Below are 120,981 nucleotides of genomic sequence, written 5' to 3'. Positions count from 1 at the left end.
GAGCAAGGGAAAGACAGAGAGAGAAAGAGGGGGGAGGGAGAAGGGAAGGAAGGATAAATAAAGACATGAAGGGATAGAGACAGAGGAAGAGACAGATAGATGATAGATAAGTAAATAGATTGATAGAAAGATGGAGAGAAAGATAAATACAAGAAGAGACAAAAAGACAAATGGATTGATAGATGATAGAAAAATAGATATGTCCTCTCATACCTGAGATATGTTCTCAGCTTTTCTGGCTTCTTGGCTAAAATCCCACCTTCTGCAAAAAAGCCTTTCCTGATTCCCCAATGCCAGTGCCTTCCCTCTGTTGATCAACTCCAACCTATTGTAAGGTGTAAAAAGGGGGTTTGATTGGGTTAATATTAAAAGGTTGGTCACCAGGGAATTGAATAATTATCAATCCCCAATTAAAGAATAACCTCAAGTCAAAAATGACTTTTATGGAAGTTTGTTTACAAATGAGTAGAGGAAGAAGAAATAAGGACATGAGAGAGAGGATAAGATAGGAGAAATAATCTAACATACTAGGTAATTTGCTCTGATCCCGTAGTTCAATCCAGGTAGATCTAATTAACTGTCAGCCAAGGGAAATCTGGCTTTGATCCCAGGGCTGGAAAGTCAGAGGCCCGAAGGGCCTTGAAGGTGAACGAAGCAAAAGCTTCAGCCACAGAGTCTCTATTAAAAACGAAGTTCTGTAAGAGAAGTTTAGGAAGATTCAGTCTTTATACTCACCATGTGGAATTCCAAAGGAAAGATTTAAGAACAATCTCACCAAGGTCTAGAGCTTCTTCAAGTCCTGGTTGAGAACCAGAAGAACTCCTTCAGGTCCTGTTCATGAACCAGAAGAAGGGAGCTGAGCTCACTCAGCTCTCTTTTAAAGGAGCTTCTTTTGTGTCACTTCCTGTGCCTTCCTCTTAGTTTATGTGTCCAATCACAACAGAGGTTTTTCTTAGGACTGCCCAGGAGGCAGTCAGTAAATTTTGATTTGTCACTCACTCTAGCACATATGGGTCATAACCCAACTTGTGAGTTAAGTGGAGATGTTTTCACCTTTGATGATTAAATCTAAAGATGGGCAGGGTAGATTTAATCTAATTATCACACTATCCTCTTTAGATCTTGCTAGTACATAGTTGTTTACATGTTGTCTCCCCCATTAGATTGTGAGCTTCTTGAGGGCAGGTCTATTTCTGCCTTTTTATGTATTTCCATCACTTAGCACAATGCCTGACACATAGTAAACACATCATAAATCTTGTTGATTTGATTTGACTCTCTACATATGTAATGGGGGTTTGGCTCTTGCCCAGATAACCTAAGATAGAGTTGACCACATGGAGACATATGTTTTTAAGTGTTATTTAAAAGGGGGGATAGACAGGAAGGATAGACACGAAGGTGCTTCTATAAGCTGACTCAAGATCCTCAGGTGGTAGATGAATCTAGGCTGAGTGGAATAGTAACACCTGGGTAGTCACCAAGGTGTGCTGGTGACCACCAGGGCTTATGGATGATCAACTCAGTTAAGCACCTTGACCCCACTACCAGTGCCAAGCCAAGGTTATAGAGGGAGAAGCTGTATATGTTGTTCAACAGCTCCTCTGGTTCCTTGGCTTGGGGTTAGGTTAAATGATAAAGATTGGTAATGGGCTAGTTATTGTTATTGTTATGGATAACGCTAACTGACTGGGATGCTGGTAATCCCTTTCCCCTTTTGCTGTGGCTATTCACTTGCCCCTTGAAATGAATGCCAGCCTTTACTTGTATCAAGCTTGAAACAGGGTTTAATGCTTTGGTTCAAAGGGATTAGGAATCAGGATAAGGAAAGAGGTGTTGGGAATGGCTATGCTATATCTATAGAGAGTTAAAGGTAATCTAAATCAATGATCATCAGGTTGTTATTTGACTGGAGATTCTTCTCCGGCCATGGTCTAGACCTATGGAAAGGAAGGGGTAGTGATGTTCTTCTTGGCAGCTGTGCTATTGTTATCTGTCATCTCTATTAATAGATGATTGAACTTCTAATGGCAATAGGTATGGATGCTGGATCTGCAGGTCTATTGGCCTACTCACCCATCACCTCCCACTCCCTCCAGAAATTCTCTTCTCAAGACTGAGACCAAGAATGGTTGAGCCCCTGGGCTTTTATAGAGGTGGTCCCAACTGTCTTTTACCCTTGGCTCATGCCATCTGGGTAAATTCCAAGTTCTATAACCAACAATCTGTCACTCAAGCTGTTCTCCATCTTTGCCCAGAAGTTATCTATAACATAAGAGACAAGAGAACTGATGCAAGGATGGCCATTTGGACTACAATGAGATTGGGATCAACTTTTTCCCTTGGATACAGAGCTGGAACTATCTGAATTGTTAAAGCTACTTAAGTCTGCCCTTTTCCTACATTCATGTCTAATGGTGGAGCATTTCTTCACTCAGCAGATGGCATCATGTGGGAAGGGGCATAGGCTGAGGGTCACCTCCCTACCCTTACTCCCACTTGGACCAGGTGACCCCCAAAAATGGACTTTGGGTTCTAGTTTGAATTTTTTGTCCTTTTTTTTCAGTTCTAGGTGCAAAGAGTAGAGTCCCCAGCCCAGGAGACCAGAAATCCAGCCCAGTCCTGAAGGCCTGAGAAGCAAGAGTCCAGGATGCTAGTCTACTTGGGACTATGAACTTGAACTTGGTGGGACTAATGCTATAAATAAACTGAGCTAAATTGTGGGTCAAATCCTCTTCCCCTCTTCAGACACCCCAGTAGGGAGGGAATTATGCCTTTCCTCAGGCATCAAAAGAAATGTTTCTGTGTTTGTTCTTGCTGTATCTTAGAAGTAAGTATTCTTTTGTAAAAGCTAATCCAATTTTTAGTAGTTAAGTAGAACTGGGGTGCCAGCACTAGCAAAAAAGGCAGGAGCACAATTGATACAGACTCAAGCAGGAGAAGAGAGACCCCCCCAACACCCTTTGGGTATGAGAGAAGGGCAGGGGAGGGTGATAAAATAGGATAGACCTGACCCTCCTAGAGGAGGTGGAGAAAATTCAGATTATACATATACATATGGATAACATGTATACAGATTATATGTCATATATACATCTATAAATATCACATACATATGTTATAATTTTTTCATTAAGAAATTTAGAAGGGCTAGTCAGGTGGCTCAATAGATAGAGAGCCAGGCCCAAAGACAAGAGGTCCTGGACTCAAATCTGACCTCAGATACTTCCTAGCTATGTGACCCTGGGAAAGCCACTTAATGACTCCCCCCCACACACACACCCCATTGTCTAACTCTTACCTCTCTTCTGCTTTAGAACCAATATATAGTATTGATTCTAAGATGGAAAGTAAGGATTTAAAATTTTTTTTCAGAAGGGACAGCTAGGTTGCTCAGTGGATAAAATGCCAGGCCCGGAAATGGGAGGTCCTGAATTTAAATCTGACTTCCAGATACTTCCTGGGTATGTGACTTTGGACAAGATATTTAACCTCAGTTGCCTAGGCCTTACTGCTCTTCTGCCTTGGAACTATTAGAAGGAAGGAAGGAAGGAAGGAAGGAAGGAAGGAAGGAAGGAAGGAAGGAAGGAAGGAAAAGGAAGGAAAGGAGGAAGGAAGGAAGGAAGGAAGGAAGGAAGAGAGGGAGAGAGAGAGAAAGAAAGAGAGAAAGAGAAAGAAAGAAAGAGAGAGAAAGAAAGAAAGGATGAAAGAAAGGAAGGAGAGAAGGAAGGAAGGGAGGAAACAAAGAAAGAAAGAAGGAAAGGAAGGAAGGAAAGAAAGAAAAAGGAAGGAAGGAAGAAATGAGGAAAGAAAGGAAGGAAGGAAGGAAGGAAGAAACAAAGAAGGAAACAAAGAAAGAAAAAAAGAAGAAAGAAATAAAGGAATTTACTCTTTTACATTTCAATAGTATAAAGACATAGACAGCTGCTAGGTTCCCCAAAGGCTTTGCCAATAGAGTTCTAGTTCTAGCTGATTGTCCCAAGTTAGCAAGGCTTTGAGCAGGGTTAGAAAAGTGAATGATGGCCCTTTCCAAGGTTCCACAGGCTGGCCATTAAGGGAGGAATTCTTGCCCGCGATGATCCTGAGAGACATAAAAAGTCCAGTGACCTCGTGAGTTTGTGCAAAAAATACTGTTATTCTCATTCTACAAAGGAGGTTACTGAGGCTGAGAGAGGAGGTGGGGCCATCTAAGGTCATGAAGCTAAAAAATAGCAGAGCCAATACTTGAACTCAGGTCTCCCAACTGAGGGGCCCATGTTCTTTTCATGTGTATTTGTCCTGAGTTGGCCAAGCCAGATCAGAGGTTTCATGTTTGCAAGGCTTATTTTCACTGGATTAGATCCATTTCTCCTTAAAAGAGTTGTTTAATATTCATCACGCTTCCCAGCTATTTGAATTTCATAACCGAATTACCTAGGCATCCGGTTCCTCTTTTGAACCACATTCATACAAATTACTTTATTATCACTTATTTTTAATAAGCATTTACGCAGGCCTCCACATTTGCACATTTCTCTGCTGTTGTTGCGTTTTCCACGTCTAGATTAGTTAAGACCCTGTTGGAAAAAGACGTGGCCTCTTTCCCAGACTTGAAACCTCAGAGTCGACTTTGCTCTCCGTCACTCTTCAGGCGGGAACGGCTTCCAAATGCCGGCGGATGGACCTTCTTGATGGCTCTCGCCTTTTGCCCACTCACCCTCTCCTGGGCCTCCAGCACACACCTTGCAGAATGAAATGTGCTGGCAGAGGCTGAGTCTGAGTTGATCCACCCATAATGACCAGGTGTGTGGCGAGGCCTTGAACCACTACTAGTGGTCTGCTGCGAGGCCTTGTGGCAGAGAGTGTCCAGCTAGTGGAGTCTCCCGAGGTGGGACAGAGGGGAAGTCCAGGTGGGACGCCAGAAACTGGTGGGCCCTTGAATTGGACAGCGCCGGCCGTTCCACCCACAGAACAACAGGGAAGTGGACAGAGTGAGTTATTTTTGGGCTGAATACTGGCAGCGTCTCCCAGACTCGATGAGGCTTCATCTCCAGAACTGGACCAAATCAAAATGGACCCTTGCCAGTTATTTCAACTATAACCAAGGAAGCACCAGATTTCTGGGGTAACCCAGTTTCTCTGGGCTAGAACTAACTATAGAGTTTATAGAGGCCCTCAAATCCATGACGGCTTGGACCTATATATCCATAGGAAGTTCCAATGATCAGAAGTAGGGGGCAGTCAGATAGTTCAGTGGATAGAGAACCAAGACCTAGAGACGAGAGGTCCTGGGTTCAAGCCTGGCTTCAGACACTTCCCAGCTATGTGACTCTGGGCAAGTCACTTAATCCCCATTGCCTAGCCTTTACTGCAGTCTGCCTTGGAACCAATACACAGTATAGATTCTAAGATGGAAGGTCAGGGCTTCAAAAATATACTTGCACACAAGATCTAACATCTCATCTAACATGTATTTTAATATTTTAATCATAAAAATAATAATTTAATAATAATAATTCTAGAGACAATTTCTTAACCTGAAGAACTGATCTGATATTTTCCACATATCTGTAGTTGGAGGTCCCACCATACACACACACACACACACACACACACACACACACACACACACACACACATACACACACACATCCTTTATGTCAGCCTGCGTTCCTTTAACCCTAGCCAAGTTGTTTACTTTTCCTGCTCTGTTATTTTGCTGTTTTCCTTCATTCCTTCCTCTCTCTCTTTTTTTAAACCCTCACCTTCCATCTTAGAATCAATACTATATATTGGTTCCGAGGCAGAAGAGCAGTCAGGGCTAGACAATGGGGGTTAAGTGACTTGCCCAGGGTCACACTGCTAGGAAATGTCTGAGGCCAGATTTGAACCCAGGACCTCCCATCTCTAGGCCTGGCTCTCTAGGCCACCCAGCTGCCCCCCATTAATTCCATTTTTTTACAGATGGAGAAACATAGTCTAGTTAAAGTGAGGGGGTCACATTATCTCAGACATCTCATCAAGCTCCATAATTCTAAGGCCTTAATGGCTAAAAAACAGGATATCCAGGCAGCAACTAGGACATTGGAGGATGGGGCTCCAGGAACTGTCACCACGTTGGGTGGAAGGAGGATATGACAGGCTCATAGATTGTCAGAAAGAGCCTGGAAGAAACCTCAAAGAGAGTCCAATTTCCCTTCTACAGATGAGAAAACTAAGACCAATTTGTATGCTGAATCAAATCCCATCGAACTAATATAGATTCCTCTCTCTGCTGCTGGGAGTGACTGGGCAGCTCCTGCTTCTCAGAGCAGATCCTTGGCAACCGTCGGCTTTGCCAGACCCTTGGCACCATTCTGACCGTAAGCCTATTTTGATTATGCTCGGTTTGGCTCCAGAATTGAGGAATTTCTGGCCCATCAGGGAGCCGTAAGGGGGGGGTAGGGGAAAAGGGTGATGTCAGGAGCCTGTATCAATCGGATAAGTTCTCCATCAATTTGATGAATTAGCAGGGCACCATGGGCCTTTGTCAGGAGGCAACCAAGAATTCCCTCCCCTTGGAAAGGCTGGCCATACTCGCTGGCAGCCAGTGGAAAGGACACAACCCTCCTGATGGATGGAGTTCTAGAAATGTCTCCAACGTGACTGCTTGGCTGGGACTCAGGAGGTGGAACTCTTATCAGAGAAGCTTACTCTTGGGGATCTATAAAATATCAAAGTTTGAGTTCTTTAAGACTTTTTTTTACTATGTTCTGTTTAGAAGAAGGGCTGGTACACAGCAGGCTAGACCTGGTCCTGAGGGGAGGAGAACCTGTGTCAGTGGGTAAGGGCAGCATGTGCCACAGAAAGTCTGAGAAGAAAGAGTCCCCCACCAAGATGGCAATAATCCAAGCCCTGAAGAATTCCATGCAGAAGCTCACAGCAGAGGGGGCAGCTGGGTGGCTCAGTGGATGGAGAGTCAGGTCCAGAGCTGGGAGGTCCTGGGTTCAAATCTGGCATCAGACACCTCCTAGCTGTGTGACTCTGGGCAAGTCACTTAACCCCCATTGTCTAGCCCTTACCACTCTTCTGTCTTGAAACCAATACACAGTATTGATTCTAAGACAGGTAAGAGTTTAACAATAAAAAAAGCAGCACTTCATGGCAGAGGCAGACATGTTTGTAACCACTTTCTTTGAGATGAGAAATAATAGACAATGTTGGTGAACTTCAAAGTCATGAAGGAAAGAGATCCTTTTTTCATTCCCACAGTTTAATTCCAGAGCCAAGCCTTATATTAATAATAATAACTAACTTTCAAAGTGTTTTAATGTTTATAAAGTAATATATAAATGTGCGTGTCTGTATGTATGTATGTCTATATGCTTTTATATACACATGAGAGAGAGACAGAGAGACAAACAGAGAGAGACAGAGAGACAGAGAGATTTGATTCTTATACCATCCCTGGAAGACTGATGCTATTAATATCCCTGTTTTACATTTAAGGGAACAGAACCTGGAAAGATTAGGTGACTTTCCCAGCATGATAGAACTAGTCAGTTTTTGAGGCAAGATTCTAAGGCCACAGCTCTTCCCTATGTGTGGCTTGGCCTATTTGAATATAAGTTCCTTGAAGTCAAGGCCTTTTTCATTACTCTGTCTGTATTCCCAGTGTTTATCACTGTGCCTAGCTTATAAAAGGTGCTTAATTGATGCTTTTTTTCCCCTCATATATTCCCCGAAAATCACAACAACCAGATACTGTCAGAACAGTGCGGCTGGATCCTGAAAGTCCCCATTGCCCTGGGCTCTTCCCATGAAACCATCAAGCTTGAAGCACTGTCGAGGGCAATTCTCCAGGTGACTGGTCATCTCAGTGACTGCCTTCTGTAGGTGGACTCCAGCTGTGTTTATAGGATGACAAATGTTCCCATGACAACTGCCTTGTGACCTTGAATGAGACTTTTCCCATCTCTGGGCCTCAATTCCCTCCTTTACAAAACTGGATTCTATGATCTCTCAGCCTCCTTCTAGCACTCTGAGGCTTATTTAACCCAAGGGCCAAGGTTCAGTTATTTGGAAACTTTCAGCCATTTGGTCACATTTGTTGGATTTTATTATGATACTTGGTGCCAGGTCAATGCAGCTGGCCTGAATTCTTACCAATGGGTTTATATGTTATTTGGTCTGAGCCCAGCCCTAGGATTTCTGGGTTACAACTCTGGCTTTACCATTCATTTATAAGCCAGAATGAAAGTTGGAAAGAACAAACAGAATAGGTCAGCTTATTCACAGAGGAGGAGACATAATTTTGTGGACATGAAGGGATCTAATCCAAGGTACAAGAAAGAGAGGTGCATATCAAAGTTCTGTACCTTCACTCTGAGATTCCCTCCAATTTGCCCTATCTGCATCTATATTCATACACTCTATTGATCTATCTACTGAAAGATCAACTCAGATAGAGAGATGGATTTACATGTTAGCTCTCCCATTTGAATTATAATGGTTAAATTGGGATTTTGACTAAATAAGAGTTATAAAAAGTGGTCACCATTTATTATCCCTTAAGTAAGGAAAATTATTAGCATCTTTTAACAATTTTGTTTAATTGGAATATTAGTAAAAAGAGGGAAAAGTGGAAGGGAAAGAGGTAAGGAGACTGCCTAACCTACCCTAAATGCTGATCCAGTGAAATGAAGCTCACTCCCTGACAGAGTTCCAATCTCAATGTGGGAACCTAGTCACTCACCAGCAAGCCAGGCAGGATCCAGGCAAGGTCCCAGTGCAGAAAAACCCTCTGGAGCTAAGCTCACCAAGACAGCAATGAACCCAACAAGAAAGTCCCCAATTCCAAGAAACTCCAAAGCCAAAAATCAAAGCGCTGAAGCCAAAAACTCCAGTCAAAAGGCCCAAAGCTCCAAGTCAAAGTTGAAGTCCAAAATCCCCAAGGAACCATCCTCCAAAGAAGAAGTCCAAAGGAGAAGATCTAAGGAGCAGAGACTCCAAAGAAGAACTCTAAAGGAGAAGTCTCAAGAGAAGTCCCTTAGACAGGAAGTTCAGGACTTTTTATAGTCCTTTTTCCACGTCACTTCCTGTCCCTTCCCCACTTTATGGGAACCAATAGCAGTCTTTCAATTTGCCTAGCACTGTGGGGAGGGGTGGAGGCAGTGACCTCTGGAGTTGTCACCCACTCTAGCAAGTGACTTGTGAACTCTCATACTTAGTGACTGGTGAGGTACTAAGTAGGGGTACTTAAGTTTTTGACTGATTAACTTAAAAGTCACTGATAGATAGACAAAGAGAGTTTGAGTCACTCTTTACAATCCCCCCTGTGATTCTTTGGCAGACTAGTCTCCTCAAAGAATCATTTAACATAATCAGCTTATATCTCTAAAGATCTTCTAGCTAAAGGTACATACAATATTGCACTTTCTAGGAGGAAATTACAATAGTTGGAGATAAGAGGGAAATAAAAGAGAGAGAGCAAAACCAATGTTTGCCAGGCACATTGAGAAAAAGCCAATTAGCGGACAGTGCCCTTTGACATAAGAGTTTACATTCATGTGTTCAACCCCCTTCAATTCAATCAATTACATCCCAAAGTTCCTTCTGGATCTTCTGATGCAGTGTAGGTTTCTTTAAGCACTTTCTCCAAACAGTTCATTTTCTTGATTCAAGGAGTTAGCAAGCTTCTTTTCCTGAATTTCTCTCAAAAATTTTTATGTCTTGGATTTTATGAAAATTATACAGAATATATGGTCCTTGAGGTAGGTACAGCTTTTAACCTTTCTTAGTGTCTCGTGTATACATCGTATACATAACTGGTGCTTATAAATGCTTGTTGACTTGTCCAAAGAGAAAAATATGATCAAGAGAATAGTGGTAAATGACTGACCCATGTACCTACTTTTTCATTTCTATAAGATTTGATGAGAATAATCTCCATATATATTTAAGGCATCCTTGTGGAAAAACAAGCAGCAACCCATGTCTTGATAATCACACAATTACCTAAAAGACAGAGGATCCAAGATTTTTCTGAATTTATTGTTTGCTGGTTATAAAAAAAAGGAAAAAATGTCTTTGTTTAGACAGAGCAAAACAATGTCTAAGGTTCTTACATGATAAAGTTACTTGGTCAAATTCATGCCTCTTTGTGCATGGGGTGGGGGGCCCTGACCACTTTTTTTAAAATTTCCTTTTGTGTGTTGTTTATAGAGGGGAAAGGACAAGCATTTACCGAGCAGAACACAGTTAGGAAAGAATAGAAAGTAGTCTGGATTTGTTGACTATTTTGGTGAAAAAGAGGGGCATCAGATCAAAGCTAGAGATACTGTGTGAGGTGGATGGGAGTGTGACAGCCTCTAACTAAGAGGAGGGAGCATTGTCCAAAGCTTTTTTGTCTTTTCTCTTCAAAGAAAAACAATCTTTGGATTGGAAAGGGGAGAAATATTATGACTACTGAGGAAACAGTAGAGTACCTAGCTATTCTTGATGGACTCAAGTTCCCTGACCTCAATGAACTGTGTCTTCTGGTGCTGAAAGAACTGGCAGATGGCATTTCTGAGCTTCTATCAATGAGAGTTAAAAGATTGTGAACTATCAGTGACAGCGTTATGCTAGAGCTAGCTCCAACTGTCTCCCAAGAGCCAACAATTAAATGTTCAATGTGAGCATTTACACCTCAGCAGTCAGGGTTGGATTTATTGTTTGGTTGATTTCTAGACTTAAGAAAGTGATACAGAAAATGTTAATAAAAACCAATTAAACATTGTCAGATCTGGCTGACTAGTCCAACCCAAGGCAAATGAGACAGAGAGATTGAGTAATATAGCAAAGCTTTATTTTGGGAAAGGAGGGAGAAGGAAGGAGGAAGTAAGAACAAAAGGGTGAGCCTTCAAACTTGCAGATGGCTTAGGTCTCCACCTGGGTGGAGAAGGGGGCAATATAGGGTGGTGGTCTGGGATGAGGCAACTGGGATTGCCTCTATTGGGCAAAGTTGGGTACTTGTGTCCAGGTGATTGGATAGTCCTAAGAGGGTTGGCTTTGGAGATGGGGGCTTTTGGTTCCCAGGCTTGTATAATCCTTAGTATGGTACAGACGGTATAAGTCCAGAACACCAATCCATCATGAATTTGTCAGGTCACAGCATGGGAAGTAATAGTGGTCTAAGAAGTGAAACTACTTGCTTTGATCTGAAATTACAGCAGGTGCAGGAGAAGAGAGGGCTTCAGTCTCAGACAGGGATTGAGGAGAAAGGGGCTTTGGTCCCAGAGTCTATCAAACTTAAAAATATTCTTGGCTACTTTGGGTAGGGGAAGGCAGTTGAAGTAGGTGCTGTGGAATGCCTAGAGCTTGGTGAGACATCAATGCCAAAGTCATCCACCACAACCTAGGCTATTACTTGTCATCCTGGCTTTTGTCCTGTCACTCAAGGGGATGCCTCTGGTCATACGTTTTTATTCTTTCTTCCTTTACTTTTTTTTTTTTTTAACTCTTAACTTTTATCTTAGAACTGATTTTAAGTATCATTCCAAGGCAGAAGAGTGATAACATCTGAGCAATGGAGATTAAGTGATTTGCCCAAGGGCACACAGCTAGGAAATAGCTGAGGTCAGATTTGAACCCAGGACCTCTGCCCTCTAGGCCTGGTTCTCTATCCAGTGAGCTTCCTAGCTGTCCCTGTACCTTCCTTTTAATCCTAACTTTATATTGCTCCTTTCAACATTTAAATTTATTTTACTCATGATTATTCCTTTACCTATTATTTCTTTCCCCTTAAACCTCTCTTCTATCTCCTCTTTGTCCTTACCTATCTTCCTTTTGAGTTTAATGTATTTCTATACAAAGTTCTTTATATTTAGGGGAAAGGGAGTTTGTGTTCATTTTTCCTTTATCTAGTTTAAATGAAAGATTTATGGGATGCTAGTCCCCCCCCACCTCCCCACTGCCTTTCCTTCATGCTCAAATACTCTTCATCTTTTGCTTCTCTTCTGTAATAGTAATCTGCCTTCTCTTCTAAATAAATATCCCATCATCCACAAAAAGTGGTAATTTTGTTCCTTTTTTGCCAATGGCTATCTCCTCAATTTATCTTTCTTGTCTTATAGCTAGCATTTCTAGAACTGTGTTCAATAGTAGTGATGAAAATGAGTATCATTGCTTTACCCGTGATCTTACTGTAAAATCCTCTAACTTTTCTCTATTATATATGTTTTCTTTTGGTTTTAGATAGATGCTATTTACCAAGGAAAAGTTCGCTTCTTTCTACCCTTTTTGAAAATTTTTTTTTAACAGAAATAGATGTTGGATTTTGTATAAACAAAGAATATATGTAAAATGCAACCTTTTGGTGAAATGCTGATGTTATCATGTTGTTTTAATGATTTATATTAATATGATTTACTTTCATTATGATCTCCCTTATCAACATTAAGGAACAACCCTGAACTCTTAGTATAAATCCAGTTTGGTCACAGTGTACAATCTTTATATTACTGTAGCGTATTTGTTAGTATTTATTAAATTCTGACAAGTTAACAAGTATTGTTCTTTTGGTTTAGACATCAAGACAAAATTTGTATCTTAGAAGATCAAAAAGGTACCTTGTTTTCTTATTATTGCAAATAGTTTATGTAATTGCAATGAATTGTTCTTTGAATTTTTTATAAAGGTTTATTTGTAAACTTACCATGTTCTAGAGATTTTTTCTTTTGTAGTTCATTTATGTCTTATTCAGTTACTTTTTCAGATATTAGATTATCTAAACAGTTACTTCCTCTTTTGTTAATATGGATAATTTATATTTTTGTAAGTATTCATTCATTTCTGCTATGCTATAAGTGTTATTAGGATGTAATTGAACAAAATAGTTTTTCATAATTTATTTTTCCACTTGCAAATGCTCCTTTTCTATTTTATTACAAAAAATTTGGATTTCCTTTCTTAAAAAAAAAAAAGACTTGCTAATTTTATTCTATTTTAAAAGCCAGTTCCTAGTTCTGTTGATGAATTATTAACCTTTTTTTAAAATTTCAGAATTTCTACTTTGTTGCTTAGTTGAAGGGGAAAGAGGGCAGGGTTGCTTAATTGTTCAAGATTTTTCAATTGAGAGGCAGCTGGATTGCTCAGTGGTTTGAAAGCCAGGCCTAGAGGCGAGAAGTCCTAGGTTCAAATCTGGCCTCAGATACTTCCTAGCTGTGTGACTCTGGGCAAATCATTTAACCCCCATTGCCTAGCCCTTATCACTCTTCTTTCTGCCTTAGAACTAATATATAGTATTAATTCTAATATGGAAGGTAAAGGTTTAAAAAAAGAGACTTTTCAATTGCATGCTCACTGATTTGTTTTTTTCTGTGTTGTTTTTTGTTGTTGTTGTTGGTGGTGGTGGTGATGAAAGTATTTATTTAGCCATAACTTTCCCCCTAAAACTACTTTAGCTGTATCTTATTATTTTGAGATTGTCTTATTCTTATTTTCCTTGACATTTTCTATTTTTAAAAAGCATTTTATTTTTTGATTCTGTAGGTATTCTGGACTGCTATTTCTTATCTTTTAAATCTATTCCCAAGGATCTTTTGTTGAATATAATTTCCATTACTGTTATAAGTAAATGATGTATATTGTTTTCATTTTCTATATTTTTGGTAAGGTCTTTTTGCTGCAATATAAGGTTAATTTTTGCAAAGATGCTATATACAACTGAAAGGTATTTCTGTTTCCATGTAGTAAACATCAGAGATCTGCAATCTCTGGTTTTTTCTACTTTTTAGGTTCTTAAACTCATTTTTATCTTGGTAAGAGTTTTCTAAGTCTAAAAATGGACATATTGTGGTCCCCTACATTTTTATTATGTATTTTTCTTTCCAGTTCAATGAACTTTTCCTTTAAGTATTTAGATGCTCTACTATTTTCTTGTATGTGTGCATATGCATATGTATATAAAGTATTGCTTTGATTTGTTATCTTTAGAGTCTTTAAATATAATGCAAATTTCTGACATCTCTTTTCATTATGTTTCTATATACTGTCATCAGAAATCATGATTGAACCTTTCATATAACTCTATGTGAATTATCATGTTTCAAGTGTGTTTTCTTGAAAACAATACATTGTTGGATACTGTTCTCTAATACTTTGTTATTCTCTTCCATTTTATGGGTGAATTAATTCCATTTACATTCACAGTTATGATTGTCAATTGTTGTTTCTCTTCAGCATGTCCTCTTCTGCTTTTCTTCTGTTTGATCCTCCACTGTTTATAAATAAAGTGATAAAAAAGAGGGAGATTGCCTGACATTTGTGATTTACAAATAAAATGACCTGATTCTGCTCTCTTATAGTTCTTCATTTCTCTTACTCTTGCTCTGCCTCTGGTCACACATGTTTGGTCCTTTTTTCCTTTCCTTTTAATTCTAACTTCACATTGCTTCCTTCAACATTTTAATTTATTTTTCCCATGAATATTCTTTTACCTATTATTTCATTCCTCTTAAACCTCTGTTCCTCCTCTTCTCTCTGTTCTTGCCTATCCTCCTTTTGAGTTTAATGCATTGCTATATTATGTTCCTTATATTTACAGGGAAGGGGTTTAGTTGTATTCAATTTTCCTTTATCCATTTCAGATGAAAGGTTCATGGGATGTTTGTCTCCCTGCCTCACCCCCCACCTTTGCCACCTTTCCTCCATGGATTAAATTCTCTTCATCTTATGTACCTCTCTTTATAATAGTGATTTGCCTCATCTCCCTCCTCCTTTCTTCCATCTCCTTACTTTTATCTTCTCCAAAGATCATTAAAAGAAAACAAAATCATCCAAAACGTCTACATCATGTTTCCTATTCTCTATGGCCATTAAAGACCAGGAGGTATACATTTCATCCTCTACAATACATTTATTTACAGCTTCCTTGGTTTATTCTTTTTAGCTAAGTTGGGGGACCCATGTTTGGGTCAAACAACTCTTGTCCTTTTGAATGATATAGGCAGGCTCTGCTCTGTCCTGAGTATGGTGGCCAAAATTAGGTCTCTCCAAGAGACTTTAGAGCTACTGCAGAGTTGAGCTCTGCCTTGGGCCTCCCTCTTGCCACAGGGCTCAGGCACTGCTCCTGTTAGACTCTCCTTGGTACTCCTTCTTCCCCTATTGCTGGGCTCGGCAGCTGCTCTTACACTAAGTTCTACTTTGCCACAGGGCTTCGGGGCCAGCCTCTGTGTTAGGCTCTGCTTGGGGTCATCTCCCTCCTGTTGTTGGACTCTAGGACTTTCCTCACACTCATCAACCTGGACTGGTCTTTACCAGAGGAAAGGGTTCTTCTCTTGCCAGCGGGCTACAGTCAAAATGAACCTCTCCAGTTGCCCTGAGCCTGCTGTGTGGCATTTCCTTCAGCTCATCTATTTCACAGTTCCTATAAGATTCTTGTGGTTCTTCTGTGCTTCCCTGGGCTGGGTGGAAGAATTGGTAATTTTCCTTATTTCCTTTTTAACTGATTTAGCTTTAAAGTAAAAGCTTTCAAGCTGTTAAAAAGTAAAGCTTTCAAGTTTTACTGGGTTGTTTGTGGGGATATGGACTCCTCTGAGTCCTAGCATGCCACTATTTCCCCATAATCCTCCACTTTGTAGGATAGCTATCCCCTAGTCTTTCCTAATGGACAACTTATGCTGGCTCAGTGCTGGAAGAGTTTCTCAGCAATGTGTCAGCCGCCATGCTGGCAGCAGAGGTGGAAAGTGGAAGGGCACTGAGTTGTGTCAGAGAAGCTTGGCCATGAACCAGGAAGTTATCTACCCAACAGAACCCAGAAAAAAGTAATTTTTTTTCCTCTGATGTTCTCTCACTTCCTGTCCCTAGAATGTGAATGACATATAGCCAGATCTCTCTCTGGAACTTCTCCTGATTGGTAGAGGGTCACCTTTTCCATCTCAGCAGAAAGGGCTGCTGTTCATACCTAGAGATATAGGCCCTTCTCTATGCAAACTTGAGCCTGATCCTCAGTACCTCTTCTACTTGATGTTTCTTTCCCTGAACATAGGTGATCTGATAAACAGTGATCCTGGGATCTCTGTTTCTAACCTTGGAGGAAACCTTATGAATTCAAGAGGTTAGAAAAACCTGGGTCTATTAGTCAGTTCTGATTGCTCTATGAGATGTGCTCCCTATAGTTAGTACAATTCTTCTTGAAGGAGGTGACCACTGACAGGATGAGGAAGAGCCCAACCCCTGCCTGGATTGGCTTGTCAAAATACTTGAACCTTGAAGGTGATAATACAGATTTCAAGTGAAAGGAAGATGTCTATTCAGCAGTCCCACAAAATGCTTCATTTTTTGATGCTTTAAGTATCATCCTCCCAGGAGAGTATCATATTAGTTAGAAATTAATGCATCCTTATTTGAATGTTTATCATTGTATATTTGTAAGTCTTTTGTATTCTTAGCATTTTTATGTGTAGGAAATAGTCATCCTATGCTGAATTTATATTGTATATCAAGTACCTTTTTTTTTTGGCGGGGGGAAGACCCTAGAGACCTATGTTGAGTACCTCTCTACTCCCTTTAGAGGAGAACCTAGACCTGTGCCAAAACAAAGCTTTAAGTGGTTCTCTCTTAAAGGACTCTGGCCTGGAGTTGTAAAATGCCAGAGGCATAAGAGATTGACCCTTTTCTCTGGAGGTCACACTTCTAATGACTGAACACAGTCAATGTTCCTGAGACCAGAATTGGGATCTCCTAGAGAAAGACAGGGAGAAAGTGAGCATCCTTAGGTTCAGCAGGATTTTCATAAGGGTATTAAGTTCTGTTTTAGAAGTGTCTAGTTTGAGATGTCCATAGTACTTCCAGGTGGGTTTGGCCTGTCGGAGTTCAGAAGAGAGACAAGGGCTGGATATGTAGGTTGAATTCAGTGGAGCTGATGAGATCACCAAGTGAGAGTATAAAGGCAGAACAGGAGAAGGCCCAGAACTAAGTTCTGAGGGATCTCCAAGCATAGGAGAGGCAGGATATGGATGCTGATGATCTTGCAAAGGAGACTAGGAAAGATAAATCCTACAGGTAGGGAGAGAACCAGGACTCTATAGTGTCACAAAAACCCAGAGAGGAAAGAGTGTCCAGAAGGAGTGGGTTGAGAAGTGAATGGGGGGTAAGAACAAAGTCAAGGAATACAGTTTTTTCCCCCTAGGAGTTTGTCAAGGAAGGAGAGGAGAGATATGAAATGATAGTTTGAGGGGGATGGCTGTATCCAGAGAAAATATTTGAAGGGTGGGGAAGATCTGGGCCTGTTTGTAGGGTAAGCATAAGAGGGAGTGGCAAGGAAGGTGCTTAAGTCATCAAAGAAATAAATGCCAATGACAATGTCAACAGGATCAAAGAAGTTTGAGGGGACACTGTGCTGAACCTTGTTTCAGGTCTAAATGGGTTCAGATGTCATCAAACCTCATCATTTAGGTGTGTGACTCTGGGCAAGGCCCTTCATTTCCCTAAACCTTTGTTTCCTCATCTGTGGTATAATTATACCAGTATTATCTCCTTCAAAGGACTGTTGTGAGACTTACTCAAGATAATGGCAATAAAGTTGGAAATAAATATTAGAATTATCTAGTCTAACCCCTTCATTTCATAGAAGGGGAAAGTGAAGACCATCAGAGAACAAGGGAGCTGTCCAAGGAAACTTGGCTAGTAAGTGGAAAATTTAGAACTGAAATCTTAGTCCCTAACTCAAAATTCAGAGCTCTCTCAACTATAGCACATGTACACCTGAATGAACAGCAAAAGAAGAGAAGTAGGGGGGCAGCTGGGTAACTCAGTGGATTGAGAACCAGGCCTAGAGACGAGAGGTCCTGGGTTCAAATCTGGCCTCAGACACTTCCTAGCTGTGTGACCCTGGACAAGTCACTTAACTCCCATTGCCAAGCCCTTACCATTCTTCTGCCTTGGAAGATACACAGTATTTATTCTAAAGCAGAAGGTAAGGTTTAAAAAATAAATAAAAATTAAAAAAGAAGAGAAGTTGTAGAGTGCTAGTGGCAGAAAAATGGGCTAGAAGCAGAGTAAGGTCTGAGAAGAGAAGGGCTGGAAGTATGAGCATCTAGGACAACGGTTGGCAACCTTTTTGGCCATGAGAGCCATAAACGCTTGTGGAAGGAGGAGGATGGAGGCGGAAGGCACTGGAATACGGGGTGGGGGGGGCGCTGAAGGGCCCCCTGGGGCACATCCTGGGGCTCTACCCAGACTGGCAGGTGGGGAGGTGGAGCCAGATATGGCTGGAGAGCTGACCCCTGATCTAGGAGGAGAGAAAAGGGATTAGCAGAGTTAGATTGTAATCTGAGGGCAGAGGTTCTGCCCTGCTGCTTGTCTCTCCCCTGAGCTCCATTCTAGAGAACCCACCAGAATGTTACACAGGTACCTCAGTCTAAATACAGAATTTATGGCCTTTCCCTCAAATCTTTCACCCATCTGTGAAACAGAAAGAATAGTGATTTTAAACAAGACCAGCATCCGGATCCTGGGTCTTCCTGTTACTACATGGATGATCTTGGGTTAGTCCTTTCCTTCCTTTAGCCTCAGTTGCCACAATTCACATGAGGAAAAATTTCACATGAGGAAAACTGGACTAGCTCTGGCTTTCTTTCTACCACCTACAGTCAACAACTTGATGATTCATCCCTAAACCTTTAATTTCTGCAGTTTCATAGAAAGGCCCCAAGGTGGCTTTGCCCCTCCCCTTTTCCCTGCCTCCACCTCTAGATAAAAAGACAGAAAGAAAAAAAAAAAAAAAGGACTTCCATTAGGGAACCCAGCCTTGTAAGGCATTCTCTTTATCCCAGGCAATCCAGTGAGTTGCTTCAGAGGTAGTGATCATTTCTTCTTATCTAATCCTGGCCATTTTTTCAAGTACAAATGATTTTTACTGGCATCCAGGTTCCCAATTAAAAAACAAAAACAAAAACAAAAAAGCTTCAGTGGGTTACTAGATTCTATTTTATCTTGCAGATGAGGAGACTGAGGCTCAGAGAAGGATCCAGGATTTGGCATTAGAGGACCTGGGGTCAGGCCCAGCTTTGCTAACTTTCTTTTTCCTTCAAGGAGCTTCTCCCATTTCCTCCAGTTGATGGGTTATCTGCTCTCCTCATGTATACATAGGGCTCTTTGGTTTAGGGGCATAGTTTTTTGAGGGGAGAAGAAATAGGGGGGTCCAATCTGTGATTCTAATGGAGCAGGCACAATTTCTAGGGAGGCTATGCATTTGCCTGAAGCTGATGGACACCTGCTCTGAGTTACAGTCCTAGAGAAGTGACCAGGGCAAGTGAAATCATTTGTCCAGAATTTCACACAGGTAGTGTTGTATTCAATAACCTGGGAAGAGATGGATGCAACCTTGACTGACAGGGATGGCAGTTGAGAGACTCAGAATGTTCCCAAGTGCCATGAGCCAGGGGCAAATGTCGGTTGGCCCCACCCTATGTATACCCCTCACAGCCACTTTGGGGGAAGTCTCTGGACTCTGAAGTCTTGGGTATTAGAAGCTGAGAACTGAAGATCACAGATCTCTGCCAACCTCTGTGGTTCAATCTGGGCAGTGGGTGGCTGTAAGGGTGGTTGAAGGGTGGAAAGGGTGGTTTAAGAAGAATAAGGTAGGAATAAGCCTGAATCTATTTCCTGATAGACTGTGAGAGCTGGTGAGTCATCAACACTAGTAGTGAGAGAGCTGAGAAAATAAAGGCCATCAATACATCTGCATCAATTGCCTTCCCTATTCTCTGGCTTGGCTGTGGCCAGATCCGCCAGAGATAAAGGGAGAGAGTGAAATCTCAAGCCTCTACCTGATCAATAGCCTCCAGGCCTGATTGTTATTTAGTCAAATAGATAACAGATCAGTAGGGTTTCCAATCCCTAATCCTTGACCTAGTGATCCTTTCCCTACTTATAGATAAGAGTGTTCAACAAGAAGTACCTTCCTGAGTGGTCTTTCTCTCACTGACCTTAGGGAGTCAAATGCAGTCAGATCCTGAGTGTTATCCAAGGCAGATCAATAGCCCAATACCAATTTATCCAACCTCAGGTTGGGCCTGGAAAGGTTACCCATCTACCTAACCTCTCAAGGGTCCTTACTTGAGTAGTTGTCACAAAAATGGCCACTATTGCTGGTAAATAGGAAAGGAAATCTGCCATTGTGAATGCTAAATATTTATAATCATCATGTATGGTTAAGATTTTTATAAAGTACTCAGGAATAATCTGGAACCAGAGCCTTATTATGCCTTGTGTGAAAGAATAGACAAATAAAGATATGGTGGTAAAAATGAAGGTTGCTCTTGCTAACCCCATCTTGTTTCCTTTTCCCTTGGTTTAAATTAGATTCTTTGCCCTCTGGCTTCGCCAAAAAATGTTATGGAAATAAAGGGTACAAGGGAGATATAGATGTATAGTGATGGTGATGATGTGTATCTGACTATAATCTCCTCAGCTACCCAAGCTCAGCATCTGGGAACATTCCAAGTCTCTCAACTGCCATCCCTATCAGTCAAGGTGGCATCCATCTCTTCTCAGGTTATTGAATAGAAAAGTAGCAGGTACCAGAAGTAGGACCTGAGCCCAGGTCTTCTGGGGGGTGCATTCTTGTCTCCTTCAGGCTAGGGGCTTGGCAAAGGGTGTGTTGGAGTAGGAGGGTTCACACAAATGGAAGGAAGAGGAGGAAAGGGGAGGAAGCTTGGAAATTAAGGGAGGATGGAGAGGAGATGGAAAAGAAGTGACAGGGGGAGAAGAGGAGAAGGAAACAGAAGGAAGGAATAGAGGTGGAAGGTCAGGGAGGGAGGTATGGTGAAATATGGAAGGTCAGGGGAAGGGAAGGGAGGGTGGAGAAAAAATAAGGGTAAGGAAAGGGGGAGAGGTAAGGAATAAGGTAGGGCAGTGAGGAGGAAAGGGAGAGAGGGAGGGAGAAGGGGATGAGAGAGAGAAGGAAGGGGAGGAAAAAAGAAGGGGCAGGAATAGGGAGGTGGGGGAAGAGAAGGAGGAAAGGAAGAGATGAAGGAAAAGAAGGAGATAGATGGAGGCCATAGAGAAGTAGGAGGAAGAAGACAGGAGGGAAGGATGAGAGAGAAAAGAGGGAAAAAAGAGAGGAGGTAAGAAAGGAGGGGAGGGAGGGTAAGGGAAAGAGAGATGGGAGGGTGATGGAAAGAAGAGTAGAGGGGAGGAAGAAGTAGGAGTGGGAAGGGAGAGAGGGTGAAAGGGAGAGAGGAAGAGAGGGAGATGGAGAGGAGAGAAGGAGAGAAGGAGAGAAAGACAGAGACAGGGAAGGGGAGCCTGAGAAAATAGGGGCGTCCCCGGGCCCGTCGGAGGAGGGCGGGGCCTGAGCACGTATAGCGCGATGACGCCACGACGCTGGGCGGCCCCGCTCCACGCCGCGTCGCGCCGGGCCTCGTTGTGGCGGCCGGCGCTGAGGGGGCGGCGGTCGCTTGGTTGTGGTGGCGCCTTGCCTCGCCCGGTCTCGCGTGGGTCGGCTAGGATGCGGGCCTGGCTGGCGGCGCCGGTACCCGCCGTGTCCGTGTCGGCGGCCCCGGGCCCCCTCCGGCCTCGGCCGGCCCGGCCCTGAGCCGCCGCCCTCGCGGGGGGCGGGGCCCCGGGGCAGCCGCGGCCGCTCCGGCCCCTCCCCCGCCCCCAGCGCCGCCCGGAGCCGGAGCCGGAGCCGGAGCCCGGCCTCCCTGCCAGGCCGCTGCCGCGGGGCCCAGCCCGAGCCCGGAGCCCGGAGCCGCCGCTGCCCGGGACCACCGCGGGGGATGAGCCGCCGCCGCCGGCCCGCCTGAGTCCGGCCCGAGCAGCGAGAGCGGCCTCCAGGAGGGAGGTGGCGGAGCCCCGGGACCCCCCCACGCCAGCCGCAGACCCTCCCCCTCGAGTGACCTCCCCTCCCCCGCCCCGGCCCCCGCACGCACTCCCGGAAGATGGGGAACTGCCTCAAGTCCCCCACCTCGGATGACATCTCCCTGCTCCACGAGTCTCAGTCGGACCGGGCCAGCTTTGGGGAGGGCACCGAGCCGGATCAGGAGCCGCCGCCGCCATATCAGGTAGGGGAGGCGGCGGCTGGAGGCCGTGAGCGGGGAGGTGGGAAGTGCCGGGGGCGGCGCCGAGGGCCCGGCTGTCACCGGCCTCCTTCCCGAGCCCAGCTTGGGGCCGGGGCACCGGGGAGGAGCGAGGATCTGGACCCAAGAGGCAGATCCTTTCCTCACCACCACCCCCCCACCCCCGGCCCCCTGCACTTGGGGACTTAAAGGAACTGGAGCCCCTCGAACCCCCTACCACGCCCCCCTCTGGAGGGGAGCTGGGCGGTGTGGAAACGCTTAGAAAAGCCTGACCCGGGGTCGGCCTTCCTTCGTCGAGACCTCCCAGCTCCCTAGCCTGGGGAGGGGGTGCTTCAGCGTCCTCCTGGGTGAGGGAGTTCCTGTTACAGGTGCAGAATTAAACCCTCTGGAGGAGACCGAGAGCGAAGCCATTCCTCTAGTGTCCTAGCCCAGAACGCCCAGGCCTCCCCGAGATTACCTAATCTTGACTTTTAAAAATGTAAACATTGCCCAGACACAGTACTTTGTGTATGTGGGGGTTGGGGGCAATTGGAGTTGGGGAGCCCTTCATTTGAACGTCCGGGGAATTAATTCTTTTGGCCGGTCGGGGTGCCTCCTTTGTTGATTCATGTGGTGACATCACTGTCTGGGTTTGTGCTTTTCTCATGACTGGGTTTAAATCTGTGGCCCTCTCACACCCGAAAAAACCTAAGGTTCGCTGTTGTTTGCCACTGAGGTAGGAGGTGGTAGCTCTAAGTGTTTAAAGGCATCCTTTGTCAAGAAAGGTGGCACTTTTAGAAAGTCTCTCAACATTAGGCCCAAATGTATTTCTCTTTCCAAATTATGAGGGAAGCCAAGCAAAGCTGTTGTTGGTTCTGTGTTTGTTTTTAAGGTATGCTTCTCTTTTAAACTCTCTCCCAACAGCCCCCTATCTCTCAAAAAAAAGGGAGCTGGGGAGAGCTTGGGTTTTCTGATATCTTAATAGCTGAGGGTTTAGAAATGTTTCTTTATTAAGGAAACTGAAGACCCTGAGTGAAATTTCTCATGATTCTAGTCAGTATGAATCCCAAAGCCAGTTAAGATTTCATTGGAAACCCTCCCTTGAAATTTTGCTTGATATTAGTAATAGTATCTTCTTTTGCTTTTGTTCTTTGTCATAAGAAGAGATCATTAAAATACAGATATTTATTAAGAGCCTACTATATACTAGATAGAAAGACAAAAGCAGGTCATAGATTTTGAACTAGCAGAGACATTAAAGGCTTTCTCAAATCCAAGCTCTCATTCTAGAATTAAGAAAGCCAAGGCATGGAGAGGTTTCAGGATCACGTACATTCAGTGTCTGAGGTGTAATTTGAACCCACTTCTTCCTGATCAAGACTAGAGACCTATCCTCTCCACACCATTCTCTAAAGGAACTTAAATCCTAATGAATTAATTAAGAACTACTTGCCTTCAGTGACTGGAGAGCCACCTATTGATAATTCATTGTCAATTGAAAGACTGATACCATAGTTTCAAAAAGACTTTCCTTTAGAGAATAAAAGCTATACAAATTATACATGTATTATATGCGCCTCTCATATTTTTCTTTCAACACCCCTGTGACATAAAAAGTACTGGTGTTATCCCCATTTTACATTTGAGAAAATTAAGGCTCAGAGAGTTAGTGTTGAAACCTAGGACTTAACCACTGTCAGCCATGTTTGTTTTTTCCTAAAGAGAAAAGAGATTTGCTCAGATTCATCATTTCAGGTGTTCAGACACTTTCCCTTTGTTAATAAGATGGGGGGATTTAACTTCCTATGCTTTTTTTTTTAAGAAATAGTAAGCAACACAAAACTACGGGAAATCTTTTTTAGGCTTGTCATGTCTTAAGGAAGGAATGATAGATGAAGCAGGAATATTTTTTTTCAGGGAGTAGCTAATTATACAGAGACAAACATGGTATTACACCATTGGGATTTAGTTAGGATGCAGCCTTTAAGCTTTGTTTCTATTACACCATGTCCATGTCCACCAGTCCTCTGTAGAATAAACTTACTAAACCCTGTTATTTCCATTGAACTTAGACAAACAATTCTAATAGTTGTCATTTAATGTGTATACAACTTTAAAATAACCCTATGCTATTTTGTTTAAGTTTGCAGGATGGACAGTTTTTTTTTTTAACCCCTTACCTTCCGTCTTAGAATCAATATTGTCCAAAGCAGAAGACTGTTAAGGAGTTAATCGACTTGCCCAGAGCCAGTGGATAGGAAGAATCTGAGGTCATATTTGAATCCAGAGCCTCCTCTCTTTTAGGCCTGGCTTTCAATCCACTGAGTCACATGGCTGCCCTGATTGGACAATCTTTAAAATCAATACATATTATAGAATCATACATTTAGAGTTGGAAAGTGATAGGAGGAATTATCTAGTTCAACCCCCTTATTTGTTAGAGTAAGCAGCTGGGGGGGTGCAGCTGGGTGGCTCAGTGGAGTGAGAGCCAGACCTAGAGACGGGAGGTCCTAGGTTCAAATCTGGCCTCAGATACTTCCTGGCTGAATTTTACTGTATATCTTATAGGAACCATGTATATTTACAGTTCTATTTGTCCTCTACATTAATTAATCTTATATGGAAACCAATTTGAAGATCAAATTTCAGTGGTATTTTCTTGCATTTTCCTAAGATTTGAATGTTTGGGGTCATATAATTGCATTTACTGTCTTTTTAGCTCTTTTATCCTATCTGTATAGGCAATTCTACTCTGAATATTTAAACCTACAACTGGCCCTTCCTCTCTCCCCACCCTTAAGACATCATGGATTCGTTTGACCAACATTTATTTAAATGCAGTGAATAAGAAGCACCTCTCTCCTAGGAGTGTGAACATTTAAACAGAGATTCTCTTTCATCTCATATTTTAGTTAAATATGTTTATATATGTATATGTACATAAAAATGTGCAGTTGAGATCAGTTGAAGGAAGAAAGCACTTCCAAGAAGGATTGTTGCACCTTGTCTCCCAGATGAAAGCTTGCTAATGAATATTTATCAAGGAATGAATAGTGCTTGGAGCACTTGCTGTGTGTACACTCACAATCTGCCCATTTGTGTTTTGCAACATTACAGTAATTAACATTTGCTAAAAATCATTCTTTGACTAGTTTGTGTTCATGTAAGATTGTGGTGGAGACAGAAGTGGAAATTCTCTTAAGTTTTTGCTATAACACCCAATCAAATCATGCCCTTTAATGAGGGTAAAGGTTTTGGGGAGTAGAACTTTGAATTTATGTTCAATCATAACATTCTTTTTAAAATTGAGTCATTTTTTCTTAAGGAGTAAAAATTCATGTTAAATGTTTTGTGATTTGTGAAAGATCTGCAATCCTCTCAACCTTGGAGACCATATGTTTTATAATCTGTGGGAAATTGGTCTGTGACATTTAGAGATTATGTGACTTTGTTCATGGTTACAAGGTTACTAAGTGTTATACATTTTCTTGACTCCAACCCAAACATTGCCTCTTAATATTACTTAGGTAAATTTTTTTAAGCTTTTTTGGGGGATGGGAGAAGGGAAGGTTTAAAAAAAATGTTTTTAATACTGTATTGCTACTCATAATAGTGGGAGGAAGAAGAGAAAAATCTAGTTTTAAAACACCATTCAGATAATGAATGGTCCACTTTACCAGATTTAGATATTGGGTTTCAATGTAGAAGTAGAATTTAAGACTCTTTTTAAAATAATATTTAAAAACATTTTCCTAACCCCATCCTCCCAGGAAAATTTTTCTAAGCTGTTAATAAAGGTCATTTATCTAGAAGAAGAAAGGTACTTCAGAAGTCTGAAGACTAAAGCCCATTGGAGGTGGAGTGACTTGTCTGATCACACGATCACATAAGCTGGTATCAGGCAGGATTCAAACCTAGAGCCCTTGGATTCCAGAATACAAAATGCTTTTTTCATTCTATCAAATGAAAGTTCATCTGATCCTTCCATGTTTTTAGGAATTTTTAAAAAGTAAATAGAAAATTACATTTTGGATGTTTTAAACAATGGTTTCCTGCAGCCTTCTTCAAGGGCATTTTTTTAAACATCTAGGTCTCTGCACTGCAGAAATCTTCGAAGGTAATCTTTTTTCCTTTAAGGTCTCTAGTGTATCCAGTAAGCATGGATATTTTTATTAAGGCTATAATTATTCAAAGCTTAAATAGTAATACAGGGATACTTCCTTTAGCCAGCATATTTAGGGAATGGTGAATTCCTCATAAATGAAAAATCCAGCTAACTAAAATTTACTCCCTTTAGTCAACAGTTTCCTTTTAGCTGTTTTTGTCAGATCTTTCACAAGTTTATTAAACCTTTCTGTGCTAATTAAAAAGGAGACTGAACCTTCTTCATTCAGCTTTTAATAATGTTTCTCGGGCATAGAACACTGGCTACCCTCCTTTCCTACCTGTCATAAGCTTACATCTTTTTCAAGATACCCACTCTCCTCTATGAAACCTTCCCCTCATCTTTGTTCTAACAGCACTTACTGGTTTCTATTCTTTTGGCACCCATGTACTGCCTTGTTTGGTTTATCTCCTATTTGCTCCATTGGGTCTTCTGCTTTTCCGAACCTCCTCCCCCAACAAACACACTCTGCATACTTACCACTGTAACTTACACATGATAGGAGCTTAGCCATGTTGTTTGACCCAATGAATATTTGTTCTCATACTCTGAGCAATTCTATCATGCCCTTAGGCACTTTTTTGCCCCATGCTAAAGGAAGCCAAAGGGAGAGTTCAGAAAGCTGAGCTTGAAAAGCCCCCCTGTCTGATGGTTAATATAAGTGTACCTCTTTCTTTCAGTGCTATTGTCAGTATATGATCCTGCTTCTAATATGATACCACATTTTTCATACATTTTTGGGCAAAAAGCATAGAGCAAAGTCTTGTGGGGTTTTGTGAGAGCTGGTTGCTTCAGAGACCTTTCTCACATTACTACTGGATATAGCTGTGTTCTGGATGTCTAGGATAATCAAAAGTCTGATTTCTGTAGAAGTGGGATGTTACTGTCTAAACCAGTCACATTGAAACAACATTGTTTTCACTGCCTTTGATTTTTGAGCTGTCATGATTCTTTCTTCCTCTGGAATATGCCTGGGTACAGTTCTAGATCTAACTGTAGGGTTACCTGAAGGCAAGAACAGTGAGTTAGTTGTTTGCTGCTTAAGGGCCTGAATTCATTTCAAACCAACCAGCTTTTATTAAGTGAGGTATTGTTTGAAAGACCTGGCATACAAAGACAAATCCAGAACAATATCTCCATCAAAGAATGTACATTCTACTTGGTAAATAGATAATGTGCACCTAAATAAGTATGGAATGTGTACAAAATAGTTATGATGAAGAGAGGACACTAACAAATGGGAGGAGCAGAAATGAGCTATTGTAGGAGGAATTGATCTGGCCCTTACAGGGAGCTAAAGATTTCAGGAAGCAAGGGTGAGAAGGGAGAGAGCACTTCAGCCTTAGGGGACTATGAAATGAAAAGGCCTGGAGATGAGAAGGGATGCCACATACAGGAAATAAATAGCAAATTCCAGCTGGAATGAAGAATTGGATAATTAGTCTGGAAAGATAGTTCAGAGAGAGAATATGAATGGCTTTAAATGCCAAACAGATGAATTATTATTTCATCCTAGAGGCAGTAGAGAACCAGGAGCCAGACATAGCAGTCCTGTGCCTAGGAATATCACTGGCAGCTATGTGGAGGGGATGCTGGGAAACCAATGCTGTCAAAATAGTCCAAGCCAAGGATAATGAGGGCCTGGACTAGGTGGTAGCTAAATGAGTAGAGAGAAGATCCAGCAAGATTCAGGAAATGATTGAATATGGGAGATGAGAGAGGAGGAAGAATGAATAACTCCAGAATTGCAGAACTGGAGGGCTAGAAGAATGATGGCATTATCAATAATAATAAGCATTTGTGTAATATTTGAAGGTTTATAAAGCACCTTACATGTATTACGTCATTTGATTCTCATAAAAACCTTGGGTGGTATTGATATTATTGCCCCCATTTTATAGATGAGGGACCTGAAATTGGGAGAGGTTGTGTCTGAGGAAAGGTAAGAATTCAGGTCTTCCTAACTCCAAAACCAGCATCCTATTGCACAGTACTGCCAACTGCCTGAATATTGGAAATCAGGAAGAGAGGTGTTTTTAGGGAATAAAGATAATGAGTTTTGTTTTGAACATCTTGAGTTTGTGATGCTTTTGGAACATTTAGGTAGAGATGTCCAGCTGGATGTTGAATGTGAACATTCCAAACAATCTTGCTCCAAAGCAAACTTTCTACCATATATTCCTTTTTACCTTAGGGGACAAAAGCATCTCTTTCATAGCCTTAAATTCTTCTTCTGCCTAAATTCAAATCAATAATAATATTATGGAAATAAAATTGTCCTCAAAACTTATTCCTTTAATTCCAAACCTGCTTTAAAATACTGTTTTGCCTTAGTCTTTCAATAAAATTCAAGACATTCATCTGGCTTCCCTTTGATGAATTCATCACAAATATCTCTTCCTTTGGCAGCCTGCTTCTAAATTTTTTTTTTTTTTTTTTTTTTTAAGGCAAACAGGGTTATGTGACTTGCCTCAGGTCACCCAGCTAGTAAGTGTTGAAGTCAGATTTGAATTCAGGAAGATAAGTCTTTATGTGACTTTATGTGGGCATGCTATCCCCTCTCCCAGTGTTTCTCTAGCTCTAGTTCTCATATCAATCTCCCTCAGATAATCAAAAAGACAACTACCAATATCATCTCTTTTCTTAGGACATACTTTAAAGATTCCAACCTCCCAATATCCAGCCAAGTCACTAAATACCACAGAATCAACTAACAATCAGGGAAGATTCATAGAAAGACATAAAGCAAAATTTGAACTAGGCCTTGGAAATGAATAAAATGTAGAAAAGTAAGAGAAAGAGGGAGGAAAATATATAGACAAAGTTAGAGACCACAGCTGTATCACTTCAATGGCAGAAGCAGAACTGATCTCAGGGAATTTGGGGGACAATCAGGAGACTGACTTTGACTGGAGCAGACAGAATAGGAAATTTGGAAATAATGATTTCATTTATACCGTATAAGGATACATTAAATTCCTGCAGTACAATTTAAATAATTTAACAAAAAAATTGGATTTATAAACACCTTTTAAGAAAGTACATTAGACAGAACCAGGAGGTCCTTGGTTCTTAGGCCTAGCTCTGCTATTAGCTCCAGCTCTTTATGACCTTGGGCAAGTTCATAACCACACATGGATGGTCCTGTCCTTTATCTCATTATCAATAAGTCCCCTCCCCTCCAATCTATAACTCTGAAATTTTTCCTACTATTCTTTTTCTTACATCTCTCCCTGTGCTTCCTCACTTGTAAATCATCTTTGCCACTCTGAAAACTCCAATCATTGACTCACATAGGTCATATCAATAAGCATTGATGTATTAATCACCTACATAAACCAAACATTACTTTAAGTACATGCTAAGCACTGGGCATACAGAGAAAGGCAGAAAGCGGTCCTGCTCTCAAGGAGCCAGCAGTCAAATGGAGGAGACTACAAGCAAACAAATATATACAAACAAGCTAGAGAAAGGGTAATTGTAGGTAATCAATAGAGGGAAGCCAGTAGCATTTGAGGGGATCTTACAGGTGAGCTTTCAGCCGAGACCTAAAGGAAACCAAGAAGTAGAGTTAAGGAAGGAGCACATTCCAGGTATGAGGAAGTCAATGAACATGCATGAAATGAGAGGTATCAGAAGAACAGCAGTGAGTTCCATGTCACTGGATCATAGCATACATGGAGAGCCCTAAGGTAAAGAATACAGGGATGGGAGTGGGGTGGAGGGGGTGGGCCCTATGTTCTAAAGAGATTTAAAAACTAGAAAAATAATTTTATCCTTGTTCTTGGAGGTAATGGGGTACCACTGGGGTTTGTTGACTTGGCCATAAGATACCATGCTAAAAACTGATAATCCTCCAATAGTTAGCATTTATATAACACTTAAAAGTTTTTATAAAGATTCTTATTTTTTTCCTCACAACTACTCTGGAAGGTAGGTGCTATTATCTATTTTATGGAAGTGGAAACTAAAGCACAGAGGTTAAGTGACTTGCCTAGGATCACACAGCCTATACTCAAAAGCAAAATTTGAACTAAGACCTTCCTGGTTCCAAATTCAGGGCTTTCTCCATTGCACAACCTAGCTGCCCCTCTATTTAGTGATAATAGCTAATGTTTAAATAGTATGTTAAGTGCTATAATGCCACATGCTTCATATACATTATCTTGTTTGGTTCACAAATAGCCCTATAAGGAAGCTTCTTTTACTGTACCCATTTTATAGCAAAGAAACAGGGACCCAGAGAGGGTGACTGTGTGTCCTTTCCACCCCAAAACAAGCCATAGGAATCCAAATTCAGGGTTCTTTCCATAGTTCCACTTCCACAGTACTTCCCCATCAAAGCACTCCAGTTCACAGATCATAACAATCATCGTGTGCATCCCAAGTGCCTTTTAGGTCTAGGGTTATTTTTTGCTTTTGCATTTGTATCCTCAGGTTAGTTAATCCTATAGTTTAATTTGGCTTCTACTTCCTTTTCTTCACCCAATAGCTTGTTATTGTTTTTTTTTTCTCACACCATTTATCCCTTTTCAAACGCCAGCTCTAGATGACTCCATTCTACTTTCTTTACTCCCAACTGCAAGCTGCCAGGCTCCAGTTGCTCAGAAAGTAATACATGCAAACTGGCTGGGTCCATAGTTGATCTGTTTTCTTATTATCTCAAGTGGGCTACACCAACCATCCTTCCATTTTTTTACTAATTGCCAATTTTACTCCTCAGATCTTCTGTTCTCAATGACAGAAAGACTTCTTTGTTTACAGAGAAACTCAAGGCTTTTACACCTTCAGTCCCCTTAATATCACATTCCCAAAGTCTCTCCTCCCTTGCTACAGACTGATAACAAGAGGTAACCCTTCTCTTGGCCATCTTTAAGAAAGAGTCTAACAGATCTTGCTATTCCTTACATATAACATTCCATCTCCAATCTCTGGGCCTGTGCACTCACTGTTATCCCATGCATGGAATGAACTCCCTTGACACCTCTGCCTCTTAAAAAATCTCTAGTCTACTTGAAAACTCAGTTTAAGCACCACTTTCTAGATTAATGATCTTAATCTTTTTTGTGTAAGGATGCCTTATGAACAGAGGCAGGGGATAGAAGGCAGTAGAAAGGGGAGCCATCAAGTAAATCAGTTTGTTTGGCTGAAATCCAGAATATGTAAGAGAGAGTAATGGGAGTAAATTTGGAAAGATAGGTTCAGTCTCTTCCATTGATTCCTTCACTGTGTGGTTGGATATACTCCAAGGTTCTGTTCAGGGCCCGATTTTCTTCTTTCGAGGATCTCATCAACTCATATTCAGGCCTCATTTCACTCCTGAGCAACATCTGGCTTGGGCTTCTCCAGAAGCATCACAAACTCAAAATGCTCAAAACAAAACTTATTATCTTTATTCCCTAAAACCACTTCACATGCAAGGAAGGAAATGAATAGAAAAGTCAGATCATAAAAATATTTTAGAGATTATTTAAGTTTCTTCAGTTCTTTCTAGGACCCTATCTTTCATATTAAGTTCATTCAAAGACAATCAGACTAATCTTCCTCTTGCATTGTTAAGTTGTTTTCATTTGTGTCCAACTCTTCCAATTCCTTTTGGAATTTTCTTGGAGATCTAGGAGTGGGAGTAGCTTGCCATTTCCATCTCTAGCTCATTTTACAGATGAGGAAACCAAGGCAATCAAGTTTTAAGTGCCTTGCCCAGGATCACATAGCTAGGGTTTGAGTCCGTATTTGAAGCCAACTCTTTCTTATTCCAGGCTAAGTACTGTATCTACTGTCCAGCCTAGCTGCTCCTCCTCATGCATAGATTTAATCATATTTCCTCTTCTCTCAAAATCCTTTAGTAAATGCCCAAAGGGCTTTAAAAGACTGCCATACAATTGCTGGGTTAATGCCCCAAAGAGATTATAAGGAAAAAGACTTGCGCAAAAATATTTATAGCTGTGCTCTTTGTGGTGGCAAAACATTGGAAAATGAGGGGATGCCCTTCAATTGGGGAATGACTGAACAAATTGTGGTATCTGTTGGTGATGGAATACTATTGTGCTAAAAGGAATAATAAACTGGAGGAATTCCATGTGAACTGGAACAACCTCCAGGAATTGATGCAGAGTGAAAGGAGCAGAACCAAGAGATGGATACACTGTGGCACAATCAAATGTAATGGACTTCTCTACTAGCAGCAATGCAATGATCCAGGACAATTCTGAGGGACTTATGAGAAAGAACACTATCCATATCCAGAGAAAGACCTGTGGGAGTAGAAACACAGAAGACAACAGCTTGATCACATGGTTTGATGGGGATATGATTGAGGATGTAGACTCTTTAACAATCACCCTAGTGGGTGATGGAAATAGGTCTTGATCAATGACACATGTAAAAACCCAGTGGAATTGATCATTGGTTACGGGAGGGGGATGAGAGGAGGGAAGGGAAAGAGCATGAATCATGTAACCATGGAAAAATCCCCTAAATTAATTAAATAAATGAACTTTTTTTAAAATCTCACTTAAAAAATCCTCCAGTAAATTCCTTCCCCCTTGTAGAATCACAGAATTTCACAGATCATCTGGTCCAACCCCGTACTGAGCTCTGCAACTTCACTGACAGGTAGTCCAACTTCTCCAACAAGAACTCTAATGAGGGAACTTTACCTCTCAAGGTATCTTATTTCACTTTAGGAAAATTATTAGGTATTAGGAGGATTTTCCTAAATCTTTGTTAGAGTTAGTTTCTTGGCTTTCCTAGTTTCTTCTAAGTCTTAGTTAAAGTCCTGCCTTCTACAGGAAGCCTCTCTCATCTTCCTGAGGCCTTAAGTGCTCTCCAGTCTATCCAGGATACATTTTGTTGACATATTGTCTACTCCTTTAGACTTTCTTTGAGATTGGGAGCTACATTCTAGAAACCTTTCATTGTAACTACTACTTAGCACAGTTCCTGTGTTCAAAGCAAGTGCTTAATAAATGTTAACTGACATAACCCAAGTTATACATATCTAGGAGCAATAAAAGATTATATAAGATGGCCTGAGAGCAGGACAAGAACCCTTTCTAGTTGATTGGCCTGAGATGAGGTGGCCTTTGATCTTGGACTAGGCAGAGAGGTAGGAAATCAATAGGCAGAGTTAGTCTTTTGCTAAACATTCATTTAGTACTAGGCTCTCTGCTAAGTTCTAAAGATACAAAGCAAGGTAAAGGGCAGTCTTTGCTCTCAAGGAGCTCCCAATCTTATGAGATCAAGACAACTATCAAATAATGGGATTTTATCTGGGACTTAAAAGGAGCTAGAAAAACTAGGAAACCAAGATGGGGAGGGAGACAATTCAAGGCATGAGAGACAGTCAAAATGCACAGAGATGAAAAATAGTTATCTATCTAAAGCCACAGGCAAACTTTATCTATAATGGGGATAAGTTAGAAGCCTTTCCTATAAAATCAGGAGTAAAGCAAGGATGTTTATTATCACCATTATTATTCAGTATTATACTAAAAATGCTATGTGGCAATAAGACAGGAAAAGAAATTGAAAGAATAAGCATAGGAATGAGAAAACAATTTTTGTCAACATGATATACTTAGAGAATGCTAAAGAATCAACTAAAAACTAAACCACTAATAATTAAAGAAATCCAAATTAAAACAACTCTGAGGTGCTATCTCACACCAATCAGAATGTCTTCGCAGAAAAGGAAAATGACAAATGTGGAAAAATCAGTACATTAAAGCACTCTTTTTTTAAAAAACATTTATTAATATTCATTTTTCACATGGTTACATGATTCATGCTCCTACTTTCCCCTTCACCCCCCACAATCCCCCCACTCATGGCCAATGCACATTTCCACTGGTTTTAACATGTGTCATTGATCAAGACCTATTTCCATATTATTGATAGTTGCATTGGTGTGGTAGATAGTTGCATTGGTGTGGTAGTTTCGAGTCTACATCCCCAATCATGTCCGCCTCAACCCATGCGTTCAAGCAATTGTTTTTCTTATATGTTTCCTCTCCAGCAGTCCTTCCTCTGAATGTGGGTAGCGTTCTTTACCATAAATCCCTCAGAGCTGTCCTGTGTCATTGCATTGCTGCTGGTACAGAAGTCCATTACATTCAATTTTACCATAGTATATCAGTCTCTGTGTACAATGTTCTTCTGGCTCTGCTCCTTTCGCTCTGCATCAGTTCCTGGAGTTCTTTCCAGTTCACCTGAAATTTCTCTAGTTTATTATTCCTTTGAGCACAATAGTATTCCATCACCAGCATATACCATAATTTGTTCAGCCATTCTCCAGTTGAAGGACACATTAAAGCACTCTTGATGGAGCTATAACAATTCCAAGCATCCTGGAGAACAATTTGGAACTATGAACTGAAGGCTATAAAACTGTGCATACCCTCTGATTCAATAGTACTACTACTAGGTCTATTCCCTAAGTATATGAAAGATGGAGAGGGGGGTGGAAACATACACAAAAAAAATAGCGCCTCTTTCTGTGGTGGCAAAGAATTAGAAAATGAGGAGATGCCCATTAATTAGGGAATGACTGGACAATTCATGGTATATGAATTGATGGAATACTATTGTGCTGCAAGAAATAACAAAGAATAATTTTAGGAAAACCTGGGAAGACATTGCAGCAATGATAACAAAGTGAAGTAAGCCAACCTAGGAAAACAGTGCTCGCAAGAACAGCACTATAAGGAAAATCAGCTCTGAAAATTTAGTAACTGATTAATAGAGTGGTTCTCCTCAACTCTAAAGGCCTCATGATGTAAAATGCCACCCACCGCCAGATAGAGAACTGATGGACCCAAAGCACAGATTGAAGCCTATTTTTTCCTTCCTTCCTTTTTTTAGAAAACATTTCCACTGTGGAAATATGTTTTGCATGACTTAATATGTAATGGGTATTGTGGGTGGAGTCAGATAGGATTGGATAGGAGAGGGGAAGAATTTGGAACTGAAAATAAAATTTTTTTTTAATTTAAAAAGGAAGAAAAAGGAAATTGCACAGAATTGACAGATGAAGTATTTTGTGCAAGAAGTATCAAAGAAGCCAGAGTTTTTCACATAGTAAAATGTAAGAAGACTGAAAAGATAGAAGGGGCCAAGTTGTGAAGAACTTTAAATTCCAAACAGAAGTTTTTATTTTTGATCCTGGAGGAAGCTGTTAGAGTTTATTGAGTAGTTTGGCAGTGTTGGGGGGGAGGGAAGAGAAGTGCAGAGGAGGGGTAGTCAGATTTATGCTTTAGGGAGATGAGTTTGACAACCAAGTGGGAGGATGAGTTGCAGTGAAGAGAAATTTGAGGCAGAGAGACTAACCAATAGGCCATTGGGATAATCCAGGGATTAGATGATAAGGGTAGAACCAATAGGCCATTGGGATAATCCAGGGATTAGATGATAAGGGTAGTAGTGTCAGAAGAAAGCAGCAGGCATATACAAGGCATAATATGAAAATAAAATTGCCAACACTTGGCAACAGATTGTATAAGAGAGGTGAAAGAGAGTGTATTGAGAATGACACCTAGTATCTCAGCTTGGATTATGAGAAAGGTGGTAGTAACTCGGACAGTAATAGGAAAGTTCATTTGTGGGGACGAGATAGTGGGGAAGATAGTGAATTCAGTTTTTATGATGTCTTTAGGATGTTCAGCTCAAGATGTCTAAAAGATAGTTGGAGATAAGAGTCTGGAGATTAGGAAAGAAGTTAGGATGATAGATCTGAGAATTATCTACAATAAAGATGACAATTGAAACTATGGGTGTTATTAATAAGATCACCAAGTGAAATAGTTTAGAGGGAGAATCGGAGAGAGAATAATACAGACTTGGGACAAAGCCTTGGAAAACACCTGCCATGAGCAACTGTAACTTGGATAAAGATCTAACAAAGGAGACTGAGAATGAGTGATCAGAGAGATAGGAAGAGAACTAGGCTAGAGTAGTATGAAATCCTAGAGAGAAGAGGGTATCCAAGAAAAGGTGATGAACAATGTCTTAGGCTGTAGGGTGGTCAAGAGGGATGAGGATTGATAAGAGGCCATTTCATTGGCCAATTAAGAGATCACTGGTAATTTTGGAGAGCAGTTTTAGTTGAATGATGAGGTCAGAAACCAGACTACAAAAGAGTTAAGAAGAGAATGAGAAGAAAGGAAGAGGAGACATCTATTGTAAATAGCCTTTTCAAGGAGTTTAGCCTCAAAAAGAATATATGGGGTGAAGACTAGTGGGGTTGGAAGGATCAGGTAAGAGTTTTTTTTTTGTTTTTTTTTTTAAACCCTTGTACTTCGTGTATTGTCTCATAGGTGGAAGATTGGTAAGGGTGGGCAATGGGGGTCAAGTGACTTGCCCAGGGTCACACAGCTGGGAAGTGGCTGAGGCCGGGTTTGAACCTAGGACCTCCTGTCTCTAGGCCTGACTCTCACTCCACTGAGCTACCCAGCTGCCACAGGTAAGAGTTTTTTGAGGTTTCAGGAGACATGAACATGTTTGCAGGTAGTTTTGTTTTTTTCCTGATTTTTTTTTTAAACCCTTACCTTCCGTATTGGAATCACTACTGTGTATTGGTTCCAAGGCAGAAGAGTGGTAAGGGTGAGGCAACGGGGGTTAAGTGACTTGCCCAGAGTCACACAGCTGGGAAGTGTCTGAGGCCAGATTTGAACCTAGGACCTCCCATCTCTAGACCTGGCTCTCAATCCACTGAGCTACCCAGCTGCCCCTGCAGGTAGTTTTGGGAAATAGCCAGGAGTTCAGGAGAGATTAAAAGATAAGTAACAGGATAGGGTATGGTAAAGGGAGTAATCTCGATAAGGTCAGATGGAAATGGAATGGGAGTCATCATTGGGATCAAAGGTATAGAGGTAGGAAAACATAAAATTTGAAATGAAATTAAGGGGGGAAAGTTTTGGATGTCTCTAAAAATAGGAATCAGATGGGCAGAGAGAATAGCATGCTCACATAAAAAAACAATGGGAAATGAAATCAGCTCTGAGCTCCATAGTGTATGGTGTATAGGCCCGTTTGACTGGAGTAGAGAGAATACCTGGGAAGGATTAATAGAACATGATGATACTATCATTTAGCATTTATGTAGTACTTTAGGGTTTCCAAAATACCTCACAAATATTATTTTATCCTTAAAATAATCTTAGGAAGTAGATGCTAAGTATTATCCATAATTTTATAGATGAAAAACCTCAGGCAAATAGGTTAAGGGAGTTGCCCACAGTCAGACCATTAGTACAAGTTAGTCCTCTGACCTCTTGCCACCTGGCTGCCTCTAAGATAAGTAAGAGGAAGTTGACTGCAAATATTGTAAGCCTAATTAAACTTAACTTCATGGGTTCTTGGAGAAGCAGCACATGCAGTGAGATGAGCCCTGGATTTGGAGTTGGGAGAGAGACTAGGTTCAAATTTTGGGTCAGATAACTCTTTATTATGAACAAGTAGCTTAACCTCTGAGGTTCAATTTACATTAGAAATTATAGATGAGAAACAGCATTGTGTAAGGGATTGAGGTAAAAGGGTCAGCTTTGGGGCCAGGAAGACCTGGAACCTTCCAGGCATGTTGTTACACATACTAGTTATAGGACCATAAGCAATTCATTGAACCTCTCTGTGAACCAGACAAGCCTTTAAAAATGTAGAAGATAGTGTAGTTTTGCAGTTTAATGTGTAGCCTGCATTTTCTGGCCACTTTTGTATATGGAAATGTTTGTGTTGGTTGATGATTTGGACCAACTAGTCTAGTGTATAAGTATTGGACTTGGATCCTGTCGCAGACACTTATACCTGTATGACCCTTGGCAAGCCATTTGATCACTCTCTGCCAAAGTTTTCTCACCAATAAAATAGAAGTAATAATAGCAGCTACCTCCCATTGTTGTTGTGATTATAAAATGAGATTGTGTTAAGCACTTTATAAACCTTAAAGTGTTAGAGATAGCTTAGCTATTATTGTTAATAATAAAAAAAAAAAACTTGAAGCACTTTAAAAAAGACTTTTAAAAGTTGCCTATATGCATCTGCAGAAGTTGCCATTGTGAAATTTGCCTACGCTAGTGGTTCCAATTTAGTGGTTAGGTTGCATTTTCCCCGCCTCTGGACAAGTATGTATGTGTTTGAAGCATTATAGGTTTGCTTCTGCATTGAGTCAAAGCTATAGTGATTATGTGCACAATGATTAACTACTTCTGACTAAATGCAACCTATTCTTATGGTTTCTCAAATTGTTTCCAAACTGACACAAGACTTTGACATTCAAACACAGATGGATTTCTAGTGGATAGTTGTATGAATGCACATACCTTCATTTGTGTTTTGTGCACTCACCAGAGTAGTTATCTTACTCCACCCTATTACTCTGTAATGTACCTCATATTACCTTGCTATGCATGTTTCTGTTCTTGTAGTGAAATGCCAGATGTTTAAAAATCATGATGGTTGGGCATATGCTTTACAACCCATCTTGAAAGCATCCAGGACAGTTGTAGAAACAAAACTTATATAGCCCCTCATTGCAATGTTAAGGCTGTTTATCAATTTAGATTTATCTTCTGCTTGTGTTACTGTGCTCTTTGGCAGATTTTCAGATGGACTACTTCACAACACTGGTCAGTAGAGTTTCTGTAAGAGTGAAGCCAGTGTGCCAGTGGTAGAAAAGAAGAAATTGATGCTGAAGAAATTCTTTCCTTTCCAAGATTAGTTTATATTCAAACATTGATAGAAATAAGCAGTATATGCAATTATATTTATCACTTGATACGACACTTCTAAGAAGTAGAAAAGTAAAGTATTTTATGTCATTACTAGCTATTCATTTTCATCAGTTGAGTAGGTGGTTAAAAATTTAAAAATGAATTTATATCTTAACAAGAAAACTTGAGAAATTTTTCTATTTCCCACCACATATTTCTTTGAGTATTTTCACTTGATTCTTGTTTTAAATTAAAATACAGAGGGGGCAGCTGGGTAGCTCAGTGGAGTGAGAGTCAGGCCTAGAGACAGGAGGTCCTAGGTTCAAACCCAGCCTCAGCCACTTCCCAGCTGTGTGACCCTGGGCAAGTCACTTGACCCCCATTGCCCACCCTTACCAATCTTCCACCTATGAGACAATACACCAAAGTACAAGGGTTTAAAAAAAAATAAATTAAAATACAGAAATAAATATTATGCAGAACCAGTTTTAAGACTGCATTTGTCTACTGTGAGCCAAATATTGAAAAGTTCAAATAAAGTCTAATAGTGAAAGTAAGTTTACATCTGATTATTAAACATCTGATTTGCAGTTTTATTAAAAATGTTACTTTTATTCAACAAAAAATGTAAAATAAGAAATTTTACATGAAATAAGCAATCTTACTAAATTACTTTTAATTCATACAAAATGTCCCATAATTACAATTAGTTTTATAATTCCATATTCAGTCTTCATAATTATAGGTAGAATAAAATTTTATACTTAATATGAAGTTTAATTTAGAGTAGATTTTATTTCACTTTTTAAAAAGCTATTATAGTTCTTATATGCACTTAATAACTCTAAAATATCATAATTAGAATATTAAGTTTCTCTGAGGTTCACAAAACCTTTTTTTGTTCTTATTGAAAGAGTTTGAAGAAAATAAGCATTGGGAATCATTGACCTATACTAATAAACTCACAAGTCCATGATGGACTTGCAGAGAACTTCCCTCCCCCACCAAGAAGATATTAATATTTGCACCACTTACCTTGCCAAAGTGAGGATAGTATTTTGTAGACCTTAAATTCCTATGTAAATGTATTATTATTGGACCTTGGGGAAACAGCTTTAATAAATGTTTCATGGAATGCCATATGGAAAGCAGCCTTATCTTAAGTAACCTGAGAATATGCTTCAAGGTGAAACTTTTAATTAAGGAGCCAAGTCTTTAGGCCAGGGAGATAATTATGTTGGTGCTTAACATGGCTAGGCCCCTCGGGATGGCCTACTATAATATAAGGAAGGTATTAGAACAGCATGAGGTATACATAGGCCCCCAGGTATATCTACATTTTTGTTGTAAAAAGCTACTGTGGTATCACACGACAGCTCTTTTCAACAGGTTGCAGCAGCCTTTTAGATAAGACCAAAATGATTAGCACTTTTGATAGTATAGACTCATTAATTCTGGAAAGGAAGAAGCAGATTTTCATTTTTTCAAAGTGCAGAGCAACAATGATAACTTGAATCTCAAGTTCCTAGAGAGTTCCTGTCAGTCAGTAAGTATTTGTTAAGTGTAAGATAGATGCAGAGAAGGAAAGAAGACATGATTTTACCCATAAACTTTGAGGGAGACAAGGCTTAAATATGTATGTAGAACAATTATAGAACCTTGGGTTTCAACCACAGCCTATGTGAATAGGGATTTTCTGATACAATGTCAATACTGGCAGTAAGTTTCCTTTATGAAGTAATATGCATCACAGACTTTTTTTCTGGATGAACAAGTCTTAATTTCCTTTATTTTACTATAGAGGCAGCAGCTAAATGGTACAATGGATAGAATGGTGGGCCCGGATTCAAGAAGAACTGAGTTCAGATGTGGCCCCAGACACAATGTGACCCATGGCAAATCACTTAACCTTTGTTTGCCTCAGTTTCCTCTACTCTAAAATGTAGATAAAAACAGCACCTACCTCTTAGAGTTGTTGTGAGGATCAAATTAAATGTTTGGAAAGAGCTTACAAGAGTGCCTAGCATATATTAGGCACTATAAAAAATACTAACTTTTTCCCCTTTCCCTCTTCCCCTTGCCCTTTAAAATTTCTCTCATTCCAGACTGGCTTTTTATGGATTCTATTTATATCTTTCTCTCCTCTCCTTTCTGATTCGAGTGACCAAATACATTTAGAAAGTACTCCATTAGACTATACATAGTAAAATATATAATCAGTTGCTAAATTAATATGATGAAGAATGTGTTCTTAACAATTGAGAGACGAGAGAGATCAGTGCATCCCTGAGGGAAGAATGCTAATAATGAGAACAGAAAGGGACAGTTAGAAATATGATTGTCCTGTGTATTAGAAACCAAAGTGCAAGAGTTTTGAGAAGTAGTTAGACCTTAAAGATTTAGGCAAAGAATGAGAACTTGAGGAAAAAGTCTTTGCATTTGTTTAGAGCAGTGATTCCCAAAGTGGGCGCTACTGTCCCCTGGTGGGTGCTGCAACAATCCAGGGGGGCGATGATGGCCACAGATGCATTTATCTTTCCTATTAATTGCTATTAAAATAAAAAATAATTTCCAGGGGGCTAAGTAATATTTTTTCTGGAAAGGGGGCGGTAGGCCAAAAACATTTGGGAACCACTGGGAGGCTCGGGGAACCTGAGAAACCAGAATGTTTCCAACTGGAAGAGAGTAGAGGGAAATGGGAAGTATTTGAGGGGTTAGGCAGGAAAAGGAGCAGAGCAATACCTTGCTTGATTTAAGGTATCCTTTGGAAAGAATCATGTGTGGCTTTATGTAGTCCCTTAAAACTTGCAGAACTTTACATTGTCTTATTTGGTCCTTTGAGGTAGATTCTATAGATAGCATTATCTATCTGTTTGTGAGATTTAAAAAATTGATGCTTCTAGAGGTTAAATAACTTGCCCCAGTCATAGGCAAGTAGGGGGTTATGTGGATAGCTGTCTTCTAGTATTTGACTGGTCCTTATATGATAGATACTTCTTCAACTTAGCTCCAGAGGACAGAACTAGGGACAATGGATGGAATTTGCAAAAGGGTACATTTAGGCTTGATATAGGAAAAACTTCCTCACAGTTAGGAATTACCATCTCATGCAGACAATTCTCAAATCTACCTATCCTGCCCCTAACTTCTCTATTGACCTCCAGGCTTGCATCTACAACTGCCTTTCAGACACCTCAAATTGGATGTCCAGTAAGCATCTTAAACTCAGTATGCCCAAAATGAAACTCGTTATCTTGCCTCTTAAACCTTCCTCACCCCCTAATTTCCCTATTACCATAGAGAGTAATACCATTCTCCCAGTCTCTCAGGCTCACAACCTGAGTCACCCATAACTCTTCATTATCTCTCATTCCCCTTATCGAATCTATTGCCAACGCCTGTCATTTTCATCCTTGTAACATCTCTTAAATATAACCCCCTTCTCTCCTCTGATGCTTGCCACTACTCTAATAAAGGTCCTTTTACACCTGGACTATTGGAATAGCCTGTTAGTGAATCTACCTACACACTCTGATCCATCCATCTTCATTCAGCCACCAAAGTGATTTTCCTAAAGCATAGGTCTGACTGGGTCACCCTCTCCTCTCAGCCCCAACTTAGGATATTTCAGTGACTCCCTGTCATCCCTAGGATCAAATACAAAATACTCTATTTGGCATTTAAACTTTTCATAATCTAGTTCTGCCTACCTTTCCAGTCTTACACATTACTTCGTACTACATACTCTTTTATCCAAAGACTTTGGCCTCCTGGCTGTTCCAGGAACTAAACACTCCATTTATAAGTTCTGTCCCCCATGTATGGAATATTCTCCCTCTTTATTTCTGCCTCCTTGCTTCCTTTAAGTCCCAACTAAAGTCCTATCTTCTATAGGAAATCTTTCCCAATTTCTCATAAATTCTAGTGCCTTCCCTCTTTTAATTTTTGCCTGTTTATTCTCTATGTAGGTTGTGAACTTTTTGAGGACGAGGACTGTCTTTTGACTCTTTTTGTATCCTTAGTGCTTAGCAAAATGCCTGACACATAATAGCTTTGGGAAGTAGTGATTTCTTTCCCCACCGCTTCCCTCTCCCAAATCTTTTAACAGATGGTGGAGTACCCTTTGTTGAGTATGTTGTGAAAGGTTTAATTCTGATTTACAATTATCTTTATTAATTTCATCTTCTGCGATTTGTTCTAGTGTTCTAACCATTAACATTTTTCTAGCTCTTGACCATCCAGTGTTATCTCTCTTAGCTTTGTATCATCTAAGAATTTGGTAGGCATGGCATCTGTCCAAGTCTATTCAAGTCATTGATAAAAATATTAAATGGCACTGAGCTAAGTTTAGATTTAGTGGGCATGCCATGTTTAATATCACACCCTTAATGAGTAATGGGTTCAATCATCAACCAGTTTCAGATTCACCTAATTCTGCCACTCTGGCATACTTCACTAACATGTCTTCCCGATAGCCAAAAAACCAGATTGTCTTGCTCATCAGGGTAGGGTATAGACCTCTATTGTCAGTTTAGCAGCCCTCTTGAAAATAAATTAAGTGAGTGAGTCTATCATGATTTGTTCCTGAGAAGCCATATGAGCCCTTCCTGATTATGATTAATGCTTTCTTTCTAAATGTTCACTCATCCCTTCAATAATGCACTAAAAAAATCAAAAGCAAGTTCATTGGCCAATATAGTTTGCAGGCTCCCTTCTTTTCCCATTTTTTAAAAGACCATTTAGTCCTCCTACTCTCCAAGAAATCAGAGGCCTAGAAGAATGAAGTGTAACTCACCTACAGTCATACAGCCCTTGCTGACAAGGCCATGGGGGTCAGGAAACTGGGTCACATATCCTTGCTCCTTCCTCTGAGTGCCACATTGTCTCTAAGGAAGAAACTCACTTAGGAAGCAAGACTTAGACTAAGCCATCATCTATGAGAATAAAGTGGAGAGCTTTTATATAAGCCAGAGCTTATGGGTGACCAGGTCTCAAGGGATCAGGCAGGATGCAAAGCCTGGAGTCAGCTCAGTGTTGGGGAGCAGATATGACTTCCTCAAGGCTTAGGCAGCAGCAGCATGGTGTTAATTTTGCCTCCCATCTTCTGGGAGGAGCAGTGACTATCCTTTGAATAATCACTCCAAAGTTATATCTGTTGAGTTATTTACTTTGTATAAGACTGTGCTCGTCATCCACTTGGACAATAAACAGTTACCTCCTATGTGAAGAGCATTATGCTGGCTTGTTGGGGAAGACCTACGTGATGGATAAGAAATAGATTCTGCTCTCCTTGATTCTAGTCTAATTAAAGGATAAGACACAGAAACCATGTTTTCGGAACTGTATAATTTGTTATGCATACAACTGTTGCCTGCATATCTTCATCTATAATATGGAAAGATTAGACCAGGTGATCTCTAAAGCCTCTTTCCAGATCTGACACAGGCAAGTAGCTTAACTGTTCTGAACTTGTTTCCTCAGGTGTAAGATAGGGAAAATATTGTAGTTTCTACCTAACATGGTAGTTTTGAGAGAATTGTTATGTAAATCAGAATAATTGTGTATTTTGAGTATTTTTTAAAAAGGACAGATAGAGGGGGCAGCTGGTAGCTCAGTGGATTGAGAGCCAGGCCTAGAGACGGGAGGTCCTAGGTTCAAATCTGGCCCCAGACACTTCCCAGCTGTGTGACCCTGGGCAAGTCACTTGACCCCCATTGCCTACCCTTACCACTCTTCCACCTATAAGTCAATACACAGAAGTTAAGGGTTTAAAATTTAAAAAAAAAAAAAAAAAGGACAGATAAAAATGAAAATGAAAAAACCACGAGAGTCTACTTCCTACCCATCAGATTGACAAAGACAAGAAAAGGACCTGAACCATTGTATAATAGCAGCTCTTATAGTAAAGAACTGGAAACAAGTGGATATTCAGTAGTTAGTATATAGCTTACTCAACAAAGTATGGTATATAATAAATCCAGTGGAATATTATACACTATAAGAAATTATAAAAGGGACATATTCAGAGAGATCTGGGAAGACTTGACTGAAGCAGAATCGGAAGCACAATTTATACAATGGCTATGATAATGTAAAGGAAAACAACTTTGAAACAGTTAAGAACTCTGATCAATGTTATAGCCATACGTGATCTTCAGAAAACTAATGTTCATATGAAACATGTTTGCCAGAGGTACAGATAAGACATATTTTTTCATGCATATGTCCAGTGTGTCTATTTGTTTAGCTTGAATATACTTGTTATGATGAAGGCTTTTAGTGGAGGGACAATTTGGGTTTTGATAGTGATCCAAAAAATACACAGAAAAGTGCCAAAGGAAATTTAGAAAGAAATAAAACAGGGTAGTTACTACTGTGTTAAATTAATTTTTTAAAATTGTGTGCATATTTTAAAATAAGCTATACAATATCTCATTTTTATATACAATCCTTTTTTGTTGTTCGTCTAATAATATGTTTGTCTGTTGATACTAAATAAAATCTTTAAAAAGAGACGGGGGGCAGCTGGGTAGCTCAGTGGATTGAGAGCCAGGCCTAGAGATGGGAGGTCCTAGGTTCAAATTTGACCTCAGACACTTCCCAGTTGTGTGACCCTGGGCAAGTCACTTGACCCCCATTGCCTAGCCCTTACCACTCTTCTGCCTTGGAACCAATACACAGTATTGACTCTTAAGACGGAAGGTAAGGGTTTTTAAAAAGAAAGAGACAAAGACATGAACAGAGAGGTAGGGAGCTAGAATGAAGTAGGCATATTGGATGTAAAACAACTACTGTCTGGGCGTCATGTTGTATTTAGGGTAGCTGCCATCAGTACCCGAACATTAGTTACCTTTTCAGGATAATAAGTAGGCTCACTTCTAAAGTGAATCATTGAGAATGTCAGCCATTGGGCATTTATTAAGCATTTACTATGTGCCAGGCACTTTGCTAAACCCTAGGAATACAAATAATTATTAGAGTTGTTAGAAGAAGCTAGGGGAAGTCAGGAATGAGATGTGACTAGCCTGGGCACCCTCCTTAAATGGAGGTTCTGGGAAGAATAATCCATTTGGAGGGAGGAATCTGAAGGGCTAAGGATACTTCCTGTGCATAAGTTCCAGGATGTGGAAAGAAAGATTCAATATGAAGAGGAATTTCTTACAGAAAAGGGAGATAACATACAAATAAGATAAATAAATTAGGATAAATCAGAGATAGTTAGCAGAGGGAAAGCACTAAGATTAGAGGATTGGGTCAGAGTTCTTGGGGAAGATGGGGTGGGGGAGAGCTTTATGTGATACTTGAATCCAAGAAGCAGATGAGGAGGGAGAAAGTTCCAAACAACCAGGCAGTAGATGGGTGACAACCAGTGAAAAACGTACAGGGTTGAAAGATGGAGTGTCTTGTGTGAAGAATAGCAAGGAACTAGTGTCACTGGATCCCAGAGCATGTGGAGGGGAATATACACAAGACTGGAAAGATAAGAGAGGGGCAGGTTATGCAAGACTTTGAATACTTGGCATAAGATTTTATATTTGGTCTTGAAGGTGATAGGGAGGTACTGGAGTTTATTAAATAGGGGCTGACATGATCAGACTGATGCTTAAGAAAGATCAGTTTGGCAGCCAAGTAGAGAGAGAATTGACTGGAATGGGAAGAGATTTGAGCTGGGGAGACCAACTACCAGGCTACAGAGTTCAAGAGTTTCTGGAACAAGGTGGTGGCAGTGTCAGACAAGAGAAAGATAAAGCCTAGCTTATGAGCATGGGTCACTGGTGGTGTCCTTGGTAATAATAGGAAAGTAGAGAGCATTTGAGAGCAAAGATAACACTTATAAACTTTTTTCTCCTTTTAAAAAGTGGAAATATCCTATTTTATTTACAGAGTAGCATACAGTCATTGACTTCTGCTTACTTTCCAGTATCTGATTCCTCAGTTTAACCGAGGGCTAGAAAATAAAATCAAATAGGAAATCCTCGGCACACCACCCACTTACATTGTAATGGAGCACTTGAGACAGACTCTCTCCCTCTCTCTCTCCCTCAAAAAACTAAGCAAAACCAACCAACACAGCAGCAGTTCCTGACATGGACACCTCCTTCCACATTTGTGGTCCAAGGATGGGAAGTATACGTTGTCTCTTCTGTAGCCTCTCAAATTCCAGGTACCTCCTTAGTATATCCCTGTTACTCTTGGAGAATACACTACATTGATCTGTGGTCTCTGCCTGATAGAAAGAGTCCACTTAATTCCTTCCAGTCTATATAGACTCCAAGCTACTGCTTTTGTTTTTACCCTGTTTGCTTCTTGGCACAGCCCCTCTTTTACCAAGTGGAGGGACAATTTTGTAGCTGGCTCCTTCTTACTGGTGTTTGTCCTACATCTACATTTTATAGCTAGGCCCTCTGTTTGTGTGTGTGTGTGTGTGTGTGTGTGTGTGTTTTCATTTTTTTTCAAACCCTTAACTTCTGTGTATTGGCTCATAGGTGGAAGAGCGGTAAGGGTGGGCAATAGGGAGGTCAAGTGACTTGCCCAGGGTCACATAGCTGGGAAGTGTCTGAGGTCAGATTTGAACCCAGGACCTCCCATCTCTAGGCCTGGCTCTCAATCCACTGAGCTACCCAGCTGCTCCCCAAGGCTCCCTGTTTTTTAATGGAGGCAAGTTTTTTTCTTAGATGGCTTAAAAACAAACTAAACAGTAAAAAAAAAAAAAGAGAAGGGCTTTAAAAAAATATGATTAGGTGTCAATATCTAAGTAGCACTGTGGTTTTTAATTGGACAGTCCTTAGAAAGGAACATGGGATTTTAGCTAATGGAGTCATTATAGGTGGGACAGAATTAAACATTTATATAGTGCCTACTGTTTGCCAGGTATTATGCAAAACCCTTTTTACAATTATAACCTCATTTAATGCTAGAAGGCGCATCTGGTACAAACTTCTCATTTTATCAGTTAGGAGATACTAAGACCCAAAGAGGTGAATGGGCCGAGATCACACAGGGTGAAGGTATCAGGGACACCAAGTCCCTTGCTCCAACTCTGGCCAGTGAGCTACACTCTGCTTTGTGTGTGAGATGACTCAGTTTACATACAAAAAAAAAAAAATCTCCTATGTGGCCTGTAAAAGATAGTGTCTACCAAAAGATTGGATTTGAATTCCAATTTAACCGTGCTTTTACCTGCAATTTTTCTACAGCAAGTACTGGACCTTCTAGAAAGAACAAAGGTACTATATGTAGTAGAGATGGGGGTTGGTGGGGAGAGAGGAAAAAGAGTTGTTATATAGTGGGGGAAAGCCTAATATGTGTGAAGGGAATTTGTATTTTGATTTGATCAATCAGAGATTTAGACTTCCCCTTCTATTTGTTTTGAATTTGTGTCAGTCAGCTACCAGGGAATTGATCCCACAGGCACTGCCTCCATGGGTGGTACCAGGCTAATTGAGGAATTGTGATTGGTTCCTGGGGGATGATGTAGGAGAGCTACTTCCCTATCACATAGTAGAAACTTAATAAATGCTTGCTTGCTTAACCTTCTGGGGTAGAGTAGACAATGGTCTTATCTAGACAAGCAATCTGTTAAATTTTTGTTTGCTACTCTTATCAATTCACACAAATGAAAGGCCTGTCACACCTTCAGACAGGGAAGAAAGGAAAAGGCCCTTATTAGGACAGAATTATTTCAGGTTATCAATTTTATAAATAAGAATACTTCAAAAATGTTTTTACATATATATATGTACACATATACTTATTTTTGCCTATCAGAACATAAACAACCATTCTTTGTTCTTTGTACTATGTTCCTGGTATTCAGTAGATATTTTTTTCTTTAAGTTAAAAAGATTTTAATAACAAATTTCCACATAATATTTCTGAAGACATAGTAGATATCATCTTCCTCCCTTCTTCCCTCCTCCATTCTAGAACTGACAAGCAATTCAATTTGGGTTATACGTGTATTATGCAAAATATAATACCATATTGTTCATTTTTGTAAGCAAATAATCTTATAAAACCCAAACCCCAAAACATATATCCAGATAAACAAGTGATAAATCATATGTTTTCATCTGCATTTCTACTCCAACAGTTCTTTCTCTGGAGGTAGATAGCATTCTTTTTCATAAGTCCTCAAAATTGTCGTAGATCATTGTATTGCTGTTCTATCATGTCACATTTGATTGGTCCACAATATTGCAATTAATGTATATAATGATCTCCCAGTTCTGCTTATTTCACTCTTCATCAGTTCACGTAGGTCTTTCCTGCTTTTTCTGAAATCATCCTGTTCATCGTTCCTTATAGCACAATAGTATTACATCGACATCATCTACCACATTTTATTCAGCCATTCCCCAGTTGAGGGACATTGCTTTAGTTTCCAATTCCAATTCTTTGCCACCAAAAAAGAGGAGCTATGAATATTTTTGTATAAACAGGCCCTTTCCCTTTTTTAAAAAATCTCTTTGGGATACAGACCCAGTAGTAGTATTATTCCAAATTGCCCTACAGAATGGTTGGAACAATTCACAACTCCACCAGCAATGCATTAGTGTCCCAATTTTGCCACATCCCCTCCAATATTTATCATTTTCCTTTACTGTCATAATGGCCAATCTATTAGATATGAGGTGGTACCTCAGAGTTGTTTTAATTTGCATTTCTTGAATCAAGAGGGATTTAGAACATTTTTTCATATGATTATTGATAACTTTGATTTCCTACCCATGAACAATTGATGTTTTACCAGTTGTTTAGATCTAACTTTATTTGTGTGAAAAGTGTTTTGTAATTGCGTTCATATAATTCCTGCATTTATCTTGGCAAATAGATTCCCAAGTATTTTATATTGTCTAGAATGACTTACAGTGTCTCTTTCTAACTCTTGCTGCTGAGTTTAGTTGGAAATATATATATAGAAATGCTGATATTTTATGTGGGTTTATTTTGTAACCTAAAACTTTGCTAAAGTAATTATTTCAACTAGTTTTTTAGTTGATTTTCTAGGATTCTTTAAGTATACCATCATCAGTCACAAAGAGTGATAGCTTAGTTTTCTTATTGCCTCCCTTAATTCCTTCAGTTTTTTCTTCTTTAATTGTTAAAGCTAGCATTTCTAGTACAATATTAAATAATAGTGGTGATAATGGACATCCTTGCTTCATTCCTGATCTTATTGAGAAAGTTTCTAACTGATTCCCATTGCAGATGATAATGGTTTCAAATAACTGCTACTTTTTCTTTTAAGTTATTCCTGTGCTTTCTAGTGTTTTCAATTGGAACGGATGTTGTATTTTGTCAAAGATTTTTTTTTTTTGCATCAGTTGAGATAATAATGATTTTTGTTAGTTTAATTATTGATATGGTCAGTTATGCTGATGGTTTTCCTAATGTTAATCCAGCCTTGCATTCCTAGTATAAATCCCAACTGGTCATAGTGAATAATTCTTGTGTTATATTGCTGTAGTCTCTTAGTATTTTATTTTAAGATTTTTTGCATCAATATTCATTAATGAAATTGGTCTATAATTTTCTTTTCTCTGTTTTTGGTCTTCCTGGCTTGGGTATCAGCACCATATTTTGGCCTAAAAAGAATTTAGGAGACCTTCTTTGCTTATTTTGCCAAATAGTTTGTGTAATATCAGAATTAATTGTTTAAATGTTTAATAGAATTCAGTTGTGAATTCATCTGACCCTGGGAATCTTTTTCTTTGGGAGTTCATAGATGGCTTGCTCACTTTCTTTTTCTGAGAAGGGATTATTTAAGTATTCTATTTTCTCTTTAGTTTAGGCAATTCATATTTTTGTTAAGTATTCATTCATTTCACCTAGATTATCAGATTTTATTGTTATATAATTATGCAAAATAGCTCCTAATAATTTCTTTAATTTCCTCTTCATTAGAGGTAAAATCACCCTTTTCACTTTTGATGCTGGTAATTTGATTCTCTTCTTTGTTTTTTAAATCAAATTAACCACTATGACTATTTTATTTGCTTTTTCATAGAACTAGCTCCTGTTATTTCAATAATTCTTTTACTTTCCATTTTATTCATTTCTCCTTTGATTTTTTAGGATTTCCAATTTAGTCTTTAACTGGGGATTTTTAATTTGTTCTTTTTCTAGTTTTTTTTTAGTTGCACACCCAATTCATTGATTTCCTTTTTCTCTATTTTATTGATATAGCATTTAGGGATATAAATTTCCCCCTAAGCACTGCTTTGAACTGTATCCCATAAATTTTGATATGTTGTTTCCTCATTGTCATTCTCTTCAATGAAGTCAGTAATTGTTTCTATGATTTGTTCTTTGACCCCACCTGTTTTGAAGAATTATTTCATTTCCAATTAATTTTAATTTACCTTACATTATGATTTGGAAAAGTTGCATTTATCATTTCTGCTTTTCTGCATTTGGTTGTAAAGTTTTTATGCCCTAATACAGTGATGGTGAACCTTTTAGAGATTCTTTCAATTTCTATTTTACCGTTATTCAAGAATATAATGGCAAGTTTTCTTGGAGAATTTCTTATAATATGATGTCTAGGCTCATTTTTTGGTCATAACTTTCAGGTAGTCCAATAATTCTTAAATTGTCTCTCCTGGATCTATTTTCCACGTCAGTTGATATTTCAGTGAGATATTTCATATTTTCTTCTATTTTTTCATTCTTTTGATTTTGTGTCATTGTTTCTTCATGTCTTGTAAATCGTTAGCTTCTATTTGCCCAATTTTACTTTTTAAAGACTGAATTTCTTCCTTGACCTTTTTATCCTCCATTTCCATTTGGAGCATTCTACTTTTCATGGAACTCTTTTCTTTGGATTTTTGTGCCTCTTTTTCCATTTGACCAGTTTTGCTTTTAAGCTGTTATTTTCTTTTCGCATTACTTTCATGTCTTTTCACAATTTTTTTTCAAGCTTATTTGATTTTTTAAATTCCTTTTGAGTTCTTCCAGCAGTTGAGACCAATTTCCAGTTGTCTTTGAAGTTTTGCATGGATCTCACTTTGTCCTGTTGATTCTGTGCTTTGCTCTTTGTTGCCATAGGAATTTTCAACAGGTAAGAGTTTCTTTTGCTATTTGCTCATTTTCCCAGCCTTTTTTTGCCTGTGGACTAGGAATTCTGAAAGCTGCTAATAGAGCTTGACACTGTGAATTGTTTTTACCTGGGGCTTGGGCTTCACAGTACACAGGCAAAGTATTACAGCAGTACAGGCTTGAAAGGATCAAGTACTGTAGACTTTCTGGCCTCGCTGCCTGATGGTGCCAGGGGTTGGGACTTCAAGGGGTGGTTCTTTTTTGTTTGTGTAGCCGGGGTCCTGGGATCTTGAAGTTGGCCTCTGCCCAGGATCAGAATCTGTTGTAGTGGTGGTGGGGTATAGCAACACCTCTGTGTACAGTTTTGCTTATGCTTCCCCCTGATCCTGTGAAAATCAACTCTCTCTCTGCCTACCTTTAAAGTTGTGCTCATCAGGAGATCCCCCTCACTGTCTTTTTGGCATACTTAAAAAAAATTTTTTTTGGAAGGATTGTCACAGTGGTTTCAGCTTTTGCTACTACTATTAAGCTACCATCTTGGCTCTGCCCCCTACTTCCCACCGGGTAGACATTTAATAAATATTTTATTGAGTGAATAGTTGTCTTGAATGCTAGGTCAAGAAATTTGACCTTTATCTCATAGAGAAATGAGATAATTGAAGATTTAGGGCTGCAAAGGATGGATCATGGGTATTAATTGATTCCACCTTCCTTCTAACACAGGAAAAAGATATCTGTTGAAATCAAATTAACAGTGTAGAGATTGTAGAAAAGTACCTTCCTTTCTCTCTTACAGTTTGTTTTTCTGTAAAATAAGAGGAGTTCTATTAGATGTTTTCTAGCTCTCTATATCTGATTCTGTGATCCTATGCATGCCAGGGAAAAAGCAAAAAGGTAGTAATACCATTCCTAATGGTATTAACTATACAATGAATAAATGAGAAGATCCTCATTTCCTGGGACTGGACCAGGTAGGATAAGTAGGCAGGATCTAATCAGTCAGTGTTGGTTGTCACTATTACTATGCTCCAAGTCTGGTTTATGACCCTGTCAGCTGTAATGGCAAATCATTCTTGCAAGTAAAATAAAAATTAAGTTTATGTACATGGTATACTTTACACAAATCTTATGAATAGCATTCCAAGAATAACAAGTTTTACGAACAGAATAAACCCTTAAATTGGCCATTTTAATATGTGTAGTGCTGTTAACTGGTGTTTTCCAGTGTTTGACTGTTTGCTAGAGGCTACAATCCTTTGTAAATACTACTAAACCTAATTTTTTTATTAAATAAAAATGTTTAAATATCTATACTGAGTAAAGAGTAAATATTGATAATATTTTAGAAAAAATCTAGAAAATCAGCCAGCTTTTAAATGGATGAATAAAGCATTCATTACATGCTTATTATTGTTATCAAAACTCTGTACTAAGTTTGGGACATACAAATAGAAAAATAAGGTTATTTCTTCTCAAGGAGCTTACATTTAATTGGGAGTACAGCAGCAAAGCAGATGTTAACGTCTCTTTAATATTATTTCCACTGATAAAATTATATCTATTTCTGATATTGAATAACAGTGCCAAAGACTTTGGCAAAAAGAACAATAAATCATTGCCACAGTATATTGATATATAATAATAACGAATAATGCATTTATCATAGTTTTTTTAAAACAGAAAGCTTATACAACTTTTAGAATAACCTTATCATAGAAGAATAATTCACTGTTTATTATTATGATCACTCTTTTAAGAACATAAGTAAAATATTATAAAAGTATAGAATAATTCATAATTTCTAGAATTCCCCCAGATTCTGATTTCTTTCATTTCTACGTCTCAGAAATTAATGTCTGTTGGGAAATAATATCTAACCATTCTAGAAAACAGTTTGGAATTCTGCAAAGAATAACTGAAATGTCTATACTCTTTGTTCCTAGAAATGTCACTGCTGGGCATAACAAAGTAGATGTTCATCTATCACATAATAACTAAATTATGGTGAATGAATGTAATGGAATAATAATGGGCTGCAAGAAATAATGAATATGAAGAATATATAGAGAAGCATGGACTTGTGGGAACTGATCCAAAATGACCTAAGCAAAACCAGCTACAACAGTTAAACAGAAAGAACAGCAGCAGCAAAACAAATAAAATGGAATACTACAAAATTACAGTGATCAAATATGGCCCTAAAGAAGAGCTATGAGGGGGCAGCGAGGTGGCTCAGTGGGTAGAGAACCAGGCCCAGAGACGGGAGGTCCGAGGTTCAAACCTGGCCTCAGACACTTCCAAGCTGTGTGAGGCTGGACAAGTCACTTAGCCCCTATTGTCTAGCCCTTAACCATTCTTCTGCCTTGGATCCAATACACAGTATTGATACTAAGATAGAAGGTAAGAGTTTATAAAAGAAAAAAAGATGTCAGACAATATCCTCTAATTTCTTTGCAGAGGTGGGAATAACCTTGGTTGCAGAACATTTCATATAAAAGCAGAAATATCAATAGATTGGTTAGTTTTGCAGGACTTTTAATTTTTATTCCTCTTTATCTGTTCGTTATTGTAAGAGGTTAGTCTTTGGGGAATTGTTAGAAGGGATATAGTAGGAAATAAAAGTGATGGAAAAACAAATGATGTCCTTTTAAAATTACCTCTAGATCTTGTGTATGCAGACTATTGTACTATGTTGTGAATTTTAAAATACATTCTAAGAGGTTTAAGTCTATTTCTTTAAAAATTGTTAGATTGCAACATAGTAACTGTTAGAAAACATTTTCTTAGATTTCTTTCTACTAACTACACAAAGTTAAAATTTTAAGAGCAGACTAATATTAGTCTTAAATTCCAAGTTTGGGTAGTTAAACTGACAAGCATCTTAATACCTTTTCCAGCTACGTACATATACACACTTCTCCTTGAAATGTTTAGTATCATAGAGATGACAGTTTTGGTTTCTTAAGAGATTATTAGAGGTTCCAGATCCTAAATATTTAAAGTGATATGAAATTTGATTTTTTAAATTTCATACCTTGAATTTCTTTTGTGAAAATAAAGTTACCTTTTTATTTCTTTTTCTATGACCTTCTACCTACAATTCATTCAGTTCCAATGCTTTGAGGTAATTTTTCTTATTGTTGGATTGGGGAAGAGCTCCTTTTTAACTAGCTCCATTTAACCTAATGTAATTTTAATTGAGGCCTGACAGTTTTCTAGAATAGTGGTGTAGTGGCATAAATTCAGTAGAGTTCCTCTCCATACCTATCACTACTCTGTGGTTCAGGCATCAAAGGTTTTGTGGTTTCTGGCAGTGCTGATGGGAGCTCCTGACCTGGAGACTACAAGTTCCTCTTTAATTAGACAGTACTCAGGAGCTTTTGTGGGATTTTGCAGAAGTCTTAATTTAGGTCATAACAGTTTATTAAAAATTGTTTTATATTTACCATTTTGAGAAATAAAATCTACAGAAAACAAATTGAAAGAGAAAAGGTTTTGAAATCCATTGTCCACATATTGTCTGTCTTATAGTGCTTAGCACATAGTGTGCACTAGGTCAGGATATATCTTACTTCCTAAGGTCTCTCTATCTGGCAGTCTGAATTATTGTGAATTCATGCCAACATTTATTAACCACTAGGGAGAAACATAAAGAAGACAAAAAGTCCCTACCTTCAAGTTGTTCACAGTCTAATGGAGGGGGAGATAAGACTCGTATACAGATACAGGTATTCACAATTAGTAGAATATGGGAAGAACATAAGAAAGGTACAGAATTCTCTCAGTTTTCTAAGGAGGGAGAAAATACTTCTGGATGAGTACATCGGGAAAGCGACACAGGCATGAAGGTGCTGGTTCTGGAAGGACAGGTAGGATTTCAACAGGCCAAGATTGGGAGGAGGGTAGTGTAAGGGGAGAAAATTATGAACCTGGCCATAAATTTAATGATTTTATTATGATTTTATTGATAGGCAGGAGAAGGAAAGGAAGATGTGAGAGAAGTGTGAGAGTGTTTAGATTACTTAGAGAAGTTATTACCCCAATCTAGCTTCCTTGCTGTTCTGCAGCAGCCATATGGGCTCCCCAGTCCACTCCAATATGGAAGTCCTCACACCAAAATCCACTCTTGCCTCAGTTTATCAAACTTTTTCTCTGCCCACTGGCTCTTACATGTCACGCCTCAGCAGCCAACTGTGGCCTTTCTATTTTGTCTAGGCCACCCAGGGAGGCAGTCCAGGGAATGTCCATCTTGTGTCCTGCCTCCTGCCTCATGATTCTTTATTATCTCTTGCTACCTTTTCTGGCTGACGAGAAGGGGCACCAAAGCTTCCATTCTATCCTCATGCCCAAAATTCCCCACCCCCCTCCCTCCAGTAATTTCCTTCATACAGTAGGCATCCTAGGCCTAAACAGTGATGGAACTAAAGACAAAAGTGGGAACAGGTGGGACTTGTCCACTTTCCTTGGAAGACCAAATCCATGAGAACCAGAACAATAAGAATTCCTTTTTTGAGACAAAGACTCCCTCCCTTGCTGAAGGTGCTCACAGCTACAGGAACTTGTACCTGTTCCCTTTCTGACCTGGGCTAGTTTGCTCCTCCTTAGGCAGCCTGTGACTCCTTGCTCCTGGGGCCTCATCCTATTGGTGTGGGATTTAGTGTAACACTTTAGCTCAGCTCACCACAGCTGTGAGCTCCCTGGCTTAAGCACTCCACTGTGCAGGGATTATAGGCATGTACTGCCATGCCTGGCTGAGAAGTCTATAAAGGTCAGTCGGGGCATTGAATTCTTTTTAGAGTGAATAGGCTGAATGAGGGCCTTAAGCTCTCTCTGTTAGTAAAGCACTTAAGCTTGGACTTTGGGGCTTCACTTTTGGTTGCTCAGAGGCCTTTCTGCTTTCTTCCAGGTTCGTGATAAACAGTCCTACATATGTCAAGAGGTCCTGAGGGCATCACTGTATTAGTCATCAAGAAAATATGATGTTTGGTATATAAGAAGGCAGGGAAATCTCCAGACTGATTTGGAGAATTGTGTTCAGTTCTGGGAAGAGCGGTTTAAGAAGGACATTGACAAGCTGGAGAGTGTCCTGAGGAGGGCAACCAAAATGATGAAGGGACTTGATTGAGTCCATGACATAAGGATCGGTGAAAGGAACTGGGTATGTTTACCCAGGAGAAGAGAAGACTCAGGAGGGGACATGATAGCTGTCTTCAAGTGTTTAAAGGGCTCTCATGTGGATGAGGAATTAGCCTTGTTCTGTTTGGCCCCAGTGGGCAGAACCAGGAGCCATGGGGGGAAGTGGCAGAGAGGTAAATCTGGGTTTGATGTCAGGAAACACTTCCTAACAGTGAGAGCTGCCCCAAAGTAGGATGGGCTGCCTCAAGAGGTGAAGGCTGGACAACCACTTGTCAGGTATGTTATAATGAGCATTCCTTCATGTATGGATTAAAGTAGTTGGCCACTGAGGTCTCTTCCAGTTTTCAGATTCTGTGATTCTATCATACATTTTAGAAGGTTTTTCATTAAGGATTAAAATTTTAAATAAATTCTTTTGTTTAGAGGGACAAACTGTGGCTCTCTGGAAAATTCCCTGATTGAAAAAAATTTAAAAAAATTCATATAATGTCAAATAAATGAAGTGATGCTTGTATTAAAACTGCCACTAGCTGCCCAGAAAATAGGTCAGACAGACTCCTACCAAGCTGCTGAATTAGGTCAGAGAGGTCTCTGTGCTAACTGACTTAAGGCAGTTTCTTAACAGTATCACTTATGAAAACCACTTGAGAATGATATCCAAAATCCATCTTCCCCACAGAGAATTGACTCACAAAGGATTTAGATTCATCAGGCTCAAAATAAACATCAAGCCCATCAGCTTAACTTCTCATTCATAATTTGTACTGTTTTAAACTTAATATAAACTCCTCCTTCCTTGTTTTTGGGGAAAAGCAGTTTTCCTGAGATAGATTTATATAAAATTTAAGCATTACATAATTAGTAACTCCCTAAACAAGCTATCAAGAAATATCAAAATAAGTACTTTTGTCACAAAATGTCCCTTGAAGTAACTAGTGTAAATGCTATCCCCATTTTAAAGATAAAAAGAATGAGGCTTAATGTTTAAGCAGTGTCTCTAATCCTACCACTTGTAGGTACGATAGCTAATAATGGAATTTAAGTCTTAGGTCTCCAAATTCAATTCCTTCTAGTATACCACTCTTTCTATTGTGAGTGTTTCATTTCCAAACATTTCCTTCTTCCCCCAAGCTTTCCTTTTTAACATAGAATAGTAAAGAAAGGGGGAAAAAGCAGTTGAGCAAAACCTTCAGTCTCTAGTTCATATCAGGTATATTCAGTGGCCAAACTTTCTATATATATGCATGCTAGTGTATAAATTGTGGCCTTTTATCATATCTTTTGCTTTTGGTGATTGCTTCAGATCACTGCTTCCATTGGGCCCTTCTTGATTCACATTAAATTGGCCCCTTCTACACTGGAGGAGACCTTTTCTTAATTACTGTGGCCAAAACTTGTATAACTTAGCCAACTTGCTGGCATTGTACTTTCTTCACATTTTGCTAAGCTGGCCCTCAAGTGGCAGTCATACATCCCCTGAAGTCACTTTGTAATTCACAGTCACCTTCCTAAAGGAGACTTTTCTTAGATGGCCTCACTGGTGTCAAACTCAGATAGAAACAAGGGTCACTAAACATATATAAAGTTCCTCGCAGGTGGCATGTTGACTTACAAAAACCACATGTTGACATTTTAGTCTATTGTATTTTTTTATTTTGTTAAATGTTTCCCAGTTATATTTTAGTCTCGTTCCAATGGGAGAGTTGCAGCCTGTTTTTGACACCTCTGGCTTGGACTTTGAAGTAAATGAAACATCACTTATGTTCTCAGGTGCTTTTCAAGTTGCTAACCTCAGATATAATCGCTGTTGTGACTGACTGTAGGCAAGTGGTCTAATTTCTCCCAACCTCACTTTCCTCGTCTATGAAATGGGAGAAATAAATGCAACACCTCATAGGATTGTTTTGAGAATGAGTTTTAAAGACTCTGAAAATCTTAAAGCTCTATCTAGATGCTAGCTATACTGACCTTTTAATTAAAGGCTGGTAACACTTCATTTCTTACAATGACCAAAAAAACTGTTTGATATAAATAGGCTTGCAGAAATTGGTGACCTATGGTTTGTTATCAAATTTTATTAAGACGTTATTAAAATCCGTCAAATTATGAAGTTGGGAATTTAAAAAAAAAGACTTCTTTCAAAAGAATTCCTGGGGTATGATGATTTTTTTTCTCTATGGACAGGATAAAAATAGCCTACTATGAATGCATAAAAATAATGCTTGCTTGATGAATTAGAACTTCTACTTGGAATCCTATCTTTTATACCTTAATCAATTTTGAAGTCACATTCAGGAATTGAATCTGTTTATGAGATAAACTTATGCTAGGAAAACAAATTGAATTTTACTTGACTCAAGTTTATATTCCAACTTTGCCTAATAATTGCTAGCATTTGTATCATTCTTTTTTATTTTTTAATTCTTAAAATCCTTACCTTCTGTCTTAGTATAAGACAATAGAGCAGCAAGGGCTAGGCATTTGGGGTTAATCAACTTGCCCAGGGACACACAGCTAGGAATTATCTGAGGCCATATTTGAACCAGATTTTCCTAACTTGAACCCCCATTTATATCACTTAAAATGCTTTGCAAAGCACTAAATATATGACCTCATTTGGTCTTTCGCTACTAAGTATTTGTGTGACTTGGGTGAGTTCCTTGCTGTAACCAAACCTCTGTTGTTTTTTTCTTTTGTTTGTTTTTGTTTTTTTCTGAAAAATTGGGGAAAAGGAGTCCCTTATTTTCCTAGAATCCTGTCAATCACTGAATATGTAAAAGAAACTGCCCCTATTTTCAAGGAGCTTGCATTCTATTGGGGAAATAATATGCCCATATGTAAATGGATAAAAATATATATTCAGCAAATAGAAGATCATTTTAGGAGTGGGAGAAGATAGCAGCATTTGGGAGCTTTAGGGATCCTAGAGAAAGAAGGCAGCACAGAGATTCTAAGGAGGGGGGAGTACTTTCCAGGCCTAGGAGACAGCCTTTCCAGAGCCTGGGTTGGGAGAATCCATGTGTTGTGTGAATAGCCAGTAGGCCGATTTCACTGGAAAATAAGAGATTGAAGTGGGGTAATTTATAGTAATAATGGAAAGAAGATGGGAGCCAGCTTGTGGAGGTCTTTAAGTGCCAAACAGAGGTTTTGCTTATATTGTCAAATGTAATAGGAGCTTCTAGATGCTATTGAGCTAGAAAGTGGCTTGGTAAGACCTGTGATAAAGATTAAGAATTGTCTCAATCTGGTACCTCTGTGGATTATGGAAAATCCTCTATAAATCCAAACTGGTTTCGGGCTGGTAGCTAAGTGAATGATGAGAAGGGGAGACATATCGGAAATATGGAGAAATAACTTGATGAGTGAAAGATAACTCTTCTGCTAAAAAGGGAAACCATATCTCCATTTTACCACTTAATCTTACTATGCTACCACATTTGTATTATAAGGTAATCTTTCACTGTTGAACTCAGTACTGGCACATAGGAAACATTTAACAAATACTCGTTGACTATTCAGTCTCACTGGTAGGAATAAAAACAATCAACAGTTCATCCCAATCTACTTTGCTTCTCCAGCCTTCATGAACTTTTAGAAGAATTAGATGCCTGGCACTTTGTGAAAAAAAAATCATCTTTTTGTGACTCCTGCCCGTCAATTATTGTTCTACCTCAGGATTGCAAAGAGGGTGTCAACCTCCTAGGTTTTTGTAGGAATTGCAAATTCAATTGAAATATTAAGTGCCAAAGTATCCTTAGCAAAGGGAAGACAAATCTGAAAAGCTTCTCCCTTCAAAGAGCTTATAATAGAAGGATAAGGCATAAACAGAAGTATGTAAAGTAAAATAAGAGAATTTTAGATTCACTTTTGGGGGTAGGGAAATGGGAATTAGTGGAGATAGTGAGTGGCACCTGAGTTAGTGCATGAAGGGAGAGAGGCAGTGTCCTTTCCATAATTAACTCTAAATGAGTAATATCTTTATCTTTCAAGAAGGCAGGTAGCATGGAATCCTGGAAAGAACTTTAACTTAAACTTTAAACCCTTAAAATCTAGTTGACCAGAGCAAGATACTCCAAGCCTCAATTTTCTAATTTGTAAATAAGGATAATATTTCTACTACCTCCTTCACAGGATTTGGGTGAGAAGAATGCTTTGTGAACTTTATAAAGCGTAGAGAAATATGAATTGTTGTTTCCAAAATCCTTCAGCTGTATAATTTTATCAGCATGTACTTTTCTCCTCTAAGAACAGAGTCCTTTTATACTCTTAGCTATATTGAGAAACTCTTCTATATGGACAGAACACTGGGCCTGGAACAAATCTTGCCTGACATTTTGATACTTGATACTATGTCACTTAACTTTTGACATAATCCAAATGAGATACTTCATTATATACTCTCCAACCTTGTACTAGTATACCCAGGTTTCCCGTTCAGTAGTATTTGAGCAACATTCTAGCCCCAAGTTCATGTATTAAACACTTACAATTGCCTGTCACATCTTTTCTTAGACAACATGTCTTTTTTAGTGCTGGGGGCCAAATTTTTGGAAGGACATTGAAAATCTAGAAAGGGCACAGAGAAAGGCAGCCTGGATAGTGTAGGGAGAACACTAGCAAGGGAACCAGAGGATTAGGGTTCAAATTTGTCTTTTTTCTTCTTAAGCGACTGTGGGCAAGACAATTCATGTGTCTGTATCTCATTCTTCTCATCAGCAAAATGAAGTCAGTAAGTATCCAACAGGCCCTGTTCCTAAATGCAGAGGAAACAAAGGCAGTCAGAAGGCAATCTCTGCTTTCAAGATGCTCATTGACTCATGAGGAACAACTATGTACAAATTGATAATTCCTAATGTCCCTCCCAGCTGTAACTCTCTGGTTCTCTATTTAGCTTAGAAACAAAATAGTGTGAAATAATAGCTGTCTTCAAATGTGTGAAGGGCTATCACAAACATTTATTAAGTGCCTACTATGTGACAGTTACTGTGATAAATGCTTTACAAATATCTCCTTTAGCCAAATGAAATGAATGATCATGAACAGTAGAGTTTTAGAGATGATCATTCTTGGAGGCCAGTAGAACTAGAGCTGCCTAAGTCACCCCCATTCCAGGTTCTATGAATGCCAGAAATCTCCAGGTGTTAGCTTTGGAGCAGTTTATTAGGAGCCCCTCCAGAAGTCTGTTACAACATTTAACATATTGTTGACCTTTAAGGCCAGTTTAACTTCTCTTGTAAAGATGTTCAGTTTCCCTGAGGAGCAGCTGAGTTCACAAAGACTCAGAGTATATGTTTTACAACCTGGCAGAACACCACCTGTTTAGATTTTGTGTTTCCTTTCACTGAGAAGTCTCAAGATCTCAGGGAGGGAAAGTGGCAGGGCTGTATAAATACTCTTCTTATAAAGCAGTTGGAGCTGGAGCCTAGGAAGCACCTTGGCCTAATCTGGAAGATATCTTGCCTTCCACAATGCCTTTTCAACTTTTTATTGTTCCACTTATATGAAATCCGTTTACCGAATAGATTTTCAGCACTGACCCTGTATACATCCAGACAATCCAACAGAATCACAAAATCGCAGAGTTAAAAAGACCTTAGAGATACCTGGGCCAAGCTATATTACTGCAAGAGCCCTGAGATATGAGGGATGAAGAGTGGAACCATTCACCCAGTCTTGGGAGAGCTAGAACATGAATTCCTTGGATTGTCATGGGGTAGCTCTGTATCCAGCAGTGATATGCTGGAGTTGTCTGGGGCTTCTCCAAGATTCCTTGAGTATGTGAAATGAAATGGCATCAGGCTCCTTCCCAAATTCAATACCCCAAACATTAAATTCAATTCAACAATGTCTCTTCTCTGTTGTTTTTTTTTCTTGCTGAGGTCACTACACTATCGTACAACATGAGAAACAGTGTTGTTGTTGTTATAACTAGAAAATCAGCAGAACCAATTCCCATTCTGAGTCTCCTTTGATTGTTTTTTGTTTTGCAATGACATGTAGAATTATTTTATTCCCTAACTGGGTATAGATGGGATGCCTTTGATCAAGTTCATAAGGCAGACACCTTATGTTGTCTTATATGAACATGTCAGCATTTACACTGGTTAGATTAATTACAGAGTGAGTAATTGTTTTGGCAAGACTGAACTCTTGTGCCTTTGAATTTTTATCGCTTCATCTTCTAAATGCTAATTTAAGATCATTATGAAAATTACCCAATGATGATAGATTTTCCATCTTTAAAGGTCTTGATATGGTTCAGATAGTGTGACCTGGTACACTGATTTCCAAAATTTGGGAATTTCACACTTTTGCTCTTACTGAATGTGATTCTGGGGCTCTGACATGTAACTAGCCTCAGTGCAAGAGCCCTTCTGTGTGATCAAGATTAGTTAAGCTTCATTACTTTTTTTAAGATGAAAATATTAGAAGTCAAAATTCAGATTTTCTTACTGAATTCCATTGGGTCTGTTTGCATACCCACCAGGAATGGAGTGGGTTGAATCACATGCCTGAATTTGGTCACTTTTAATTCTTTACTTTGGAACTATTTTCTCTGTACTTTCCTTTTCTGTAAAATTGGGCTAGAAATCTCTCCACAAACTTCTCTTAAGAGAGACTACTGTATTGGAAATAAGATACTGATTTTCCTTTCTTTAAATAATTCATTTACCTACCTGGTTAGGATCAGAAAGGTAAAAGACTTCTTTACAGTCACTCAGTTAATTAGTGTTAGTGCTGTGACTCAAAACTAGAGCTTTCTGGCATGTATAGATAGTTATTTTTCTCCTAAGCAAAGGTGTTATAAAATTTCTCAAAATAGAGGAACTATATAGTTTCATTTATAACTTTACCAACTTAAGAGAAGCTAGCTAGATAATGGAAATTTCAATTTTTGTGCAGGAAGTCTTGGGTTCATGTCCTGATTCTGACATCTACTGCTTCTGTTTCCTCAGGCAAGCCACTTGATCTTTCAGTGTCCCCAGGCAACCATTTAAGAGAGTACCTAGCTGAGAAAATGCCTACCTGCATTGGTAAAGGGAGTGATGAAATCACAGATCTAGTCCCTATCTCAATCCTTAATTTGAAGAAAAATCCACTTTTCAGATACAAACCAACAAAGCTCCCTTTGTTCTGTTTTCCATATGAATACTCTACGGTTGCATTCTGAAGCTCCTTCTCAAAGATTTTAGTCAGCACAGTGCCCAGAAGGTCCTGAAGAGAAGTATAGGAAAGGGAGGCAACTAGTTAGCTCAGAGGATAGAGAACCAGACCTAGACCTGGGAGGTCTTGGGTTCAAATTCTGGGCAGGTCATTTAACTTCCATTCCTATCCCTTATTGTTCTTCCACCTTGGAACTGATACTTAGTATTGATTCTAAGGCAGAAAGTAAGGGGTGGTTTTTTTATTTTATGGGGTTTTTTTTGTTTTGTTTTTTTAAGAAGTAGTGGTAGTATAGGGAAGACAAGGCAGTTCCTGGTTTTTGGCAGACCTGCTTTCTACCTTCAGAACACTGCACAGATGATTCAGCCTTGCAGGGTCTGTTTTTTTCTCAGTAAAATAAAGAGTGGACTAGGGCCTCTTCTATCTCCCAACCCATAACCATAATTCGAGTTTTCCTTCTCAGTTATTATGTAAAAGAAGATGTGAAAATGAAGAGAAAAGCATTTTGCTGCTTGGAGGCAAGATAATCTTATCTTGGCAGATTACAACCTTTATATTCTTTTTGTCTCCTTCAAACTATATTTACCAAAATTCCAACAGAATTATAATTCTTTGCTTAATGTTCATTTCACATTAATGTTTTACTTACTCATTTGCTAGTGATTTATTCTGTTTATTAATACGCTTCTGTTTTGGGTATTGTTCTAATTTTCAGTTTCCTTCTGCTTATAGTTCTTGTAATGAAAAAAAAAACCTTAAGTCCTTTCTTCCTTTACTGTGTTAGGTTGTCTTGCTGAGCAGCTGATAAATATGTCCATTGATTGAATGTCCAGAAGAAAAAAGCAATATTATTAATAAAAATCATTAACACATTGGGTGACTTAATGGAGATGAGGTAGTTTATATTAAATTTTCCCAGTTTTCTTTCATTGTGGGACTGAACATTTCCCATCTCATAGGCATCTCAAACTCAACATTTCTTTAAAAAAAAAACTAATTACCTTTCCTCATTACCAGTCCCTCTTCCCTTTTTCTGTTCAAGGGCATCACCATCCTTCTATTCACTTGCTTTAATATCCAGTATCCAATCAGTTGCCCCTATCTTATTGATCACATCTCCCCATAAGTCCCCTTTCTTTCCCTCCCAGGACTACCATTCTAATTCCATTTTTCCTCCTCACTTCTTTCTTTGCCTATTGCAGTAGCCTTTTAATTCCTCACCGATCACCTTGCCCTGCAATCTTAAGACTCTTATCTACATAGCTGTCAAAATTCCAGAAATATAGGTATGACCATATCATATGCCAGGCCCTGTGCTAAATGAGAAGACAGCAATGAAAGGTGAAAGACAGTCCCCACTCTCAAGGAGCTCTCAATCTAATGGGGGAAACATCATGCAAACAAGTAGGCCCAGAAGATATAGACAGGATAAATTGGAGATGATCACAGAAAGAAGGCATGAGAATTAAGAGGTTAGGGAAGCCTTCTTGCTGAAAGTAGAATTTTAGTCAGGATTTTAAGGAAATCAAAAAACCTAGGAGGGAGAGAATTATAGTTGTGAGGGTCAAGCCAATAAAAATGTATGGAGTCAGAAGGGAGTCAGAGTGACTTGTGTGAGGAAAACAGAGCAAGGAAGCCAGTGTCACTGGATCACCAACTGTAGGGGTGATTCCCTAAACATTTAAGCAATTACTATGGGCTGAGCACAGTTAAGTGCTGGCTATACAAATGCTGGCCAAGAGATTGGGTAGCAAGGAAAATTGAGAAGAGACCAGGTTATGAAGAGCTTCAAAAGCCAAACAGGACTTTATATTTGATAACACTATGTGTTGAGAGCTACTAGGGTTTATTGAATAGGGGGATGGGGCAGTGACATGTTCAGACCAATGCTTAGGAAAATCACTGGCAGCTAAATGGAGGATGAAGATCCTCCTCCACCTTCTCGCACGGCTATTGCCATACTTTTCAGGTATAAGGTGAGAATGGCCTTCCCCACTGTGAGAAGAGAAAAGAAGGCATATACTATTCTTGGAATGTTCTCCCTCCTCATCTCCACCTCTAGAATCAATAGCTTCCTTCAAAGCTTAGTTCAGGTGTCATCTCCTCCATAAGACCCATATTTCCCCTAGCAGGCTTTCTTGTATTTTACTTATGAGTTACCTGTTATTTCTCTTAAAAAAAGGAAACTTCTTAAGGGTGAGTCCTCTCATTTTTGTCTTTATTTTTCCCAGCACCTATCACACAGCAGAAGCTTAATAAATATTTGTTGATTGAGTCAATGGAATTGTAGTTGGTTTTTTTTAAACTAGAATTTCCAAAGAAATCTAAGAACTTAACATGTTTATAATTACTGTAGTTATTGTTTTATGGTATTAGGTCTAACCCATTTCACCTCCCAAGGACTTGTTAATTTTACAAGAACTATGTACAGGACATTGTGCTAAGCCCTGGGAATACAAATGTAGCAGAAAGATATATCAAGAAACTTATATTCTAATTGGAATAGAGAACTGAAGCTCAAAAGTGAATTCCAGACCAAAGTTATCTTGCCAAATGAAGTTTTGAGGGTATGGTGGAGAAGTCAGAGTGCATCCTGGTAAAAAACAAAGGGATAGAGATGAAGGGAAGCACCAACCATGGGATCATCTGGTCATTTTTAGTCTGTAGTGTTGATCCATTGTTCTGTTCAACATGAGTGTTCATGTGATGTGAATCAGGTTTCATGAGAACTTGCTAGTTCTTAAGATATTTGTCCTCCTACTTCTCTACTAACAGCAATGCAATCATCCAAGACATTTCTGAGGGACCTATGAGAAAATGCTATCCACATCCAGAGGAAGAACTGTGAGAGCAGAAACACAGAAGAAAAACAACTGCTTGATCACATGGGTTGATGGGGATATGATTGGGGATGTAGACTCTAAACAATCACCCTAATGCAAATATCAATAATATGGAAATTGGTCTTGATCAATGACACATGTAAAACCCAGTGGAATTGTGCATTGGCTATGGGAGGGGGCTGGGAGGAGGAGAGGGAAAGAACATGAATCATGTAATCATGGAAAAATTTTCTTAATAAAATTAAATTTAAAAAGATATTTGTCCTCTTAAGTAAGTATTAAATATGAAATTTGCACATAGTATTTTATTGGATACATAACTTCAGTATCATTATTGTGCCCTCCCTACATTCAGTGCCCTGATAAGCATTTATTAAATCTTCTTATGTGCCAAGCACTGGGCTAAGCTCAAGAGAGAAAGGCAGAAACAGTCAAGCCTGCCCTCAAAGAACTTAAATTCTCATTGTGGCATCAACAGGCCCCAAATTGTACATACAGTTGATATTGAAGGTAGAATTTGAAACCACTTTACCCATTCCATTCTTTCAGTTATTCCACATTGCTACATTTTTTAGCATAGAAATATTCTCAGTTTCCACTATTTTATTCTAAAATTCCCTCTATCCTTGACCATAGGTTAAGAGAGGCTACAGAAGAGGAAAGCCAGGTTAATTATTAAGGAGGCTCTTGAGCTAGTATAATCTCATTACTCAAAGGAGTTGAGAATGTTTAGCCTCGAGGAAGACATGATTGCTGCCTTCAAGATTTAAAGGGCTGACATGTGGAACAGGGTTTAGAACTGTTCTGCTTTTTGGCAGGGGAACAACCTGCCAAATGAGAAGTTTGCAGAGGGTCAGATTTCTGCTTGAAGGCAGAAAAGGCTTTTGTAGAGCAGTTCAGAGAGGGAATGGGCTACTTGAAGAAGTAGTGAATTTTTTCTCACAGAAGGACTGGAAAGCAAAAACTGGATTGAGGATATTCCTTTTTTGATAGTATTTCAACCTAAATGGCCTCTGAAGCTCATTATACCTACAAAATCCTGTATTTTGTGAAATGTTTTTAAAGGAAAGGTGATAAAATGAAAAGAATATTGACTTGGAGTCAGGGGACCTGGGTGTTTGCTTTGAGCCTGTCCCTCTAACTGGATGATCTTAGGTAGGTTATTTAACCTTTCTGGGCTTCAATGTCATCACTGATAAATTGTGGTCCTAAAAATAGATAGTATCTAAGGCAGGGGTCAGCAACCTTTTTGGCCATGAGAGCCATAAACACCACATTTTTTAAAAATGTAATTTCGTGAGAGCCGTACAGTGCTCACAGTGCAGCTCCTGTAACAGCGCCTGAAAAAAAATGGACTTTATGGCTCCTGCAGAAAGAGCCATACGTTGCCGACCCCTGATCTAAGGTCTTATCTAGCCTGTATTTAGTGCATTTAAAATGGTTTGGGTTTACAAGTATTTTGTATTCTAACTTTTCATATACCCTATAAAGTATACTTTGTATATTTGCCTTTATATGTACCAGTCTTTTACCTTAGTAATGGTACATAATTTGGCTCATGTGTGAGATTTGTAGTAAAATCATATTTGAGATAATCATTTATTCCTTACTTCACTGAAAGATGTCAGAATGGAAAAGATATTCAGTAGAGAGGTGACAATCCAGAGAATGTTACAAGAAATGACAATGTGGCACAGTCTCCTCTTAACAAATTCCATCAGCCCTAGGTTTGACATAGACCATCTCTTTACCTTAGTTTCATGTAATTCAATTTCCATGAACTTTGTCCTATTATATTTTTATTCCTTGAAATGCTAGCGAAAATCATGGCCTGAAATATGAGTTAACATTTTTAAAGCATATATTTTTTAAACTTCATTTGAAGCCTTGAACATCTTACTGTATTCTTGACCAAAATCAGCATGCAGTAGTGGAAAAGAGCATTGGATTGAAGGAACAGGCCCTGAATTCAAATCCTGCCCCTGACAGTTATAAGCTCTGTGATTCAGGGCAAGTCTCTCTCAACACTTGTTTGAACCTCAATGTGTGTCTATATCTGTAAAAGAGGGATGATGATGATAATAACATGCAGGGTTATACTTGGGTTGTTTTAGGGGTCAGATAGGATGAAGTAAAAGTGCTTGCAAGTCTTTGTGAACTCTAAAAGTTCTATTCCAGTGTGCTGTTGCAAAAACAGTACTGGAAAGTGCCTTGAACTTAAAGAGTCTGGGTGAGGCTTAGCTTTGAATCCTGGCTCTGATAAATATGATCTAGGCCAAGTCCTTTCCCCTCTCTGGTCCTCAGTTTTCTCATCTGTAAAGTGAGGGCAGGTTGGACTAGTTCTCTGAGATTTCTTCCAGCTTTTAGTCTGGTTTTATGTTGGCTGAATCTGAATTGAAAGAGTATAGATACTTTGTTTTTCTCCAGACAGAGATCTGAAGCCCTGGCACTTCTTTCAACTTGGCCTTTTACCAGGTTTAGTCATCTAAAAGAGCCAACATGCTTTTGTGGAAAGAGGCCTGGGTTGGGAATCATCTAATTTTGATTCCTTTACTTCTGTATGGCTGTTTCCTTTTCAGTAAAATGAGGCGATACTCTTATTATCTGCCAGACTTCGAGATTGTTGATGAGGAAAGTACATTGTAAACTGTAAAGTGCTATGGAAGTAAGCCATTTGAAAAACAGCATACCAAATCCTGCCCTTTGAAGAGTAACCCAGACCCTAGACTGGAACCCTTGTGAGTGTTCCCAGAGAAGTTTCTGAAGAACACAGGGCTGGCAGCTGAGGGGTTACTTTGGCACTGGAGATAAATTCCCATCTATTGACAAGAATCTTTTCTTTTTTCCAAGCCCAGAGATTGTCATAAGAAATTTGTTGCACCTAATGTTTAGCTTAATTTGAGGCAAGTTTTTTTTCTCCCACTCAAAAATAACCCCTTATATTAAACAACTGAATCAACAAACATTTATTGAGCACCTACTGTGTGCAGGGAAAATTTACAAAAATGAGGTAGCGCCCACCCTAAAAAGAGCTTAAATTTTACTAGGGAAAACCAATCCATTTATCCAAAAAAATACAGATATGCCCACATTTGTATCACAGAGTAAGTATAAAGTAATTTCAAGAAGACAGAATATTAACAGCAGGAAGAAATAAGAAAGAGCATACCTGGGCTGAGCTTTGTAGTCAGCCAGGATTGATTCTACAAGGTGTGTGGTAAGGAGAGTTAAACTATTTGTTTTCAAAACTGAGCCATATTTCAAAAGAGTACTAGTTCATTTTTCAAAAAAGAAAATCTTAATATGCCTTAAAGATCCATGATTGAAAGATTTTGAACTAAAAAAATTGTAATTTTTGGCCTTAGATTAGGAAATGAATTGTATTCATTTAGACTTTGAGTAATCTCTGAAGATTTCAGAGCTTATTAGCAGGTGAAGGAATGTTTTTCCTGGAAGCTGCTTGTCTGATTTTTCCATGTTATATAACAAATCATCTGCTGTTGATCTCACCAACTCCTTGGAAAAGAGGATAAATTGGCCCCTGTTGAAAGGGAATTTCTGCTGAGGTGGCTAACAGTGTAGGGTCACGTATCAAGACCTAACCTACAGAACTGAGTTCAGTAATGGGCTCTTTGAGAATATAATTAGTTCTAAGCCTGGATAAACTGGAACACCAATCTCCCTGCCCTCAGTCAGGACCAGAGTGGGTCCTAATCTGGTTCTAAAATTATAGGGTGTATGTAACCATGGCATACCATAAGGTTGTAAAATTCCGATCTGGGAAAACCTGAGAGATCCCTTCTCTAGCCCTATATTTTGCAGGGGAAGTGAAGCACAAGTCGTTTCATCATCTGCTTGAGTCTCAGTTCTTTTATCGTAAAATAAGCTTAATAATTGTTGTGCCACTTGTTTTGTAGAGTTGTGGGTTGTTGTGGAAACAACACTCACTTTATAAATGTGAGCAGTTTGTCTTCCCAGTGAAGATAATCCCTGAAATGGGAGATAGTTTTCTGATGTTTTGCTTTTAATTAAACATTTGGTGCTCTTAAAGCCTACACCTGTTTCAGAACATTAGCTTTAGTGAAATTTATAGATGTCAGTTATGGATTATTGTGATAGAGATTTTTTGGTCTTTAAGGACTTTTTTTCATAAGATTTTATATTTAGAGTATTGCTTAATAATAATCAAGACTTTAGCAGAGTTGATTATTTTAGATTAAAAGACCAGCTGTAGCAAGTTGATAAGAGGCTTTTTTTTGGCAGGCAACTTTAGCTGATGACTGATCCCTCATGAAATTCTAGGCCAAGCTTATGTTAGGTTCATGTACTTGAGCCATAATGTATATGCAATCCAATATTCTTCATCAGCCTGCCAATTAGGTTCTAACAGTGTTGACACTTGTTTTCTTAGCCTGATGCCTTCTCTTTTTAATTAAAGGGCTCTTGTCTTTAGATGTTCCTAAATCATCAGGAGTTTATTGTATTTTAAGTTTTACTGATGCATTTGCTTTTAATTTAGTAATTTATTATGCCCCACAGCCTCCTAACCTGAGCCTTTCTTTGTAACATTTAAGCAAAATGAATGACAAAGTAGTAATCTGACAACATTCTGTACCTGTAGGTACCCACCCTTCTAAGGGGGAAAAAAAAAAGAAAGATCTATTTCCCCTCCCTTCTCTGGTTCCATGAAGGACCATTAAAATTACACAGGGTTAGGCTTTGTTTAAATGGGCCTTTCATTAGTTATTGTAGCCATTACATCTATTACCCAGGTTCTGTTTAGCTCTACATCAGTTTGTATAAACCTTGCCATATTTTTCTTAATTCTTCATGTTTGTCATTTCTTTGGGCACAATAATTATATTCAGATACCACAATTTTTTAACCATGCCCCAATTAATGAGTAACAGTTGTGTTTCTATTTGTTTGCTACCACAAAAAGTGTTGCTATGAATATTATGACATGTAAATAAGCCCAGTTATGGAATGAACCTCTAAATCAAAAGGTGTGAATAATTTAGTCATTTTTTCCACACAATTCCAGAAATTTCTTATTGATTAGACCAGTTCACAATTCTGCCAACAGCATATTAATGGGTCTGCCTTTCCACCTCTTCAACATTAGCAGTTTTGGATCTTTTACAATTTTTTTGAATTTACACTTCCTGTGGCAAAATCTCAGTGTTATTTTTAATTGGCATTTTTCCTACTAGTTATTTAGGGAGAGGTTTTCATATAGTGTTGTAGATCATTTGCAAATCTTTTGAAAACTTTGTTCCTGTTCTTTGCTTATTGGAAATGAATGGCCCTTGGGGGGCTCAGATAGTTATACAGCTACCTATAGATCTTGAATATCAGAGTTTTATTAATATTTGAAGAACAAAATTTTCCCCTTTAGGCAGTTTCTCTTATTATAAACTCTCTTCATTGATTTTGTTTTAAAAAACATTTTTAATCTAATATAGTAGAAATTCTTTCTCGTGCTCACCTCTATTCATCCCTTAATTTAAAAATTCTGTTCTACATATAGTTGTAAAAATTATGCCTCTTATTTTTCTCTAGTTTTTTTGATAATTTTATGATTTGACCATTTATGTTTAGGTTGCATTTCCAGTTGGATAAGATCTGTTTAAAAAAAAGAAAAAAGTATTGGAAATAAGGCAAACAAAGTAATTTATCACTTATTGTCAAACTCCACAAACTCTTATTTTTCTAAGTTAAAAACAAAATTCAGTTTTCGCTTATAAAAGTTATCATTCAGTTATTGTTCACAATCCTGCATCCAATATGGCTTCTACCCTGCCCCACCCCAATTCCTGAAACTGTCACCTCCAAAATTACTAGGAATCTCATACTTGACAAATCCAACGGCTTTTTTCTCCTTTTGTCTTTTCTGCAGCATTAACAGTATTAAAGACTCCTCACTCTGGAAACTTTCCTCTTTAGCTTCTTTGGCCATGTTCTCTCCTGGACCTTTCTTTCTTGTCCAGGATTATACAGGTAGTTAAGTGTCAGAGCTAGTGTTTAAACCTGGCTTCTCTTGTTTCCAAGTCCAGTAGGCTTTCCACTCTTCCATGTGCTTCCCCACTAAGATCACCTTTTTTTTTTTTTTTTTTTTTTTTTACATTTTTTAGAAAGTATCCGAGGCCACATTTGATCCCAGGATCTCTAGACCTGATTCTCAATCAGTTGAACCTCTTTGCTGCCTCTCCTTCCTCTTTTTAGTCTCTAATCTAGTTTTCCCCTGAAATTTCTACAAAGGGCTGACTAGTCTTGCCTTCCTCATCTTGTACTTGTCAGGTTGATTTTTATGAATCCAAATGTAAGACTTTTTATCCCTCTTAAATTTTAGCCAATTAGATTTTGCTCAGTGTCTTAGCCTATTAAGATTTTTTCAGAGCCTTGACTTTGTCCTATTTTTTAATTATCCCTCCCAGCTTATATCATTTGAAAATTGAAGCATACCATCTGTGCCTTTATACCACATCTGATAAAAATGTTAACAATGTAAGGCCAAGTAGATCCCTGGGGCATTTCATTGGGGACCTCTCCCAGACTGATAGTGAATATTAATGTTCTCTTCAATCCCTGCCATTCAACCAATTCCAAATCCTCCCCCCACACACACACACACACACACGTGGACTGTGCTCTAGCCCATATCTCTCCATCTTTTCCACAAAAAGAATAGAAGATATTTTATTAAAAGCTTTGCTAAAATCAGTTAACTATAGCTATGGCATTCCTCTAATTCTCTAGTCAAACCTGGCATGACCTTTATTTTGGTGTTTGTTTTTTTTTTCAACCCTTACCTTCTGTCTTAGAATCAAAGAATCGATACTAAATATTGGTTCAAAGCTAAAGAATAGTAAGAGCTGGACAATTGGAGTTAAGTGACTTGCCCAGAGGCACACATCTGAGATCAGAGTTGATTCCAGGACTTCCCATCTCCAGACCTGGCTTTCTATCCACTGAGCCATCTAGCTGCACATAATCTGTTCATGATGAAGACATCCTAGCTTTTCTGAGCACTGTTTCCTTTTCTAAATGTTTCTTGACCCTCACTTTAATATTATATTCTAGAATTTTGCCAGATATTGAAGTCAAGCCACCTAGCCTGTAGTTTGTATTCTCTCCCTCCTTTCTCTTTCTCTTCTCCATTCCCTCCTTCCTATTCTTCTTTTGTCTCTTCTTCCTCCCTTCCCTCTCCTCCTCCTATAATACTTCCTTTTCTATTTAGTCTTGAAAAGACTATTGTTTGTCCCTCAACAATTATATCTGCTAGGTTTTTTTAGAATCAGAAAGAGGGTGGATCTCATTGTGAGACACCCTAATACACGGCAGGTAGTTCTAATTTTGTTGAGAACATATAGAACAATTTTGTTAAGGACATACCAGAACAAAGTGCTCATCATTAGATAAGTTACTATTATACATATAATTTGACATAATTGGAATGGACTAATTCTCTGCTTGATGAATCCTTTGCATTTATATCCTAGCTTAAGGGCAGCAGCCTGTCCTTATATATTATTCCCTTCTAACTCATTTTTCTTTTTCTGCGCTTAGTAATTGCACCTACATCCTTTAATCTTTAAAGTCATTATGACCTTTTCTATACATTTGTGTTTATCTCATTTTCTTTCTCCATTAACTCCTATTAGACTGTCATTTACTTGAGGACAAAGATGTCTTATTTAAATTTTATAACCTAAATGTAGTGCTTTGTGCAAAATAAACACTTGAAATTTGTTTAACTGGATTAGTAGATTCACTTAAAATAAAAGTAAGAGGTAGAAAGTAGAATGCCACAGATTTTTAACTAGGTAGCTTCTTCAGGTTTTATTTTCCAAACTAGTGTCTGGACTGATACAGGTCACTTTATCTCATAAACTAATTCCTAAAAGAAAAAATGCTTCACAGAAATATGAGACTAAATTATTTGTAATGGCTAGGTAAAGATGGCAAATCTTGGCAGATGCATACCATTCTTGGCATCCTACAGCATGCAGCGTGCTATCGGGCATGCTTCCTTGCTCAACCAAAATTTTTATGATCAATAAATCTAGGTGTATATTTAATTTTGGCATTTCACATAAAGTGAATACAAAATTGCTTGTTGTGGACCATAATTAAGTGCATTCAGTGAATTTATCCAAATTGCTAGAATGGCAGTGAGTATATATGGATGTTATATAGTGCCATGAAATATTTTCCAAAATATTATCATGGTTTATAAAGTAATTACTTTTGAAATACACCAGTAGAAGAGATTTCAAGCCAGTTGACTTGGTATAACTTAATAAGGGGAGATTTTTTTCTTTATATATGGCTATTTTGTTATTCAAAACTAAACTCTGAAAATATTCTTTTATGAGGAAGGACAATTTAAAAATTCCCTATACTGTGAGCTCTTGTTATCAATTCCAGTCAATTTTAAATAGAACATTTTGACTTCCTAATTTAATAGTACTTGTTAGGAAATGATAATGTTTATATTTCTATAAATAAAGGGGAAAGAATAAGAAGTCAGGTTACCTTAGTTCTAATACTGATTCTGCTGTTAAAATAGTCAACCATTTAACGTTTTGGGGAGTCTCAGGTTCTTACTTCATTATATGAGTAGAATATCTAGATGATCCTTTAGGTATTTAATATGTAGATTTGAATTTCTTTGCTGCCTCATCACCCATATACCTCTTAACTGTGGGTATTCCCCAAAGCTCTATCCTAGGCTTTCTTCTCTTTTCTCATTTTAGGACTTCAACAGCTTCATGGGTGTAATTAGCTCTCTGCAGATAACGTAATGATGTCTCTACCAAGAAACTTTATTACTGTATCACCAAACTTTGTATGGTCAATCACCAATCATTTAGTAATCCTTTACTATGCCCCAGGGATGGTGTGTACTAGATAGAAGTAAATACATTCTTGCCCATGAGGACTTTATATTCATGCAGGATTTGTATGGATTTTTCCATTATGCCCCAGATACTTCTTCATCCTCGAAGAATATTTCAGTCTTAGAACCTCATATATACAAAAGTACCCTCTGCCCATGAACCCCTTCCTCTCATTGGATGGTAGATGACTTCTCCCAGAACTTCTCTTTAAGGAGTACATTCAGGCCAGCCTTTTCTTGATTTCCTATCAGGCTTCATTCTTGGACGTCTTCATCATGCACCAAGTACCTTCTTTCCTCCTCACCACCTTTTTAGCTCCCTTTTATGTGTTGTCTCCCCCATTAGAATATAAGTTCCTTGAGGACAGGGACTGCTTTTATTTTTTATTGTATTTGTATTTCCAGCACATCATGAGGCACAGTTAACTCTTAATAAATGCATATTGACTATCCGTGTGTGTATGTATGTATACATATATGTGTCTATATGTATATATATGTATGTATGTATGTTTACTGAAAGGGGAGGTGAAGGAAAAAACTTGTCACATGGGAGAAACTAAGACTGAGAGAGATTAGATGACTCATTTAGAGTTCCAGAGCTAGTTGGTATCCGAACAAACTCAGATCTTTCTCCAAATCTCAAATACTCTATCAAATCTACTAATTAATTGCCTTACAAATCTAAACTGGAAGGAACTTCAGAGGTCATATAGTACAACCCATTTCTAACTGGTCTGTTTACTTCAAATCTTTCCCCATTCCACTCTATTTTGTACATAGCTGCCAAAGTAATTGTCCTAATGTCTAGATCTAACTATATCTATATAACTATAACTTGCTCAAACTCCAGTGGCTCAGATATAACTTCTCTTGCCCTCCTCCTAACAGATAGGTTTTATTTGACTATGTATGTTCAGCTAAAGACTTTTGCTTTATTTTTTTTCAGTTGGGGAGCAAGGAAAGAGGGGAGAATATCATTCCTTTGCTGTTTAAAGTCTTTCACCACCTGCTTTCACCCTTCCTTTCCAACCGGAATAATTTTTTCCCATTGTTCACTCCCTGGTCCAGTTGAACTACTCAGCTCAAGTGCCATATATGAAATATTTCCCAATCTCTCTCCTCTCCCCCCCAACTACCACCAAAATTATATGAAATTCACTTTGCATATAATTATATGGACTTCTTTCTCCTAATTAAAATGTAAGCTTCTTGAAGGCAAGGATAGTTTCTTTTTTTTTCCCTTACTTTATCCTCAGAGTCCAGCACATTGTAGACATTTAATAAGACCTTGTAGCTTGTTTGTAGAAAACATAGTATGATAGTGGAGCTCTAATTCCTAACTCATTCTACCTTGGGATAGTTAGGAGGGAGTTTTTTATTATATTGAGACAGAATCTTCTTTCTGCAACTTCTTCAATTGTTCCTTGTTCTGTTCTTGGAATCAAACAGAGCCAAGTGGTGGTACTCATTAATATGACAACTATTCATGTACTTGAATTAAGCAACCTGCCAGGTATACTATGCTAAGTACTGAAAAAGTTATCATGGCCCCTAAGGCTTCATCTCAGTTTCTCCATTTAATCATTATATGGCAAGATCTCCTCTTTTTCTCATTGTTCTCCCTCAGCTAAACCACAATATTCTAGACGTGGTCTAAGTAGAGAATAAAATGAGACACTCTCAGTTCCTTCACTTTAGACCAGAGGTTCTTAATCTAGGGCCTATAAACTTTTAAAGGATAACTATTTGGGGACAGCTAGGTGGCTCAGTAGATAGAGATCCAGGACTGGAGAAGGCAGGTCCTGGATTCAGATGAGGCCTCAAACACTTCCTAGCTGTGTAACCTTGGGCAAATCACTTAATCCCTGTTGCTTAGCTCTTACCACTCTTCTGCCTTTGAACTGATAACCAATATTGATTCTATGACAAAAGGTAAGATTTTTAAAAGTAAAAATAACATTCATTATAATTGGTGACTCTTTTGAAGTCCTTTGTATTTTATGCATTTAAAAACATTCTGAATAGCTAATATGGAAATGTTTTGCATGATTGTAAATTTATAATCTGTGTCAAAATGCCTACCATCTCAGAGAGAAAGGGAAGACAAATGAAGGAGAGACATTTTGGAACTCAATTTTTTAGGAAATGAGTGCTAAAAATTGTTTTTACATGTAATTTGGGAGAAATAAATGTTATTAATTTTTAAATCATTCTGAGAAGAGAGCCATAGATCTTATCAGAATGTCAAAAGGACCCATGACATAAAAAAATGGTTAAGAATCCCTATTCTAGCAATCAGATCTGGAAAGAAGAAATATGGAAAGACACTCCTACTCTTTTTGCAGAAATGTTAACAAATGTTGCACATTGCATGTATTGTCAGACTTTTTGATATATTGATCATTTATGTTGATTTTTATCCCCTTTTTTGTCTTAAAAAAAGCACTTTTGTAGATTTGGATAAACTCACTAAAAGAAGGAAACTATGATGGTGTAAAAATATACAGTACATCATTAGAGACTAATTTTTAAAAAGAACTCTCCTTTTCTAGACTTCCAATTTTAGCTTTTGAAGTTTGATTTGCCATCATTTGTAATAAGGCCATTTGATTTGGAGTAGTTTTTGAGCTATTTGCTATCAAATTTGTTTTCTTTTGGGAAGAAGAGGAGGAACTAGATAGATAAATTTGAGGGATTAGAAATTACTTCTTTCCTAAATCCCATTACCAGTGTAACACTTTGGGGTATAGACCAACTTGTAAGTAGAATGAACTACTTAGTCAACATGAGACTAAAAGAAGGGGTAATTAATAGTCAGTACTGAAAGATTATAAGCTAATTAAGAGTTGAGTCTAAAGTAGAAGAAATCAAGTCAAGAGACCAGAGTGTTTGTTTTTGGTAGTGAATGGTCAACTGAGCCTCACAAGTCACAATATATAGATTTTTTTTAATGGGTTTGAGACAAAGAAAGTCTTAAGATAGGAATTCGGTCTTGAAACAAGATAGTGAAAATAGGGCTTCAGAATTGGAAGGGACTATCTTGTCCAGCCTTGCTATTGAAGTTTTATAGTATAATGGAACTGAGTACTGTCCCTAAAGTCAGAAGCCCTGCAGTCTGATTCCACCTCCAGAGCTTGCTGTCTGTAAACTGAAGGAATCATAATAGATCTAGCCTCAGAGGCCCCTTCCAAGTCTGATCTTGTGACCCCTAACTGAGCCAGTATTTGCTCTATGACATCCCAACAAATGGTCATCTGGAACTTATTTTAAAACCTTGAATAAGGGGAACCCATTCTGGGGCAGTGCATTCAGCTTTGGGACATCTCTCAGAGGTCCAGAATTGAGGTCAAGTGGTTAGAAACAGTGCCACCAGAGAGCAGAAATAACAAAATAAAGACTCACTCTCTGTCCTACTGGGACGGAGCCTATTTCCTTCTGGCCTCTTAGACTTTCTCTTGGGTGTGGGTAACTTTGGGCCCACAAATGTTTGGAGGTAGAAGGGTCTGAACACTGGGAAAGAAGGCATCTGAGAGGCTGGTTTTAAACCTGATAGAGCAGAGGAATAGGATCTGGGATTTAAAAAAAATTTTTTTTTATTTTTTAATAATTTTTAATGTAAGTATTTATTTTTTCTCCCTCTCACCTTCCCCCATGAAGTAAGGAGGCCTTGTAATAAATATGCATAGTCAGATAAAACAAATTCCTACATTGGCTGAACAAATTATGGTATATGAATGTTTGTTGTTGAGTTTTTCGGTCATATCTAACTCTTCATGACCCATTTGGGGTTTTCTTGGAAAAGATACAAGAGGGCTTGCATTTCTGTCTCCAGCTCGTTTTACAGATGAGGAGCTAAGGCAACTAGGGTTAAATGACTCACCCAGGATCATACAGCCAGAAAGTGTTCAATGCCAGTTTTGAACTCCAGGAAAAATAACAAAAGAAATGGTTTCAGAGAAACTTGGGCAGACTTGCTTGAACAGAGTGAAATAAGCAGAACCAGGAGAACAATTTATACAGTAACAACCATCATCTCTTTCTAAAAAGTCTCATAAACAATGAATTGTGTGACTTTCGAGTCACATTAAAATTGGAAGGAACAGGCATGTCAATTGTACGGTTTTTTAAAAAATTTCTTTGAGGGGCAGCTAGGTGGCTCAGTGGATCGAGAGCCAGAACCAGAGACAAGAGGTTGTGGGTTCAAATATGGCCTTAGGCACTTCCTAGTTGTGTGACCCCCATGGCAAATCATTTAACCTCCATCACCTAGCTCTTATCACTCTTCTGCCTTGGAACCAGTACTCAGTATTGATTCCAAGAGGAAGGTAATCCAAGATTTAAAAAAAATTTTTTTTCCTTTGAAATAAAAAATGTTCAGGCTGCTGTTTCCATTTCTTTCCCCTTATAGATTTAAAAAAAAAAAAGGCACAATATCTATCAATGCTGCTTCATCTTTGAGAGTATTCTTAAGTCATTCTAATGTAAGACATTTGTTAATTTAGTGATTATTTTTAGATGATGAAATTCAGTAGAATATAAACTCTGTTAAGTACAGGATCTATATTATTTCTTTGGCATGTAGTGTGTGCTTCTTAAATGCCTGTTTGAATTAATCATTTCATTTATTTGGATATACTACTCAGTGATACACATTGCAACTAGTGTGGCTCTTCCTCCCCTCAACCCCTAGAGGACATGCTGTGAATTCTGCTGTGGACTTTACTCATGGATTACTAGGGAAGCAGGCAGGCCGTCCCCCAATTCTTCCTCACACTTGTTACATGGCCCACCCACCTTCTTTCCAGTTCTACCTCTTCTCCATAGGATTTCCTTTACATGCTTCTTTTGGATAAACCTTACATGGCATACATGCTTCCCATCTACCTTTTCAATGCCCTTTGAATGACCCTCAGCCTTAATTTTTTGGAGTCTTTGCTGTGCCATGACTCACACCAAAGAGCATCATTGTAAAATGGTGATTGGTTTTGTTGTTGTTGCTGTTGTTTTTATAAACATATCCTGTTTCAGGAACAAATTTGGAATCATTTAAAGCTTGATTCAGCCAGCAATAATGTTCACCCCAACAGTAATCGCTAGCATTTACTTATATAACACTTAAAGGTTTGGACATGTTCTCATTTGACTCTCATAACAAACATGAGGTAGCTGTTAGTATTATCTTCATTTTACAGATGAGGAAACAGAGATTGGTAGAGGCCAAGTGACTTGACCAGGATCCACAACCAAGACAGGCCTGACACAGGATTCAAACTCAGTTTTCCTTACTGCAGTCTGTCACTCTACATCAGGGGTTGGCAACCTTTTTGGCTGTAAGAGCCACAAACGCCACATTTTTAAAATGTAGTTTCATGAGAGCCGTACAGTGCTTACAGTGCGGCTCCTGTAACAGTGCCTGAAAAAAAATGGACTTTATGGCTCCTGCAGAAAGAGCCATATCTGGCCCTCAAAAGAGCCAGATATGGCTCGAGAGCCATACGTTGCCGACCCCTTCTCTATACACTGTGCCATCTAGATACCTATAGCTAGCTTCTGTAGCACTTTGCCATCTGGAAAGTCCCTCTTTAATTTATAACTCTGCAGGCTTCTCACAACCATCTGAAACCTCAACCTCTAGTCATGGGGACCAAAATGTTTTTATAAGAAAAGAGGAATGAATAGAAATTTATTGATTAGGCTAGCTGCACTCTTTGTAGTGGCAAAAAATTGGAAAATGAGGAGCTGTCCCTCAATTGGGGAATGGCTAAACAAATTGTGGTATCTGTTGGTGATGGAATACTACTGTGCTCAAAGGAATAATGAACTGGAGGAATTCCATGCGAACTGGAACGACCTCCAGGAATTGATACAGAGTGAAAGGAGCAGAACCAGGAGAACCTTATACACAGAGACAGATACATTGTGGTACAATTGAATATAATGGACTTCTTTACTAGCAATGCAATAATTTAGGACAATTCTGAGGGATGTATGAGAAAGAACGCTATTCACATCCAGAGAAAGAACTGTGGGAGCAGAAACACAGAAGAAAAACAACTGCTTGATCACATGGGTCGATGGGGGTATGACTGGGGATACAAACTCTAAGTGATCACCCTAGTGTAAATATTAATAATATGGAAATAGATCTTTATCAATGACACATGTAAAACCCAGTGGAATTTCTCATTGGCTATGGGAGGGGTTTGGAGGAAGGGAGGGAAAGTACATGAATCATGTAACCATGAAAAGATATTCTAAATTAATTAAATACAATTTTTGAATTAAAAAATTGTTTGGAAGATAATTTGGAGGAGAGTTCAGGCTCCATATTGAACCAGTTGAATTCTAAACACCATGCACCTCTGATATTTTTTATGCTGCTTCATATGTGCAAATCACCATTCTGTAGTACATGATCTGCAAGTTTGATTCCTTATAGGTTATGGCATTCATAGCCACATAGCCATTATTTATAGCATTAATGGGAGAAAATAATATTAAAAGACATGGTGTTATTTCAGGGAAAGTTAAAGGTCATGAAAAACACTTTAACTAGTTTGATAGGTATGGCACTGAATAAGTAGATTAATTTGGATAGGATTGTCTTTTTTATTATATTAGCATTTCCTACCCAGAAGCAATTAATATTTTTCCAATATGTTTAGATCTAGTTTTAATTGTGTGAAAAGTGTTTTGTAGTTATGTTCATATAATTCCTATGCTTGTCTTGGCAGATAGATTCCTAAATATTTTATATTGTCTAGGGTGATTTTAAATGGTATTTCTCTTTCTAACTCCTGTTGAGTTTTGTTGGAAATATATAGAAATGCTGATGATTTATATTGGTTCATTTTGTACTCTGCAACTTTACTAAAGTTGTTGATTTTTCCACTAGCCTTTTAGTTAATTTTCTGGGGTTCTTTAAGTGTATACCAGCATATCATCTGCAAAGAGTGATAGTTTAGTCTCATTGTCTACTTTAATCCCTTCAATTTCTTTTTCTTCTCTAATTGCTACTGCTAGCCTTTCTAGTACAATATTGAATAAAAGAGGTGATAATGGGCATACTTGCTTCATTCCTGATCTTATTGGGAAGGCTTTTAACTTGTCCCTTTTGCAGATGATACTTGCTGATGGTTTTAAATATATACTGTTTATTATTTTGAGGAGAGACCCTTTTATTTCTATACTTTTTAGTGTTTTCAATAGGAATGGATGTTGTATTTTGTCAAAGGCTTTTTCTGCATCTATTGAGATAATCATGTGATTTCTGTTGGTTTGGTTTTTGATGTGGTCAGTTATGTGGATGGTTTTCCTAATATTAAACCATCTTTGCATTCCTGTTATAAACCCAACCTGATCATAGTGAATAATCCTTGTGATCACTTGCTGGAATCTTTTTGCTAGTATTCTATTTAAGCTTTTTGCATCTATGTTCATTAAGGAGATTGGTCTGTGGTTTTCTCTGGGGTTTTTTTTGTTTTTGTTTTTGTTTTTGTTTTTTTGGTCTGCCTGGCTTTGGAATCAGTACCATATTTGTGTCTTAAAAGGAATTTGGTGAAACTCCTTTGCTTATTTTGTCAAATAATTTGTATAGTGTTGAGATTAGTTGTTATTTAAATGTTTGATAGAATTCACTTGTGAATCCATCTGGCCCTGGGGTTTTTTTCTTAGAGAGTTCCTTGATGGCTTTTTCAATGTCTTTTTCTGAGATGGGATTGTTTAAGAATTCTGGTAATACTTCTTTTTGTGATGGCAAAGAATTGGAAACTGAGCAAAATGTCTTATCAATTGGGGAATGGCTAAACAGGTGATGGTATCTTATAGTAAATGAATGCAATTGTACCGTAAGAAATGACAAACAGAACAATTTCAGAAAAACCTGGAAGGATTTATATGTTGAAAAAATGTTGTATACCATCATAAAAAGAACTGATAGAATCTGAATGCAGATTGAAGCATACCATTTTCACTTTATTTGGTTTATGAGTATTTTCTTATGTGTGTGATATGTCTTCTTTCACATGATGAATATGAAAAAACGTATTGCATGATAGCACAGATATAACTATGTCATATTGCTTGCTGCCGAGAGAAGGGAGAAAAGAATTTGCATCTCAAGATGTCAGAAAACAAATGTTAACTGTGGAGGGGATCCTTTATTTCATTAAATATTCATTTTCCCCCTTGAAGAATTATGTTCAGTTTTGCTGGGTAAGGGATTCTATGTTATAATCCCTGCTCCTTTACCTTCCAGAATATTATATTCCCAGGCCCTCTGGTTCCTTTAAACATGGAAGGTAATAAATTTTGTATGATTGTGACTATGGCTACACAATGTTTTAATTGTTTCTTTCTAACTGAAGTATATGCTCTTTGATCTTGGAAGCTCTGGAATTTGTCTATAATCCTGGGAGCTTTCATTTTGGTTGGAATCTCTTTCAGGAGATGATTTCTGTTTTACCCTCTCAATCTGAGATTTCAGGGCAGTTTTCCTTGATAATTCCTTGAAATATGATATTTAGGTCTTTTCTTTATTCATGGATTTCAAGTAGTCCAATATTTCTTAAATTATCTCTTCATCTATTTTCTAGGCCAGTGTTGTTCTGATGAGATATTTTACATTTTCTTCTATTCTTTATTCTTTTGACTTTGTTGTATTGTTTCCTTTTTTTTTTTTTAAGAACCCTTACCTTCTGTCTTGGAATCAATACTGTGTATTGGTTCCAAGGCAGAAGAGTGGTAAGGGCTAGGCAATGGGGGTCAAGTAACTTGCCCAGGGTCACACAGCTAGGAAGTGTCTAAGGTGAGATTTGAACCCAGGACCTCCCATCTCTGGGCCTCGTTCTCAATCCACTGAGCCACCTAGCTTCCCCCTCTTGTATTGTTTCTTGATGTCTCATGGAGTCATTAGCTTCCACTTGCCCAATTCTAATTTTTTAGGAATTATTTTCTTCATTGAATTTTTGTGCATCTTTTACCATAGGCTAATTCTGGATTTTATTATCATTATTTTTTTAATTCTGGATTTTAAAGTGTTGTTTTCATCAGTTTGTTGTTGTTTTGCACCTCATTTACCAGGTTGTTGATTCTTTTTTCATTTTACCTCTTCCAAGAATTCTTGTTGGACTTGAGTCCAATTAGCATTTTATTTTGAGGCTTTGTAGCTGTTTTTGCCTTATCTTTTTCTGAGTTTATACCCTGGTCTTCACTGCCACTGTAATAGCATTTTATGGTCAAATACTTTGTTGTTTGCTTATTTTCCAGCCTATTTATAACTACATTTTATGGTAAAGTTGGGCCCTGTCTACCTTGATGTGGTGAGTCATTGTCTCAAGCTTCAGACTTTCTTGTGTGGCTGTTTTCAGAGCCAGTTCTGAGGGTCTGCAAATTTTTGGTGCCTCCAAGATGGTGCAGTCTTGGGAAAGGTATAATCATTGTTCTCTTGGTCAATTCTCTGGTCTTTACCCAGAGCTCCTGATCCCCTGTAGATGCAAGTGCTAGTACTTTCTTGGCCTTGAAACTGGAACCAAGGCTCCTTCTTTTTGATTGATCACCAGCACTTCTTTCTGCCCTGGAACTGCAGCCCAGAATTGTGTATAAGCAATAGAGCTTATACTGCCATTCAGTAGCAGTTGTACCTAGTACCAGCAAGAGTTCCCCATCATTTCTTTTTGATCAGTTGTCCAACCCCCAAAGCTGTTGTAGCCACTATTGCTTTCTCTTTTGGGGGGGGGGCGCTCCAGACAGCCATCCACTCTGGGGTCACAAACTTCTACTGACTTCCTAAGTATTCTTCCAGAAAAATGGCTCTGCTGCCCCAAAATTTTAGTTGAGGCCTTATTTTGATATTGTTTTTGAAGGGGAATGTTGAGAGGGTTCAACTGAGCCACCACTAATCCACCATTTTTAAAGGCAACTTTTCCTGCTTTATGCTTTGCAAAGAACCTTCTAGGTTGTCTCATTTGATCTGTTCAAGTGTTTGAAACAGAATTTGAACTCCTGATTTGATCTTCCTCACTCTGAGGTCTATACTTTCTCCACTGGGCCACCTAAATTTAGCAAAGCATTTAGAAAAATCTTACACTATTGTGGCTATGATAAAGCAGTGTAAGCTAGACAAATAAGACAGTGAGGTGGATTGAGAGCTTGTTAAATGGCTAGATGCCAAAGATTTTTCATTACTTGTATAGTATTAACTTGAAAGGAATCTTTAGAGCTAAAGTGCCTTAGAGGTCTATGTTTGGCTCCATAAGTACTTTCTAATAATTAACCTATCCCAAAATGGACTGTACTTCCTTAGGAAATGATGAATCTTCTTCCTGTTTGAAGTAGAACACCTCCTTTAAGATGTTGGCCAAACAATTACTGTTCAGGTGGAGCAAGACTTCTGGACAGCCAGGGCCTGGAGGCAAAGGGTTGGGAAGATGGGACCTCTTCTACCCCTTTGTACACTTGCAGCCTACTCTACACGTATAACTTTCTGTTGCCTTTTAAACATTTTCATTTTAAAAAACACTGTATACAACAAAGATTAGAAACTTTATGTGCAGGCCCCCCTTTTTTTTTGTTTGTAGTTTGAAATATCCATGCTTTTCCTATTGTCTTTTTAGTTCAGAATTGTAAACTCTTCTGAGGGGACTATGTCTCATTTGTCCACAAGTAACATCACTGGAAGGAATTTGGTGGAGAGATGATGGGCTTTTGCAATTTTGATCACTTGAGAATTTGTGAAATAGTAAATTAACTTAATGGAATGCAGATGTGTTAATTAGTTATATATAAGCTGTAGGTACCAATTTGTTTTTGCCATTGATTTATTTGAGCACAAGAAATTAATATTTAAGTTAAATAAATGGTACTCATAGGGAACTACTTAAGTAAAAATCTTGGACATTTTGTATTAGGAGTTTGTTTTGTGGCTTCATAAGTAAGTCTGAAATCTAACCAGGGAATTATTTCCTGACTTTCAGGTTTAGTTGCAGGGGAAGAGTAATGCATCAGCAAAAATAATGACTAGTCTTTTTCCTCTTTAAATTCAGGAACAAGTCCCTGTCCCAGTTTATCATCCAACTCCGAGCCAAACTCGGCTGGCAACACAGCTGACTGAAGAAGAGCAAATCAGGATAGCCCAGAGGATAGGCCTGATCCAGCATCTGCCGAAAGGAGTTTATGATCCTGGAAGAGACGGGTCAGAAAAAAAGATCCGGGAGTGAGTTGTTGTTTTGTTCTTCTAATCTGTATAAATGGGAAGGCTTTCATTTCAGCTCTTGCTTTCCAGTAATAGTTTTCCCTACTGTGCAGTTTTCACATGTTCTGGAAAGCCAGGTGTGGATTGTGATATGTGACACTAAAAGATATTTCATGTGTAAGGGTATGTGTATTGAACTATTAACACTTTTTATAATAATAACTGAAATTTATGTAGCATTTTATATACATCCCATTTGAACCTTGAAACAACCCCACTGGCTATCCATGGGTATTATCTCCACTTTTCAGGTAAGAACACTAAGGCTCAGAAAGCTGCAGTCTTGACCTTGATCAAAGAGCTAGTAAGTATTAGAAGTTGGATTTGAACTCAGGTCTTTCTGCTACCTGATCCAATACTATCTATTATGGCATACTGGCCTCACAAACCTTGTCTTTGTAAAGATAGGGCTAAAAGAAGCTTTCCATCTCCCATCCTTCTGCCTTTGCTTTGGTTGTCCCCCTACCTAAATTGTGCTTCTTTCTCATCCTGTCAAAGAACCATCTACCTTCTAATAGCCTCCTTCCCCTTTTATTCTGTTGATAAGGAGATACACATATAGATATTGCGAGAGTGTTCAAATGCTCATGAGCGCGCGCACACACACACACACACACACTTTCTTCTGTAAGGCCCTTTAGAATTAGGGATTATTTCATTCTATATATTTGTATACGCGGTGCCCAGTACAGTGCCTAGTACATAGTAGTTATTTAATAAATGCTTGTTGATAAGTTGAACTTTAAGTAAGAAATTACTATGTAGACACTGTCCTTTATTAGTTGCTTTTCTCCATTACTATGGGAGAGTTGGCAACTAGAGCTCTTGTGGAAGAAATGAGAATGATAGTATTGTCAGGGGGAAAAGGTAACTCCCTTGTTTTCAGGTTAAGAAATGGAATGGAGACCTGCCATATCAGCAGTCCTGTAAAAGAAGAAAGCTTTCTACATGAGAGACCTTCAACTCAGAGAACTTTTATCTGATATTTTTAATGACAGAAAAATGTGTAGATGGAGATAAATCACTAAAGGACTATATTTGCTGGGTTTTTTGTTCTCAAGATTAATTTAAAAATACAACTACCACACATATTTTAAAATTCTTGCTATAAACTAGGAGTCCCTAATAAGTATAACTGCCAGAATCCATTAAATAGACTTATGAGTTGAGAACAAATTTGTTGGCGGAAGCCCAATGTCACCGGTTTCTTTAGCTGGACTTTTGTCTGTACATTTAAGCCACGTGAACCCCATTTTAAAAAAATATACTTAGAATATAGGACTGTCAGGCTGGATGGGATCTTATAGAACAGCAAGCCTTTGTATCCTATTGCATACCTAACTCAACCTTAGTCCTTTTTCACCCTGTGAGGACTTTGGGGTATCTCTAGGAAGAGAAAATTCTCTTCTCCTGTTCCTCAGATACACTGTGGGATTAGGCAACTTCATTAATGAGGCCTAGAAAATAGACTGAGAAGGTTAGTGGAGCTTACAGATTTAATCCATAAAGTGCCCTGCCCTGCCAAGTAGGTTAAACTTAGCAGCCCTGCTTTTATAGCTAGTTTTTTTTTTTAATGATTCTTAAAGGGTTAAGCAACTGAGAGTATTTGCTTCATTTTTATTCTAGTCCAATCCTTACTTTTGCCTTAGTTTAATCAAGAGAAATAATAGTAACAAACTTATTTCTAGTGTCTTAAGGGGAAGGGAAGGAAAAAGGGAATAAACATTTATATAGCATCTACTATGTGACAGGTGTTATGCTCAGTGCTTTTTTTTTTTAACAATTATCTCATTTTATTGATATTTTAAGGTTCATGAAGCATTTTTATAGCCCTTAGCCCATTTGATTCTCATATGAATTCTGAAGTAAGCACCAAAGCTGTTGATATTATCTCCAATTTATTGGAAAACAAAGAGAGGCAGAAACTTGCCTGTGGTCCATAGATATAGTTATTGGAGGCAAATTTGAAACCTAGCCTCTATTGATTTTAAGTTTAGGGCTCTGTCTGCTATACTTTAGACATCTTATAGAATTTCATTTACTAATGAATGTTGTTGATTAAATCAAATCCCTGAATTGAGATTTCCCTTTATTAAGTCTTTATACTTTTCCCAATTCTCTTTTCATCTCTAGCTGCTTCACTTAGCTTAGTTTGTTTAAGGTCATGGGTCTTTCTGACACTCACCTGTGGAGTAACAGATCAGTTGAAAAAATGTAATGCGTTGACATTGGGAAAACAACTTGATAGGTGGTGATTAAGAGATCCACTGGCACAGGGAATGAAATTATGACTTAAGAAATTTTAGAACTGGAAGAATCCTCTTAGAAATAAGGAAATTAAGGTCCAGTTAGAGATAAGTAGCCCCACAGAGAGCTATCCTAAAGGTCCTCACATGAGAGAGAGAGATTAGACTTGTTCTTTTTGATCCCAGAAAATGGAACTAGGAGTAGTGATGAAAGGTATTACAAAGAGGTGAATTAGGGTCAGTGTACTAAATAATAATAGAGAGATGTCAAAGGGGGGAATGGACTATCTTGGAAGGTGGTAACTTCCCTTTAACAAGATCATTTGTGGGGAGTGAAGCAGGGTAGCATACATGCACACTTTAAACCCATTTTCTCATTTGATGGCCACAATTCCTCTGTGAAGCAGGTATCCATCAGTATTACATTCATTTTAGAGATGAGGAAACTGAGATTCAGAAGAGCTAGTGCCAGACCAACTTTTAAGATTTTGTAACTCAATATAGTCATTTTCCTATGCAGATTCTTAAAGAGCACTCAGTCAGCACGATTCTCTAACCTCCCTTCCTGCTTCTTCCTGCTAGGTGTGTGATCTGTATGATGGACTTTGTTTATGGAGACCCGATTCGGTTTCTGCCGTGCATGCACATCTATCACCTGGACTGTATAGACGACTGGCTCATGAGGTCCTTCACGTGCCCGTCCTGCATGGAGCCCGTTGATGCAGCGCTGCTTTCCTCGTATGAGACTAACTGAGCCAGGGATTGCTCTTCTGACGTGTCAAGGGAGCCGTGGCTCTGGATGGTTTTGATCTTTTGTCACTGAGCCTACAGAGCCAGGGAGCAGGAATTAAGATCATGCACAAAAGTCATTTCCTAAAAATTCCTGAATGGCTGCAGATGTTGGAAAAAGTCCATGATATTTTAGAGTCCAGAGGAACAAGTAGGAAGGTATTTTTACATAAAGCCTTGACCCAATGTTTAAACTATAATTGTACTTAGTCTTGTTATTATTCCAGTGCATAGGAATTGTGTAAAGTGTTACAGCAGCTGTAGATGTTTAAATTGTGTGTATTGAAGATTTTATTAGGAGCAAGATATGGGTTATTTTTCCTAAATGAAATAACTTTCATTCCCTCCCCTCATTCTTTTCACAAGTTGCTAGCATTTGGGTCAAGGTTTTATTAAAAGCTACATTTTATAACACTGGCACAAAGAAGTAGTTTTAAGCTTGTTTGCACAGTTCTTTTTTCCATTGGAGATGGAATCCATTGCCTTAGGTCTTTTTAAATAGTGTATTGTTATTGTTGGGGCTGCCTCTATGCTTGAAAACCAGTTTATTTATAACCTGTTAAAAGTGCTATGTTCTGTTTGCAGTTAGGATTATGCAGAATTTAAGGTGATCTCCTAGCTCATAAACAAACTGAGATGCACTATCCCTTTTCTATTTTTTGAAAAAAAGAAAGTGACTTAATATGAGGACAGACATCAACCCAAGAAAAATTGATTTTCATATTTACTCAATCCAGGGTTTTGCTTAATTTGGTTGACTATTTGCATGATAAAAATTAAAATTTTGAGCAGATTTAAAATGTTAAGGTTTTTGAGCTCAAATTAGACCACTGTGCTATAGAATATGAAGGGAGGCCCTAAAGGAATAAGTATTACAAGAAAAAAAGATACCCAATTGTGATTTGGGTCATTTCTTCCTCCCTCCCCCACAAAGACTTGTTGTCTTGGACCTTAGCAAAAGGATACTGCATCTCGAATTACTGTCATTCTGAAGTCATTGAAATTAAACAAACCGTATCATGACCTCTGTTGGGAAGGTATCAGTTCAGTCCTGTTGACTAAGCAAGCCAGCAGATGGAGATAAGGAGGTCAGTGTTTTTCATGGTTTTTTGCACACCAATGCCGTGTAACCACATGACTTTGTAGTTGAGATCTCAAGAAAGGAGTTTCTCCTTCATCTGTATCTTGCACCTCGTGTAAGAATGCCAGAGCTCTCTAAGCTTCTGAAGTGTTTCTAGTAGAGACAGTCTCGTTAAAGATGTGGTCGCTCATCCTCTTTTTCTCCAGTTAGTTAGCATGTGTTTGTTTTTCCTTCTTGTACTCTACTGTGACTTTTAGATGTTCTGGCCCTGCAGTTACCCATCCTAGGTGAGCAGAAAGAGATGCAGTCTCAGTTTACCCCAAAGGAATCAGGAAGTGTTTCTGACTATTTTGTTTGAAACTGAGTCCTCTACCTAACATTTTTATATTGTCAAACACACAGACTTGGAGGAGCCTCTGTGCTTAGATTCTAGAGGAGTGAAATATATCATAAGTACTTTTTTAAAAGGTTTGTCATTGGAATGCAGGAAGGCCTCCACATGTTTATTTTCCCCCCTATTAATCCATAATGGAAAGACATGAGATGAATTTGAGAAAATTTTAAAGGAAATTCTAGTATCAGGTCCATTTAAATTGTTAGCCATGTATCTTGGTCAGATTTTTTATTTATTAATTCAAATATACCCAATTACATAAAGCAGATCTGAGAAAAAAACAGCTGAAGTTGTGCAATATTTTCAGTGATGATACTTTTTTTTATCATTGTGTGTTTTTCTATATAAACGTGATGCCCATGTCATTAAGTATTATAGCCAGACTTTCTTTCTCTTGATTGTTAAAATTGGCAAAAATGAACTTTCATTTTTTTTTAATGTCTTTTATGTTGCTCTTAGTCTTTATTTATTCTAAGGCTTGATTAGGAAAAGTTTGGAAGTCCTATTAAAAGTGACTGGTTCCTGAGTTGAATGCTTTTTTTTTTTTTTAGGCACTTTGTATTATTAAACTCTTATTTTGGTCTCCTTATACCATGTTAAGAACCATAAACTTCTGCTTTTACTAAGTTGTTAAATAAAGTTATAACAATTATAAAGGGCTAAAGTTAGAATTGATTCCATAAGAATATCCTCCCCCCCTTCAAAAAAGCAACCCTTCAGTTTCAAACAGTGGTGTGTAAATTTAACAAATAAATTAATTGCTTTCAAAACTTAGGTGAAATGCTGTTGTATAGTAAGTAGCCATTCCGTTTATGTGGCATGGACTATAGGGCCACCAGATGTCTCAAGAATGTAGAACATATAGATAGGTCTAGATTTCTATAGCCAAATCCAAATTGTCTTTATCTTCAATGTACTTCAATCCATGGCAAAATGGGGTTAGTCCTAATTGGGAAACTAAGTTAAGATCAACTCTATTTGAACTGTCTTGGAAAAAAAAACAAGCTTGACACACTTAGAGTAAAACCAGCAGATACTTATTTCTCTACACCAATAATAAGCCAACATTTTCATGTGCAGGGGTGAAGCCAAATCTGGAAGGCTCCTTATAGGAGACGGTACAGAAAGGATTCCTAAGACTGAAATCTCTTCCATATATCTTACTGGATCAAGAAACATACACCTTCCTCAGTCTTGTGAAGAAATCTAGTTTTGGACAGGCTAGAACTGGTAGGGATTGTAGAGGTCATATAGTCCATTCACAATCATTTCACAAAAGGGGACATTCAGATCCAGCAAAGTAAATTGCCCAAGGACTCATTATTTGAACTTGGGTTAGAAGTCCAATGACTACAAATGTTCTTACTGTAATAATAAGTCATCTTGATTATATTGCTCACAAAGCGCTTTCCTCCCAACTATTCTTGTGAGATAGATAGTAGAAATGGCAGTACCTCCCACTGCAATGATAGAATGCCTACTGTGTGCCGGAAACTATGGAGATACAAGGACAACAACAAAAAGCCCTTCGGGGAAACAATCTGTACCCAGATCAGTCTAGCCAAAGTAGGTTAGGAATGAGGGAGATTAGAAAGGAAGCGTATGGCATTCCCAGTGGCCAGGGAGCAAAGACCATTCCAGGCATCCCTCAGGGATGGCGTGTGTAGAGGCCTAGAGATGGGAATGGGGAACAAAGAAATCTAGGGAAAGAATAACCCAAAATCAGTCTAAGGAGCCACAGAAGTCAGGGATGCCCAACTGGTAAGTCACTCGGCTGGTCTTCTCCATGTTCACTGTTCCTTCTACTCTCCTACTTCCTATGTATCCATACGATCTCCATAGGTCATCTACTTAATTATAACAGTAGTTTTGCCCTTGCTTCTCCAGTACAAGAAAGTAAATACAGCAATATGTCAGTGAGCCCTCTAGTAACAAAATGCCTTTTTGGAAATATGGTGACATGACAGGAAAAGCTCTATCCAGTGCCTGTGTACATCCCTGTAATGGGCAAGGGCTGACTCCAGGCATAATTGTGAAATCTCTGGGATGTGGTGACAGCCTCTACCCCCATTCAGGCACCCCTTTGCCCCCATCAAAATGAGTGAAGATTTAGACTTCTTGACTAGCTCACACTGGAATGTCTTAGTCATTTTGTACCCCAAGCAGCATTTGCATTTAAAGCTTAATTTTTAGTACGGTAATTTAGATGGTATTTAGAGAGAAGATCCTCTAAAATTACATTCAGCTAACTCTTGAAGACAAGTGTAATAGTTTAAATTATGAGACTGCTAGTAGCTCTATTACATCAAAGAGAGGGAAATGTAGGAAAGTGGTAAAGAGCTGCTTAGCTAAAAACCCTATTTGTTGTTTGATGAATTGAAGCTCACCACTGACAGGGGTTCCTTCAGTTCCCAAGCTTCAGCCAGAAGAGCGGGTGCCTTGGTCTCACCTTATAAGCAATTTCTCCACCCACTAGCTCTCCCACATCACTTCTCAGGAACCTTAATTTGCCTGGCACCAGCCAGGGGGCAGTGCCTGTGGGATCAGTTCCCCGTCTGGTTGGTTTCAGCTTCCTTTCTCTGAGGGCTTGTCTATACTGGCACATCTCAATGGTAAAGGTTACATCTTCAGGTCCCTGGTGGATGACGTCCAACAAAGTGATATAATGGGGAGGGGAATTCCCTTCCCATACAAGTATCTTATAATTCTCCATGGAGGTAAATCCTGGGAGTTCTCTCTTTTCCTCTGTTCCCTGGAACACCTAGTTTGCCCTAAGCCGGATTCATGATTGCTAAAAGCACGTTGCCGAGAATAGTTACGGATCCCAACTCTGCAGCCTAGCTACATGCAGAAGGACCCGAAGACTTGCCCTTAACTGTTCCACTGGTAAGAGGTCTTCCATGCCCTCCCTATTCACAGAAGTTCTGAAGAACTTGCCCTCTTCTCCTAACCCAACCTAGATCACAGAACTTTAGACTCGGAAGGGACCTGAGAGACAGTAAACTAGTCCATCAGTCCTAGTGGGCGTCAGCTGGTGTTTGAAGACCTCTAGTAAGGCGGAACCGCACCCCCCCCCCCAAAATGGTCCATTCCACTGAAAGGTAAGCTTGTCCGAAGATGGTAGCAAGGCCAAGTTTACTTCTTGGTAATTTGCTGCACTGTTAAAACTACTTCTGTGCCTGGGATCCAAACAAAAGATGCAACTCTCTTTTCCATGTGAAAGGTCTTCAAATAAATAAACACAGCAACCCTTCCCAAATTTTATATCCTACAGACTAAGCATCTACAGTTTCTTCACCCTATTGAGTTCAGATCTGACTTCAGACACTTTACTAGCTGTGTGACCCTTTTCTTTGCCAAGAAAACCCCAAATATGGCCATGAAGAGTCAGACATGACTGAAAGCAACTGACCAGCCACAAAAAGATTGCCCAGAACTGAACACGGGTTCATTTTGAGCTTCCTTTTGTAGTCATCTAGACCTATTCTCCTAATCCTCTGCCCAAGGATGCAGACTTCGTGTTGACATTTGCCAACATTTTCATGAGTACTTAATAAGTTTGTACTACAAAATGCACTTTCTGATGTTACCCATCTACAAGCATTTTTTAAATACGTACTAGGTGCTTGGTATCGCACTAGGGTCTGGGAAAACAGGTACAAAATGTTTTGGATCCATCAGTCAGTAACATTGTCTACTCTGTGCTCTGATAATGAAGTTTGTCATAAAAGGTTCCCTTGATTATGTCCTCTTTTTTCACCAAGATGAACAGGGTGTTGACTCTGTATTCCAGAGTATCTGCTGAAGATGACTTCTTTAGAAGCCTGCTCTGAATAGGAGTGATCAAATCCCAGAGCCAGAAAAGTAGGCTGTCTATGGGAAGTCTCCAAGGAGGGGGAACCCACTTCCTCCAGAGGCTACCCACTCCCTCTTCAGCTAGCTCTAATTGTTAGGAAACTTCCTGACAGTAAATGAGAACCTCTGAGTTCCTCAAGAATGTTAATGCTGGGGGTGGGGGGGCAGCTGGGTAGCTCAGTGGATTGAGAGCCAGGCCTAGAGATGGGAGGTCCTGGGTTCAAATTGTAATAGAGAAAATTAGATATTATATAGATATATATTTTAAGGTGTGGTCGCCAGGAATCAATAATTTAGATTGATTCCATAATTAAAATAGACCCAAGTCAGGATTGATTTTATGGTAGTTTATTTACAATTAGGAAGGTAGAAGGTAAGGAAATAGAGAGGCTGGCCCAGGCCAGCAGAGGCCTGGACAGAGAGAGGTTAAAAGGCTAATTAAACTAGGCTACAAGCCACAAGGCCTTAGCAATCAGAGAGGCAAAAAACCTACTTGAGGTAGAGAGTCTGGAAACGCCAAGGTAGGCCAAGGAAGTCAGCCTAACTTATCCACTTGACAATTCAGAGTGGAAGCAGCCTGAGGTCTCAGCGAAGATCCTTCATGACCGAAGCCTGAACTGCCCCAACAGGAAGTTACCAACATGCTTGAAGAGATGGTGTCTCTCCTCACTCCCTGGGGGTCCACCTCTAATTCAAGTGGACAATTAGCAGCCTCTACACTGATTTGTTACTTATTGTCACATGTGGGCAATTCATCTCCTCTCCCCACTAAGGCAGGTGGGGATGACATTATCTCTGGTGGCTAGAGTTTAACTATGAATGGGCTGGAGCTAATTCCATTTACACACAATCTGACCTCAGACACTTCCCAGCTGTGTGACCCTGGGCAAGTCACTTGACCCCCATTGCCCACCCTTACCAATCTTCCACCTATGAGACAATACACTGAAGTACAAGGGTTTAAAAAAAAAAAAAAGTTACTGCAATTGTACTCGGTCAGCTTAAGGAATATGAGCCATCAAAAGGCCGTGTGGCCTAGAACAGACCGTCCCCCAACACTGCCCTTTTGGGCAACCTGATAATGAGGTACTTGGAGAAATGGCCAAAGGGCTTGGGCCGCCGGACGCCTCTCTCGGGGCAGCCGTCTGAAGGTGCCCAAGACCTGCAGGCCATGAACCAGATTCACGCTGGCTCGGAGTGGCCATCATTGACCCCCCAGAGGGTCGGGAGTGCCCGAATCTCCTCGGGGATGCGTCTGGTGTCCAGACACCGGCGCCGAAGAGCCGGAGGAGGCCACGAAACCGCAGTCGACCTTCGTAAACCCAGCGGTCAGTCCTGAGGAGCCTGGGCCAGGCCATGCGACGGACCCCCAGCCGCCTGCACCCTCTCGGCCTCGGCTTGACACAGGAGAGACGACAGGCTTTGCCTCGATGAAAACAATCTGTGTGTGCCGTGGTGATAGCCCGCTCTTGTAGGTGTGAATCGTCTTCCTTTGGCCCTTCCGAGCCTATTGATTCATTAAGCAATGTGTGACAATTGCCCCTTTCTCAGCTTGGGGCTAGACCCCAAATGCAGGGGGAAGATAGATTTTATACATTAAAAAATAATTAAAAGGAAACAATACAACTTCAGGTAATCTGATTTTTAATTAGAGGAAAGATTGGGATTTTCCAAGTTGGGACAGGGAGAGTGAACAGGTATAATTTCCTGAATTCAGAAAAAAACTGTGTTCCCCTCCCCCTTTCCTCACCCCCCAGGGTCTGTCAGCAATCAAAGGAACATGGAAACAATAACTGATTGATATAAACCCAGTTTTCAGATAAGATATAGATTGCTTAAAATGTGTCATTGCAAGAAAACTTCCATCAAATCTTCGATCTGACGGTTTCTGGCGCGCATCACCTCCGTCCTGAGGGGAGGGTCTCCCAGCAGCAGGAAGAGGTGATCCAGTTTTGAAGCTACACAGGGCTGGATCCACATACAATAAGGTTTTCTCCAAATTCCCCTAATTGAATACGGTTTCCTCACAACACAGAAACAGGACTAAACCCATAACCCAAGAAAAGGGAACCGAGCCAGCTCCAGAATGGAGGCCATCCTGGCAGTTAGGGAACCGGAACGTTGACCCTGCAAGTCCTGGCCGCTGGAGCTGGCACTATAAATACCCCTGGAGAACCAACCTGGGGGTTCCGATTTCCTCGACCTGACCCAGACATCCAGCTCCCCTGGACTCCCCCTTGGGCCCTGGGAGGTGAGACTTGGTGGGAGGGGGAATGTGGGAAATTAGTTTACTTAGCTCAGGCAGGGACACCCCTAAACCGGATCATTACCTTCATTTGTCAAGCTGGTAGACCACTACATCAGGGCAGTGGAATTTGTCCCTGGCCGAGGGGCTGGTTCCCTCAGTCTGTCCCTACCTGCTGAGGCCCTCTGCCAGCACTGGCCAGTCACCCATAGCAACAGCTACTCCAGACCCTCCTCCCTCAGTCTACCCTTGAGTTTAAATAAACCCCTTGGCCTGATCCTGAGAGTTCAGTGATTCATTTATAACATCAACCAGGGCCAAGGGCTGAGGAGAAGAATAGTTATCACTTGTTTCCAGGGGGACCAGACCAGGGGTCTGCGGTGAGGACAGGCAGAAGACAGCCACGACCCCTCATCTCTGTCATTCTTGAGATGCGCTCATTGCCCAGCAGTCATGAAAGGGAGCCCTTCTAGGTCGGATGGCAGCTCCCTGGAGGTGTCTATTCATCTCTACAAGCCCCCGTAGCCCCGGGCATCACCAAAGCCAGCGATGTGGGGGCCGACGAGGTCACAAGTCTGGCGAGCCTCCACACAAGCTCCAGGTGGTACATGGATAGGGGGGAAGTTGGACTCCGGAGAGACAATCCAGGCCGCTCAGAGACTCCTGACACTGGACGCTTAAGCATGTTGCTCATCGAGACTAGCCAGCCAACTTTCTGAGTGTCTCGTGTCACCCTCCCGTCCACATCTTTCCATTTCCTCAACACTACTATGAGAACAGTATCCAGAAAACTTGGCCAAAGTGTAAGTAAAAATACTGCTGCGATCCGCAGCATCCCCTCGTTTATCGTTTAGTTACCCAAAAAAGGAAATGAGGAGAATCTGGCACGACTCACGAGACTATGACGATCACCTCCTTTCTGTATGCCCACCAACATTTCTTCAGAGAGCCCGTCTAGAATTTTCCCAAGAATTGAAGTCAAGCTCGCTGGCCTGGAATTGGCAGACAAAAATCAGGACTTTGGCTCTTCTCCGGTCTTGCATTTTCCTTGGCCTTTCAAAAATCGCCCGACGGTGGTTGTGCAATCCCATTTATTAATGCTTTCAGGAATCCAATGATAATCTAGTTTACCTGAGCCAGGTGACCTGACAAGTCCATCCACCTCCCATTTTTGTTCCATCATCTCTGGTGCAAACATCATTCTCCTTGACAGAGAAACAGGTAAAATAAAGACAGAGCCGTCCTGCTTTCTCGCTCTCCGATCATCAGAATTTGAACCCAGGTCCTCTAGACCTGGCACTACCCACTGTGCTACACCTTGCTGCTCCAATATTGTGCTTACAAGACTGTTGCACACTTGTACCGATATTTATCGTTAAAGCAAGTCATTAAGTTAGCTGCTGTGCTTTCAACAGAGAGAAATCTTCAGCGTGTTCTAGATAGTTGAAGGACCCTCCACACTCCTGAATCATGCCTCTGTGCTAGTCATGAGAACCGTTCCCCAAAATTCTTCATCGGTTTCTTCTTTTTGTCTGAAGTGTATTCCAATAAAAAAATTAATTTTGTTTCTCCCTTCTTTAACCACCTAAATACTCTCTTTCATGCTTCCCAACGTCCCATTTCCTTGATTTCCTCACACGAGTTTACCTTCTCTTCAAAAAATAAGGTTTTTACTTCTGTTTTCATCACCTAATTTCCTCCTGCAGCCCCTTCACCCTCCCAGAAAGCTGATTTTTTTTAAAAGAAGAGAAAAATATCAACAATGCATGCACTGTTTCCCTCGTGGACCCCCGACCCCCACCTCTGCTCGTATCTCTCCTCGAGGCGGTTTGTCCTCCGTAATTTCGCCACGTTTTGTGGCCGTGGCTCTTCCTTCTTGGATTGTCATCATATTTTCTTGGCTCTGCTGACTTCTCGTTGCATCAGTTCACATCAGTCTCCCCATGTTTCTCTGGACTCATCGCTCCTCATTTCTCGTGCCACAGTTTGCTTAGCCGTGCCCCAATCCACAGGCATCAACTTTGTTTCTAGTTCTTAACGATGATGCCTCCTCGACTACGGTGCCGGTCCGCCTGTCAGTCCTTTTTCTTCTGAATGAGGCGAGTCTCAGCTTTTGCAGGGATGACATTCCTAGAAAATAGCTTGAAAGTAAAAAATGGGAAGTCTATACATTGAAGCTATGGAAAATAGGGGGTTGGGTTCTTATGACTACCAAAAACTCGTCCTTCACCAGAGATGCTGAAAATACATGTTTCTGCATGCAGTTCTTCATAGCAAAACATTCATTCTGAAAAGCATTTCTCCCAACACGCTCACCCTGAAATAGTCCCTAAAATGGAGTCCGCAAAATAAAATTAGCCACGTGCCAAACATTTTTCTCCCTAAATAATCCCCATTATTCTGTGACCTTTTGTACGAACATCTCAATTCTTAAAAGATTTATTTCAGACAATATTCACTGTTCATAACCCGTGAAATCGATAGTACCATCATTACTGTACAGCAAATAAAAGTGCTAAAACTAAAACATTTTTTAACCTTCTACCGTGTCGGATGGCAGTGTGAGATTGTTGTTCTCTGTCGACTTAAACCTTCCTACTTGGCCGCCCTCCGAAAACCCAGGAAGACTTTGCTGCCGGCAGAAGGCGCCGCGACTGGCGAGCTCTCGGTATCGTCTCCGACACCGTCCTTCGAAGCTGCGGATGGCAGCGGAGACTACGGAGGGTGTATCAGCTGGAAATGATTCACCGGCGACATCGACTTCATTAACGCCAAACTCCCGGCTGCAGACATTCCTGCACAGAGTTTATTTTCTCCTTTATTTTCTCCTTTATTTTTTCCTTTATTTTCTCCTTTATTTTTTCCTTTATTTTCTCCTTTATTTTCTCCCCAAGCTGCTTCGCTGACTTTGCATGCTTGGGCTCAGAGCCCAAAGGACTCGCACTACGTTTTGGGGGGGCATAATTGCAGCCACACAAAACTCGAGTTTTAAAGGCCAACCGTGAATATATGCCGTGAATGCACGAGGCACTCCTAGAACCACTCGCTGAACGAGACCGGCGAAGGCTCCACAAAGGGCTCGGACCTCTCATTTTTCTCTACCATCCGTAGCCGCAAATGTGTGCCATTGGCGGCGCCGAAAGTGGAAACAAGGTTACTCCTAAGATCACACGCATCCTGGAAGCCCCGGCGGTGAGGCTTGATGGTACTCCTCCCACTCTGGGTTCCGTCCGTGACTTTCGCCCTACCACGTCTCCACGATGCCGTGGAATCAGACTTGCTGCACGGTTATCCCTCTTTTCCTGGATAGCGGACAATTGACCGAAGTCGTCTGATTCTGGCCAATACCGACGTTGCCAACAGCCTTGAACTCTGAATCGGGGTGTCATTTTGCCAAAAATGCAGATTTACAGAAACATCTGAAAACGGCCTCTCCGTTTAAAACCTCTTATAAACGTCTTCTTTGTACAACGAGGGGACTCCCTTTGGAGGATTCATGAGAAGATGGCGCAGGGGAGCCTAGAGGAGGGAGATCCCATGGCCACTTATCAAGGATTAAACCCTTTAATGACCAATATGGAATATTTTGTAGAGATTTTCAATAATACAAGGAAGATACATTTTAACTTTCCCCTAAATGTTGACTTTCATTAGAAAAACGATAGCCAATAGCCTATAGATTTCCTATGGATATTTTATGTATATATAAAATATATATTTAAAAAAAAATATATATATATATATATATATAGTTTTTGCATGTTTCCTCCTGTGGGGACAGTTGTTTTGTCTTTCTTTGTATCCCTTTCGCTTAGCACCATGCCTGGCACTTAGTAAATGATAAGTACAAGCTTGTTGATGGGCAAATGAAGTCACAGATCAGTCTTGTATAAGCCTGGCACAAACCCCATCCAATGAACTCTTTCTGGTAGGACCTCGAGGATGAACTGCCTTCTTTGAGTTAATGCTTAAAAAAATAATAAAGGACCCTTGGAGAGAAACTGTTTCTGTAGGACCTAAAATTCAACTCCTCTGGCTCAGTGGCGCACACTGTCCGTGCCTCCGGAGGGGCCAACTGTTGAATTCACGGGTCCAAGTAGACTCTTTCCTGTGCCATAAGTCAAAGAAGGGCACTGCGAGGCATAGAGAGAAGCACTTGGAAGTCCAGGGCTAGGATTTGAACCCAGATCCTCTGACTCCAATTCCAGCACTCTCCATGGCGCCAGGCTTGCTCTTAGGATTGCAGCCTCCTCCCACCTCTGACATTCTCTGTGCTGACATTCTTTATTCTATTCAGGATTCTCTCCGTTCTGACATCCCACACGACCTACGCCATCTCCCGTCTACATTTTGTCTGCTTCGTGTGCAGTCGCTGGTTTGGGGCCATGATTGCCCCCAAGGAGGTCTCTCAGCCCAGTAAGTGGGGTCACTGGGTCGAAGGGCAAGTTTTTTCCTGATGTCAGGCTCAAATCTGTGTCCGCAGCCACCATCGGTCACTCTGTCATGCCCGCCGTCCAGAAGCAGGCTAGACGAGATTTCTCATCCGGGTGGTTTTTCCTGTTGGGATGGCTGAGCTGATTGATCTCTCGAGCACTGATTCCATAGCCAGGAGCCTCTGGATGACTTCACTGTATACACACACATCGGGGTAGACTGGAAAGAGCACCGGACGCTCCCCACCTCGGGACCTTTATCAGTCGCCCTCCCTGGGTCTTGCTGCGCCCATCTATAAGAGTGTTGAACTAGGTCGCCTTTAAGATCGTTTCTAGCTTTGAGTCTCAGAGCCCACCCATAGGACAATCCTCCATGACAGTGACAAAGCACTCTGGTGGGTACATAAGCCCCATGTGATAGTAATAACCAGACAAGAATTATTAAGCAGAATTATCTCAGCTGCATTTATCAAGCAATCCTGCCTTAAAAGACGTACAACTCTATTTTCAAGTAAGTTTAATGGAAACCTTTTAACTGCAGATTTTTTTTCTGACTATAATCCCCACCTTATAGTTAAATCTTCACATAGAACAGAAAAACAGTTGAACAAAAAGCAATCAGTCCTGTCTGTATATGGCATTCTAACCCAGTGGTCCTTTGCCCCTCTTCTACGATGTCAACCAGTCGATGAAAATGTATTTAGTACCGACTAGGTGCCAGATAACGGGCTAAACTGGAGATACAAATAAACAAGAAAATCTGCCTCTCGGGGTCTAATGGAAGAGGCGACGCATAAATAGCTATGGACAAGGATAAAGTGTCAATAAGCAACAGAGGTAAGGCATTCACAGTAAGGAGAGATCAGGAAAAGGTCCCTGTAGAGGAGGGAATGGTAGGTAGAACTCAAAAGAAGCCAAGGAGACCAGGAGATGGAGACAAGGGGAGAACAGTCCAGGCGTGGGAGACAGCTGGAGGAAATGCCCACAGTGGAGGCCCCGAGTGTCTTGTGTGAGGAACACGAAGGCGACCAACGTCTCTGGATCCAGAGTAGGTAGGGGCTGGGGGAGTATAAAATGGAAGGGGCCTGGAAAGACACGGGTGCCGTTTTATCTTTAATCCTGGAGGGGAGAGCAACTGGAATTTATTAAATAGGCAATGGTGACAAATTTGTTTTTTAAGATCAGTTTGGTAGCTGACAGATGAATGGAAGATGGACCAGAGTGGGAAGACTTAAGGTAGGAGCCCCACCAGCAAGCTATCGCAGGAGCCAGGGCCGAGGTGATGGGGGCCTGCACTAAAGGGGTGGCAGTGTCAGAGGAGGGGAGCATACAAGAAATTTTATGAAGGTAGAAATGATTGCATATGGAGGACGAGGGCAAGAGGAATAGAGGATGTGAGCCTAGATGACTGAGGAGGTGGTGCCGTTAGCTATTACAGAAATAGGGGAAGGCTTGGGAGTGGTGGGGAGGGGAAAGAATGAGTTCAATTTGGGGCATGTTGAGTTGAAGATATTTACAGGATATCCAGTAGACAGTTGGAGATGCAGGAGAGAAACTAGACTGGACAGATGCATCTGATGGCCATGGAATCTATGAAATCACCAAGTGAAAGAGAGAAAAGGAGGAAAGAAGCATCCTTCCTACCAGGCACTTTGCTAAGCAATTTACAAAGATCTCATTTGATCATCTTGATAACTCTGGGAATGTAAATGCTATTATTATGCTCATTTTACAGTTAAAGAAACAGGAAACGATTGTGGCTTGCCAAAAGTCATCTAGCTAGTAAATGCGTGACGCCAAATTTCAAATTGGATCTTCCTGACTCGAGGACCTTTGCTTTGTCCATTGCTCCATCTAGCTTTCCCCCATGAAATAGTATATAGAGAAGAGAATAGAGCCCAGGACGTCTTGGGGGACATCTGCAGTGCTGGTATAACCTGAATGAAAATCCAGCAAAGAAAACAGGAAGGAGTGGCCAAATAGGGAGGAGGAGAACCAGAAGAGCGCAATGTCCCAAAAATCTAGAGAAGAAAATATCCAGGAGGAGAGGGTGAATGGCATTGTCAAAGGCCAGTAGAGAGGGCAAAAAGGGTGAGGACTGAGAAAAGGCTCCAAATGTGGTAATTAGGAGGTCACAGGTAATGAAGAAAACAGTTCCAGCTGAATGATCAGGTCAAAAGTAAAAAAAAAAAAGAGGCACAAGAGAGAAAGAAGGTTAGCCACATAAGGGATGACATCTGGGAGAGATGATAATCCAAGTGCATGTTTGAGGACGAGAGAGGCATCGATATGTTTGCTAGAAAGCAGCCTCGAATCGTCCCGGGCATTCCAAATCCAAATGACAAGTATTTGGTAAGTACCTACGAGGCGATGGGAGCTGTTTTGGCACTGGAGAGCTTGAGAGCTGGAAGCATCTAGATCAGGCCATGTCCAACCCTGCTGTCCACTACAATTTCCCCAACCACCTCCTCCGGCCGTCCATTCCACCTCGAGATGGTTTGCATTAGTAAGAAGTTCCTTTTGTTCCTGGCACTGTCTAAATTGGCCTCTTTGTGGCAGCGCCTCACCCCTATCAGACTGGCCAATCGGTCAGTGAAGGGAAATGATAAATGTCGGAGGAGATGTGTAGAGAGCGTGAAGGGTTAATTCCTCTTTACTCGGTTCCGCTCCCCGCCAGGCCCTCTCGGACAAGGTCAGCAGGGAGTGCGGACCCAGAACAGAGGCGAGCCTGGAGACACGGAGATCGCCAGAACTCCAGGGGTACCATCTGTCCGTTGCTCGTGGACAGCCCGGGGTTCCTGGAATTCGAAGAGAATAACAATTCCTGGAATCTGTTTTGTGTGCCTGTCTGAGGATGTTAGGGGGGCTTGACTTTCCCACGGGCAAAAGTGTATCTGTACTGCTTTCGCTCTTGTTAGCGGTAGACTGGCAGAATGGAGAAGGTGGCGTGAGTGAGTGGGTGGGTCAGTGTGTACGGATTAACGATGGCCTGTTGAACATCAGAGCAGTGAGTGCTTTCATTTCCCATTTGCTGTGTTCAAGAAGAAGGACCCCGGCGGCTCCTCCTGGCGTCCCATTTCCCCCTCCCCCAACAAAGATGTGACAGAATTGGGACACTAATGCATTGCTGGTGGAGTTGTGAACAGATCCAACCATTCTGGAAGGCAATTTGGAATTTTGCTCCAAGGACTACAAAATGGTGCATACCCTTCAATTCAATAATATCACTACTAAGTCTGCATCCTGGAGAGAGAGAAAGAGAAAAAAAAAATGGGAAAGGACCTCCTTGTACAAAAATAGGTACAGCTGCTCTTTTTGTGGTGGCACGAACTGGAACCCAAAGGGATGTCCCTCCCTTGGGGAATGGCTGACCAAATGGTGGTACATGAAGGTGATGGAAGACTCTTGTCTGTAAGGAACGATGAACAGGATGATTTCAGGAAGAGCTCCATGAACTGATGCAGAGTGAAGTGAGCAGAACCAGGAGAGCATCGCACACAGGAACAGCACTACTGTGGAATGATCCAATGTGAAAGACTTGGCTATTATTGGCGATCCAATGATGCAGGACGATTCTGAGGGACTTGTGACAAAAAAAGCTACTCATGTCCAGAGGAAGAACTGGTGGAGAAAGAAAGCAGATCAAAGCAGACGAATTTTCACTTGTTTATTTGGGTTTATGTTTGGGGGTTTACAAAAATGAACAATACAGAAATAGGTTCTAAGTGTGATAATAAATGTATAACCCAGGTTGAAGTGCTCGCCAGCTCCAGAACAGGGGAGAGAAGGAGACCGTTTGGATCCTATAACTTTGGAAAGTTTATGTGGAAATTTGTTATTACATGTAATTGGCAAAAAATTTAAAAAAATAGTAAGTTGGCCTCATTGTAACTCCAACCTTCTTGCTTGTGGTCTGGGGCCAATTGGACCATCACTAGTTTCTTCTCCGCATCGCAGGTGCCATCTTGGTCACGGAGCGTTGATGCCCACTATGTGTCATACAAGGAAAGGTCAAAGGGGTAACTAGGTGGCTCAAGGAAAGAGCTAGGCTTAGAGATGGGAGGTCCTGGGTTCAAATCTGACCTCAGACTCTTCCCAGCTGTGTGACCCTGGGCAAGTCACTTGACCCCCATTGCCTGGCCCTTAGGACCTACACTTAGTAATGATTCTGAGACAGAAGGAAAAGAGTTTTGGTCTTGTTTTTAAGAAGGCCGAAGACCTTTTGCTCTCACGGAGCTCACAGTCTAATGTGGCAGACAACATGCAGAGAAGCCAAGGAGGAGAGAGTTAAGGCCGTGGCACCCCCATCTAAACATTCCTGCATGATCTTCGTATGACACGGGCACGCGGCCCATTTTAGAAGGGCTCAGACAGATGCTGCCTGCATCCCTGCCCTGTGGTCTGGGGTGCTGGCACTTTCTGGGGGGCCCAGCCCTCCCCACGTCACTGGAACACAAACTCCCACGGGCGAGCTCCCCCTGATCCGTTCCGACCAGCCATGGGGACGTCCTCTGTCTCCTCTGGGGCCACAGGCCGGCTGCCTTCTGATACGCTATCTGCAGTCCTCAGCTGTGAGCGAGGACACGGCCCTGGCATGTACCCCTTATCTGGGGAGCCCACGGCTGCTGCCAAGAGGGCCAAGAAGCAGTGACAAACACCCAGGGATGCTACGGAAAAGTGGGCAAGAAAGCTGAAGGGCTCAAGGGGAGCAGAAGCTTGGGGTTCCGATCCAAGGCTACAGAAATATAGTATGTCAGGGCTGGGAGGGGCCTTAGAACAAGGGGTGTCAGGGCTGGGANGTCAATGGGAGGGGCCTTAGAACAAGGGGTGTCAGGGCTGGGAGGGGCCTTAGAACAGGGGGTGTCAGGGCTGGGAGGGGCCTTAGAACAAGGGGTGTCAGAGCTGGGAGAGAGCTTAGAACAGGGAGTATCTAGAGCTGGGCGGAGGGGATTGAGGGGGTTCTGTTGGAAAAAGGAATGTCAGATCCGGCAGCTCGGTAGCCCCACAGAGGCTAGAGCCCTGGGGAAGGACTCAAGAAGACGAGAGTGCAAATTTGGCCCCAGACACCACTTCATCTCATCCAATTCCAATTGTCCTACAGACCATTTGGACCATTTTGTAGAGGAGGAAACTGAGACCCCACGAGGGGGAACTGACTTATGCTGGGACACTGCACTTGTGAGCAGGAAAGCTCAGATTCAAACCCTGAGACCTCCCAGACCCAGTTCTACTGTTTGTTTCTTAAAACTAGGTTGACATCCTTCACAGGAGACAAGCAGTTGGAGATGGGCCCATGGAATCATTAATAATAATAACAAACTACATGGCATGTACTTATTATTATTATAGATGGTTATTATCTTGGCTAATTATTATTATTATAAATTTAAGTTTGGCAAAATGCTTTATATGTTTTATCTTGTTTGATCTTCAAAGCAATCCTGGGAGGCAGATGCTGTTATTATCCCCATTTTGCAGATGAGGAAACTCGGGCTGAGAGAGGCTAAAGGACTTGCCGAGGGTCACACAGTTTCACACATAATTTCAGCATAAGAAGGAATTCTTTCAGTGGTAATGATAGATGTGTTAGTAATAGGAGGAGGGTGGAGGCAAAAGGGATAATTGGGGAACTGTTTGGCTCTGAAGTCAGAGGAAACCTGGGTTCAATTCTGCCTCTTTCATAGACTCACCTGTATGATCTTGGCCAAGTCACTCATCCCAAATGAAATAAGGAGGTTGGGACTGATCACCTCCAAGGTTCTTTCTAGATACCCAAGACGCCATGTCACAGACATAGAACCCACAGGGAGGCAAAGGGAAGGGTCCAACTTAAGCCAATATGGCAGCCCAAGGGAATGGTGGAGACAGAGACAGAAATGGTGGCCTCCAAAGTAGGGGGCGAGGGGGCTGTGGAAGAGGGAAGAACCCCAGTGTGGGACATGTTGAGATTGAGAGACTGGCGGCATCTCTGGCTGTAAACACTTAGTGAGAGCTCAGGGCCGGAGAGACTTGTCCGTGTCTGGGTAGGAATGAATCAGACAAAATACCTTCTCCAGGTCTGATAGCCTCTGCCTCCACAGTCTCTCTCCCAAAACCATCTCTTCTCTCTACTCACAAGAAGCCTCCTCAGCTTTAGGCCTCCTCAGCTCTCTTCTGGACTCCTGAATTCACTTCCTACTTGGGATCCCTGGCCTCCATTTTAGGAGGGAAAACAGGGCAGCCACCTCATTATTTTTTCAGGAAATCATTTCCTACTGGACTTCATCATTGTCTCCAGAAACTCATCTTCCTGCAAGACTGCCTCAACTCTGAAACTCTCACCTCCTCAAGAGAATTTCTCACTCACGTCCCTCCCTCTGATTGGAGAGGAGAGAGAGGGAATAAGCTTCCCATTTCCACTAATTATTCTCCCTACTCTGTTTCTCCCTGCTAAAAGAGCTTAAGTACCATTCAGCATCCTGGGACAAAGCCTTGATAGCCTAGTCCCTGGTCATCCAAAGCACTTTGGAAATCTCAAAGCTATACACACTCACATGTCTGAGTGTAGACAGATGGATGGATGGATGGATGGATGGATGGATGGATGGATGGATAGGTAGATAGATAGATAGATAGATAGATAGATAGATAGATAGATAGATAGATAGATAGATGGAAGATGAATAGACTGATTGATGATAGATAGAAAGGTGGGGATTGATAAATAGATGGATGGATGATAGATATACATATATGTATTTATCAAAAAGTTATATATGTAGGCCACTTATATGTTATATAAGTATATATGTATATATGCCATTTGTATGTAATTTATTAACACATCAAATATGTTAACAATATGTAATATCATGTATACATAATCAGTGATAACAGGGATACAGGGGGTTCAGAGAAGACTGTACCTCTTATATGAGGGCTGCCAAACCCTGCTCATCCATCTTTGACATCCACCTGCCACCCAGGTGGCTCTACCTGGAGCTCCAAGAAGCCGTAGTGTGTACAGTGACCACACCAGGTAAAAACTATCATGGACTAAACTAGGTTGAGAGTAACCAACAGATCTCAAACTTATTGGTGAGTTGAGGCTACCAAGCTCCAAGCATGTGAAGACTTCTCTGGTGGAATGGGAGGATGTGAACAATTGGTTCCAGTGGGCCATGAAGACGGCTGAGGCAGGTGCTGTGGGGCACTTAGAGCTTGGTCAGACATTGAAGACGCCAAGGTCATCCACTGCATCCACCACAGCCAGCAGTCTTGACTTTTGTTTTGCCACTGAATTTGGAGGACTTTGGAAGATGGAGTGAAGCCAATTACTTCATGTAATCCTGCCTCACTTAAATCCAATTTATGTGCAAGTCAAAAGATGTCACCCATATAATTTTACCATTTTACTATTTTGCTCCTACCTCCAAGTCCTGTGGTGATGGCAAATGACAAAACAACAGGTGTGGATACGCAGTGAGCTCCAGTCACAACCGTGCAAACAGGCAGCCCAGAGCAGAGGGTTAACAACTTACTGAACCGAAGCAGCAGTGGCAGCCCTCCAAGTGTCTGAGCAGCTTTTTTTAAGGACTAACTACACTGCTCAATTCCCAATGTGAAGAAGAGACTAGAATAGATCCACCCAACCTAACCCTGGCCTGCTCACCTAGACAAGCTAGGACCCTACCCTGTGGTCAAAACACACCCAAAAAATAGGCAAAATCTTTTGCAAAGATGATTTCACTGACCACTGGAACATGGAATGTGTGCAAACACATGGATGACACAAAATTTAGACCTGAAAGATGAGCCATTCTTGCTGTAAGAGAACTTAGCAGAGGTGTCGCATCCAAACAGTGAGCCCTGAGTGAAACAAGACTGGCAAATGAAGGCCAGATTACCAGTCAGAGCCGGAAACACATTTTTCTGGAGTGGTTGCTATGATAAGGAATGCTGTGAAGCTCACCTAAGTTTTCCAATCAAATCTAATCTAGTTAACAAGCTTATAGGCCTCCCAAAAGGAGTGAATGAAAAGCTCACAACAATTCGACTGTCCCTTGTAGGAAAGTGTCACATCACCATCATCAGTGCATATACTCCCATCATGACAAATTCTGAAGACATCAAAGAAGGATTTCCTGAAGACCTCATTACCAATGTGCCAAAAGAAGACAAACTTGTAATTCTGGGTGACTTTAATGCCAGAGCAGGCACAGACTATCAGACATGGCAGGAAGTTCTTCAAAGGAACGGAGTCAGAAACCACAATGGTTGCTTATTACTGAAGACTTGTGTGTCTCGTGACCTCATCATCCACACTGTCTTCCACTTACCTAAGCACAATAAAACTTCATGGATGTATCCTTGTAACAAACATTGGCACTTAATAGTGAGAAGAAGAGACAGACAGAATGTGAGAATGACAAAGGAGATGTGTGGCGCAGAGTGCTGGATGGATCATAGACTTATCCTTCCCAAGTTTCACATTCAATAAAAATGGTGGCCCCAAGACAAAATGATTATCAGATGATAAAGTCAAGCTTCTCAGTGCTAGGTCAGTTTGTTGCTGCCTTAGAGGAAAAGCTGAGCCAACATACAGCTATCAACAGTGGAGGGGAAAAGGAGCAAGACATTATTTTGAAGAGATAGCCTAAAATAGTGTTCTCAGTAGATTGTCATCAATCAGTGCTGAAGGCTTTGACCATATATCTCAGGTTAAAGTCAATCTCTCTCCAGCCAAACTTCCAGCTAAAGAAAAGGTTTTGAATATGATTAGGCTCCTCTCATGTGGCAGAGCACCTGGTGGGGTGATTCCAGCAGAGATCTCCAAGTAGGGGGCCTCCTGCTCATCCAAAAACTGACTGAAATCTTCCAGGTTATATAACAAGAGGAAATTATTCCCAAGGAGATCAAGGATGTCTCCATTGTCCATCTCTATAAAAAAAAAGGAACTAAGTGGTCCTGTGACAATTACAGTGGGTCTCTCTTAGCCATTGCTGGCAAGATCCGAACTTTATATAACTATATATAGATTTGCTAAGGATTTGAGTAGGTACTAATGGTACAGTGTAAGTTCATTCATTGTGATATGTGGTCACCAGTTAAAAAACAGAATTTCAGTGAAAACAACGTACAAAACTTATGATGAAAAAATTGTTTTTAAGACTTGCAATGTATAATGATTTCAGATTTTAATTATTACTTACCAAAAATGCTTGTCAAATTGAATTTGAGCATTACAAAACATGAGTATAAAGTATGTAAGAATTTGATATCAACTTATTAAAAGATGTGATGTCATATGAAGATTTTGTATGATCTAAAAATTTGGGTAGACATGAAAATGTAAAATTGTTACTTTAAAACATGTACTATTATATTAAGCAATAGCTAAAAGTATAATTAACATTAGGGTTTCAAAAATTAGAAATATAAAAATGATATACGCATTAAGAATTTGGTATATTACAAATTGAAAATTTAAATAGCATTGTACTTGATTAGGATACAAAAATTACTTTAAAAATATGTACAATGTATAAGAAGAAATTCGTGATCTAAAGATTAACGTGCAATTTATTAAAATGTAATTATGTGTAAAGGCAGCCACCTGTAAAACACTGACTCAGAGAAGTACAGTGACCACTGAGACCTATAAATGCTTGAGAAACTTGTGCCAACTCAAGCTCTATAAAGTGTAAAAATGAATAAGAAGTTAATATCAACATCTATAATATTGTTCAAAAAATGCAGCTTTCCCTAACTCGCCACAATTGGAATGCAAATTTAAAATTAAAAAAGGGGAAACTGCAGATATTACTAATAAATGGTAAAAAAATATAAAACATCAAAAAGAATTGGATTAAAGAAAAAATTTGGTTTAAATTAAACATTTTAGGTTCACTTATAAAAACGAAAAAGAAATATAGAGAAAAAGAGACAGTTAATAAAAGAAAACATTATTTAGAAATTTCCCAAAGTTATCTAAATTTTCAAAAATCTCCAAAATTACCATTTTATTAAATTTCAAAGTTAAAATGATGAAACATCCTATACAAAAGATTTGGTTCCATTTAAGTGGTTATCTTTATTCCAAAAAATACCACAAAAAAAGTAAAAATTAACATCTATTGTGGCAACTTAAAACTAAGCTTTAAGATACTAAGTCTTAGTCAAATAATGGCTATAGTGTTGATTGTCTGACCATCCCTAAAAGGTTATTTGAGAAAGCTGGAATTGAGATCAAAATGTAAAAATTAAAGATATTAAGGAAAAAAGTTCAAATATTATTAATGTTATTGTGAAATGCCATTGAAGATTGTTTTACTTCTTTTTTTTTTTAATTTTTTTTTAAACCCTTAATGTCTGTGTATTGGCTCCTAGGTGGAAGAGTGGTAAGGGTGGGCAATGGGGATCAAGTGACTTGCCCAGGGTCACACAGCTGGGAAGTGTCTGAGGCCAGATTTGAACCTAGGACCTCTCATTTCTAGGCTTGACTCTCAATCCACTGAGCTACCCAGCTGCCCCCCATTGAAGATTAACATGCACTAAAATACATTTTGTTAATGAGTAATTATGTATAAAAATGAAGTATGTATCCAGCTATATTGTAAAGAAAATTTTTTTTCACCTGAATTGGATAAGGATAAAGGTGACAGGCAAACAGTGCAAATAAGTAATGCATTTGATTAGAAAAAAATCTGACCAGCCCAGAAATCATGTAGAATTTAGAATAAAGAGAGTTGACGATAGACAATTAAATGACAATTTTATTAACCCCTTCCCCACCGTGAATTTAAAGCCTGGGGTGTTAACGAGCAGCCTCTCTGACTTCCGATATGCTATGGAAAATAATACTGCAACTTAGGCAGTCAGAAATATTGGATTTTTGATGAAATTATTATATATTGAGGGTTACCAAAACATGTACTTTGCGCAAATATGATTCTGAAAAAAACTGAAAATGTGTTTAAATGCAAACTATGTGTAGAAGCAAATTGTTAGAAATTGATGGTGTTTACTTGCAATGCTGTATGATTTGTAAACCAAGTTGGCTATGACGGTGCACAAATATGTTATGTTGGGTATTAAGATAACGTTCCTGACCAGATGCCAGTACATAATGCTTAGCAGCCCAAGAGCAGGAACACAGAGAAATTGAACAAAGGTGGCTTCTAAGTCAAGAAGTCAGTCTTTGCTTGGCTTGCAGATCCAAGAATTGGATGCTCACAGGATCAGGCCTAATAAGCCGTGACAGGGGATGCTTGTCATGAAGGCGAAAGGACTTTGAGTCTCAAAGAAAGCCATAGCAAGTCTAACAATCCAACTAAGGCGATGCAAAAAGCTCAGAGGAAATGCCTTGTCGGGGAGGCAGACTGAGTAACCCCAGGATTAGACCACCTGATCTGAGGCCAAGAAAGAGCACTGAGCAAAAGTCATCTTAGCTCCTACGCTAGAGCCTTGGAGAAGGACGGACGGCCCACACACGGCATATTCTGAGACACACTGAAAAGAGGCCCGAGCAAAAAGTGAAATTTCCAAAGCTCCACTTCCAGGCAAATAGAATTGGAATTTAGCCTTTTAGCCTTACACAATCCATACAAACCATACACTCACTTGCCTTGCCTTCATTTGTTTAATTTAAATAAAAAAGGGGGCCGCTGGGTAGCTCAGTGGATGGAGAGTCAGGCCTAGAGACGGGAGGTCCTGGGTTCAAATCCGACCTCAGGCACTTCCCAGCTGTGTGACCTTGGGCAAGTCACTTGACCCCCATTGCCCACCCTTACCACTCTTCCACCAAGGAGCCAATACACAGAAGTTAAGGGTTTAAAAATTTTTAAATAAAAAAGGAGCAGATGTAGCCCCCAGTAGTGAGAACAGGCCCCAGTAAAATCAAAGTCAGTCTGGCCAGAATCACTCCTCACACGAGGCCCCCCAACCCCTCACTGATGTGCTCCGTAAATGACTGGCTGTTCCATACAAACTCACTGAAGCCAAACATTTCCCTGAGAATCTGGTCTAGATGGTTGCATATTTACCTGTGATTTATTATCCTATAGAAAACTATGCTTAGAGCCATGAGGTCATCTACATCCATTGTGTCCATCTTGTAAATCATTACTAACCATTGTCCCCGCTAAAGGCTTCCCTAATGCCTTTGCCTACATCATTTACCCTACAAATTGTAGCCCCCAACCCATTAAACTTTGCCACCACTCTAGGAAACTTGTCTGTGTGGCCCTCCTGCAAACCCAATCCATACTCTTTACCCCAGTGGGCGACCCGCGGACGGTGTTGAGAGCTGGACCTTTCAAACGTCCTTCTTGATAAGCTGATCCTTCATCTGGAAGACGGCAAAATACCCAAGAGCCCACGTGGCCTCAGAAAGAGCCAGGAAATAATCCATTTGGTGTTTGCTGCCCAACAATTCCAGGAGAAATGCCAGGAGCAGCGGAGAGGTCTGTACCCAACATTTGTTGATCTAAGGCCTTTGACACTCGTCCGTTATAAAAATTTGTGGAAGGTCAAGGCAAATTTGTATTGCCCAGAGTTCATCGGTGTCATGTGCTTGTGTGGGTTCTGGATAATGGAAGATGCTCTTGAGATTTCCCAGGCACTGATGGAGAGAAGGCTGTAGGCTGGCTCCCGTGCTTGGTAGCATGATGCTTTCCGCTGTCACTCTGACAGTAAGTTATTTAACTTAAGAAGGCTACAAGCCAATATAAAAGTGGGACTTTCTGTTCACAGATGATTGTGCACTCCATGAAGCCTCTGAGAACGAGATGCAACAGAGCGTGGATCAATTCTTGGACTCGGTTGGACTAATTTTGGCCTGACCATTAACATGAAGACAGTTTCTCCAGCAGCCAGCATCATACATCCATTCATGGAAGCGTTGGCTACAGCAAGTGAAGAAATGTTGAATGCTGTGGAGAAGGTCATGGATCTTGGCGATAGTTTCCAGGGATGTCCACATAGATGAAGAAGTTGATGCGCACATTGCCAGAGCTACATCGGTGTTGGGGAGGCTCCAACAGGAAGTGTAGGAGAGAAGAGATATTAGGCTGCCTACCAACTTGAAGATCTACAGAGCTGTTGTGTTGATCTCATTGCTGTATGCCTGCGAAATCTGGACAGTACATTAGAGCCGTGCCAAGAAATGGAAGTGCTTCCACTTGAATTGTCTCAGGGAGATTCTGAAGTTCACCAGACAAGCCAAGTTCCCAAGCGTTCAAACTAGTGCAAAGAGAGCAACTCTGACAGACCGGCCACATTGTTTAGATGCCAAACGTGCATTTGCCCAAAAGACTATTTTATGCAAAACTCACAGAAGGTTGGCAGTCACACAGAGTGTCAGAAGAAGCAAGACAATGACATTCTTAAGGTCTCTCTGAAGATCTTTAGTACCGATTGCAAGACATGCGAGACATTGGCACAGGACATCCAGCACGGTGTACCCACTTCAGAAAAGGCTCTGGGGTCTATGAGTAAATCAGAACTGCAGTAGCTCAAAAGAAACATGAGATGTACAAATCTAGAGACGGTTCCATTTCATATGTTCATTCAGGCCATTTGTGCCTGATCTGTGGTGGAGCGTCCCAAGCTCATATTGGACGCACTGTACATTGACCCCAATATAATGATGCCATTTTGGCCCTCTTTGAAGGAAAACCAACCAACTGGTGTGGGTGTGTACATATATATTTCTGCTATAATTGATCCAAGGGAAAAAATTTCCAGTGGCAGTAGGGGGAAATGTGTGTGAGAAAGAACTTCAAAGAATGACTCTAGAAGCAGGATCTTGGAAGGAGTCGGGAGAGAATGAGTTCAATGACCCAGGGCAAGGGGTTAACCTTTGTGAGGAGCATGGCCATTCCCTTCTGAAACCGGAAGAAGAAAATGGCGGTGAAGCATTACTTTTGATTCTCATTAGAGAGGCAGTGGACTACAGGGGTGGAAAGAAGTATACATTGACAGGCATGGCCCATATGCTGACTCATGTGCCTTGAATTACTCATGACAAAGGAAGGCATTACTGATGGGAGTATGAGGGAATCACTTGGAAGTGACTTTAGTGCAACAGAAAGAAAAGATTTTCAATAAGACATTTTAAAAACACAAGAAAAAAATTGGGGCATCCACATTACGTTTGGATGAATGGAATGGGAGAGCTAAGCAATGGGTTGGGTGCCTTTATCTCTATGAAGGAGGCAGGTGATGTTTCCCCCAATCTGAGAAGCCTGGAGTTGGAGGGAAGAAGGGGCCTGAGACTTCCTTGTCTTGAAGGAGCTGGGCAGGTATGCCCCACTGTGTTGTTCCACCCTCATGGTGAATGATCTGGGCACATGTCACCTTCCCTCTTTAGAACGTAAGCTCCTTGAGGGCACACCCTGCTTCCTTTTTGGTTCTTGGGTGCCTGGGCACCTCAAGCAGTACTTGATATACTGTGAGTCCTTAATAGATCCTTGTCAATTGAACTGACAGAAGGTGAAAAAAGCCATTGCTGACCCTGTATGTATATCAAGATAAGGTCAGCACCATTTAAACATAAAGGGGGCTATTTTAAGCCAGGTAGGGGAGCATGGAATGGTTTACCTGGTAGCTCTATGGAGAAAGGAACAATTTAGGACCGAACAAGTGATAGCATGACAGGATATAAAATGGATAATTTTGATTATATTAAAAATGTTTTTGCACAAACAAAATCAATGAAATCGAGATTAGAAGGAAAATAGAAAATGGGAGGGGGCAGAGAATCTTTATAGAAAGCGTCTCTGACAAAGGCCACATTTCTCAAATTCATAAAAAACTAAGTCAAATTAAAAAAAACACAAGTCACTTTTCAAATGATAAATGGTTAAAGGATATGAACAGGTAGTTTTCAGATGAAGAAATCAAAGCTATCTATAGTCATATGAAAAAAATGCTCCAAATCACTATTGATTAGAGAAATGTACATTAAAACAACTCTGTGGGACCACCTCATACCTATCGGATTGGTTAAATATGTCAAAAAAGGAAAATGATAAATGCTGGCAGGGATGTGGGGAAATAGAGACACTAATGCACTGTTGGTGGAATTGTGATCTGAGCCAACCATTCTGGAAGGCAATTTGGAACCTCATGCAACAGGCTATAAAACTGTGCATAACCCTTGATCCAGCAATATCTCTGCTTGGTCTGCATCCCAAAAAGATTAAAAAAAAAAAAAAAAGGAAGAGGACCTATTTTTACAAAAATATTTCTAGCAGTTCTCTTTTGTGGTGGCAAAGATTTGGAAATTAAAGGGATATCCATTAATTGGGGAGAATAGCTGAACAAGTTGTGGTACAATTGTGGTGGAATATTGTGTTATAAGAAATGCTAAACAAAATGATCTCAGAAAAACCTGGGAAGACTGACATGAAGTGTTGCAAAGTGAAATGAGAAGAACCAGGAGAGCATGCATATGGTAACAGCAATAGGGTAGGACAGTAGGGCAACCAATTGTGAAAATGGCTTTGTTATTCTCAGCCCCTCAGTCACATAAGACAGCTCCAAAGGACTCGTAATAAAAACACCATCCATCACCAGAGAAAGCACTCCAGGCTTCTGAAAGCAGACCAAAGCATACCATTTTCCATTTTATTTTCTTCTTTAGTGATATGTGTCTTCTTCCACAACATGATGAATCTGGAAATAGGTACTACATGATCATACATGTATAACCTACATCAAATGACTTACCTTCTTAGGGATAAGAAGGAATGAATTTGGAATTCAAAATGTGAGGAAGTGAATGTTTAAAAATTGCTTCTACATGTAATTGGAGAGAAAAAAAATTACTGGAAAACAAAAAGATTGTCTGTGCCCGGGGGCTGGGAGAAGGGAGCAAACAGGGCCTCAAAGATAAAGAACCATTTGGCCTATTTTTCTCCCCATCAAAACTTTCAGGAAATGGAAGCAAGCTGGTCAGCCCTTCTAAATGTCACCAAAGATGCCGATGGCAGACAGAGCTCCATCCCCATCCCCCGAGGAATTAGAAAGAAGACACGTATCTTTTATTGGAATTACCACTGTATTATTTCTTAAATGGGAGTTTTTATTACTGAAATATATCTTCTTTCTCAACCATGAAAAGTCACAAATGTGCTGAACAGGCCATGGAGAACCATGACTTCCAAGGTAACAGCCCACTGCTATTAAATAAACTTGGTGCCTTAGAACAAAGTCAAGAAGAAGATTGCTGCTTTCATAAACCCCTTTGGCTTTAAACACAGTGCCAGGACTAGGATGGGGCAGGATGGCCTGCCGGTCCTCATCAGGCCTACAGATGCCCATCCTGCCTTAATTAGTCTGGGATTCTCCTCTCTGCTCAGACCTCTTGCTCTGCCCCGGGGCGGGGTTGTAGAGAGGATGCTGGGGCTTTGGGTTCAAGTCTGAAGTTTTGAAGGAGAGCGCCTTGAGGCCCCTCAAGGTTTCTAGCATCTACTCTACGCCCCATGGGCCCTGATCCCCAGAGACAGGTCAAGGTGAGAGTCCACAGATGGTCTGAGAAAGTGGGCACTGTGGTGGACCTTGTGGGGGATGTCCATCCCCCAGCCACAGGCACCCACGTCCAGCTACAGAACATGGAGACTGGAAGCCTGAAAAGCATCTCCCTCCCCAACCTTGTACAATGATGAGGGAGCAAGATTTCTGACCAATTTGGATTCAAGGCAGAGCGTGTGGGCCAGGCCTCTGAGTGACCCCATGACCCGGCCACTGTATTTCTAAGGAAAGTGTAAACTTTAAATATTCTGATAAACATCACAGTGGAGAACAATGACCCATCCAGGTGTGTGACTGCAGGCTTGGGGCCAGGAGGGGGGTACGGGCAGGTGGGGGCCTCCACCCCCTCCCATCTTCCTACTAGGGTTGGTTCTGGAGGGTGGGAGGAGGGGCTGGTAGTCCTGAAATGTTCTCTTTCTGGTCATCCCAGGCCGGCCCCAAGACCCACAGCTAGAGTACCCTCGACACGTTGGTGCTGCTCCCATTCTCGGTGTTGGCCCTGGCCTGAAGCATGGCTGCTTGGATCCGGAAGTGCGTCCTGGACTCCATGGAATAATTCTTGTAGTTTTGTCTAGGACCGAGCAGAGAATGAGAGTCGGGTCAAGGGCGATGTCCGGTTCAGGCAAAGGGAGGGGACCTGCCAGGGGTCTGGAACCCCTCAGAGCGGCCTCTCCGGCTATGGCCCCCTTGCGCTACTGAACAGGGAAGTGGGAGGGCCGGCCAGGCCAGTCTATCTCAGCTCCTTCTGGCAATCACAATCCTCACCATCCTGGGCATTCACACAGCGCCTTAAGGCTAAAAAGTGCTTTACATCAGCATGTCTCCCATAAACGTTTGGGGAAATGAATGGTTCAGGTGAAAGAAAACCATCCCAGAAGGCCCCTTCCTGGTCCCCCAGACAGACAACAAGCCTTGGGGAATAGGCCAGGGGAGAAGGGACGGATCACCTTCAGGCGGGAGACAAGAAAACCTTCAGGAAGAGGCCTCGGAGGGGACCCACGTCCAACCCTGAGAGGCTGGCCCGCGGGTCAGTGCCCTCGTCCACCTGACTGAGGCCTGCTGCCTTGCCCAGGGGGGGAACTGAGGCCGGACCGGTCACACTAGTCACACGGGAACACCACCGCCCACTTGGGAATGAGTCAAGAGGAAGCAGGATGCCAGGGAAGGCGTTTATGGGGGATTGCCAAAGAGGACGCCCGCCTGGCTGAAGACCTCAGGGGGCCCCGCGGGGGCTTCCTCTTTTCTGCTGCTCAGACGCAGGGAATCCAGACAGAGGGAAGATCTGGGCTCAGGAGGGGTAGAGTGAAAGGAGGGGCTCTTTATCGGGGCCCAGTGAGGGGCTTCTGGTGTGGCTCTTCATGACCCGGCTTGGGGTTTTCTTGACAAAGATAATGGAGTCCTTTGCCATTCTGGCTTCTCTGGCTCATTCGACAGATGAGGAAACCGAGGCAAACAGGATAAAGGGACTTGCCCAGGGTCACGCAGCTACTGATTTTGGATTCAGGCCAAGGAGCCTGACTGCGGAGAACCTGGTGAGGGCTCGAGAAAGACCTGCCGGCTTGGCCTGGGGTGAATCTCATTCCCCAAAGACCTCGGAGGACGGCGGGGAAAGCCAGCCGCAACTCACGGGAGACACAACACGAGGGGGCGCTCTAGGGGCGGCGCGCCAGGCTGCAGCAGTGCTGCCCTTCCACACTGGCACGAGGCCGCGGCTAGGCTAGCTACGCTGAAGGCGGGGCCACCGGGGCGGGAGCGGGAATTAGAACCTAGAATGGCCCGGAGTGGGGCGTCTACAAGGGTCCCAGGACAGCAGAGAAGCCGGCCTGCAGTGGAGGCCCCGGGGGAGGGCACGGGAGAAACAATTGCTTAGCAAGACTGCGGAGAGGGGGAGCCGGCGCGGGGGAGGGGAGGATGGAGAGCGAGCCCCGGTCTAGTCTCAGCCCCGGGGGAAGGATCCCCTGAGCCGTGGCCTCCCGCTCTCCCGAGCTCTGGTAGGTCCACTTGGAATTGGGTCCCGCGCCCGCCCTCCCAGGCCCCTCCCTGCAAAGATCCTGATTTTAAGGCGGGCCCCCAGCCCTGTAAGCCACTCCGTTCTCAGACCCCTCCCAGCCCTGACACCCCCTGTTCTAGGCCCCTCCCAGCCCTGACACCCCCTGTTCTAGGCCCCTCCCAGCCCTGACACCCCCTGTTCTAGGCCCCTCCCAGCCCTG

General features: G+C 40.2%; 2 protein-coding genes across 2 annotated transcripts in view; one reads left to right on the top strand and one right to left on the bottom strand.

The window, feature by feature from the left end:
* The first annotated feature begins 21,710 nt into the window (after positions 1 to 21,710).
* Positions 21,711 to 92,383, top strand: RNF11 (ring finger protein 11). Its single transcript, XM_044676936.1, has 3 exons — positions 21,711 to 22,010; positions 87,005 to 87,174; positions 90,042 to 92,383. The coding sequence occupies exons 1-3, from the start codon at positions 21,888 to 21,890 to the stop codon at positions 90,211 to 90,213; spliced, it is 465 nt and encodes a 154-aa protein (XP_044532871.1). The 5' UTR covers positions 21,711 to 21,887; the 3' UTR covers positions 90,214 to 92,383.
* Positions 92,384 to 118,958: 26,575 nt separating this feature from the next.
* TTC39A (tetratricopeptide repeat domain 39A) overlaps positions 118,959 to 120,981 on the bottom strand; it is a 34,740-nt gene continuing 32,717 nt past the window's right edge. The window contains exon 17 of the mRNA XM_044673212.1: positions 118,959 to 119,342. Coding sequence (XP_044529147.1) covers positions 119,222 to 119,342 — 121 coding nt within the window. The 3' untranslated portion in view covers positions 118,959 to 119,221. The remainder of the gene's footprint in view (positions 119,343 to 120,981) is intronic.

This window comes from Gracilinanus agilis, chromosome 4 (assembly GCF_016433145.1).
Source record: "Gracilinanus agilis isolate LMUSP501 chromosome 4, AgileGrace, whole genome shotgun sequence".
Taxonomy (NCBI): Eukaryota; Metazoa; Chordata; class Mammalia; order Didelphimorphia; family Didelphidae; genus Gracilinanus; species Gracilinanus agilis.
Note: the sequence above shows the minus strand (reverse complement) of the source record. Positions and strands in the feature narration are given on the sequence as shown.

Bases quoted from the DNA above. Each gene is read 5' to 3' on its own strand.
- RNF11 (XM_044676936.1), top strand. From the start codon at position 21,888: ATGGGGAACTGCCTCAAGTCCCCCACCTCGGATGACATCTCCCTGCTC. The intron at 22,011-87,004 runs GTAGGGGAGGCG...CTTTAAATTCAG, and splicing joins AGCCGCCGCCGCCATATCAG to GAACAAGTCCCTGTCCCAGT. The intron at 87,175-90,041 runs GTGAGTTGTTGT...TCTTCCTGCTAG, and splicing joins TCAGAAAAAAAGATCCGGGA to GTGTGTGATCTGTATGATGG.